Genomic DNA, 144,179 nt, shown 5'->3' with positions numbered 1-144,179 from the left:
ACAGGAGAAGGTCAAGGAGTCTAAAATCCATCCTGTGATCCTATTATTAGTAGTGAGAAAGAAAACTTTTTAGGAAGACAAATGATTGTGTCACTCAAAGTTACTTCCCTCCAGCCCCTAGGAAATGCTCCAGATTCTTCGGCAAAAGTGTCTGTAAACTAAGAGGCAGACTAATGTAGAGATCCTGAAACAGAGCTGTGAGCAGAGGTAAAGAGGAAACCCCTCACCCCTCTGTGAAAGCAGAAAGGGCAGCAGCTGCAAAAAGAGCCAAATGACATGGGCAGAGCAGTAGAGAGTGACAGCTGCCTCAGAGCAAATCTTAATAGTCACTGTGAGAGGGGGATGCCAGGGGATGTGGGAGGGCTCAGAGGCCCATGGCTTTAGTAGGCAGATTTTTAAATTAATCCCTGTAAGCACTTTTTTTTAAAATCCCCCTCCCCTTGTCCTACAGGGTTATCGTTCCAAGGAAAGTGATGCACAATTAGATCAACTAAGTTGCATAGTCTCTTTGAATTGAAGTTTCAGCCACAAAATGGGTCATAGAAGGTCTATATGTCCTTAAAGAATTCTATTTTTCAGAATTTCACACTGGTTGAATTTTTCATCAAACTGTGGGTTAAACCTCTACATATAAACTTAGATCTGAAAAGTTGAAACTAACTTCTAATGGCTGTTGAACAAAGTGAGACAGTTTCCTTCACATCCCAGACCCTTATTCCTCACCCAGTGCCTCTATTTTTAAACACTTCTGTTGTGACACAGAGATGAAAAGCTGTAGCTTTGTGGAGAGTAAAGGAGAAGGAGATTGTGTGATGATGAGGGGCAGGAGGGTACCTCTCTACTCTCATAGGCTCTTTCAACTGGCCACAGCCCAGATTCACAAACAGCACACAAAAAAATTAGGGAACCTGAACTTGATAGCATTCCGAAAATTCATACAGCATACCCTTCTCTCTTTTGCTTCAAACTTTCTGGAAGATTGGTATAACTTCTTCACTAGCACTTGGCAGCATATCTTCTAATTGTTTACAAATGCTTTTATAGGATACTTTCCCCCCCTGCCGCAGTCTTGGCTGGGCACAGAATCACGAGCCAATCAAGCAGGAACAAAACTTTATTTTGAAAAAGCCGCTAACACTCTCAGCGCCAGCAAGTCAAAAACCGGTCCTCCCACGAGGGTGTCCGACCGGAACCGCGCGCCGACCGGAACCCCGGGGTCCCCCGGACCTCCCCCGGAATTTCCTCCTACTATCCTTCCCCAACCAATGGGAACTCTCCAAGAGTCTGGTAACATGAGTCCGTAACATGAGTCCGGTAGCAGGCCAAGGTGAACAGCGGGAGTCCAGTTTGCATATGAATGTAAATTTTAACATAATCATCTCAGTGGCTAGCTGGCGTCACTTTACAACCAAAGGTGCCATACATCGTATATATGCTTGTGGCTCCTAGCATCTGCCCCCTTCTGTTTAATTAAGCAACAAGCAATGTGGCTAGGGACCGTGCCTGGTAGGTTGTCCAATTTAACATATGGTTCTTACCCGTCATGGGAGAACTGACCTTTAGGCGTCAGCTTCCTGTCTTAGGTTGAATCCACTGTAATCAGAGCAACCCGTCGCTGACTACCGGTCCAGCATTCAGCCATGCTTGTGGATAGGCCTATGCACCAGTGGGGGGGTGAGGTTCTTGCCTCACCTCTGTTGGCCCCCAAATTTAGCCTTGGTGCCAGTGGGGGGGTGAGGTTCTTTGCCTCACCTCTGTTGGCCCCCAAATTTAGACCATCACTAGTAGAAGGGAGGAGGATACAGAAATGCCACGACACCAAGCCAATTGACGGCTCCTTTGGAAAAATTGCGTCACTGGTGACACCATCAGCAAAGATATGCCAGTATTACCACAATAAACATGGGGTGAGCTGGCAAGGAAATTGCATCACTGGTGACACCATCAGCAAAAATATGCCAGCAGTACCACAATTCGGTGCACCAGATGATATTTCACAATGTATGCAACTGATATATAGTCCAGGCAAGTTCTGCAAGCAGTTCAAATTGGAGGAGTCTATCAATATGTCCATATCCTCCCAAAGTAAATCAAGTCCTTGATAGCATTACTTGTTGAGTTATATTCATTGATGCATCAGTTTATACAGTTTACTGTGATAGCTATCATAGAAGCTGTAGTTTGGTTTTATCTCAGTCTTCACTGGAATTGGGATGGAGATGGAAATTCTGGCAATGATGGTAAAGAGACATTATCCTGAACAGAATTATTAAATATAATAAAAAGAAAAGGTGAAAGTAAACAAACAGATCTGTTAAACTCCTTTAAAAACAATCCTTAACAGCCGTTTACCAAATTTAAATTAGTAAACAAACAGATCTGTTAACCATCTTTAACAACAATCATAAACAGCTGTTCACCTAATTTAAATTAAACCATATAAATCACGTGAATAAAGAAAAAATTCGGATCCATTTTTTCATGAGCGCTCCTCATATAAGAAATATGGACATACACACATACAGACATACAACACAAAACAGAAGTGTGCACACAACATACAACACATAAGACAATAGTAAATAAAGGCCTTGTAACTATACTTAGGTGAAATCTCCATTGCAATGTTTAAAAACTCCACAGTCAAAAAAAAAAAAATAAATAAATAAATAAATAAATAAATAAATAAAAAATAAAACACAGTCAAAAAATAAAACTGATCAGAAAAACATTAACCTAGGTTTGTATGAGCTCAAAAATAAAATAGAACTTTATGATGTGGAAAAATGCAATAATAAAATAGATACTGAAAAAAAAAAACCTTGGTTAATCACTGTCGCAGATGTAAGAATAGCCAAGCTGGAGCTCTGGATGTCAGCTGTTATGGATTTGAGTCAAATCATCTTCTTTTTCTGTAGAAATTGTTTTAGTTAATCTCTCTGGAATCCAAATCGGTTGCTGTTCATCCTGTGGGAAAACACAGACAGCGCCCCGATTCCAGACTATCACTGGATCCGGGCCTTTCCATTGTCCTGTTAGAATATCTTTCCAAAGTACCTTAGGCTTATGTACATTTTTGGGGTACAAATGTCTTTCCGCAGCACTAAGTCCCGATGAATCTAAATTTAAAAAGTTTAGAGTAAAAAGGGTTATTTTAAGTTTATCTTTGGGGGATATATACCCCTTTCCAATTCCCTCCTTTTGTTTTAATAAGTACATTTTAATAGTTTGATGAGCTCTTTCAACTATGCCTTGTCCTTGTGGATTGTATGGAATTCCTGTTATGTGAGTAATACCAAATGATGAGCAAAATTGTTTAAAAGAGGAGGAAGTATAACCAGGACCGTTGTCCGTTTTTAACTGTTTTGGAACGCCCACAGTGGCAAAATTTTGTAAGCAATGAGCTATAACATCTTTAGTTTTTTCTCCGGCATGAAGGGAGCCCATCAAAAATCCGGAAGAGGTATCAACTGTAACATGTAAATATTTTAATTTTCCAAATTCTGGCAAGTGTGTGACGTCCATCTGCCAAATATGGTTAGGTATTAGTCCTCTAGGATTGACTCCAAGATTAACTTGTGGTAAAAATGTCACACAATTTTGACATTGTTTTATTATATGTCTGGCCTGTTCTTTAGTTATTTTAAAACGCTTTTGTAAAGTATTAGCATTGACATGGAACCTTTTATGAAAATTTATAGCTTCTTCTATTGTGGAGAAAATATGTATGTCATGTGTAGATTTATCTGCTAGTTCATTGCCCATACTAAGGGCTCCAGGCAATCCTGTATGTGCCCTGATATGACCTATGAAGAATGGATCTTTTCGGTCCCAGATTAGACTTTGTATAGCGGAAAACAAAGAGAAAACAGTAGAGGAAGGGGAAATCCTACCAGCATCTTCAAGGGAATTAATAGCATTAACTACATACTGACTATCAGAAAATAAATTAAATACAGAATCTTTAAACATCATAAAAGCTTGTAATACTGCATTAAGCTCTACCTTTTGAGCTGATTGTTTGGGTACTAAAAATGTAAAAGTTTGATCAGGAGTAACTACTGCTGCTGTACCATTGTTTGACCCATCAGTGAATATATTTGGAGCATTTATGATAGGGGTTTTTCTTGTCATTTTTGGAAAAACTACAGGATGCTTAGACCAAAAAGACAACAAAGGATTAGATGGTAAGTGATTATCAAATGAAACACTAGTTTTACACAGGATTATTGCCCAAGTATTTAACTCATTAGCTAACTCATCAATTTGATCCATAGTATATGGAGTAATAATTTTATTGGGAGAAATCCCAAACACTCCCTTAGCTGCTTTTATTCCTTTGAGTATTAATTGTCCTACAGCCTCAGGATATCTAGTAAGAATAGTGTTAGGGGAATAAGATAAATGTATCCACAATAATGGACCTTCTTGCCAAAATACTCCTGTAGGAATATTTTTTGTTGGTAGTACAATAAATAATAAAGGCAAACTTATATCAATTCTATCCAAATGCATATTTTCCATATATGTTTCAATGATTTTTAATACTTTTCTTGCTTCAGGCGTTAACATGCGGGGTGAATTTGGATCTGATGGACCTTTTAGAATATCAAATAAAGGTCCTAACTCTCCTGTTGGTATGCCTAGATAAGGCCTTATCCAATTTATGTCTCCCAATAACTTTTGAAAGTCATTAAGTGATTTGAGTTGATCTACTCGTATTTGAATTTTTGGTGGACGGACCATGGTTGAGGATAATAGAACTCCTAAATAATTAATTGGAAGATTTAATTGTACTTTATCTATTGCTATCTCTAGATTATAATTTTTCAATAAATTTGTAAGTGTGGCATAACATTCTAGTAATGTGTTTTTATCTTTATGTGCCAGTAACACATCATCCATATAGTGAAATATTTGTAGTTCAGGATTTTGGTTTCTAAGTGGCTGGATTGCTTTATTAACATAAATTTGACACATAGTTGGGCTGTTAGCCATCCCTTGAGGGAGTACTTTCCATTCATATCTCTGATCAGGACCTTCATGATTCAGTGCAGGGATAGTAAATGCAAAATGTGGACTATCCTCGGGATGAATTGGAATTGAAAAGAAACAATCTTTAATATCTATAACTAAAACATGCCAGGTTTTTGGTAAAGCAGACAATTGAGGAATCCCTGATTGAGCAGGTCCCATAATAACCATCTCATTATTAATGGCTCTTAAATCTTGTAATAATCTCCATTTACCAGATTTCTTTTTAATGACAAAAATGGGAGTATTATAGGGGGATACGGAAGGTTGTATATGTCCTTCCGCTAACTGTTGTCTGACCAAGTCATGGGCTACTTGTATCTTTTCTTTAGTCAAGGGCCACTGAGGAACCCACACTGGTCTTTCTGATTTCCAAGTAATTTTGATTGTCTCAGTGGCCCTTTCTGAAAACCCAATTCATGTCTATTTATTTCTTGATCTATTTGAATAGGTGCTGTCATACCTTGTTCTTGTTCTCTTAATCTTTTTTCTTTCCTAAAGCCTTGTTTAGCCCTAGTAGTGGGCGCGTTAGGATTGATGTTATTTGTTAATGTCAATCCTAATTGATCTAGGACATCTCGTCCCCATAAATTTACAGGAAGATGATCCAATACATAGGGCTGTATAGTTCCTTCACATCCTTCAGGATCCCTCCAATCTAATACCATAGCACTTCTATGGGGATTTGTTGCCACTCCTAGGCCTCGAAGCGTTTGAGTGGCTTGTTGTAATGGCCAATGTTTTGGCCATTCTTGACGAGATATGATGCTGAGGTCAGCTCCTGTGTCCAGCAGCCCATTAAAGTCATGTCCTTGAATTTTTAATTTTAGCATTGGGCGAGAATCTAAATTTAAAGACAGCATAGCCCAATCTACACCTGTGGAGCCTAATCCCTTGGAACCTCTTTCTACATTACAACTGGAAAATTTATCATGCAGGCTGGGTATTATTAATAACTGTGCTATTCTATCTCCTGGTGAAATTACTGATATACCTCTTGGAGAACTAGCTATAATTTTTATTTCACCTTCATAATCGGGATCAATTACCCCAGGACTTATCATAAGTCCTTTTAGTGTAGAAGAACTGCGTCCCAATAATAAGCCTACTGTTCCTTTGGGAAGAGGTCCTTTTACTCCTGTGGGAATGATTTGAATTCCCATCTCTGGGGTTAGTACTGCTCTGGCAGAGGCGCAGATGTCCAGCCCTGCGCTCCCTCTAGTTTGTCTGATGAGGGATTTAATGGATAATGCGTCCTGGGCACTACCTTGATGGGGCTGTTGGGTTCCTCCATTGCCCCATATATTTGTGGTTTGGGGCCCCGGGGCATTGGGCCCTCTAGTCCGTTTTTTGGCAATGGAGCTTGATACCTTTCTCCACGATATCGTGGGTAAACACTTGGTCCTTGTCCGTTTTTTGATAACGGAATACCCTCTATGGTGGTTTGAGAACGGCATTCATTAGCCCAATGTCTCCCTCTACGGCATCGTGGGCAAATACCTGGTATTCTATTCCTTTGATATCCAGCTTTGTTAAACCCTCCTCTTATGGGGCAACTCCTTTTAAAATGTCCTGTTTGATTACAATTATAGCATGTTCTTGGCCTGGCATCTAAAGCCTGTTGTACTGCTGCTAAGACTTGCCCCTGTTCATTAATGTCTCTACATAATTTAATATATGTGTTTAAATCCTCATGTCTCCATGGTCTAATGACCTCTCTGCAGCAACGATTTGCTTGGTCATAAGCCAGTTGTTTTATAAATGGCATTACCTGTTCTGTATTTCCAAATATCCTAGAGGCTGACTGAATAAGTCTATCTACAAATTCAGCATAAGGTTCATTAGTTCCTTGTATTACCTTAGATAATTGACCTTGTAAGTCTCCATGCCCCTGTAAAGTTTTCCATGCCCTAACTGCATCTACAGCAATTTGTGCGTACACACCAGGGTCATATTCAATTTGTTGTCTTTGACCCTCATAAGGTCCCTTCCCCAAAAGCATGTCCATATTTCTTTGAGGGTACCCAGCTTCTGCATTTCGCCTAGCTGTCTCCATGCAAAATTCCTCATTGGCAACCTTCCATAACAAATATTGTCCTCCGTTTAGCACAGATCGACACATGTTAGCCCAATCTGCTGGTGTCATGTCCAAGTTGGTAACAGATTCAACCATGCTTATTGTGAAGGGAGCTTGCGGCCCATAGGTCGTTACAGCCTCCTTTAATTGCTTTATTGTTTTGAAATCTAAAGCACGGTGAATTCGTTGCCCTCCTGCCTGCTCAAGTACAGGGCATGCTAATCTTTGGGGTCCTGCCTCAGAATTCCGTCCATCAACTACGGTAGTTGAGGGCCGCTCAGCGGTAGATGGAGCTGTTGGCTGAGTTACGCCCTCTGGTGATAGAACGGAGTTGGTAGCAACCTCCTGTTGTAATTCTCCACCTGATGGCTGCTTGTCCTCTAAGCTTGCTTTCTTTAAATTCTCCTCTGTCTGACTAGCTTGAGAGACCTTCTCTTTTGCTTGACCTAGCGTTTTTTCTACCATAGTCTGGACCTCTAACAATTTACTTAACAGTTTTTCGGTTTGTTTTTTATTGGATTCTAATCTACTATAACCTAACCCAATAAGGTAGGATAAAACAAAGCCGAAGCAGAATGAAACAAAGACGGAGCAGACAATGGTTGTATCAATTTTCTCTTTCTCAGGGCTGAATAACTTCAAACCTTGAGCCAACCATTTTTTCCAGTTCGCCTGAGAAAATTCTAGGGCTAGGGAGCTCGAAATGAAAACAAAATAAATCAAAACAAGAACACATTGTTTTCTGAGAAGGTCATCCATCCTGTCGCCTTCCCTCAGGGGCGAGCAATTTACTCACCTCTAAGCTTCAGGCGTTCCCCGCACGGGCCGCCAAATGCCGCAGTCTTGGCTGGGCACAGAATCACGAGCCAATCAAGCAGGAACAAAACTTTATTTTGAAAAAGCCGCTAACACTCTCAGCGCCAGCAAGTCAAAAACCGGTCCTCCCACGAGGGTGTCCGACCGGAACCGCGCGCCGACCGGAACCCCGGGGTCCCCCGGACCTCCCCCGGAATTTCCTCCTACTATCCTTCCCCAACCAATGGGAACTCTCCAAGAGTCTGGTAACATGAGTCCGTAACATGAGTCCGGTAGCAGGCCAAGGTGAACAGCGGGAGTCCAGTTTGCATATGAATGTAAATTTTAACATAATCATCTCAGTGGCTAGCTGGCGTCACTTTACAACCAAAGGTGCCATACATCGTATATATGCTTGTGGCTCCTAGCACCCCCCCCAATATTATCCTTCAGTTTTGAGGAAAGCAGCTCAGATCTCAGAGGAAACACTAGCTGGGTCCATTGTGCCCTGCCAGGAAAGGAAATCAGACACAAGACAAATGTAAAGTAGGTAGGCATCTTTCTTACATGTTACAGGATTTAAAAAAAGCAATTGAAATTTAGTTTTATTCAATAACTGAATCACAGATTACAATTCCTCCAGAGTCTTGGACTCTGAAAAAAATCTTTGTAAATTCCTAAAGGTTGAAAGGGAAGTTAAGAGAGAAGAGGTCAGAGATGAAAGATGTTATCAAGGACTGGGTGGAATGGCAACAGAAATAAGAGGAAAATGTTGCAAACTGAGAATGTAAAAGAGTTTTCAAAAAGTGCATCTGTTGACCACTTGTTGGAATTTGCTTTCACTTCCCATATATGTGATCTTATAAATGATGGTGGGGGTCTCACTATTTGTTGCCGTCCTCAGAAGCCTTTCTTGCTCTTTTTGTTTAAAGAATTCTGCTTTTGTGGCAAGCATTGAAGAATTGAATGATAGTCTAAGACACAGGATGGAAAACTTTTTCTGTCCAGAGCCAGGTAGTAAATATGTTAGGCTTTGCAGGGCATATGGTTTCTGTCACAACTAATCAACTTTGTTGCTGTAGCACAAATACAGCCATGGATGATATAAACATAAATGGGCATGGTCATGTTCCAATAAAACTTTATTTACAAAAGCAGGCCCCAGGCTGGGTCTTTTTCACAGACCACAGTCTGTCAACTCCTGGTCTAAGGCAGTCATAGAAACATAGAAACTCCATTCCCTTTTGCTAGTGATTGATCTAAGCAGAGGTAAGTGACCTAGTTCTGCCCAGTAAGAAGTAGGGGAAGTCTGTTAGAGGTTTCTGATAAAGATTTGCTTTTATGATAAAAGAAAAAGAATATAAGAAGGTCCTTTGATCCCCTCCCTCCTTTCTGCTTTGGACACTTGTGTAAGGACCCAATGCTTGAAGCCATGGTAGCTATCTTGTCCTTGTGAGATTTTTAAGTTGGAAAACAAAAGCCAACAACATGAGAGAGGTGGGATGGCAAAATTTTAAAAGCCAGGGTCTTCACTGAGTCACTGTTCTGCCACCTACCACCAGACTTCTCATTGAGGAAACAATAAATATTTTTATGACAGTCATTGTGCTCTGGTTTCCGATTATTTGCATCTGGAAGCATTTCTAATTGAACATCCACAGAAGCCCAAAATGTGAGTGAAGTAATTTTAACATTACTGTCAAAGTCTTCTGAAAAGTGTGGTTTATTTTCTGCCATAAGATGAGAACATGAGCTCTCTCTCTCTCTCTTTCTTTCTTTCTTTCTTTTTAGTATAGGATTTCTGAAGTAAAGCTATAGAAGTCATGCAGATTGCAACAATGCTTCCTATTGCTACCATGGAGGACATGGAGGAGTCACCACGCTTATAAAAGAGATCATTTTTAGTATATGAGATCACTTTAGGTATACATGTTTCGATCACAGACAGTGTTGATGGTCCAGATTAGAGTTGGCAAACTTATAGAATACTTTTATTTATAAATAAAAGTCTATTAGAACACAGACAGACCCATTTATTTATATATAGGAGTTGTCCCTTATCTACAGTTTTACTTTTCACAGATTTAGTTACCCACACTTAATTATGGTCTGAAAATATTACATGGAAAATTCCAGAGATAATCCATAAATTTTTTAAATTGTCTGCCATTCTGAGTAGCATAAAGAAGTCGTGTACTGCTCCATCCTACCCAGGACATAATCATCCCTTTGTGCCGTCTAAGCTACCTGCCTGTTAGTCACTTAGTAGCAGCCTCTGTTATCAGAACAGCCATGGTATTGCAGTATTTGTATTCAAGTATTCCTTACCTCATTATTAGATGTTGTTGTTAATCTGCAACTATGCCAAATTTATAAATTAAACTTTATTATTGGTATGTTTATCTAAGAAAAATAGTCATAAGGTTCGGTACTCTTCTTGGTTTCAGGCAAGTAGTTCCCTCTTATCTGAGATTATGTTCTATTATGTCTTAGAACATAATCTCAGATAAGAGGGAACTACTGTATTTTCTGTGACTGTTTAGACCTACACAGGCAAAGTTGAAAAGTTGCAACAAAGAGCACATGGCCTGTGAAACCTAAATTAGTTACTATCTGATCTTTTACAGAAAAAGTTTGGTGATCCCTAGTTTTAACCAGTTACCATCATCCCCTACTCTACCCCCCAGATATAGAAATGATTTGATTAATCCCTTCATGTTACAGATAAAGAAATTAAAACCCTGAAATTTTAAGTGACTTGCCCAAGGTCATATAAATAATAATGTAGGACGAGATTCGTGACATATCTATCATAAAGAATAATCATTAGATATCTTAAGTCAAATATCCTTGATTAAAGTCAATACTGTTTGTTTGATAAAAAATATTTTAATTCCCAGGCTTTTGAAATATTCTATAGCTTACATTTCTGCACTGATATGATCAGTAATCTGCACATAACATTTTAGTTTAATAAGCAACTGGTTTATTTTTGAAAGAGAATAAAATAACTTCTGCTATATGGTCTGATATGCTATTCAGGCTGATAGTCTATCTTTTTTTAAAATTTTTCCTTATGTGCATTCCTTTCTTTAATAAAATAGCCCCCAGGATAAATAAACCTAATTTTATTCAACTTGTGTCTAAAACAGACTCAGGATCCTAGAAGTAATGGGAAAAATGATTTCTAAGTGTCTCAAAATTCATGCATTTGAGTTCAAGTACTTTAATCAGAAGAGAATAACTAAAACCCTCAATAAGAGCCCACTTACTATTATTTTAGACAGAATTATTTGGTTACTAATCCAACAGAAGAAGAAACACAGGAAATTAGAAGGGAAGGAAGGAAAGGCTATAGAAAAGCACACAGATAAAAGGAAAAACATGATTCAGTGGATATAGGATAGCAAAATGGGCAGAAACCTGGAGCTAAGATGTAACTGTGTGGCTAACAGCTTTTAGATCTTGAGCAAATCAGGAAATTTCTTTAGCATGACAATTGCGAAACGAATCAGTTACACTTGATCAATATTTACTACATTGTGTTCTAATAGAAATGGTGGTTTATGAAATGATTAACGGTGTTGTTCACAAACAAGATTTCATAGTTCATGAAATTCAAAAATACTATATAACTTTGTGTAATACCCCCCAAATTAATAATGTACATTATTATAAGAAAAGTTCAAATAACTCTTCAAGTTAAATGTCGTTTTAAGAAAATGTGTTTTCCAACGTTATTAAATAAGTAGGCCCACACTTTTATATTTTTAGAAACCACTATTAGCTTAAGGAAAAAATTAGCTTCATAAAATGAAATTTGAAACCCACTAACTTAGAAGATTCCTAAGGTCCTCTTGTGTTTTTAAGACAACAAACATTTAAAAAATATATTTGTTGAGCACTTATTATGTATGAACCATTGTTCTAGACACTGTACACAAAGAAACTAACAAGATAGAAAGGTGACTGTGCTCGTGGACATAATATTCAGGATCAGTAAGACATTCGACAATGTAAAAGTTCAAAGAGTGCTAAGAAACTGTAAACACACGAGGAGCATAATATGAAGATAGAATTTGAAAAGTGTATAGGAGTTCTCTATCAGAATGCCCAGAGAAGGCCCCTTTGGGCAGGAACCATCTTAACTGAGATGCAATTGAATTGAGTATGCCACGGGAGTGTCTGAGGAAGAGCTTTACAAGGAGAGGATATTATAAGTGCTATTACATTAAATGACAGCAAGGGAAAATGGTAGGAGAGAAGATCAAGTTGATAGGAGAGAATCAGCAAATTTGGACTGTTCTGATTAAGGTAGCATTCCACTTGGATGGAGAGTTTGGAGTCAAGGACTGTGACAAAACATGATTTTCATTAGAAAACATCATCCTAAACCTTCAGTTCTGACTATGATGGAAACAATGGATATCAGCCTTAAATTTCAACCGTAAGCAACTGTAAAACTGGATAAAATATATGAAGCAAAGATTTTCCAGAGGTGATCCTGGAGTTTAGGAAATCACAAAGGGATTTATAGACTCCATTCACCCTACCTCTCTGCCTGGGGACACTTTCTCCACTAGGTAAAAGTAGAGTCCAAACACTGAGCAACAAACTTTTGCTAGGTGTATGTATTCCATCAAACTTTTAAGGAGGAAATAGCACTGATGTTACAGAAACTCAGAAAATAAAGGAGAAAAGAACACTTCCCATCCCATTTTATGAAGTCAGAATAACCCTGATATCAATCTGACAAAGGTTGTACAAGAAAATAAAAGTACAGGAAATATCCTTTATGAATGAAAATTTTAAAATTATATATTTTTAAAAATGGGACTGTGAATATAAATCCGGGGTTGAGTGATTCCCTAGCGTGCCCGAGGTCCTGAATTTAATCTCCAGCACTAGGAAAAAAAATCTACAAAAATTTAACAAATCAAATCTAGCAATAGGTAACTATGTACAAATTAAGTAATATGTGCTATCATCAAAGTTATTGATAAAAAGCTGAAGGTCTTCCCCCAGGATTGGGAATAAGGCAAGAACAATCATTCTTGCACTCTATTCAGCAAATATGGAAGATGTTTCCAAGTGTGATAAGTCAAGAAGAAAATAATAATAAAAGCATATATTTTGGAAAAAAAGAAGTGAAATTGCTTTTATTTGCAACAACATGATTGTGCCTATAAATAATTTTAAGGAATCTGTAAAAATAACAAAACAAAACTACTAACTGTATAAAATTGATTAAACAAAATTACATGTGTCAATATTCAAAAAATTGCAATTCTGTACTAGCAACAAATATTGGAATTTAAATATATCATTTACAATAGTAACAAAAACATGTAAAATAGATAAATTTAATGACAAATGTCCAAAATCTCCACACAGACAACTGAAAAACATTGTTGAGAGAAACATAAAAATGACTCAATAAGCAGAGAAACAAGCTATGTTCACAAGCTGGAAAATGAGATATTATTAAGATGGTCATTTCCCCAATTGATCTATAGACTCAGTGTAATCAGAATCAAAATTCCAGGAAATATTTCTATTGACAAGCTAATTTAAAAATGTATATGAAAATGCAAAAAACTAGAATAGATAAATCTTTAAAAAGAATAACAAAATTGGAGGAAGTATATTAGCTGATTTCAAGACGCTACAGCAGAGTATTAATATAGGGACAGGTAAGTAGATCAATTACAGAGATAGAGTCAAATAGCCACTATCATATAGTCAATTAATTTTTGACCAAGGAATCAAAAACAACTCAGTGATAACAAGTCTTTTCAGCAAATTGTTCTTGAACAACTGTATATCTCTATGAAGATAAAAAGAACCTATATCACACTGTATGGAAAAATTAATTCAAGATGGATCACATCCCTGCATATAAACTAATGTTGTATAGTTTCTAGAAGAAAACATAGCAGAATGTCTTTGGGACAAAGAGTGAGGCAGAGATATTTTAGCAGAACACAGAAAATATAACCATAAAATGAATATTTGGTAAATGGAACTTGAACGACATTATAAACTTGTGTTTGTCCAAGGACATCCACTAAAAATGAGCAAGATGAGACTTTCAGGAAAGAAATATTTGCAAAACATATATGAAAAAGTACTTGTATTTGAAATACGCAAGTAATTTCTACAACTCAATAATAAAAAAAATAAGCAACCCCTACCTTTCTAAAATGAACAAAAGATTTGAACATAGACTTCATGAAAGGCAAATATGAATGGCTAATAAGTATATGAAAAAGTGTTCAGTGTCATTAATCAGGAAATTGACCAAAATTAGATTGCACTACATATCTGTTAGAATGGATAGTTTGCTTCTGAGTACTAATTCATTTTATGAACATATTACAATTTTTCTCATCCATTTTTTTAAAAAGAATGCCTATGCTATCTCTAGTTTTTAGTTTTTATAAGTGTATTTGTGGGCATATACTTTCATTGCTTTTGAGTTAATGTATAGGAGTAGAATGCTAACTCATTGGATAAGTATGTGTTTATAAGAAACTTATCAAATCACTTTCTAAAGTAGTTGTACCATTTTATTCTTTCATCAATGACATATAGGAGCATGAACGACTTCAAATTTTTCTCAATATTTTATATTGTCAGTCATTTATTTTAATAGTAACCATTTTAATTGATATATAGAAAAATCTAATTAATTTCCTGATTAATGATGGTGGATACTTTTTCATGTACTTATTGGCATTTCATATTTTCCCTTAATGATGTCTCTGTACAAAACTTTATCCATCTTAGAAAATGGACAAAAATATCATCAGGGATAAATACAGTCATTTCATAATGATAAATGATATCAATTCATCAAGAAGATATAACTAATCCAAAACCTTTGATTTCCCAATAGCAGAGGCTTGAAATGCATTTAACAAAGAAAATTGATAGATCTGTAAAATCACTATTACAGTGGAAGATTTCAACATTTTAGTAATTAGTAAAATAAATGAATAAAATCAGTGTGGATAAAGAAGACTTGAACAACCCTACCAACCAACTTGACCTAAGTGACATTTACAGAACACTTCACCCAACAAAAATAATTTTAAAACATTATTTTTAAAAGAATAAATAAATGCATAGCAGAGAGTGCTAAGAACAGGCACAACAGTTCCACACAATCCACCCTGAGGACAGCCCCAGAAACAATTTTTTTCAGTTAATAATCCATCAGGCTGTAAGGAGCAGATTGTGGGAACGATAGTTTAAATAAATAGGGTGTCATTTTTCTTATGTAGCAGCAATGAATCAATGTTTTCAAAGACAACAATTTCTGTGATTCTCTTGGCTTTTTTACCATGAATATTGAGCCATTATAATGATTTTTAAATTGTTTTTTTTTAATTACTGCATTAGATATAGCTATCATGTTCACAGTTCAATAAAGAAAGAAGCTACAGTTTCAGTCTCTTACTAGGAGTTTAAAAAAGAAAAATTGTCCCCCAAAAACCCCAGCAGAATTTTGCTCAGATCTTATTGGCCAGAATTAAGTCACGTGGCAGTCCTTACCTCTTTTAAGAGAAGTAGGAAAGAGAAAAAAGAAAAGCAAAATTGCTTTGAATAGTTCAGATCACTGCTTTTTGGTAGATATTTTATGCAAGCTGCATATGTGATTTTCAAGTAGGCATTTAAAAAAAAGAAATGAGTGAATTAACTATATTAGTATATTCTAACCCAATATATCCAAAATATTTCAATGTGCAATCAATATAAAGTTATTAAAAAGGTATTTTACTATTGTGTACTCAATTTTTGAAATACAGAATATGTTTTATATTTACAGCATATCAATTAGGACTAATTTTATTTCACATGCTCAGTAGCCACATGTGACTAGTGAATACCATATTGGATATAACTACTTGAGAGCATTCACAATCTATTGCTTGAGACAAAGCACATTGCAAAAAAATAAGGTTTTGTTAAGAAGGGAGAGAGGAGATATGCAGTGTATATGAATACAGGCAAATAAAATAGCATTTGCATTGATGCCAATTACTAAAATTATTATCCATTAGCTTGACTGGTCAAATAAACATGAAATTAAGTGGTTTTTGTTTAAGTGTTTAGGGAAGTCCACAAACTATTTTTAAAAGTTTGTTGTACAATTTAAGCAGGGTTTTATGTTCTTCAGAAAACTCAGCACTACAGATAGACTCGTGTTCCCAGACTTTATTCACTCAATAAATGTTTACTGAAGGCTTTATGCTAGACAGCTTTCCATCACACTGGCAAAATACTTAAGATAACCAACTTACAAGGAGGAAAGATTTATTTTGTCTCACAGTAACAGTGGTTTCAGTCTACAGTTAGCTGAATCCATTGCTTTTCTGTGGCAAGGCAGAACATCATAGCAGGGAGAATGTGGTGGAGCAAAGCTGCTTACCTCAAGGTGATCAGGATTCAGAGAGGAAAGGTGGGGGGTCCCAACATCCCCTTCAAGGGTATGCCCCGCAGTGACCTCACTTCCTTCCACAAAGCCCAACCTCTCCACTACCTCCCAACAGTGCCATTAGGACCAAATCTTTAACATATGAACCTTTGGAAGACACTTAAAATCCAAACCACAAGAACAGTATTTTTTTTCAACTGTTCACTGGCTTCAATCTATATTATTATTTCTAGATCTTTGCAAGTTTTTGTTTTTCCTCTGAAAGGAATATGTTCCCCCCTAGTCCCATTTTCCCATTCCTAAACTTGTATGACTCTAACTCACCTCTCAATACTCAGAGAGAATGTTATAGCCTCAGGAAAACCTTTTACTAACTCCATATAATTATATTACATACTTCCATGGCCTGCTGTCACCCACCTATCATTATGCTCATTGCACTTTACTGTAATTATTTCTTTTATTATCCACCTCCCTCACTATATTATATGCTCCATGAGGTCTGAGATCTTGTCCGTTTTGTGTTGTGGGATGAAGCAGACTACCTGCCCCATGTTTAATATATACTTGTTGAATGAATGAATGAATGAATGAATTGTCATGTGAAAAAAAAGTTAGACAAACCTCTATATAAATACATAATATAACAATGTGGCTAAGGCTCCAGAAACATGAATAAAATGCCCTGGAATACAGAAGGGATAAATGTGTTGACCTGGAATCAAGGTGGTTAAAAGCAACCCAGGAAGAAGGGACAATGGTCTGGCAAAGACATACAATCCTGAATCTAGACAATCAGAGTAGGGGAGTGTGACTGGAAATTCAAGATATATTTCAAAATCAAAATCAACAAGATTTGATAAGATATTGGTGGGAAGTGTGGAAGAAGCAGAAGGTGTCCAAAACGACTTCCACATTTTCACCTTAGACAACTAGACTGGTGGTAAAATTAGCTAAGCTGAGAACAAATAAGATTTCAGGGTTTGTGGAAACTTTGGGGCATAAACATTAAAAAATTAATCAGAAATTTGAAATGGAAAACACATGTGAATATTGAATGGAGTATAGAAGATAATTGAAAACATGGGTACAAATGAGATCAAGCTCACCTGAATGTACATCTACAAAACAAGGCATGATTATAAAGTCATGCAACTGTTACTTCAAAAACACATAGAATTATTTAAACGTCTGAGTGAATGATGCTTCTTCCAGATGAGTCACCTCAGGAGGCCCTGCACTATGCTGACGATGCTGCTATTACTGCTAAAAATAATTTTAACACTCCTTTTGGGTTCATCCTTTAAACAGAACAAAATCTTCTTTGAAATATCTTAAATAATGGCAAATCTTCATTGTTTCAGTATGAATTTGGGGAAACAGAAAATTCAGGGGTAAAACTGTTAGGGAAGGAGAATTAATTATATAGATCATTTTGGTTCAGACAAGAGAAGCAGCAAGTAGCAAGAAAGATTTTCCTATATGCCCAATAAATTGAATCTTAAAGCAGTATCAATTCAACAAATACATATTTACATGGTGTCTGTGGGCCTGGTCTATGCTCTTGAGTGCACAATGGCAGAAGGGAAATTCTTGATATGTTTTAAGCTATAGCAGTAAATATTCTTTTTCCCAAGTTGACCCTTTTAAAAGACCTACTGTTTAAAGAAGTATTAGATCTCTCTGGTTTCCTCATAGTTGTGCTAAATATGGTGTCCCTACAGTTCTAGGTGCATATCTCTTCAACAACATATTTATATGATGCTGTTATTATCTTCACGTTTTCCTTGCAGACCATTACCATGATCTCAGTCAGCACTTAGTGCAGTGCCTGGAAGACAGTAGTGGTTAATAGAGGTTTGTTTGATGAATAGGTAAATGGATTATGAGGAATGACTAGGTAAATACATGATTTTAATATTTTCTTCAGATTTCTGCTCAAATGAACTATCCTCAGAAAGGTCTTTCCTAATCAGTCTATCTAAATATCCCACATACCTACTCCTGTCAAATTTTTATCTCTTTATATTGCTTTTTTCTCCATAATATTTATGAATATTTGAAATCAATGTATGTGTTTATTTCTGTTCTCTCTCAATAGAAAATAAATATGATGGTTGATTTTATGTGTCTACTTGATGGAGCTAAAGAGATGACCACATTGCTGATGAAATGTTATTTCTATGTGTGTCCATGAGGGTGTTCTGAAAGAGATTAGTATTTGAATTGGTGAACTGAGTAAAGCAGTTAGCTTTCCCCAATGTGAGTGGGCGACATACAATCTCTTAGATGTCAGACCTGTACAAAAAAATCAGGGGAAGGGTAAATTTGCTTTCTCTGCTTGAGCTGGGACATCCATTTTCTCCTGTCCTCAAACAGCAGAACTTCTGGTTCTGGACTTTCAGACTTGGACTGGAACTTGTACCATTAGCCACCTATCTTCCCTCAGTTCTGAGGCCCTCAGTCTCAGATAGAATTTTATGATAAGCTTTCTTGGTTTTGCAGCTTGCAGATAGCAAATTACAGGACTTTTCAACCTCTCTATTTGCATGAGCCAATTCCTATAATAAATATCTTGATACATTTATATGTACTTATTTTATTGCTTCTGATTCTCTGGAGAATCCTAACTGATACAATAATCTTCATGACAACAGTGACCTTGCTTAGATTGTTTACAGATGTATCTGCCAGTACCTAGAACAGTTGCTGGCATAGTAGTTTCTTAAATAAATGCATATTTCAGTAGTCCATTGCTGTGTAATACATTACCCCAAAACTTAATGACTTAAAACACCAACCCTGTTATCATGCCTCCCAGCTTAGTGTGTCAGCAGTTAGGGCAGGGTTCAGCTGGAAGATTCTTCTGCCAAATGAGGACTTTCAGTGCTGTCTAGCTGATAGAGTGGTTTATTTGAAGCACTTAAGACAGCTGTACTTAAATTTCTGACACTGTGGCAAGGATGACTGGAAGAATGGACTTATCTAGGTCTGATGACCAGAATGCCTACCCATGACCTCTCAAAAATGGAGGTCTCAATGCAGTCAGATTTATTACACTGGTTCTGGACTTTCAGACTTGGACTGGAACTTGGTTAAGAGCTCCCAGAGTGAGCATTCAAAGGGCAGAAGACGCGAGATTTCCTATTATTTATCCTCTAAACTCTAACACTGACATATTCTACTCATCAAGGAAATCACTAAGTCCAGTCTATTTTCAAGGGAAGGAGAATGCTCTCAAAGGGAGAATTAGCAAAGAAATTTATGGGCATTTTAAAATATTCTGTATGCATAGAAGGAAAAAAACTGAATATGTAGAATTGGGCAGGAATCTAAAACAGAACACTGATTGCCAAATGATCCAGTTATTATAAGTAGCCATGAAGAAAAGAATTTATAATCTGTCCACCTACTCTCTGCCCACAAAAGACCAACTTTTATAGAGAGATCAAACTCTGGTAAATGTCAAGAACACATATTTTATATGTGTTCGCACAAATCAGACTATTGAGTGGATACTATTATAATCACATTCATTTTACTAATTATGAAACTGAGAAAAGAGATATAAAGTATGCTTACAAATACACAGTTAGGGAGTGATAGGACCAAGCTCCAAACCCAGGAATTTCAACCCCAAGCCCACATTCATATCTGCCAAACCAGAGGACTCTCTAAGTATTATAATATATTTCAAGACTGATTTTTCTCCCTAAGAATGAGCAAAAGAGATCTATTTGAGGATGTAAAAAGGGCATGAATTTTGGAATCAACCCTGTGTCATAACCCTGGTTCTTCCTCGTCACGCAATTGTGGACAGGTAATCTAACCTGAATATATAAGGTTATCTGTAAATATATCTAGTTTGTAAGATACAGTGGAGATAATCTGAAGTGCCAAGAATAGAGCCATCACTTCAAAAGACTTAAAAAGTGTTCTTTCCTTTCTTAGATATGTAACTTAATGCCCTACTTACAGGAAGAATCAATCCCATCGTGTGTCACAATTTTTCAGAGGAATTTCTCATGACATAATTAAATATTTATACTGAGAGAAAAAAAAGTGCTCCAGAAATTTAGATTTATCTATCTCCTTAGCCAGTTCAGTTTCTGCCCTACCTAGTGTGAACAATAGAATCAATTCTTTAAACAAAAGCAAAGTTACAACAGACAAATCAATAGTAGGGAGCTGTCAACAAAATGTATCATTAGTAATAGAAATACCTTTATAAAATTCTTACTTTTTACTTAAAATCAAAATTAGAATGACACATAAAATAATATTTATCCAAAAGAAAATGCTTCAGTATTTAGTTCCACATTCAAATAAGTATCATAGGGGGAGAAATGGTGACATTAGGATATTAGCATTCTAACTCTCACAATATTACCAACATCATTAACAAGAAAATTTTATTATTGATAGTGTATAGTCATAGTTTTATTAAAAAAAATGATTTCCTTTTCTACTGCTAAAAGAACAAGAATGGTACTTAGCCACTAATAACCATCATGTAAACAATTTATACTTCTATTTGAAATCTTAAATTAGCTTACTGCCTACCAAGTAATAAGGAACATCAATTGCATTTACCATTGTTAAATTATCTTCTTTCTGAATAAGGAGGAGAAGAAATAAACTTGACAGCAGTCACTCGAAGAATACAAAACTAAAGTGCATCATTAAACAAGGAAAGAAGTGGCACAGCTTGTAGTGACCTAAGGAAAACGCCTAAAGCTCTTAGAAGAAAAGAAAAAAATAAGGAAAAGTAGCTGGAGGTCCAGTGCAGAATAGTTAAAAATAAAGGCATACACACACACACACACACACACACACACACACACACACACAACAAACACGAAACACGAAAGATGAAAACATTCTTGAGCTCTAATAGTGCTGTATTTACAAGTACCACATTAAAAGATCAGAATAGTTTCCTAGAATACTTTTATAATGGCTTAAGTTACCAAATTAGTTTTGAATCTTAGAGTGGAAGGACTTCTCTAACGCAACTGCATAAGAGAATCACAGAAGTTAAGGGAGAAATGGATGGGCAAAGAAAGTCCAGTGATTCCAATCTTCTTAAAAATTATGTAGCTGTATTTTTTACAAACAAAAACAGAAGAAAAATGTGGATCTTGAAGGGACAGATTTCAGAGATCTTAAAGAGAAGCATGGAGGATGGAGACCCCTGGACTTGAGACTGCTTGGACTTTGAGAAAGCAGCTTCCAAGGGAGGGACTATGCTGTTGACCCAGAGCAAAAGAAGAGGTGACTGCGATTATTAAACAAAGCCTTTCATAGCCAGTGACTTAAAAGAAGTCACAAATCTCTGTTAATTTATGTAACAAATGCATTTCTAAAAGCCTCCAGTGAATTAGCCAGTGGAGACCAATTAAAGGGATAATAGTTTACCCTTTGCTCAATAAGTTACTATCAGCAAGTTTGGCAGACAAACAAGGAAACAAAAAACAAAAGCAAATGGACTTTTGTCCATGGAGGATATTAAAACTATGCCTCTTTACAGTCATGGAAAATTTTACACTTTATTACACTTAGGATTGTTGTAATTAGCACACACTAAAAGAGATACAGTGGAAAAGTGGCATGGGGAAAGTCTAAAAGTCACATGTCTTTCAATGCCCTGAGTAGTCATCCTGGCATTATGTGATCAGGTCAACACATTTTTTTTTTTTTTTTAATGAGGACCAAACAGAGACAGAAATGCTTACCCACTGGACAATAATGGAATGGCAATTCAGGTGTAATCTTATACTGAATCATTTTGGAAGGGAAGTGTTAAACATATCAATGTAGACAGCTATTTGTATGTTCTATGATTTGAGACCTACCCAAAGGAATGTCTTCCACTGAGTAAAGTGCCTAAAACTCATACCATCACCTTTGCTTTATGTTTACAGCATGTGAAAGAAGGCGCTAGGTCTGCTGAGAAATGAAGCCAGAGTAGAGCATCAGGAAGAAGAAGCCTGGTCAGCAAGAGGGTATGTGGAATTGAAAAGACCACAGAAAGGGCAGCACAAACAAATGGAAAGGCTCCCAAAATAACTCTTCCTAATATTGCCCAAGAACTGAGTCCATGGGAAATAAGAGTTTGATGTTTTCTATCCTTTTATCTTACTGAATTGGTCTTCTTTGGCCTCAATTATTTTTGCTTCTTACTGATTTGTGTTTTGTTTACATATTATGAAGGATTTGTTTCTTTTTGGAAAGTGTTTTTGCCACTTGGCTTCTTTCCAGATCCATTCCTTTCCAATCACCATTAACGGCAATTGATTATGTCAATTTTTAGCTTTAGATGGACTACACGCCTTTACAGAGAAATTTATATCAAACCAAAATATAATTTTACCCAAATCTTTAGTTTGGTTGAAAGAGAATGATTATAGAAATCATATTCATGTACTATATAAAATGTTGTATATGTGTTATATATTGGGCAAAAATTCAACCTACAGGGAAGGAGATTTTCTATCCTATTATCCTTATATCAACAATTTTGGCCTGAATTGTTTTGTTGCATGTATACACACACATATATATGTATTATTTATATAACATTCAAATATGTTATCTCTGTCTCATTATCTCTGTTTCTATCTCAAAATTATACTTGATTTGTGTAGATGATTACTCATGTCTAGATGAGTCAACTAATATCAGAATCCTATATAGTTCAATTCTTTAATATTCCCCCTCATCTCCATTTCTACCATCAATTCCCTTACAGCAAGGCCATAGGGATAGAGTTACCCAAGTCCTTGGAGAAAATATCATGATACCAGAGGCCCCAGATTCTGGATATGAAGCTCCAGAATTTGTTTTCCCCGTTGGATTTTGGCCTTGCCTTGGACTCATCCCTTCTGTGCCATTATATATTGAATATATATAACTTGCTTATGATCTTTACTCTCACAGCTAAGAGTTTGCTTTGAGTCTCAGATGAGATTTTGGAGTTGAACTTTATGACAATTATATTAAAACTATGGGGACTCTTGAAAATAGATTAAATACTAAATTGTTTTGTATTGTGAGATAGACATGAGTTTGGGGGGCCAGGGGTTGAATGTTATGGTTTAGATATGAGACATCCCCCAAAAGCTCAGGTGACACAATGCAAGAATTTTCAGAGGTAAAATGATTAGATTATGAGAGATATAACACAATCAGTGGATTAATCCACTGATGTAAATTAATTAAGTGGTAAGGATATAGGCAGGCAGGGTGCAGCTGGAGGAACAGGTCACTGAGGATGTATCTTTGGGGTTTATATTTTGTCCCTGGTGAGAGAGATTTTTCTCTGTTTCCTGGCTGTCATGTCCTGAGCTGCTCTTCTCTTCCACACCTTTCTGCGTTGATGTTCTGCCTCACCTTGGGCACACAGTTATGGAGTCAGCCAAACATGGACTGAACTTTTGAAACTATAAGCTAAAATAAATTTTCGTCCTCCATGTTGTCCTTGTCTGGACTTTGGACACAGCAGTGTAAAGACAACTAAAACACCTGGTTTATATTCTCATCACTGCTACTTGCCCTACTGAAACAGCCCAGCCTTCTTGGAGAGTTGTCCTTACCCACTACCACAATTAATTCATAATCCTCTCTGAACAAATCTGATCCTGTCACCTCCTGCTTAAACCTCTGTGATGGCTTCGCATTGACTTCAAGATAAATTTTAGGCTCCTTGCCATCATATACAAGACACTGATCCCAGTCAGTCTCTTTAACTTTATTCCCTTTTGGTGACATTCTATGCTCTAAAATTATTAATAAATCTGTAATTTGTAAAGAGCTAATACTTCCCCTTGCCCCTCTTCCTTTTAATACATGTTGTTCCTTCTTCATGAAAAGCCCTCACCTCTTTACCTTTTATGGCCAAGTTGATTTTTCAAAATTCAGCTTGGATATCATCTTGTCTATGAAGTTCCCACACGGATACTTGGCATGAATCACACTGAATTAGAATTGCTTTCTTTCTTTCTTTTTTCCTTTTATTTTTCCTACTAGGCTATGAGCCTTGTATCTCTTAAATCTACCATCTTATTTTGGTGCCTGAATGTAGCTAGGTTCTCAGTGTTGGGCGAATATGATTGCTTCTATTAAACAAAAGTTACCTATACATAGGTTTATAATCTTTTCCAGGTTATAACCCTAATATTTGAAGAGAGATAGTATGTCTAAATTTATTTTATTATGAAAAACATTTCTACTAATTCAATATCCTGATCATCTTTGCCTTGGTGACCCCAGACTCCTTCTAATCTCATCCTACTTTCTGACCGCCCTCCACTTCCAAAAATTCTTACTATTTAAATTGTATTCAATGCATTTCCTAAGAGTAACACTAGACTTCTTCTGAATAATTCATTTCCTCTATCATCTTTTACTTCAGAATTTATCCCCATCCAAGAAAAAGATGATGTTACCTTGTTTGATCAAGCCATCTAACCTTTGCTTCAGGGATTCCTTCCAAGCTATACCCTGAATGTGGCAAGGCAATCACCAATAAACCAGTGGTAGCAATGTTTGTGATCCCAGGGAAAGGGCTTATTGTGGCATCTTATTAAGGGAGTACCTAACTTGGATGAGCTACAGAGGATAATTTTAAATTTCTATGTCTTGATTCAAAGTGTAAAGCTTGCTGGAAAAATCTACCAAGATGGTAGAAACTGTCTTTGTTTTCATGCAGTTAGCTTTAGAAGATTGATCTTTGAGAAGGTCATTCCTTCCTAGTTAGAATTGTTTAAGGTGTTCAGAGGATCTAGATAGAAGATCCACCCTTTGACTAAGTATGGTGTTCTTATATTGGGGAAGGACTTGAACATCCATCTAGAAACCAATCTGAAAGGATTCATGTGGGATGATCGGAGCAGATATGTGTATCTACTCAAAAATTTAAAAAGTCAACTGAGTTAACCTCATTAAAAGACTAACACCGGTTCAAAAGTAGGCACAGTATCATTATATTTCCTACAGTTATATGTAGATTTAATTTTTCATAATTAAATACGAAAACTAAAAATAAGTTTTAAAAGATATGCTGGAAGTTTCCCTTATATTACTCCAAAGCTTTAATTTCTTTTGTATCTATTAAGCTTATAAATAGGAGCACATTATAGGTGAGGTTTATTTGTTTGTCTATATGAAGTGTCTATCTGAGCTCCTATTGGTTTTTCAGAATGATATTTGCCTGTTAGTTTATAAGTATCAAAAATATTAAACTATTCAAAACTGCTATCTCATTTCATTAGCACACTGAAAGGAAGATTAGCTCAGTGCTGCTCTCCTCATTTTAGAAATGGGAACAGGATTGTGAAGAATTCGTTAAATAATTACAGCCATCAGCATTTACCAATAAAGTAAAATTTCTTATTGTTCATGTTTCTAAGTATAAATTTTGAAACTTATTTATTAAGTTTAATTAAGAGGAAAAGTATACTTCACAGTAACTTAAAACATTCTTGCATTACACATTCCAATTATCACTGATTCATTTCTAATTAAATAAAGAATAGCTATATATTTCTGATATATATAGATATATAGGGGGGGAGAGAGAGAGAGAGAGAGAGAGAGAGAGAGAGAGAGAGAGAGAGAGAGAGAGACTGACTCCAGCATATCTGTGATCATCAATGTGGCTTTTAAAATTTTAGAAATAGCCATATAGAGAAAAAATTTACTTTTGAAAGTGCTCTCTAGTTATCTTAAGTACTATTTTTAGATCATAGTCTCTGAGGGCAATAGCTTTATTATTTGCTTAGAAATTCATTGCTTCGTTTTTGCATCTATTTGAAGGATCTCATAGGCTCCATCTATAACAAGAAGCTTACCCAGTATGTTAATTTTTTGAATGCTGCTTTAAAAAAAAAGCTGTCTTCTTCTGATAAACCCTAGACTTTAATAACATGTCCTCTGAATTAATTCTCTAAATGCAGTACTGAAGTTCAGCACAGCGATCTTGGCTGTTTAATTAGCTCACAGCTGCCTTGCTGGGATAACATTTCTTGTTGAGAAGGTAGGTTGGTACTCATTATTTGAGTTCTGGATCAGAGTTCAGTGGTCATCTGAAACTTTCATAAAAGAAGGGTTTATCTTTGTTTCCAGGGAAAGCTGTGTGTTGCTCTTCTTAATAATTGTTCAGAAACATTTGCTAATATTCTTGCCATGTCTGTATGTCCACTGTGTTGGTCTCAACTAAATCATAGCAATCTTCTAGATATAAAAGGATCCTGTATGATTTAAAAAAAAAGAGTTATTAGTTTAACTAATATGTATCACAAATATCAAAGCTAAATTTCAACTTACTATTTAAAAATTCTTTAAACTTTTAGAATCTTCTTTTTAATGATATGGGTTATAAAATTTAAAAATTGCTTTTGAATCTGTATAAACTGTTAGTACATTTTCTAGTATCTAGTAATACTAGATCTACTATCTAGTAAATCATATTACCTTTTTATATACTAGAAAATATGAAGACTTAATCCAAAATGTGGCAGATTATGTGTGAAATGATTAATTTAAACATCTAGTCATTGAATATCTACTAAAAAAAACTACATTATCTAATGGCAGCCTCAAAAGAAACTTAGAAGGTTATTTCCATTTTAGATAGGGGGAAACTAAAGAATTAGAGCATATTAGCAACTTGACCAAGATCACACATCTGATAAATTTTTGAACTGGAGTTCAAATACAGGCCTAACATCTAAGCTCAGGCTCTTTCTAAATGCCATATTACCTCTTCTTCAAAGCCAAGTTTAAGATTCTTTCCCATAGCAATTTTGTGTGTGTGTGGTGCTGGGGATTGAACCCAGGGCCTTGTGCATGCAAGGCAAGCAGTCTACCAACTAGGCTATATCCCCAGCCCTCCTATAGCAATGTTTTCAGTTAATTTTAATGCCCTCAGCATGAATTTATCCAATAAGTATTATGCTGTTACATATTTATATATTTCCTTGGAATTCTTTTTTCTTGTTGCTCAGACTTGTCAATACTACTAGATATGTGCATTCCCTAAGTCCAGACACTATGTCCTCAGCAAGAACTACAACACACAAATTACAACTTCTTACCCTTCATGTGATTATAGATTTTTGCACTATACATATATTATATATATATATATATATAAACAAATTAAAGTTAGAAAAAATACAGATATATATACACATATAATTATTCATACTTAGTATAAAAATCTAATTATAAATATTCAATGTGGAAGATATTAGGAAAAGAATTAAAAAAGAATGTGTGTGTGTGCACATTTAAATAATGTGCCTGGTTTTACCATTTAAATTCTTGCAGATAGAAAAAGGAGTTAAATGGAAAATTAATCTTAATTATTTTTCTATTTATAATAGCAATGGATAAGGTTCCTAAAATCTGGATAAAGATGTCAAAATCACAGAAGTAGAAAGAATATGAGGTTATTAAGTGAACAACACTTAATTTTTAAAGACATCAAGAGGAATTATAAGGGATAGTGAGAATGGATATCATAGTAAGAAAGGAATGGTAAAATATATACAAAACAAGAATTATAATGGTAACAGGAAAAAACATTAAAAAAAGAAAAAAACACCTTTAGTTAGACTAGGACTATCTTAAAAAAAACATTTATACAAATACAGTAGGTCATGTATGTATAAACTTGTATCAAAGAATAATGGTAGCCCAAAGAGAATTTTACATAACTAAGTCAAAGTGATCAAATCTTCTTTCTTTTCAACAGGTTATATATGTAGAAATGTTTCTGTAGTCTCATAAACAAGAGAAAAACAATTTTGTTTGGTAAACTTTGTGGAGTTGATGGTGGAGTAACTTGATGGTGGAGTAATTTCATAGTTTACATTAAAGCAAGGCATTTGAGAAAAATAATTTTTAAAAACTAGTAAAAAAATAAGAAGATGAAACAGATCATGGACAAACATGCGTAATCCTTGGTGCTGGGATTACGATTTCTGATAGCAAGGCATTTTTAAAAGGGGCCAGCATTTGGAAATGGGAAAGCCAGAACACAGAAGAGTCTTGACAAGGAAAGGGGTTCAGCCATTGGGACATGTTTTCAGAAACAGTCATAATTAAAGTTCAAGATGAGCCAGTGAGATCAGAAACTGAGCAACAAACAAGCAGAAGTAAATATAAATAGATGTGAGAAGTAAGTCTAATTATTGGGTCAGAAACTGGGTAGGCAAGAAGATTACAACATCATGGTTACTGGAGTTCAGGGCAAACAGTGAGAAACTGAAGGATTCAGATTCCAAAATAGAAAAATAAGACACATAGAACTTGGCAGATGGTCTGGAACCAGAAAACTTAACAATAGTCAGGTGGTAGAGTAGGTAGGACAACTTGATCCTGTGACAAGCTGTCCATAGAAGTTTCTCCATCAGTACCATAAAGAAATTATCATCAAGAATTCAGCATTTCTAGGTCTTGAGAGTAGAAATAGGAAGACACATCTGACCAGATACAGATTATTCCCAGTTTTAAAAAATCATTAGTGCACTTTAGCTAGGCATTCAATGGGCTTCATTTTGACATAATCATATATGCATGAAATATAATTTGTTCCATTTCAGTCCCCAGTACTTCCTCATTACCTCACCTTCTCCCCACCCCTATTCTCCTTCCTCCTTCCTCTAATTTACTGGTCTCCCTTCTATTTTTTTAAGCTGGTGCTTTATAGATATACATAAAGATAGAATTCACAGGGGTATATTCATATATGTACATAGTATAATTTGGTCAATTTCATTCCATAGTTCCTTCCTATTCCTGTCTCTACTCCTTCCTCCTCAATCTCCTTCCTCTACTCCATTGATCTCCTTTGTATTTTCATGGGGCCTCCCTCTCCTCACACCCCTACTTATTTTGCTCTAGCTTCTGCATATGGGAAAAAGCATTCAAGCCTTGACTTTCTGAATCTGGCTTATTTCACTTAGCATAATGTTCTCCATTTCCATCCATTTACCAGCTATTCTATAATTTCATTCTTTATGGCTACATAAAACTCTATTGTGTATATATGCTACATGTTATCATTCATCCATTGACATCACCTGGACTGGTTCCATAACTTGGATATTGTGAATTGTGCTGCTACAAATATGAATATGCCTTTATCACTGTAGTATTCTGATTTTATTTATTTTGGCTAAATAGCAAGAAATGGAATAGCTGGGTCTTATGTTGGTTCCATTCCTAGTCTTTTGAGAAATCTCCATCGTTAACAGGTTTTCATCGTCATAACATTCAGTAGTTTTATCTACAACATTTCAAAGTCAGTGCTCTCTTCCTGACTCCGCCATTAGTTAACTCCTTACTTGTCATCTCAACCTTCTCCCTAGAAAACTACTTAAGATATTTTTCACATAACTATGATTTGTGACTGCATGATCTTTTCCCAATACATTCAAGGAAATTTCTAAAGACATTTGCCTACTTCTTAGGTTATGGTCTTTTAGCTCAACTGAATGAAAAATTTTCTTGAACAACTGATTTCAACTGGTGACCCATCACCCAATGAATCCCCCACACCTGTTCCTTAACAATATCTGAAGCAGATTCCTTAACTTTTTGGGATCTTACAACTCTGTAAATTTAAGACCACATCTGTTAAACCTTGACTCTCCACCTGAACCAAAGATGTTCTTTCTCCAGTCACTGTGTATTGAAGGGAAGAGGGTACTTAATATTTGCATTTTCACTTGACTCACCTTTTCCTTCTCAAAGCTGTAGCTCTTCCAGTATTGAGCATAGGAAGTATGAAGGAGGAGAAAAAGGCAAAGCCTCTTTTCTTGACTAGACTACATTTGTAATTCCCTTCTGGCTGTCAATGCCTTTGGTGTGACAGGCATCCAAACTTGGAGAGTTAGGGGTATGTATGGGAGTTTTTAGATAGCTCAGCAAGGCCTTCTACTATTGTTTCCTATTATGATAGGCTTCCTACCAACCTGTTGCTCCTCTAACCTAACTCCCTCCTCTGGAATTATGCCTTGTTATCTCCTGATAGGTGTTCCACCTGGTTGGTAACTACCTTTCAAGTCTTCCCAAATGGAAACCTAGACATCTAGGCTGAGCCTGTTATATAGATAACTATAGACACATAGATAACTCTTCTGTCAGTCCTGCACACACCCTGGCATCCCTTCACTTCTCTTTACTCTTTCAAGTTAAAAGCAGGCATTGATAACACATCTGCTGCCTCTGCAGACATTGAACCAATATGTGCAGAAAACCCAGCATTTAAGAGTATGAATGACTTTCTGAACCTGTTCCCTTGGTTTGTAAGAAATAATATTTTTTTCTGAAAATGATTACTATCCATTCTTATATGACATTTTAGCTAAATATGGAATTCTAGCAGAAACTATTTCCCCCAAGAACTTTGAAGAAGATACTCCTCTATTTCTTCATCTCTCGTTCTTGCTGTATGAAGTTAGTTATCATGCTAATTGCTTGTTTCTGTTTTATGCTCTCTGGTGGCTGCGAAGACTCCTTTGTTTTTGGTGTCATGCAGTTTCTCAGTGAAGTATCTAAGGTGAATTTCTGTTATGTCTTTTGTCCTTGGTACCTCTTCCTCAAAGTCCAGGGCAAAAGATAAGCCTCTGATGCTTTTTTGATACTTAGTGAGCTAGATGAAATGTTAGGAATTCGTACCAGCATACCGTGTGCTAAAAAGAAGAAATCTAGTTTCAGATGGTGTCTTAGTCCATGCAGATTGCTAACCAAAAAACTTTGACTTGGTAGATTATAAACATTTCTGGAAACTAAGAAGTTTGTTTCTTAGTTCTGGAAGCTGGCAAGTCTAAGATCAAGGTAAAGGAATTTTGGGTGTTTATTGAGACCCTGTTTCCTAGCTCATAAATGGTACTTTAAAACAGTGTCCTGAGTTAGTGTAGAAGGTAGAAGAATTCCTTTGGGCACATTTCAGAAGAGTGCTAATCTCATTCATGAAAGCTCTGCAAAGCTTTACTGACCTAAATGACCAATCATATTCTAAAAGTTTTCACCTCCTAATACTGTCACCTTGCATGTTAGTCTTTCAACATGTAAATTTGGTGGGACATAATATCAGACTATCACATAAGGGTTCAAGTTCAGCTCCCTGTTTTGCTCAGATCCTGCTATATCTTCTATCTTTAGAACTCCATGCTTACACATTTCTGACTTATTTCCAGGTTCAATAATCTCCTGTGTCAAGATCTATTTACTATGCTTGCTGTTCTACCTTTCAGTACTTTTTTCCTAGCACTACAGATCTCTTCTATTTGTACTCAGTTGCATATTAACATTGTTTCCTGCATTTCCCCTAGCATGTATACACACCACACACAGACATTTGAGAAGCAGAGTTATATAATGCAGGAAACCTAATCCAGTAGGATCTGAAGGACACTGATATATGAATTTAAAAAAATTCACCAAATGAATCTGTTATGAACTGATTTGTATTCCCTCAAAATTAATATATTGAAACCCTGACCCATGGTGTGACTGTATTGGAGAAAGGGCCTTTAAGGAGGTAATTAAAGTTAAATGAGGTCATAAGGTTGGGTACCTAATCCATGGGACCAGTGTCCTTATAACAAGAGGAAGGGAGAATCTTTTCCAAGAATGCACATCAATGAAAGGCCATGTGAGGACACAGTAAGAAAGTGGTCATCAGGGAGTCCTCTCCAGAAACCAACCCTGCCTGCACCAGGATTTTGGACTTCCAACCTCCAGAACTATGAGAAAATAAATATGTATTGCTGTAGCTACCCAGTCTGTGGTATTTTGTTATTGCAGTCAGAACAAGCCAATACAGTCTGACTATCAGGACCATGTCCATGCTAAGAAACTCTGCAGCAGATTGTCTTGAACTCTTATCAGATATAACCATAACAGGAAACCCCAACTTTGAACCATGAGAGAATGTCATACCAACTTGTGCTAAATTTATCTTGGATAGCATTTTCTTTATCCTTTGCTCATCCTTTAGTTTTTTCAATCAGCCCATTCCAGTCCTTAGCTGTCCTCAACTTTGGCTAATGACTGTAAGTGCCTAAAATAAAAGGAATATTAAGATGGACATCTGCATGTCTATGTCAACCTCCCTCTAAACTTCAATTTTTGCTCTTTCTTCAGTTTTTTCCCCTGCCTTTCCTCAGAAAGAGATACTCTTTTTTTCCTTGTTCAGTAAATCCCCTCTATTTGTTCTAGGTTCCACCTCCCTCTTACCTCTCCTTCCACTTTCCAGCATTTTTTAGCATTCCTTTCTTGACCCCTTTCCACTGTCATCAAAAATACATGTGTCAACAAAATGGCTTTCAGTGACTTGTTTTTGATGACTGGTGAATTGGCTTCTTTCCATCATTTCTAACTGGAAGAAGAAAATATTGACCCTAAAAGAAGTTCCCTGAGGTCACTGGAATAAAAGAATAAGGCTGTGGATATAAATTCAGAATGCATCATCAGAGAAGTGATAATTCATTTATTTTTTTCATCCATTTGAGTCAAATTTTTATTTTAAGCACCTATTATGTGTCAAATTCTGTAAGGCCAAGCATGGGAGCTCTATAAAAGGTTCTTTGTATAAATGAATGGATGAACTATCACCTTGATGCTAATGCCTTCTAAATAGCATCTTATTTTCCTGCCTTCACAACCTCAGAGGATATTTGTCAGGATCAACAGTGAATAAGAAACATTATTCTTGTCCTCAAGGGCTGAAGTCATAAAAATGGGTTAACTTTATAGAAGTCAGGACAGAGAAATGTTCAAGTATAAAACTCACTATGGAAGATAGCCAGGGAATGAAAATAAGAGCTAGTAAAGAACACATTGAAGAATGTTATGACAGAGGGGGGAGACAGAGTGGTGCATCAGCATCACTTCAAGGACTGCCCAAAACTCAAGACTCAATCAGAAGCTCTGGTACTGTGGCCCAGGAATCTGCAGTGCTAAGCTCTCAATGGTGATTCTTCTGTATGGCCTCAAAGGAGAAGTTTGCTTTTAGTCAGCTTTTTGTTGCTGTGACCCAAAGATGCAACAAGAAAATCTTAGAGGAGGAAAAGTTTCCTTTGGCTCATGGTTTCAGAGGTTTAGTCCATGGTCAGCCAATTCCATAGCTCTGGGCCAGAAGTTAGATAGAACATCATGGCAGAGGGTGTGGTAAAATAAAGTAGCTCAGGACAGGGCAACCAGGAAAGAGGGAGGGAGGAGGGAGGGAGAGAGGGAGGAAGGAAGGGAGCCAGTGAGTGCCCACTCATGGGCCCCCTGCATGAGTACATGCTGTACTCACCCAGACAAAATATAAACCCCAAAGTCATGCACCCAGTGACCTACTTCCTCTAGCCACATCCTACCTGCCTACATTTACCAATCAACTCAGTTAATCCATACCAGTTAATAAATCCACTATTATTATTAGGTTATAGCACTCATAATCTAGTCATTATACCTCTGAATATTTTTGCATTGTCTCACACATGAACTTTTGGGAGACACCACATGTCTACACCATAACAGTTTCAAAGAAAAAGTGGGCAACAATGAACAATAATATAAAAATTTAAGCATTAAAATATGACAAATCTAGGATTTGTCATCAATATGAAGAAATAAAAACTGATTTTTTTTTATTGGTAACATATACCAGAGATAGTGGAGTAGAAAGCTGTTAAGCCTGGATCGTTGATGGTTGTGTTTAGCCGCTGACTCAACCATACCATCACTCAGTCTGAACTTCTGATAAGATACTATTTAACTGCTATTACTCTAGTTTTTGTTTACTTTTGGCCAAATGCATGTCTGATTCAATAAATTTAAGATTTTACTTTCTTGAGGAGGCTTAGACTATGTCAAATTACATGAGGATCAGTGATTAAATGATGTATGCTTTAAAAGGATCACAAACAGTGTATGTCTCACAGAAAACAAACAATTCTGTTGTAAGACAATAACCTATTTAACCAAACAATTATACATGTCTATTCTTTTTTTTTTGCAGCATATTAACTTGGTAATAAAGAGTAAAGAATGAATTCCTCTGAATAACAATGACATCATTTATTCGAATTTACTATACATCAAATATCGTGTTAAGAACTTTAAGCATCTATCCCAAACCTCATAAAAACCCTGATATATCAAAATTCATCGTTAATTCAAAAATTAATGATTTCCACCTATGGAGGTGAGAGATATCAAAGGTAAGTATATGCTTCTTGGATAATGACAGAATAAGAAAACAAAAGCAGCAAACTCATTATTAAGTCCCAGGTAACTTTCCTATTATGCACCTCCCTTTGCAACCTGGATTCTACATATCCTTTGTAGTACAAGTCAGATTCAAATTTTCCTTAAGCAATCTACCTTAACAACACTTAAGTGTGAACTTTCTCTTTTTTGATCTCCTGGAATTTAGATTTAGAACCATTCAATATGACTTAGATTATACAACATTTGGGGTAGAAAAAAAGGCCTTATATCTGATAGGGTTGAAGATATTTAGGTGCTAAATAATTCTAGGCAAATGTTGACATCTAACCATTTCACATTTTTCATGTATAAAAATTTTCCATAATATGACTTGAAAATTCTTATTTTAGGCTTACTTGTAATTATGCTTCATTTAATTCAGCAATGTAATTAATTTGTTTCTAATAGATAATGATTCTCTGTGGTTTTCAGCTAAGTAATGTTTCTCTTGACATCTCTCTCTCTAGTGATCCAGGTTAATGGAAATTTGAGAATACATAAAACTATTCTGATGAAGCTTTTAATATCCCTCCCTTTTCCTTCCCTACACCTATCAGTTCTCTTTAGTGCTCTGGAATGATTAGGACTGACATATCCATATATGCATAATGTGTATTTGAGGAAAGGATGTGGTATTAAAAATATTCAGCTGTTGGTATGTCTTTATTTTTGTATTGTTGTTAGACGCATGTGATAGAATTCTTGAGAGAATAAAGATTCTAATCTTTCTTTTATACTTAATTACCCTGATAATTTTAGAAAACTATCTGTGTGAGTTATACATCTTAAATTGATTGATTTACCAGCAAAGATATAATTTAGATTTATTCTATTGAAAGGAACATACTTTTAAAAACTGCCAAATATATTATTTTGAATGTGAATCCTCTCCTTAGTGGTAACATTCCAAATAGTACCTTGTCATAGGGTTTATGTATCTTCACAAATTTTGTGTTAAAACTAAAAATTAGAGTAGAAGAACTTTGAAAGATTAAGTATTTCAACAGTAAAGTATATTACATTTTCCCTTATTTTGCACTGATAAATCTCTAGGTAAGTTAAATACAAGGGATAAATTAGTTCTAAGATCAGGAAGATATCGTTATGTGATACACAATGGCTTCATTGATTGCAGGTAGTTCTTTTTTTTTTTTTAAGAAACACTAATTAAGCAATCCAATATTTTCTTGATTTTTACATTGAGAAATATGCCATTACAGAGGTTTCAATACTAAGCTTATGGGAGAAAAATTAAATATCTTAGTGTAATGTGCAGTTATTTCTATACTGTTTTCAGCTCTTATGTTCTACTTGAATAAAAATCTAAACACCAACAAATACAGTATAATTATCTTGATTATGAGAGTAAAAGTTTATCATGACTCACGTTTCTTTAAAATGCATACAAATATGTTCTAGAATATGTATATATATACACACACACAAACATACACAATTATTTTATGGGTATATTCATATATCCGTATTTCTAAATATATATTTTCAAACACACATATTCTTTTATGGGGGTATCTGTATACCCATAAGTAAAACTTCATTGAAATTACATTGTGTAATGAAGATGCTCAGTAATTTCTGAAACAACACTTTTAGAGCACACATTTTATAATTAGAACTGTCACAAATCCACAAAGTGAACAGATATTAGTTTAATCTATTATTCATTTGCTAGTGTACTATAGTAATGATTCATATATTACTTTAATGTCAAATTCTTGATTAAAGTAGAATGCATAATTCAATTTTCTATTGTAACTTCCTTGGAGGAAAACTTGGAAAAAAGCCAAGGATTCTTGAATGTGTCTGAGCCATTTGGAAGATATTTCAGGGAGAGAGAATACTGGAAATTACCTAAGTGAAATTTAGTTAATTTGTTTTTCTATTAAGCAGATTTGAAATAGTATCCGGAAGGGCTATTTATTGTAAAGTACTCACCAATTCTGTAACAGTGATTAAAGAAAAGAAAAAAAATGCTTTCATTCTGCCCAGTGCTAATTTTGTATGTTAAGGGCACAGCTCTTAGAGGGTTGGTAACATTTAATCTAGTGAGATATGTGAAATTTAAAAAAAAAATTATTTTCAACAGGATCAATTGGGAATTTTTTTTAGCTTTTGAACTTCTTTTAAGTGGTTTGGTTTTAATCCTTTAAAAATATTTTTAATAAATGCTATCAGAGAGTGAACATACATATAATAGAGTACTTCTTGTTGCCGGTATGCTTTTGAGAACACTACACAAATAATCTTCCACTATGAAGTTGGGAGAGGAGCAGACTGCAGAACTTTTTGTTCTGGTTAAGTGATACTGAAAATAACACTGACAAGGTCTCTGAGCAAGTGGGGATTTTTAGTTCAAACAGAGGCGATTAGACAAAGATGGAGCACGGTATCCTAGGCAAGATACAAATCTTTAAAGATCCGTGTATAGGAAGGAAAACCCGTTTGATTTGTAAAGCAGATATCAAGATGGGTGCTTTTCTTTTTTAACTTGCAAACATCTCTTGAAAAGTCGGAGCAAAACTGTTACTTTCTCACATATAAATACTGCACGATACCCAGTATTTTCTTCATTCAGCCTCCCACCCCAGGAATGAAGGGTACAGGGTTAAGATGCTACAAGTGAATTAAACGAACCATCAGCTTGGTAGAAAGCATAAGTTAAAAAAAAAAAAAAAAGCAAACCCAAAACAAAAACACGAGGATTTAAGCACAGATCTTTCGAGGCCTGCGTGCATCGACCAAACGCCTGAGTAAACCCTTGGGCGCTGCAGCGTGGATCCCCGGTATCTGTGGACCCGGAAAGCAGGAACAGATAGGGTGCCTCGCGCCCTTAGGGGGAGTGGGCTCTTTTCTCAAGGAGCGAGCCAACGGGGAAGCACTTGGTCGTCAGGCGCGTGCGTTACAGCCCAGGACAGGCAACAAGTCCAATGTACAGTGGGCGCATAGACGCGGCGAGGAGCCGCTGACTGGGGTTCGACTCAACCTGTCCTCTCCAGGAGCGCTCGCCCGCTCCGGACCGCCGGCCCAGGTTCCGGGCCCTAGAGGGGCGCAGGCCCGGGGGTGCTTGGGCTGGGCCCCAGGTGAAGGGCGTCCGCACTGCTCCTGCAGCAGTCGTCGCTCTCTTGTCTCCACAAGTCGCGGGAGCAGCCCGGCCCCGCGCCGAAGCTGCAGCTGTGACTGACGGAGTCACTGCCCCGCGCTCCCGAGCCGCCCCCTCCTCCCCCGCCACCCCCTCCCTCCCCGCACTGACACGTCATGGAAATACGGACGTCAGAACCTTCCAGCCAATCGCAGGCACCGACAGGAGGGAAGGGGCGAGCTGGAGGGGCGGGGGCAGCAACGAGCTGAAGCGCTCGGGGAAGGAAGAGAGGGAGGGGCGCGCGGAGGCGCGAGTCCCCGGGCTCCTCACTCTGGCCACCCTTTCCCCACCGCGCGGCAAGTTCTAAACGCCGGGCGCGCGCTCGCCTGCCGGGGACGCGCTCGCCGGGTCCTCCCCTTAAACGCCCTCTCGTTGCCGCTGGGCTCCCAGTCCCCGTCCGAGCGGCGCTTCCTCCGCGCGCGCGCGCCCGCCCGCCCTCAGGTTCCCCGCGGGCCGCGTCACGTGATCGCGCCCAGCCAAGGCGGCAGCGGCGCGAGCTTCGGCAGCGGTGGCAGTGGCAGTGGGAGCAGCTGCGCCGCCAGCGTGGAGCGGGAGGCGTGTGGGTGTGGAGAGAAGGGAGCGCCAGACCGGAACGGGTGAGCGTCCTCCTCCCTCTGCCTACTCCCGGCAATCTTGCGGGCCACCCGATGCAAGCGGCCCCTGCCCGGAGCTGCGCACAGCCTCCTCGTGCTTGGCCATCCTCTCTCTGGTGCCCGCGGGCCCCGCCCCGAACGGGTTGGGCTGCGGTGCTCACTGAGGGGGCTGCACCCCGCCCGCCGCTGCCGTTGCGGACGGCAGCGTGAGGCCGGCAAAGCAGCCCGTGCCGAGCGCGGCGCGCCCAGTGTGCGGCTCTGCGGAGCTGAGGAGGCGGGTCCTGCGGGGACGCGGGCGGCCACTCGGCGGCTGCCGGGCTCTGGGCGGGGGCCGGCCGGGCGCCGCCTCCTCCTCCTTCACCGCCGCCGCCTCCTCCTCGCAGTGCAGCGTGAGTAGGGAGCCCCGGCTGGTGGACGCCAAGCCTTTCAGCTCCACGGCCGCCTCATCCGAGAGGTGCAGCTGCACCTCCGCGTGGCGCCCTAAGTCCTACGAGCCGTCTGCGGACGCGCGGAGGACCGAGCCCCTGTTCTCTGCGCTTCCCGCTGCCCCTTGCTACCCCCCCTCGACCCTTCTGCAGCCTCCCTTTCCTTTCCCCCTCGGAAAATGGTTCCCGCTGCCGCGCGAGGTGAGTGGCGGCCGCCGCCCGCCCGCGGTGGGGGTGGTCACCTGCGGGGGAGGCCGGGCGGAATCGAGAGGTGGTGGCTTCGCGGCTGGAGTCCTGACAGCTGGCTGCCGGGTAGACTGCGGGGCGTTCGAGAGAAGTTGGCGGGGGCAGGCGGGGGGCCTCACAGGTTGTCTCCTGCTGGGGAATCTTAAAGGTGAGCGTGTTCTCGCCGCGCGCCTCAGCGCTAGGTCCAGCCTGAAGTCGCCGCCCCGGACCCGAGGGACGGTGCTCCGTGTGCCTCCTTGTCTACGCCCGCGGCTCTTTGACTTCACCGAACCGCCTTGGCCGCGCCACAGCCCATCCCAACACAGGTCGCCCCCGCCCCGGCGCGTGGTGACCTTGAGGGCAGCGGTGCCGGGCGCTCCCTATCCCTGCGCCCGGGGAGGGTCACCCCTTTAATCCCCTGCTTCAGCCCCCTAGACGCACTGCGGACGGGGAGCCGAGGGGCCCTCAACGGCCTCCGGCGGGGCTGGTTGATGGATGCATGTCAGACAGGACAGTGACTCCCGAGGAGTTGGAGGGCCGCCTCGCCTTTCTTCTCGTGTCTTTTCGTCTGGCCCCCCAGGATATTCACGGTTGCTTCCGATTCGTGTTTGTGGACTCAGTTTAAAAGAAAAAAAAATCTCCTCCTCCCCTCTTTGGAAAGGATCAGTAAGGAAGAGGACGACATTTCAGTTGCGGGGGTGGTGGTGGGGTGTGCTCCCTTTATTCCATCCTGCAGGAGAATCACATAGCTAAGCTAGTTAGCGACCCCTGGGTCTGCGCCTCGGTCACTGGCCAGTCGGTCTCTGTGCGCATTTCATTCACCAGTTTTCTGCGGGACTCGCAGCGTTGGGAGTGCACTCATCCAGTGCGTGTAGCATTGCTTGGCGCCCTGGCGAAGAGGGCAGGTCTTGGTCACAGCTGAGGGAGTCTGCAAAAACCTAGAGGGCTGGACCCTCCTCGGTACGCTGATTTTTGCCTGTCCCCTAGGTTAGAGCGCTGCAGACAGCCACCTTTGGCTGCTTATGCACGCTACTTTTCTGGATGTATTAATAATCTAATGGTTTCTGTTGGTGTTGATTGCTGTTCTGATAAATTAGTTACATGAATTTCTTCATACGTGTCTAGTTATGTGCATATGTCTTTGGCTGTCTGCCTTTCAACATGGAAGCCTTTGTTGTGCTTAACCTCCCCCACCTGAGGACAGTCTTACTTTAAAATAAGGCTCTTGTTCAGCGTGGGTGTATTTTATAATAAGAAGTACTTGTAAGGGCCTGGTTTGTATGAAGCTCTCTTCGGGCATCCCTTTGGATGGTGGCCCACGTGAGTGAATGGAGGGCCTTCCCTTTCCCTGCCACTAGCCTTCCCAGGGGAGACTCCCTGTCCTTGTGTGTGGCCAGAGGCGGATTGGGGGGAATTAAGAGGGATTGGAGGAGAATCAGCTTTTTGTACTTGTGTTCCCTTCCCCCTATCTCCCCCCTTTCTTTTGAGTTCAAATTTGAAGTAAATAGAGACATTTTTTTCTTATCGGGAACCTTTGAAGGCTAATATGAAATGGGCTTTTTAAAGCCATGATTTCAGGGGGACGTTTTAGTTTCTACCTTGCTTTGGTAAGGCAGTTAAATTGCTGTAATTAAGGGTGGATCTCTGTCCTGATTTTGGCTTGGGTGTAACTGCAAAGATCTTTGAAAAGTAACTGTTATTTCCTACCATATAGTCTGCAAAAGTGAGTCACATTCGGGTGAGTTGAGGACAGAGCGCCACCTTTAATTTTAAATTTCTTGATTTACTTTTATTCAAATGGTAAAAATTCAGAGTACGCCTTCTTGATTTTTATCATAGTTGTCATCTCTGACATCTCCTTTTAAACATTATAAGGGGAAATTGTCTTCTGTAATTTCTTAAGTCTTTTGGAAGGAATTTCTTCAATTGTATGGAAATTATAATTTTTTAATTGAAGCTTGTGATCTAATATTAATATAGCATTCTAAGATGAGGTGACAAACTGATTTTGATTTATGATTATGATAAAGTAATAGTCGTATTGGTAGTCTGGATCTGCTTAGGAATTAGAAGAAAAGTAATAGATGCATGTAAATAGATGTTTAAAGGTAGCTATACCACTACCAGCATTATAGTGGTTTTACAATATTTTGAGCTGCTGAATATTAACAGTTTCTAAAACAAACATGCAAAATCAGTGAAATTATTAACCTTGCTTGCATAAGGTGTAGTAATTTTTTGTTATCTTCCATCTACTTGCCTTTTATGGGTTTGCTCAGTTTTACAATTACTTGTTTTAAAGTAATACAAATGAGCACTTCTAAGAGGAGTACTTAATATTCAGTTTAATAAAGACCATGTTGGAAAAAGTGGTTTCTATATATGGCTTCTCTCAAGTTCAGAGCATATAAAAATAAATGGAATTTTTCATGTTTAGAAAACAGATGCTGTAGTGACAGCTGAATTGTTGTGATTTCCCTGCCTACTTGCTCCTTCCCTTTCTTACTCCTTCCCAGATCAAAAATGTACAGGTACACTATCGCTTTCGGCACAACATACTTTTCAAGTATTGTACTACAGCTGTAACATGAGGAAAAAAAAGGTTTAGCTCTCAAATAATGAATGGACATGTGTATAATATCTAATATAATCTTAATTACAAACCACAAGATATTATTACCATTCTGTCTTCCTTCAAATTTTAATTCAACACTTGTGATTTCTTCATAGACTACTGCAAAGCATCAGCTGTTGATTATAGGTAGATCTTTATTAAACAAAAACTAAGCCAAAAGTCTGTTTGAGATGAAAGATGGTTTATGCTCTTAGTATTACATGGTCTCTTTCAAGTGGAGGATTATGGCCCCAGGTAAAAGGACATTATTTAAGCTCTTGGGTTAATACAGAGAAATTATACATTGTTACATATACTTTGATAGAATCCTTTATTTGGGGGGATTAAGTTTACTAATTTCCTTTGACAAACGTGTTAACTTCATTTTGGATCAAACTGTTATGTTAAAATGAGTTTTAAAAGGAATGGCCACCCAAAACTTTTGTGATATTGAACAACAACAAAAAGAGCATTTGCTATTTTTTGGTTTTATTTTGTATGTGTATACACAGTTAAAACTTATATTTTCACTTTTGAGTTTTGAAATTTTGTAATTAATGAAAAAAGCAATAAAAGGAATAAAGATTGACAAACTCAAGATTTAAATTTTGCATACTGGGTAAGAATGTTTATTGGATTCATTGAGAAAAAAATATTTTCTAGTAGGTGTCTATATAGAAAGGAACTAGTAGCTTATTGGAGAATTTTTTTATAGAGTCTGAGATATCATTACAAGAAAAATTATATACAATAGTTTATAGGAATAATTTCAAAGAGAATTTTTTTTAGCTTTTAGAAGGCTAAGACACAGTTATTAACAATTTTTATTATAGAAATGTCAAATGTGAGAAAGTAGACTGGCAAACTAACCATTTTTGACACCCTCATGGCTTGTCTAATTCTACTTTTATATTCGAATAAGAAATGGATTTGTTATAAATGGGCATATAGGATAGAAAATGGACTTGAATTTTAATGTTTTATTATTTACCATTTACAGAATATCATGAATAGTGTTCAATATTTAATTGGATGTGAAAGATTCAGTTTTATGTTCTGTATTGTTTAATTTTTTTGCTGATAGTCTGTTTTAAATCAGGTGCCTACAGATAGCATGTCTCAAATTTTGTGTCTGAATACTTTATGGTAAATGATTTATGGAGTGCTTTACAGTTTTTGAGAATGTATTTGCATACTATCTCATTTGATTCTCACAATAAATAATCCTGTGAGATAAGTAAGATAGATAGTTGTACACTCCCACCCCAGTTAAAAGGATTTATGCAGGCTCTTAAGATCATTTACCTAGCAGCTAGATTAGCAAGAAATGAACTCTAGGTGGCTTCTAGTTTTACTCATTACTCTTCCCACTATACATGTTTATATAAGTTTATGAAAGTTATGTAACTTTATGAAAAATCAGTTTCTTATTATAATAAACTCAATAGTGGAATATAAATAGATTGGGTTTATTTTTATAATCTAATCATCACTTATATTTGGCGTGATGCAAACATTTCATACCCTGATTTACTAATAACTGAGTAAATTAATTTGAACATATTTGAAATACTGTATTTTTAATTTTTTTAAGTTAAGAATTTCATTTTCAAACACCTGTTGGTCTTTGAAATAAGTAGTAGAGATGCCTTAAATCTTAAGTTAAAAATAAAATGTTCTATACTAAAAATTTCTTCTTTTAATTCCAACTGTAATTTTTTATGCACTTGTTTTTCTGCCACGTTTATTACCTAAATCTTTTTGAAATATTAATCTGTTATGTAATGAAATTTAAAAGTTTTAAAAGATCCCCAAAGAGATTTTAGTTCCTGTAATTCAAAACTTTTATTATAAATGTGACAGGGAAGGTAATGGTTCTTTAGCCTTAGTGTGGACAGGAAAACATTGCCCCTGCAATTCTGATTCAGCAGGTCTGGAAAGGGGCCCAGAAGTCTGCATTTTGAGAAATACACTAAATTTATAAGTAAGTTAGAATTATATAGTGGAGATGCCATTATTAAATCAGGAGGACATTATGGGTTTATTTTAGCATAATTAGAGCTTCCAAGCAGTTGTGCCTGTTTTAGCAAAGTTTGATTTATTTATTTGAATGGTTTTTGTGACAATCATAAAAGTGATAAATTGAAAATATTTCTGTTATCTGTGTGTGCAGTCTTTCAGAAGATCTGTGTAGTTATTTATTAAGCACTGTAAGCTTTTATAGAGGTTTTTTTTTTATGTCTTAATATTTACTGTCTCCAAAAGACCAATGCACAGTGTATCATCACAAAACTATATTTAGGCTTTAGTCTAGTTTTATTTATTTATTTTTTTGTTAGAGGGAAAGTCCTTCAAACCAAATGGACATAAGTCAGTGGATAGATAGTCATCCTTTTTTAATATCAGTGAAAAAGCAGCTACTCCTTCAAAAACAACAGGTTGATGCTGAATGACCTTTCAAGAGCATTAATGTTAATAGACTAATTGATAGTTTACTATTCTGTGTATCAAAACAAAATTTAGTGCTGTTTCACTTAAAAATCTTAATAGTTTTTGTAGTTCATTAATCTCTTGTAAGGTTTATTTGATCTTTGTAGTTCATTTGATACTAATACTGTATCTCACTTATAGATTAACTGACATTAGTAATAATCCTATATAAGACCATTTTTAAGATGCAGTTGTTTTTACTTCATATATTACAATATAGTAAATAGCCTATACCTGTATTTAAAATATATTTTAAAATTAATTTCAAAGTAGGTCCATCTCAAGAAACTGAACCTGTTTTTTGTCTATCTGAAAAATTTAAGCTTGGCTACACCTTACAGATTGTTAGGAATTATGGGTTATAATTTGCTAATGATTGTGGAAATATAAATAAAGGTTTTTGCCAGAGACATTATGGGGAAACCCCTCCCCCCTTTTAATGGTGCTTGGGGTTGAACCCAGGGCCTTCCTTGTGCATTGAGGCAATCATTCTACCAACTGAGCAATATTCCCTGTGCCCCTATATTCTCTTATAGCAATTTTCTTTTAATTTTTCCTAGGACAGTGTCAACTCTGCTAAATAGCATGTGGTGTTTTTAGTTACCTGTTTGGTAAGAGTTTATGTGGTATTTATAAGTACAGTAAATTTCAGTAACATGGGTTCTTAAAATCTGGGATACCTGCTTTTTAAATTACTGTCACCTGGGCCTTTAGAGAAAGAATATAGTTTTTGAATGGACCAATGCTTGCTTACACTATGAAATATGAGATTACACTGTCTAACTGTAAACTGGTAAGACTACTGTATAAACTCAATATATTCAAGAGTAAAGTTTGTGTTTGTTTTTTTCTGAAAAGTAGATTTTAAAAAGGGTTTGATTGCTTAACCTTAAAGATGACTTTTTAAATAATTTTATTATTAGCAATATGATCTATTCATTTTATTAATCCAGGGAGTTCTCTCCCAGGAGGATTTAAAAAAAATAATCTTGTTCTTTCAAGAATTCTCAGATCTGCTACACTAATCTACCTTTCATATTTGTGCCAGAATTGTTATTTTTAAAATAGCCTACCTGCTGTCATTGCTTTACTAAAACTTCTATTGGTTCTTCATTTTCCTTTTTTCAAAACAACTTGACTCAGAAGACCTTGTATAAAGGAGCATAGTATTTTCTAAAGAATCTTTAAAACACTATTTGTAAGAAATATTAATAGGAATTTTGTAGGGTAAAAGTAGCAAAAAATTAAAGTCTAGTATTTACTGATTTATGCAGTTTTCCCATTTGGGATTTCTTCAATGCTTTCATATGCTAATATGGACTGAATCTGTCCAAATGTTCAGTGTTTTCTCCCATTTCACAGACTACCTTTTAATGGAACATCTCACCTGTCAATTTGAATATACTGCCTAACCAGGATCACTACTTTGCACACCTCTAGGGGGTGCTATTCACATAGAATACAAGATTAGGTGTGTGTTCTGGAGATCGAGCTGTGTTGCATACTGCATTGCAGGTGGCTGCCCACTTGTCTGCTCTGGCAGTTTTCTTTTCCCCTTTGCTGTGACTTCATTTATTTTTTTTTTCCTCTCACCTCAGTCTTCTGGTCTGTCTGAATCTGACCATCCTTTAAAACTTAGAATTAGTCCACCTTTTTCAGTTATCTCTCATTAATTTTATTGGGATTTCTCGTATTTAGGCTGTATGCTTCCTGCATATTATTTCTCCTTTTGTCTTAGTTTCATTTATAGATGGTGTAGTTAAGATAAAACATAGGTTCTTGAGGATGTATAGATAGAATTTTATCCAACATACCTTCAGTTAGTATTTCTGCATGCTGATTGAGGAATTGGTCACTTTTTTTTTTTACCTTTATTGTATTTATTTATTTACTTATTTTTATGTGGTGCTGAGGCCCGAACCCAGCACCTTGAATGTGCTAGGTGAGCGCTCTACCGCTGAGCCACAACCCCAGCCCCAATGGACACTACTTTTGTTAAGGTGAAGCACAGAAGGTTGAGGTAATTTCTCTGGGAGACTTTCTAAATCCTTTTCAACTTCCAACATTTTTTAACAGTGCTAATATGGGTTAATAAGACAGTCTTATTTCTGGAGGGTAGCTGCATTTCATAGAAGGTTACTATGACAGTACTTAGCTCTGTATAGGAAATATTTTACCATTTCTGAATTTCAGTGTGGTAATTAATTAGAGCACATTAGAATTTATTCTGATTGTAGTAAGTCAGTTGTAATAGCAGTTAAGATTTATATTTTAAAATGACTAATTTTCCTTTTTTTTCTTTTGGCTTATGCCATCTTTTTTGTTCATCAGGATTGATGTTATTGAGAGGTGCTTTTTGATTCTGTGATCCATTAGTACATTGTATGATGTAAAATGCCATAATTTGAAGCATATATTATGGTTTAAAATTTAAAATATGACATTTTTGTAGTTGCTATTTGTTAAGAGTATTGTTGGAGCTGTTTTAAAATGTTTCTTACAGGTACTTTATTTTTCTAAGAGGGTTCTCCTCTGTGAACTGAGAGTCAACTGTTAGCACATAACCTGATACAAAATCACTGGAGGCATCAGAAAGAAGGATAAGTGTGTGATCTGCTAAAACTTGAAGTCTGGTAATATGGATATTCTTCCACCTTTCTTTCATGGTTTAAAAAATAAAGCCTATACTTTATCACTTATACTGAGTGTTTATGTAGTAAGCAGAGTAGTAGTTTTACATCAATTAATTTATATAAATTTAGTATATATATCATCACATTAAAAATGCTTGAAAAAAATAAAAACGACTCTAAAGAAATTTTCCATTTTTCCAGTGATTAGCACAGATGAAACTGTACAGGCACATTGTTATTGAGTGTTCGTCCAATCCATTTAGATTTTGTAGAGTTAATTGTTGATAAGGTATTATAGAAGACATTTTAAGACTTGATCCTGCTTTAACGTTGCAGTGACAATCATAATAAAATTGTTGGTCAGAGAGAAGCACAGAATTGGTTTTGTTAATGAAAAAAAGAAAAAGAAGTCTGAAGGCAACAATTAACAGAACCAGCAGAAGTAAAATGGATTAGAGCAGTAGGTCTTGATCTTTTACTGTAATACGGGCATATACTTAATTCATGCTCCTTGCTGATACCTAAAATCATGTGAGATTTTCTGTTCCTTTTTGTAATTCTTTATTTGTACTCAATCGACAAAATGATGCTATAACTACTATTTTTGTTTGTTTGTTCTTTTAAAAAGTGACTCTTGAACTTCAGGTACTTTACTTTGGAAACTAATACCATGATGAAAAACTGCTGAGTGAAAGGGCCCCAGTGCAGATAGAGAACTGAAAACAGGAAAGGTCAGTCAGTGGAATGGGAAAGAAATGATGGCAAAGTTGAGGAAAAGGAGCTCCTCCAGCATAAAACTCAGTGTCGGGTATCAGAAAAATAAAGATGAATCAGCCTCTGTCTGCATACACAGTGGTTTGAGGTGAAAAAAATATTTGCCTTTCAGATTAAACCCACTGTTTTTATATATGTAGAATACCGGAATGTGTTGGATTTTTCTTTCACCCTTGGTTCTCTTTCTGAAGTCTTGCATAAACTAGGAATGCCTGCCTTCCTTAGAGCCTGTGTACCTTTATGATATTCCTATTATGTGATTGGATCTAAAGCTTTTGCTTTTGTTTTTTTCCTCTGTGGTATCTTATGGTCTCTTCAGATATAAGTTTTGTCTTTGCCACTGAAAACCCTAGTGGCCTTGAGTAAATAAATCACTTTGATTTCTTACCTCCTGGAAAAAGTACAGAGTTGTTTTTTTCTTTTTTAATTAATTTTCTTTAAGTTTGGCTTTCAAAAATCTTTTTAGATTCACAGCATATTCCCACCTCCATTTGTCAACCATTTAGTTTTAAATTATTAGCTTTGTCTTTTAATTTTGTCTTTTAACCACCTTATCTCCATTTGAGTTTCCATCTGTAATATGCTGTTTCATTCATGAAGATAAATATATCTATTCAATAAATATATTTATTGAAAAGCCAAATTATCTCAAACTTTTCAGTTGAACAAGTAGTATATAACTGGCAATTTAAATTGGTTTTCTGCCAAACTTACTAAAATGAGAGTAAGGGAATCCTTTAAAAAGTTATAAATCCATAAGGAAGAAGAGAAACATACTCCAGAATTTTGAGAGAAGCTGATTTAGTAGACTCAAAAGCTGAATTTTAAGCCAGTAATGAAAAAGTCTAGTAGCTGTTCAAGTTTACAGAATTCCCAGAAGACTCAGAGTTGGGAAAAATGAGGTGCTTCATGAAGAGGTGACAGTGGGGCTACATCTAGAGAAATGACTGAAAATTGAATAATCTATTACCCAGATCCCTTTCCCCTCTATGTATAAACCCATGTTCCCTCTGCTCCCATCTTTGCAGAAGGCTGGAGGAGGAGGAACACTATTTAAAACCAAGGTACCACACTGAAGGCTTGAATGAGAGTTTACAAATCCCCAGGCTTCTCACCTCACTCAGTTGTTAGAATGCTGGACAGAATAGAATTCTCTTTCGGAATATTTTCCAGCTCAAGGGAAAAGACAAAAATTCTGACATGTGTTTGTCTCCAAAGAAAGTATTTTAATCAGTTTACCCTATGGTGAAAGCCATAGTTAGAAAGACACACATTTAGGTCCAGAACTTCCATTTAGCTTATTTGTGTCCTGTTCTTTTCTCTTACATAAAAAAAAAAAAAGTTAAAGCTTCATTAAGGTATAACTAATATATAATAAATGTCCATGTATTTAAATTAAAAAGCTTGAGATTTGATGTATGTTTATTCCAGTGAAATCACCATCACAGTCCATTAAGTTTTCTCTTAAAAATTTCTTTGTGCCTCTTTATCTTCTCCTCAAAGTTTCCTGTTTCCTCCTCCCCTCCTCAAGTAACCATTATTCTGCTGTCCATAATAGATTAATTTGAATTTTCTTGAATTTTTTTTTTATATGTGGAATCACAATATGTGCTCTTTTGTAGTCTGGCTTTTACTTGGCCTAATTACTTTGAGATTCATCCATATTGCTTCTATTAGTAGTTCATTCCTTCTTAACTGCTGATAAGGATGTTGTGGTAAAGATATATCACAGTTTGTTAATCTATTTACCTGTTGATGGACGTTTTGGTTCTAGTGTAGTCTTTCCTTATTGAATTATAATTTCTTTATATATTCTAGATAAAAGAACATTGGGAGGTATTTGTATTTGTTCCAGTGGAAGAAGGAAAAATAGTAGTGAAAGATGTATACGAGTCCTCAAACTGGAAAGTTAAGCAGGAGCACTGCTAGGATTATTTGTAGAGATGGAGTTAGGTACTTTGTTAACTTTACATTGCTGTAATAGAATACCTGAAGACAATTAACTTTGAGGAAAACTTTAATTTGGTTCAGTTTCAACGGTTTCAGTCCATGTTTTGTTGGGCCTGTTGCTTTGGGTCTGTGGTGAGGCAGAATGTCTTGATGGAAATGTGGTTCACTTCATAGCAGCTGAGAAGCAAAACGAAAGGAGAAGGATCCAGGGTCCTAATGTACCCCTCAAGGGTATACCCCTAATGACCTAACTTCCTCCTCCTAGGCTCCACCTCCTAAAGGTGTAGTAGCACTTTTAGGTAGCTCTACCTCCCAGTAGCACCACAGACTGGATGGAAACTAAGCCTTTAGCACATGTCCCTTGGGGGAGCATTTAAGATCCAGAACATAACAGGTGCTAAAATGAAAAGTAAAGGACTTGAAAGTACTGTTTCTGGTTGGCTGTGAGTGAAAAATGAGTTAGTGATGTTAAGAGGACTGCCAGTATTCAAACTAACAATAAAAAAGCTTTGTAGATCCTTTTCTCTAAACAAACTTTGTGGGTACATAAGTAAAACGAAAAAACAACAGTAGCAATGAAAAACATGAAACTAAAACTGAACATGTGTATGGAATAAGTTGAAATGTGTGATAGCCCAAATGTCACCTGTTATATGTTTCTGCATTCTTGTGCAGCGTTGATGTACAATTCTATTATTTTGTGTAAAATAATTAAAACGAAAGCATAATTAAATGATACGGACTTCACTGAACTTTTTTTTAGCAGAGACTCTACAGACAACTTAAGGTCTTTCTTTCTTTGATTTCTCCTTTAAGACCTTCCCTACTTTGCAAGTTCAAATTCCTTTGTTATGAATTTGGTTGTCATTTTGATTTCTTAAATATGTTTTAAAGCTGGTCTATTTTTCTATTAGATGCCATGAAAAATAGGCCCACTCTAGTTACTTTGACTAGATAAAAGGAACTTGAAATTACTGAATAATGAACCTATGTAGCTGCTTTCTATTTGCTAGGTATTTTTCTAAGTAATTTACAAATATTCACCCATTTAAACGGGTTCTGTGGGCGAGATTCTCTACAGAAAAAGATGAAAAGGTTTATAAATGGTTTTAAAAGGCTATTCTAAAATATATTGACTTTTTACCAACTAAAAGTGTAGCAACACTGATTGTATACTGTTTGAAAAATACAAAACAATATAAAAGTGAAACGATTCTCTCAATCATACATTCAAGAAATAGCTAGGCTTAACATTTTAATTAAATGTTAAATTTTTTAAAAATGTGTTCTATAAAAAATTGTACATATTGACATTCTTAAGATCATATGGGTATAATTGTGTGCCTTAGGAAAACTTTGTATCATTTTTTTCAGACATTTAAAATTTTTAATTAACATTATCTTAATGAGCATATTCTATTTCATGGTCATTCTCTTTCTATTGTATGTTTTGATTTTAATTTTTCTGTTACTCCTCCAGTATGCATCTTTATTGTTTAATATGTTTTCTTTGTAATTACTGGGTTTAAAGGATTTGGGTGATATGACCTTTTGATTAGAATTTTCCTTCAGCCTCCCTCTGGCCAAGTTTTTGATCTTTGTCTTTTCTTGCTATGTATATATAACAGTGTTTCCTATCCACCCTTGAGTCTGTGTTCTACTTTCTTAAATTCTCATTGCACTTTTAAAAATTGTTGTTTGCGTTTTTGACACTTCCATGAGATGTTCAACTTGAGAGCAGGGACTGTTAAGCTTTCTATCACTCATCCTTGGCACAGTGCCCTATTTATACCTGTGATATTCTTAATGACTCTTGAATTAACATCTCGTGCCTTCAGCTTGATCCATTGACACTGGACTCCAGTAAAATGCTTCTTTTGTCTCTTCTTAGAAAATGTAATATGCTTGGGGTGAGAATTTTTCTGCAGGTACTGTTTCTTTTAACTTTGAGTTGAATGATGTGTCAGCTGAATGATGCAACTGAAAATGAGAAATATTTTGTTATAACTATGATATGTAAATTTCTTTACTGAAACAAAGAATTTCATCACCCCTGTTTGTAAAGGGAAGGAACATACTAATAAATAGAGAAGAATGCTTAGAGGAAGCTAAGTTACTGTTAGTTCAAAATGCCAATGAATAATTAAGCAATTTTTGTAAAATGCTTTCTAACAGGATAATGTACTTGTCTTCTTCTTCTTGTTCTCCCTCCTCCCCCATAAAAGAGAACTCTACAGAATGTTAACATCTAAACTTTTAAGTGCAATTCTACATTAGGATTAATCCAAAAAAATTATGGGGGAAAAATTAAGTTTTATTAATTCATGAGACTTGAGGGAAGTTTCAAGGTGTCCTGTTAGGATCTTCCTATGACATTATATCTGATTTTTGTTAGCCTTCAGATTTTGAGTGAAAAATTGAAGATTTCAAATCAATATGTTCTTTTAAAAGATACTCACATGATCTTTTTGCTAGACAGAAATGACTGCAGCCTGCTGAGATGAGATCCTGCTATTCAGAACCTTAAGTCAGCTTCACTTGGTGTGTCCAATGTTCCCTCTCAGTTTCCTTTTTTTATGAGGTGATTCATCAGGTGCTGCGTGCTTCCAGGAACCAGTGTAAATGTGTGTACATGTGCCCTTCCTGGTCCTTGATCCCTGCCTATAATGAAAGGGAGATGTATTGTTTCCAGCTGTTTTTACACAAATTAAGAGGTATTCTGGAATCTGCTACCATTATTTTTTATGGTAATCTCTGTCTTGTCTGTATTACATGTAAAGTTTTTTGCAAATGGCACTGAATTTTGCTTATATTTCTGCACATAGTCTAGATGCCCAGTTAGGCAGTTAGTTCTGGGCGTGTGAGTCTTGGGCTCTATGATGATTTTTGTCCTAAAAGGAGGGAAGACTCCTCCTTTGAGAAGATTCTTTGCCATTTTCCTCCAATACATTCTATATTAGGTAGCCTCATAAAACATCCCCAGGAAGTCAAATAAAGAAATATTGAGTGATTGGGGGTGGGTGGATATAGAAAGATTACAGTTTAACACAGAATTGTGATTGTACACAAGTTTGGGATCATCATTGAAGGTCACAGAGGTTATAGTGGACTTAGTACTTTAAAGTAAGATGACAGCTGCAGAAGAATTGGATGTGATGGGGGAGAGAAAAGAACAGATTATTTAGTTGATTGGAATGTTTTTACATTTAATTGGTAGATAGATGTTTATATATACATATTTGAATATTAAGACAGGTTTTTCTTCTCTCCTTAAGTGATTTTTCGTAGTTACTTCGAAAAGTTACAGGTGTAAAGGATGAAATGTACCAAATTAACCATACCATGACATTCTCCTCATTGAGGTCAGTGAAAACCAATCGTCTGTTTTGAGGGATGCACTTAGTGGAGTAATTGACATTCAGAATGAGAAGAAAGGAAAGAAGCAAAAATAGAAGAAGAGTGGGAAGAGGTGACAGATAATTTCTCCACTAGCCTGAGGCTGTTATTTATCCAGTTTCCTGAACCGTGTAAAACAAGTAGAGAACCAGGAAATTGGCAGAAAAGCATTCTAAGAAGCCAGAAGTCCCTTTATCAAAACTCTTAATGTCTGATTCCACTTCAGGTGTTATGTTGTATATTTACTCATAGTTCAGATACATTTCTTTTAACATTTTGGTAGTTGGTTTCCTAATACTTTGCAAATGAGAGAGCAAATTTGAGAAACCTCTGGTTATTTAGGCAAGCTGAAGTACCACAAGAAAGATTTGAAAATTGATATCTTGGTGGTATAAAAGATTTTTTAAATAAAAATAAGAATTTATAAAATTTAATAGTCAAGGACAATTTGTCTGAAAAAAAAAAAAGACTCTTTCTGCCCTTCATATTTTGGAATGCCTTCATCTGTACTAGTCATCTTTTATAACTCACCATGAAACTTCTTCATGAAGCCCTCCTGACCTCTCCAGAAAATTAGAAACTTCTCACTTAGTACCTATTGAATCAGTGTGTGTCCAGTTAGATTCAGCCTCTAGTACTGTCCTTTTCCTGTTGTCACAAGGATTGCCTCATCATGCCAGGAGTTCTTGGTGTCTTACAGACATGTGCAGCCTGTTAATTGCCCTGTGCCTCTTGCATGTCATACTCCTGCTGTCTAAATTCTTCTTACTACAAAACTCTGTTCATCATTCAAAACCTATTTTAAAGGTCATTTCTTCGATAAGCTGTTACCCCTTGCTTCCTTAGGCAGGGTCCTTTTATCTCTGTATTGCCATTGCTTTTGTATTAAATCAGTATTTCCTTGATTCTGAAACATCAGGTAGAAGATGATTGGTTTGTTTAATAATAGTTGTGTGTGTGGTGAGATTTAAATATGCATGCAGAAATATGTTTAGTAATGGACACAAGCATATTCTACTCTTTTTTCTTTTTTTCCAGAGGTTTTCTGGCGTCAACTTTATTTATTTTTTAACCAATAAATAAAAACATAAAAGTTGTATATATCAACAGGGTACCATCTGCTTTCTTCAATTAAAAAAAATCTATCTAAGTCTTTCTGATTTTAAGTAAACTAAATCATTTTAACCATGGATTAAGAATAACATCATGGTAGTATGCTTTTTATAATCTGTTTTGTGATCTTACCCACCTTAATACTTTTACAGTGGACCCATAACTCTGAAATTTAAGAAAGTATCTAGATTTTGTTTGAATTCCCTCTTGGCTAATCTCAGTTTCTTTTCTTTTTTTTTTTTTAATTGTGGATTTTAAAATTTTTTATTTTTGTCTCGAGTGTAATAGTGACCAAGAATGCTAATGTATATAAAGGAAATGCTGTCTTTCCTTAATGTGAAAAATCTGTCATTTTTCTTAGAGTTGGCAGATTCTGCTCCTTTTAATTGCCTTGTCTAACTTAAGACAGTCAATCTACATGTTAACTAGCTTTTGGTTTCTGTATTTTCCTTAATTGTAGACATCTAAAAGAAAGATTTTAAATAAAAATTTAGGGATTCAAATTCCTATGGACTCAACATAGAAATAGGGGTGGAATTTCCTATTTTAGGGGCCAAGAATGTTAGGAAGTGGAAAGATTTTTTTGAGCCACGGAAATACAGTATTTCTAAAATACCTTTTATTATATTAAATTTATCCATCTGCAAGTCTTTCCCCAGAGATGGACTGAGTTCTTCAAAGTCTGGTTGGTGTTTGTTGTATACTCGGGACCTAGAAGAATTCTTCATGTATTATAGGTCTTATCTTAAACTCTGTGATATTAATTATGTTTGATTTTTAAAAATTGTCCAAGGTAATTTTGTGATATGTTGGCATGGATTTTTATGTAAAATATCTAAGATAAAGTTTCTGCCTTGATAAGGATATTTCCAAATATCGGTAATCCAATACTGCTGAACAAATAAGTGCTTTTGACATGAAGAAGAGTTTGAGTATTATACTAATAATAGCGACAGACTTCAGACCTTTGCTTTAGTTTAAGAAAATGGATTTGGCTTACCGGCTTTAGTATTTCAGGTCATGAGGATAAAGAGTGTGATTTTCTTTTACGGTTAAAAGACTATCAGAAGCATGTTACATGTAACAGTTGGTGTCATTTAATCTGTGCAGCAGCCTTCCCGATAATGTGATGCTTCCTTGCTCTGTAGACAGAAAAATAAGTCACTTTTCTTCTCCAAGTGCCCAGTGGCAGAAAAGCCTTTAGGTCAGTTCTCTAGTCCACTGCTTTTTCTGTCATAGCTATGTAGTAGTGTCCCTGGCATGGTAGCAGAAGTTTAAAGTAATGTTAAGAACTAGATTTTTCCCCCTTTTTCTTTTTTTGGGATTCAGTTTTTTCTTGGATGATTCTTACAGTGTTTGCCTTCACCAAATAAGTATCAATGAAAAATGCTAGGGATTTGATTTATTCTTAATGATTCTAAATATTGACTGTATAAGGAGAGATTTAAGTCTAGTTCTTCTTTGGTTGTAGGAAGATTGTGTCACGCATTTAAAGTGAAATACAAGCAATGGATACTTGATATTATCTTGATATATTTTTTTTTGAGAGAGAGAGAATTTTAATATTTATTTTTTAGTGGACACAACATCTTTGTTTGTATGTGGTGCTGAGGATCGAACCCGGGCTGCACGCATGCCAGGCGAGCGCGCTACCGCTTGAGCCACATCCCCAGCCCTGTTATCCTGATCTTAAAGGGAGAACTTACACTATCAGAGATATTAGCAGAAAATGGTAATTGTTGATTAAATGTGGTATTTTTACAATACTGGGGGGAAAAGTGAAGGTCTCAAGTAGAAAAACATAACACTCGAGATCCTAGAAAGCATGCAGTGTCAAAACTAATAAATAGTAAATTTAAATGGCAAAACACACGTTTATTAGTTTAAAAACAAGTAGGTTTCTATTGAATTCATCTCATGAGAATTAATAACTCATTTAGTTTTAAAGTGTTAACATTCTGGGGCTTGGATTGTGGCTCAGTGGTAGAGTGCTCACCTAGCTCATGTGAGGCGCTGGGTTTAATCCATAGCACTGCATAAAAATAAGTAAATAAAATAAAGATATTGTGTCCAACTACAGCCAAAAAAAAATTTGTTTAAATGTTAACACTCTGAGTTTTAAAAAATGTTGCCTTTCAGTTACTCTGGAAATTTCTGTGGTCATTTTTGAGTGAACATTTCTATAACATACAGCATATGAGCCATCCACATTATTAATGAGACTTATTTACAAAATCACTCTTGGTGATAACAGCTTCAAAAAGATGAAGACTTGCTATCATTGAAGGTATTTTCTTTAAAAAGTACCCCTGGTTTTCAGGAAAATTTCAAAATAAGAGTAAAGATGTTTTAAGTCATGGCAGCCTTCTTAGGATGATTTAAGGTAATTAATTTTTGTTGGAAAATAAACATTTATTAGGCTGTATGTATTTTGATGTATACTTAGAATATCAGTGATTACTTTGTGTTACGTAGTAATAAACACCATCAAGAAGAGAATCTATAGTTTATCAGATGCCTCGTAAATTCTTAGTAAAAAGAATCCAAGCATCCAGAAAGCTCATCACGGGGGTTTTCACACATTTTATGCTTGAACTAGAGAATAGTAAAGTAAGTTCATATGAATTCAAAAAGTGAAGCTGGGCGCACGCAGTGGCACATACATGTAATCCCAGTCGCTCAGGAGGCTCAGGCAGGAGGATGGCGAATTCAAAGCCAGCCTTAGCAACTTAGTGAGGCCCTAAGCAACTCAGTGAGACCCTGTCTCTAAATGAAATACAAAAAAGGGCTCGGGATGTGGCTCAGTGAATGTGTGCTCCTGGGTTCAATCCCTGTACCAAAAAAAAAAAAAAAAAAAAAAAAGTGAATTCCAGGTTTGTCATATATGATCCATATGAATTTAGTACAAACCCTCATAATTTCTATATTTAGTGTTTTATAATGACATTTAATATTTAGAAAATTTTTGCTAAACTTCTGTGTTCATAACACTTGTGTGTACTGTATTTGGAAAGCGATGAAGCTGAAGATACAAAAGGAAAAAAAAAAATTGTCTCCCAAACTGGTTTACAATGTTGGGTAAAATAATACTAAAAGTAGTGCTATAACAAAGAAGATGTAAGGATTATGAAATGATACTACATGTGGACTGAACGTGTGTAAATCACCTTAGTACTGCAAATTGGGAATTTGATATTTTTAGTTTTCCTCTTAGAGGTATAATGGTTATTAGTCTGGGCTGGGAAGACAGGCCAGATGGAAAGGCTTCCAATATTTTATGTGTGTGGTAAGTTGGGAGACCAGAGCAAGCTGAAGCCCAGCTATTGGGAAACCAGTTGCCTTCTGAATCAAACAAAGATTAAGTTATCGTTAGTGTTCAATCTACTTTTAAAAATTGATTCTTTTAAAACTAGTAATTTATAATGATAGGAAATCAGAATCAGGTTGCCAATGAATAAATTTCTTTTAGTATAAGTGTCCCAAATATTACATGGGACATACATGGAACTCAAATTATTTTTGATTATCTGAAATCTTAAATTTAACTAGGTATCCTGTATTTTTTTATTTAATAGCCCTTTTAGTGCCGGACAAGATGGGCAGTGACAGGGCAATGAAGCTTTTGTCTGTATTGGAAAACAGCAAACCTGAAATGTAGACCAAGTTTTTAAAAAGTTACCAGTGTTGAAAACAAAAATTTGAAGAACATGTATTCATTGCCAATCAGAATGGACATGAGGTTTTTAGAGTCAGGATGGCAACAACTGAAATCAATACAATGAACAATCTGAATCATTAAAATAAATGTGATAATGAATCTAAATTGTCACTCTGATTGAGGTTTCTTTATGTGTATTTTCTGTTAGTGGAATCTAAGCAAAAAATACAAATTGCTCTAAGCTCATGCAATGAGAACACTAATGATTTTGTACTTGGCCTGTGAGATGTAATGAGTTTACAACATTTTGAGGTAGACAAAGAATTTTAGAACTAGAAAAGATCTTAGAGAACCTGGTGCAATCATTTGTTTTATAGATGAGAAAACTAAGACCTAGGTACACTGTAACGTATCCTTGGTTCACTGCTGTTCTGTATGCAACTCTTCTATGTTTGGACATTTATAAAGGTAGTTCCCAGCATTTTGAAATCATAATTAATGCTCTAATGAATACCTTTCTATTTATGTATTTTTGTATTTCTAAGGTATATCTTCACAGTAAATTCTTGGAATTGGAATTTCTGGGGTGCAGAGTAAATTAACAATATATTTTTTTTAACTATTGTCAAGTTCCATTCCAGAGTGGTATGCCATCTTTCGGTTTTCTATTGCTGCATAACAGATTACCCCAAACTTAATTGTGTAAAACAATTGTTTTACTATGCTTCTAGATTCTTGGTCAGAAATGTGGATAAGAGATAGGTCCATGGTGTCTAGAGTTTTTCTTGAGAAGTCTCAACAATTAGGGGAGACTAGAATTGTATATCAACTTCTTTACTCACATCTGGTACCCAGGCTGGGATGACTGACACTGGGCTAAGACTATCAACCAGAACATGTACATGTGGACTCTCGGTGTAACCTGGACTTCACAGATTTGCTACTTGAGTTCTGAGAGGACTTATCAGGAGAGTGAACGCTCCAGACAGAAGCTGGAGTACCTTTTATAATCTAGCTTCATGTCCCATAATGTTCCTCCTATGGAACTCTATCGAGTGAAGCAGTCACAAGTCTGCCCAAATTAAAGGGCAGGGGTACAGACTACATCTCTCCTTGTGAATATGTCAGAAAATTTGCAAGCAAATTTTAAAACTGTTGTATGATAGGTTGCTGGTGAATTGACTTTCTTCAAAGCCTTGAAAAATGGTACACACTTTAGCTTTTGGATTTTTATTAATGTAATTGATAACAAATATTTCAGCATAGTTTTAATTTGCATTTCTCTTATGAGTGAAATTGGACATTTTTCCCTACTGTTTTTACATTTTGATGAGTTTTTGTGACTTTTAATCCATCTTCTTTATTTAGGATATTTGATCTTTTGTACCTCAAAATTTTTTTAATGTGTTAGGGAAATTTTCCATGTTCCTGTGATACTAGTAATACTTTCACTAAATTTGTTACCTATTTCTTGACATTGCTTATGTTGTGTTACAAAGAATGAATAGATCGGATTTTATATTTATCTAAATGATTGTTCAGTAGTTGCACAGTCTGTAGAAAAGTTCATTTTTAATATTATTTTAGTTGTAGATGGATACAATATCTTTATTTATTTATTTTTATATGGTGCTTAGAATTGAACCCAGGGTCTCACGTGTGGGAGACATGCGCTTTACCACTGAGCTTCAACCCCAGCCCTGGACTTCATGTTTTGATCCAATAGTTTTTTTTCATGTGTCGCTACCACACTATTTTATTCCTAGGGGCTTTACAGTATATTTTAGTGTCTGGTAGAGCTAAATTTCCCATCATAATTCTTTCTTTGCTGTGGTTTTCTAGTATTGTGTTTCTTTTTCTGTACATACTTCAGCATCAGCTTGCCTAGTTGTCAAAAAAGCTTGTTTTTAGTAGGCTTGCATTAAATTGGCAGATTGACTCAGAAAAAACTGACATGTTGATGTTGAGAAGTCCTAATTATTAACAAAGAATGTATCTATTTGTTCAAGTTCTTATTGTCTTGCAGGAGTGTATTTATAGTTTTCTTTATATAGATTTTTAACTTTGCTTGTAAAGTTTATTCCTAGATGATTTTAATTTTATTTATGTAGTTGCCATTGGTGATGGAGTTTTCCATGTCTTCTAACTGGTTATCACGCATTTAAAAACTCTAGAATTATGCATGTCAATCATAATCCTCATACCTTGCTCAATTGTTTTATTCTCTCAGTTCTGGAGCTTGGGATTTTCCAGGTACATTTTCATGTGATTTATAGAGATTGTTTTATTTTTCTTTCCCAAATCTTATGCTCTGAAATTGATTTACTGATAATCTTCTGAAGGATATAAATAGTAGTAGAGCTGGTGGATATCCATTGATTGTTGTTGACCTTTTATTGAATTCCTGTTTCTCAATTAAGATACTGACTTTATATTGAGGTTTATATAATTTATAATATAAGCATCCATTCATTGTTATTTACTTGTAGATTTTCTAATATTGGACAATTCTTATATTCCTGATATAAATTCTACTCTGTATATTTTTTTCATTAAAGTGGTGTTAAGAGTCTGTTTATAGAAATCCTAACTAAAGTATTAGCATCAATTCTTGTGATACTGATCTATGATTTTCTTTTATTCTACATTTATTAGGTTTAAATATTAGTGTTATATTTATTTCATAAGAAATATGAAGCTTTCATTTTCTATTTTCTGAAACAATTTATGTGGTATTAGGATTTTGATTTCCAGAAATTTAGTAGAATTCCTCCATAATGTTTTGTTTCTTCTCTTGGCTATAGCAGTTTTAGTAAGATGTGTTTTCTCAGTTTTATTACTTATTTTCATAGAGGTCTTCAATCTCTTATTTTCTGGAATTTCCTCTGTGTAATAGTAAATGGTTATTTCCTCTTGTGTCATTGCATTCAATATATTTGTGCATTTTTCTAATTTATCGTTTTGATACAGCTTCCCCAGTCACATCTTGGTTGTATAAAGTTCACTATTTTGTAAATTCCTCAAGAAGGGCACATATATGCAGTATTTCTGAGCTTTTGTACTTTCAAAGCTGTTTTTCTAAGTCTGGGGTTGTGGCTCAGTGGTAGAATGCTTGCCTAGCACATGTGAGACACTGGGTTTGATCCTTAGTGCCACATACTGATAAATAAACAAATAAATAAATTTTTAAAATAAAGTTATAAAAGAAAACCAAAGCAAAACAAATAAGCAGATTTTCTTTCTGTTGACTTAATACTTGAGAGATGAGAGATAGCTTGGCTCACACATTCTGAAGGGTTTTCTTTGTTTGTTTGTTTGTTTGTTTGTTTTGCAAATGCTGCTGTGCTGTACTGTTGCTTTTCTTTTTTGCATTTAAAATTTAGTTTTCTTACTTTTTAAAGCAGTTTTAATTAACCCCCCCCCCCAGGATTTTTTCTTTCTCTGTAAACTAGTATGTCTTTTTCAGAAGATTGTTCTAGGTCGAATTTCCCAGGTATACAGTGGACCTTTTTGATATGCTAGTTTAGATTTTCTCTTATTTCTTGAATTGCAGTTTAAAATATTAGTTCTGTTCCATTACTTTCTTTTCTTAAAGGGCTCTAGTTATACAGTGTTAGATCACATGCATGTCCTCTATTTCAGGCACTTCCTTGTGCCCTTTTTACTCCTTTATCTCATTTTCCTTCATTTCTTCGGTGTTTCTCATTAGATTTCATTCAAATTTCTTCTCCCTGGGGCATTTTGTAATTTGCTTTTAATTTTTGAAGTAGTTTTGTCATCCAGTTCCTTCCCTGAGATTGGTTACCTCTCATTGCATTTATTCCTGGGTTTTGTTTTTGAGGTTGGGGTTCTAGGTGATTTTTGTTTTTAATATTTCCCAAAACTTGCTTGTGGGCATTTTATTCATTTTGTAGTATTGCTTTATAGTTTTCTTCTGCTTTCTAGTATGAAATGTGTATGTGTGTTTGTGGGGGGGGGGCGGTTGTTGTTTTGTGGTGTGGATGAATGTACAGTTCAAATGTGATTTTCTGTTTTCTTCCTCCAGTACTCTTCTTATGGAGTAGGTTGGATTTTCTTTTTCCCTCCCTATCTCTAGGCAGTTTGTAGATTAGGATATTAGTTCCAGAATGCTCTGTCAGAATAGTGATTTGGCATTTTTTTTAATGGATAATAGTGGTAGTGAAGAGAAGTAGGCAGGAATTTTTCTTTTTCTCTGATTTCTACAGCTTCTTTTTTCCTCCCTATTCTTTTCCTTCATTGCCCTATTTCTAAGGGGCACCTCTCTCTTTGGCTTATCTGCTTTCCCTCTAGAAGAATGCTAGTTCCATTGCTATTCCCTTGCAGTCTCCTGTGTAGCTTGATCTTGTGAATCACCAATCCAGTGTTAGTTCAGCATTTTGACTCAGTGTTGGGTTTTCTCTTCTGTGAGTGATTTTGTCTGCTTCATCTGTGTCCTTTGATCTCTTCTCCTTTTTGGTGTGTTAAGCCTCCACTCTTCTGTGCTCTGCACCCACAGACTTGTAGGGGCAGTGGGAGCTCTGTTGGATTTTGATGTGATATCTATTACTCTATTTACAGGTAATCTGAAATTTGTGGTGTTCTGTCTACTAATATTGGAGGTCATGTGTTGCTATATTTGTACTTGTGCTTTTATGCTTTTTTGGGAGAGAGACTGGGATTCAGGCTGCTACCATTATACTCCTGACTCAGAAATTCCAGAGGAACTTTTTAGAATTAAGATTCTTATATCCTAGTCTGGGATACTGATTCTCTTGGTATGGAGTGACACTTAGGATTCTTATGTTTTATTTAAAGGTCTTTGAGTGACTTGTATACACAGCAGGTTTTGGGAACTGCTTGCTCTACACTGGGGGTAAGCAGACTCTTTTTATAAAGTGCCATATATTAAATATTTTAAGCCGTGGGGGACAGGTACAGTCTTTGTCACAGGTTCTTATTTTCTATTTTTCTCCTTTAAAAATTCAAAGTAAAAAAGAAAACAAAACAAAAAATATTTCCCAATGCAAAAATAGATTGTGGGTGATTTTAGCTAACCTGCCTTAGACCACCTTCAAACATGTTTTGTTTTTGTTTATATTGAAACTTTTTGTAATATTACTGTTTTCTGAGAACCTGAAATAAGGAATGTTTTTAATATTTTAAGCAGCTTTAAACCTACTTTGGGATGTACAAACCAAAAAGCATAAAAGTAACAAGATGAAATTTGGCAAATCTGAATGTGGGTATGTTACTTGTTAGTTGCTGTAACAACCAAAGAACCTTATATGATTCCTGTAAAACACCTAATTTTACAAGCACTGAACTTCAGTGGGTGCCCAGCTTAATGACCACCTTAGTGCTTGGCATCTGTATGCACTTGAGTGAGAAGTCATTGGAGAATAAGTTGCAAATATCCTTCCAGGGTTATCTATTTACATTTTAAGAATTTATACCAAAATGATATTGGCTTTGCATAGCTGAAGTTGAGCTTTTCTGGCAGTATATAGTTTCTCTTACTTCTTAAGGCAATTCTTGACTTGTGAGAGCAAGACAGACGCAAAATAGCCTCCTGTTTCCCATGGCTAAAGGACATGTTTTTAGTCTTAAAGCTGAATCAGATTGTCTGAATGTATTGGAGAAGGTGCATGGGATCTTACTATGTAGATAACCATTAATTCCACTTGTGTTTTTCCCTCAACTGCAGTAGTAAACAGGAAGCTTTACACACATAAGACTTAAGGAGGAAGAGATTATTTTGGAAATGTACATAACATGAATAATAGTATAAAGATGAGAGCAAATAAAGCTTAGCTAACAGGCTCATTAGTCATTAAATGTCCTTCACTGACAGGTTCTTTGTCCACCCACTAGAAGAAAACATGAAGTGGAGGTCAAATGGCTACTTTTAAAATATGATTTAATCCCTTTGTGTTCTATGAGTGGATTGATTTCCACCATAGAAATACTAAGGCTTAAAGTATGGGTTTAAAAAAAAATAATAATAAGGCACTATTAGTCACCTTTATTTTTGGTCACCACTCATCCTGTTTTTCATTTTCACTGATGTAGTCAGTGTTTTAAGTCTTTTGCAATCTTAATTTGTATGGGGAATGGAAGGGCAGAGTCAGATTAGTAATTTGGTCTGATGTAGTATCCTTGAACCCTCCTCTATAGACATGTTAGGACCTCATTTCCTTTCCAAACAAGAAAATAGACAAAAGTATTTGCAGCTCCTCTGAATTTTCTTCCTCCTTCCCCCACCATGATCCACATTTTTTCCCATAGAAGCCAAAGTAATTATAACACACAAATGAAAACTTTTATCATGTTGTAATGAAAATAATATTCAAATTCCTTTCTGTGGATTACAAGCCCCTCAATATCTGGTCTTTTCTAACTTACCCAACTCATTGCCTGCTGTTCTTCACCTTGTACACTAGTGATGTTGGCCTTTCTATCCCTTTGGGGCATTTCCTACTTTCTACCATGGGATCTTCCTGTCTCTTCCAGGGAGGCCCTTCTCCCATGTTTTCTTGAGGCTGCTTCCTTGTTATAGTTTAAGAGACTTTAGTACTTCTTTTCATTCTCACTTAGAACCCCTTGCACAGTACCCTTCTTTTAAGTGTTTACATTCTTACAAAATAGGTGGACCAGATAGATAAATTAGTAGAAGTCAAGGTTTATTAGAATAGGGACATGACCATGTTCACCACTGAGTTCTGTGTTCCTAACATTGCCTAACACATAGTAGACACTTACTTTGAGTAATGAAGTTTTTGCAAGTCTATATGATTTTTAAAATTTTAATTATAATCTTTCAATATTGATAAAATATAAACAGTGGTATATTTTTTCTACTGCCATGCCACTTCTCATAGTTGAAGTTAAAGGCTAGTTTGGCTGAGCTTGGAATGTACCTGGTGACACCTTTGACTTGCTTTGACCATCCCTAATCCATAGGTTGGGGGAATGAAGATTTTTAAGGAAAAAGATTTCTCAATTAAGGGTGAGCAGGTAATAGTGTAACTATGTCTGGGAAAGTTCTGTAATCAGCTACCTTTAAAAAGCAATCTCAATGTTCAGTTATGTGAGTTAAAGAATTGCATAGAATTGTACTTCTGTTTAAGTGCCGGGAAAACAGAAGATGTTTTTTGGTTTTGAAAAGGAGATTGGTTTTCATGTTTTCCCATTTGAGCACGTGAATTTTGAGTTCTGTAGATGTGACTTCCCCTAAGTTGGCCTTAAACATCAACCTACACAGAAAAGGAGATCTTTTTTGTACTTGCAAGTCTTTCACCCACCTCCCTCAAAGCTGGCCAGGTTTTTTCAGTATCAAAGACCTCTTCGAGTAAATAATACTTTTCCTTAGTTTCTTCAAAAGACTTGGAGCCACACTGCTGCCTTCCCTACTTAATGTAGTGTCCCACAGGTAGGCTTAGGTTTGTGTTTGTAGTTGAGCTAAAAACCCTAGAGTGTTTTGAAGATTTTTCTATTCTGTACTTACATATGTCCTGCTCTTTTTAAAAGTCTAAAAGCAGTGGTTAATATTTTCAGCATTTCACCTTGGTCTTTTTTCTGTCCCATTCTTTGAACATGTCATGTGCCATTAGACATATAATATCTCACTTGGTTTTGGTATTTGAAATTTGTCTTTTATATTTACATTTTAAGTTTCTGATTAAAAACAAAGAAAAGGCTGAATATGCAATTTAGTTAATATTCTGCTATTGGTAACCTTCTGATAGCCCCACCTGGTTTTCTTACAGAAGAAATAAACATTGGTTTGAGGTTTGGTACCTGGAGAAAACAGGTGATAAAAGAGTTGGAGAAACAAGTTCATGCATTTTTAGGGAAGTAAGTAGTATTACCAGTATTCCCAGTGCAGTTTTCCTCTGAAGATAGCAGAGGAGGATGCAGAGAGCACACATTTGTTCTATTTCTTCTGTGGCATTTTCAGTCTCAGAATGAGTGGAACATAAGTTTCATTGTAAGCTTGGTGTTGTCTTCTTCCATTTAAAGTGTAGTGAGTCAGATATTGCCATTAGTGAGTTAAGAGGAGAATATTTGAAGGACAAATTAATCTCAGTTGGAGATTATTTCTTAAAATGTTCATTAATGGGCTAGAAAGATTTTGGGGAAGGTATAATCTCTGCCTCCCACTTCCCAGCACACAATTGAAATTAAACCCCTGTGGATAAATCACTTAAAACAGCTGGGCTCTACATAGGAGTACCTCAAAAGCTGGGCCCTAGATCCATGTAAAATACGAGGTGTTTAATATCCTACAGGGTCTGTATTCAGTATCATTTGGCATTGATAAAGGAAGCTTCTATCAGCTGATCTTCATATTCTCTTCTGTCACTACTGGATATGTCAAGTAGTTGTTAATCCTTATAATTGTGAAATGCTTTTCAGAGTGGCACTGTAGTTTCTTTTATTGATTGATTAATTGATTGATTTTTGGTTATTGTTTTTGTTTTAGTGAGGGAGTGACTTCTGCATTTTTAAAAACTATGTAATATAGTGACTCTTATAGAAATTTATTCTAAGGAGAGAATGTGATTTGCCACTAATAAAAGACTCACTTTTCTTTTGTGTTTTGTAACAATATCATTTTTAAAAAATCTGTGTAAGTTTGGGAATTAGGAGTTATGATTGTTTTAGAAATGGAAACTTAAAGGATAATTAAATTAATTAAATAAAAATTATCTTGTAAGAATATAGGAGCCAGAAAGTTTCGTTTTATGCATATGTATGTAGCAAGAACTATAAACTGAATGAGCTTTATATCTGTTTGCGATTTTAATACTCTTAGTTCCAATAAAGGTCTTCAACTGGGGAAGACTGTATTCCCCCAACTTTTTATGTCACCCTTTCCTGTTAATACAAATAGTATCTACATAAACATCAACAATAGAAACTCTTCTCGGGCTGGGGATGTGGCTTAAGCGGTAGCGTGCTTGCTTGGCATGCGTGCGGCCCGGGTTCGATCCTCAGCACCACATACAAACAAACAAAGATGTTGTGTCCACCAAAAACTGAATGAAAAATAAATATTAAAAAATTCTCTCTCTCTCTCTCTCTCTCTCTCTCTCTCTCTCTCTCTCTCTCTCCCTCCCCCCCCCCACTCTCTCTTTAAAAAAAAAAGAAAAAGAAACTCTTCTCATTTAAAAATCGTAAATTTTTTTTTAGGAAAGAACATCATAATTTTTAAATGAGTATTCCAAGTCAGATGCTGCCAAAATATAGCAAAATTTATCACTAGTAACTCTAACAGTCGTCAGTTGTATAACTCTTGTTTGTATTTTCTTTTGTAATGCCTGATATAATTCTGCACATCCAGGGTGAATTCAGGAAACATTTATTGTTGAGCATAAATTGAACACCCTTGGTTTTAACCCTTTAATCTGTATGTCCTAGAAACTTAGGAATTCTTACCATGAGAGATTGGGAGGTTCTCCATCTCTGTACTTCTTTCCCTAATTTCCATCCCACTCTCACCTACCCCCAGCTTGGATTTTTGTGTTATACAATTCTACATAACTAACTCCTTCCCAATAAAGAAATCTTTGGTGATATTAATTTCTAATGTGTAAACAAAAATTCTGCTGGACTAAATAGGTTAAGTATTCTTTAAGTAACATTATTTTCCAAGATCCTTTTATCATTTGATTTTGAAATAATGACACTTACAATTCTGGCTTGTCAGAGCTTTAAGGTATTAAAAATGGCATTTTTCCCCAGGAAGTTAACAGCATACCTATCACTGTAGAGGTGGCTGCAGTAACTTGGAAAGGACTCTTTTCTTACCTGTTTTGACATAGTAGTAACTATATTTGAAACATGAAACATCTTGATAGTTTTGATCTTGAATTGTGGTGGCCACTTTTCCAGAATGAGGTAAAAGCACTTCATTTACTTCACTTATAAGCTATACATTGGAGAGGGTGCAAATATAAAATGCTTATTTTTCCCCCTTAACACTGTAGTAAAACAGTATGTTCTATTCATTTAGCAAACGTTTGGCTGCCTACCTTGTGCCAGAGCACATAGTCTAGGGGTGAAAGATGGCCTTTTTAGACTCATTACTAATAACAATAACACAAATATTCTCAAACTTTGGAATAATGATTTTTTTTTAAATGAGTAACTAGTATAGCTGCCTTCAGAATATATAAGCGGTCATCCTTCAGAATAGAAGAATTGACCTCACTTGAATATTTTGACTGTGAAAGAGATAAATTGACATTTATATGATTTGCTGCATTTACATATATATGTATGTAAATATGTATATATATATACACATATATATATCTTACTTATGAAAAGGATGAGCATAAGCTTATTAGCAGAACAAATTTAAGTGTCCTAGTCCATTTTAATAAAGAATTCTCTTATTGAATTATAAATTGGACAGAACCTTTTTTCTTTTCTATCCTCATATTCCCATAATGTTATACAATAGTTTTTACATAATGAGTTTATTAAATATTGATTATAATGATAATCCCCCAAACATAGGATGTTTTAGGATTAAAATTCCCAAGAATTTTATTGATAGCCTTCTAATGAATGACACTCCTCACCCAGTGTCATTTTAAAAAATGGTATTGTTACAAAACACAACTTGTAAGTGGTTTTCAGATTTGGGCTTATTATGGTATGTTACCATTTTAAGTGCTCAAGTATTCTGCTCAAGTAAATGGATTTTCTTTCATGGCCAGTGTTTCCTGTAATGAAGGACAATATTTCGCATATACTTAGTGAGGCAGTCAGGGCAGAGTGATAAGGAACATCTCAGCTCTACCCCTAAACAGTAGTGTGACCTTGAACAAAGGTCTTAATGTGTTTTACTTCAGTTTCTTCTACCATGAAATGGAAAATAGTACCTGTTAATTATCTGAAATGCTTGGGGCTAAGTAGTGTTTCAGATTTTGGAGTGTTTTGATTTTTGGAATATTTGTGTAGACTTTACCTATTGAGCATTCCTAATCTGTAATCCTAAATGCTCCAGATCCAACATGGCACTCAAAAAGCTACAGATTTCAGAGCATTTCAGATTTTTGGATCAGGGATGTTCAACCTGCAGTACCAACCTTAAAGGGCCATAGTAAACTACAATACTATGTGAATATTAACTATTATCATTACCATCATCATAATCATTCATTTTTTGTAAAACTGACAGTATATTGCTGTCTCTGTATTAAACATTCAAAATTGAGTGGTTTTTCAATTATATTTGGTAACAAGCCAAAGAGGTGCTACTCTGAGGTATGTTTGCTGTCATAGGCACAGTTTCAAGGAATTTGCTTCTAATACTTCATTGCTGCCAAAGGTTACCCATCCCTGTCTTCCTCCAAATTCCTTGCATTTTCTTGTTAATTTCAAAAGTCTTTAATCAGATAATATTTTGAACCCTGCATTATTAGCTGCATGCTCACATTTTCCGTTTTACAGAACTGTAAGTAACCAAGATTAAAAAGAAACAACTAGTGTTACCATTTACCACAGTTGCAATTAAATATTATTTCATAGATGTAGATAGCTTTTTCTATACGTCTTTTCCAAAAAAATAAAAATTCCTTAGTCTCTTTTGTGTCCCCTACACCTAGAACTCATATGCCTCAAATGAGGAAGTAACATTTAATACTTGCTCTTTTCATGCTAATAGAAGTAATGGATTAAAAAGACTCTACATGAATGACAGTCTTCATCCCTTCAGAAATTTCTAGGCTACTTGAAGTATGCAATATACAGTTATAGAGTTGGAAAAAATCAACTTTAAATGCTTGAATAAATGAGAAATCAGCTATAAGTTATTTCCTATCCTGTACCTCTTGATTTTATTTAAGGGGGAAAAATACCTTCCAAATACCACTGTCATTTCTCATGTCATATTTGTCTACATTTCCAGTTTATTTAATGGCCTCCAGACATAGCTAATTATATAATATGCTGCCCTAACCAAGAAGGTGGAAGTCTTCTTGATTTGGAACTTTGAATTAAAATTTGGCACAATAAAGAACAATTTCCAGTTAACTGTCTAGGAGAAATGTTGAGGGCATATGAAACAGTAAGACAGATGACCCACATTTATTCTCAGGCATTGATAGCAATATATCTACTATTTATTTTATAGACCGTATCAGTAACTCTTACATATGACAATATCTAAAATTCAGTAGTTTAAAAGGGAACAGATGGGATGAACATGATAAAGTTGAGAAGAAAAAGCAACTTAGCTACTGATTAGATATTAAGGCTAGTGCAAGAAATCTGAGGTGCTTTTACATGTAAGTGGTGGGTATTTTGAAATAGGAAAGATTAGAGCAACATAAAAAAAAAATCTGAAACAGTGGTCCCAAGGGATATTAATAGTGCTTAATGGAAGAAAAAATAGTTTAAAATAAGTTCAGGAAATGCTACATGTACTATTTCCTTCTTATGTGTGCACAAATTTGCAAAGCTAAGAAAATTTTCTGGCAGAAGAAACCTGTTTAACAGTGCTGGACAGGAAAAAACCTTTTCATAGCATAACTATTAATGCAATATGAATTAGTCTTCCATAGGACCCCAGTGTGGCAAAGTCTAGACTAGAGGAATTGAGGATTAGTAATAGGAATAGAGTTTTGGGCTTTGAATTTGAGGTTAAGACAAAAAAAATTACTTTCAATGATTTGGAGATTTTAGAGATGAGAAAGAAATGAGACTTGAAAGTACAGTTGTGTAGTCAACTAGTGGAAGCAAGAGGCAGAACTTGTAAGAGAAATCCGAATATGCAGTTATAATGTTGCACCAATTATTGAATTGCATATACTAGACTCTGAGCCACAATGTCATGAATGAAGGGTATAAGTATAATATAAATACAAATCTAGAGTCCTAGGGGTGCTGATGAGATTTTTTTAAAAAGTAGAGAAACTTACACTGCTGGAGTAGGTTTGGAAGTAGTGACTGGGTGGGGGAGAGACAAAGTGAAGAAGAAAACCAGCTGGAGACACAGAAAGAATGTTCAAGTAGATATAAAACTAGAAATTGCATGTGGAAGGTAAGATAGGAGTGTTTCATGAGATAGGTAGCTACTGGTATCAGATAAGAAAGGAATGTAAGCTCATTGGACCCAACTGTTTGCTCTTAGAATTAAGGATCAATACAGCAGAGTCAGAATTTTGTCCATTTGCTGTTGCTGTTTTTAAAGATTTCAAAAAGGAAGTGATTTGCTAATGATGATGTCAAAGTGTTTGGGGAGAAAGGGACTGGTTGTTCCTGAAGGAATTTCATGGGACAGGGATTATATTCCTTAGTAGATTCATTGTGGCAAAAAGTAAGATATGGAGACTGAAACCTGACCATGGACTGAGATCTCTGAAACTGTGAGCCAAAATAAACTTCACCTCCTCAAAAGTTGTTCTTTCAGATATTTTGGTCTCAGCAGTGAAAAACTGACTAATACAGTGAGATTGATGTAAACATCAGAATGTCAGTTTATTAATTTATAGATTAAAGAAGTTTTTAGGGAAGACTCTAAAGTCTCGATTAGCACATTATCTTCCCTATTGATTTGCTACTTGGGCCAACACATTATAATGAGAAGGTTGCTTAGTGAGTATGTAAGCAGAAACGGCTAGTGGTATGTTTAGAATGTGTAATGGAGTCAGGTTTTTCTTAATCTCTCTCAGAGACCAGGTCCCTCATCTGGCCATTGTGGGTAATACCACTAGGACCTTGTTTGTAGGGTGTTGGAAGGATTAGATAACATGATCCCTGTAGTGTGTATAGTATATTCCTTAGCATATTTATTACCCACAGAGGTGTTCCCCTCTTAGGTCTGATAACTGCCATTAGTGTTTTAATTCTTCACAGTTCAACCTAACATTGAATTTATAACACTCTTCTAAGCACTAACCTGATTTTCTTTTCTTATTCAGATGATCATCCTTTGCTTGTATTTTCAGTGTTGATCAGCCCATTTCTGACTGTTGAATCCTCCCCCACCCCCCATTGAGTTAAACTTAGTTATTCAGTCTTCCTGGTAGATCTTGAGTCATGGGCTTCATTGTTCTTAGGATGCTTGTTTTGAACATCAGCTCAGTTCTTTATAGTAAGTTGATCCATATAAAGTTGCCATTATTCTACTGATTTCATCTACAAAAATGGCAGTGTCATTTGGCTTAGTTTAATACAGTGATTTTACATTTTATCCCTCCTAGATGACCCCAACATTTCCTTTTAACAGAGACTAAGTCAGTTGATTAGGTGTAAAATGTCTTGGTAAGAATATTGTGGGGACTGTTGTACTGGCATTGTCAGAATTCTTCCATTGCTCTAGAATTTCAATGAAATGCTGATAGGCTCAAGCCAATTTTTTAAAAAAGCTTGCACAAATAACATCCAGAGCATTTAGGAAATTAATCTGTATTTGTTTGTTCTTTATTTTTAAAATGCATTTATCATTTTTTAGTATTTAGAAAATAATCTGTAGATGGTTGTTGACAGCTCATTGTTTTCTGGTTCTTATCCTTTCATAGTATGTGAATTCTACATGATTGTAATCACTGGATAGATACATTTCTGTTTTCCCTTTGAATATTGTGCCATAGAGTTTTCCAGGTTGGTATTTAGTTTTCCTAATTATTATTCTTAAGTCTTAAAGACTCTTAAACATATAATCATCCAAACATCTAATTTTAATTGTGGGAAGAAAACCTTTTAATCTCTCTGGGGTGTTGCTCTACTATTCTTTTAAAAGTAGACCAATCTAATTTGGAGATCAATTGTTATAAAATTCTAGATGTGTGATACAGCCCTCTTGGCGGTTTAATTCTTAAATGCTTCTTGAAGTCATTATATATAGAAACATCACATTGAAATGCTGAATTAAATATTTTTCAAATATATATGATGTGCCTTCTATTTTATCAGGTTAATTTAAGCACCATATAATATGCCAAATGTGTCAGTTTATTGGAAACTTAAAATATGTGATTGCTAATTACAACTGTTAAAATAGTTATAGTTAATTGAGTCTTTCTTATTAAGCTCAGGTGTTGCCTCAAAGACATTAAGATGAGTCTAAGATATTTCAAGTGTTAATTTCTTTAATCCTATATAAATTATGAGTAGATGGTTTTATCTCCATTTTACAAATGAGGAAGCTGAAACGTTGGGTAAATTGCCCAAATTCACTTAGCTAGTATAGGAAAGTGTTGGAGTTCCAAGAAGCTGTGGACTTAGTATCCTGATTATGATTCACGGGTGGAGCAGGTATCCTCTGAAAGAGTCTTTGCTTCTCTGGGATTGCCAGTCTCTCTTGTTAGCCTCTGAGATGAGCCTTACTTTGACTATCATTTGTCTTTAATGGTCTCAGCACATGTTTTCCAGTTCAGTTTAGTTCCCTAGTGTTGAGAGTTTCTAAGTACTGTTACCAGAGTTGTCACTAGTAGACCAAGAGATGAGCTTGACTATCTGCCCTCAGACTTTACACTTCAATAAGGAAGAAAGCTGTGTACACAAGAAATTGATGTGTGTACTGATTTTCATATAGAGGCTCCACACTACCCATGTGGAGAAATAGATTAATTCCATTTCTCCTTGTAAAGGGGACATTTTATTTGTTCCTTGAAGGAGAAGTTAATAGAAAGGAAAAGGAAATAGGCCAGCTTTCATAGGGGAAATTCCACTAGTATGACAGTATGAAACTGTTAGTTGAAACTTATCCCCCCCAAAAAAGGAGATGGGGAGTCTGGGGCTTCTCAGAGCTGCACTGGATCAAGTGGATGAGAGGAAGGGTCTTATTTGATATGTGACACCTGTGCTGAGTCCCTCAGTATCTATACTTCTTCTGTTGAACTATTTTGTATGTGATCTGTTGAAGACCTCTGAAGGAGGGAATGCTCACAGACTAGGTACTTCCCAGTTTCTATCATCATTCTGAAAATAATCCTCATTATTTTTCTAGTTCATTGCTTATTGCAGTTGTTAAGAATTGTGATCATTTCAAAAGATGATGCAAAGCTCACTTTAGTCTTATAAACCAATTTCAATTGTTTTTATTAAAAAGTTAAAAGTTACCAGAAAGAATTAGGCATTTAGTTTTTGAAAATTTCATTTTTCTTCCTCTCATTTCTATATTAATCAAAGGTTTTAGTCATTTTTTTAATGTGTGTGCTGTTACTTTAATCTTCTGTTAGGAGAGCTTGAGGGCTTCAAAATAACATTAATTTTTGCAATTTAAACTTTATTCTTACCCATATATAGTCTAATAATCAGTTAAGCAATCTGTTAACCTCTTTGGGGCTATAAAAGGAACTCAAATTGTGGCTACTGCCCTGCACTCAGAAAGCTTAGGTTGTATTTTAAGAGATGATTAACTTTGAAGAAGCCCTTCAGAGATAAGTATGTGTATCAGGCTCCCCCTGCATTGTTCTCCTGGGATTGGCCATATCAAACCATGAGCCCTTCCCACCCCTGCATCATAGTTGAAGCCACATACAATTTTACACTTTGTCATTTGCATGTTTACCGTTCCTGTTGTGATTTTCTCCACAATGCTTTTTCTCTCATTTAGACTGTAAAGTCTTTGAAGAGAGAGCCTTGGACTTAATCACATGTCTTTGTGAATGGTAGAAACTTTGGAGAAGGAAAAACAGATTTAGGAGAGAGAGAGCGAAAAGTTAAATGTTGGTGATGGCATTTGAAGTAGTGCAGATTTTTCCAGTGGAGATGTCCACTGACAGTTGTAACGCGGTTTGGAGCTGTATCAAGGTGGTAGATGTAGGTCATGATGTGATGTGAGTTGCCAAGAAAATATTATAGGGAAGAGAGGCCTGTAAATAGATCCCTGAGTGATACCCTCATTTAGGATGTGGTAAAGATTTAAAAAGCCACCAAATATGGGCAGAGGAGGAGGATTGGTGAGTGAAAACTAAGTAAGAAATAAAGGGGATAGAAGGGGAGACTGCCAATACCACAGAAGTATGGAGGATGAGACTTGGTCTTCTGTGGAGTTGAATGCCTCTGAATATTGGCTAGGTTAAGTGAGGGAGCCAAGAGAAAGAGGATTCAGGTGGTGGCGGCTTACATTGACAATCAAGGAAATAAGATTTTGGAGCAGACATGAGTACTAGGTAGAGACAAAAGCTTGAGTAATTTAAGACAGACTTGGAATTGAAAGAGGAACATTCTGGGAAATTAAGAGATGTGTCAGTAGATCATATATGACTGAGAAAAATGTTTATAATGAAACTAAGAACTCGGTTTTTAAAAATTTTACCAGCATTACTCAGCCAGATGGTTTGTCTACTCAAGGGTAGCTAATTAACCAGATGGGTGTAGTAGGAGGATAAAGAACAAGTCAGACATAAAGACCATTGGGAAGTTAGCTCTTAAGAGAGGCAAGTATTGATTAGAAGCGACCTTGCATGCCTTTGAGGCCGAAGGTCAGAATGTGTTCATAGAACTCAGTATAAGTTAAGGGTGGTAAGTTATAATGGAGAGGAAGTCTTGAAGATAGAACAGTTTCAAGTGATGATGACTTTAATATGTGGCTGTGACTTGAACAGCAGTTATAAAGTATACATCAAAGTCTTAAGATGAAGGTTATGGATATATGAAACCAGAATTCAAAAGTTCACCAACATGATGTTATAGAGTGGGTTACAGTTCAACAAATATCTAATTTCCATATTCTTTGTACTTTATTGAACTCACCATAAATCAAATTTGTGCCTGACATCTTTTTAAAATACAGCTTACCTTATTTTTCATCCAGATTACTTGAATGTATCACAAAAATGAGAATTAATTTACTGAGCTAATCTTTCATAACTACAGCTGGAAATTGCAAAAAAAAATCAGTTATCAAATAACAGATAAAATGGGGATTAAAAAAATGGGAAATCATTTTATGCTTAGTTCTGTAATCAGTTGTTCTAATACTAGAATAAATTTTTGCAATCTAGAGTTTTTAATTAATAAAACAGAAAGCTCTTGTTAACTTACAGATAAGATTTATGCCTCCCTCAACATTGCCAACTTTATTTTTGTGAGCTTGTTTAGTGACATAATGAGCATCCTGTTTCCTTAAGTATTTAAGTGTAGGTTCTTGTGAATTGACAGGATAGAAGCTCTTAAGAACTGAGTAGGCCGACCAAGCAGCTGGTGTGACATTCAAGTGTTCATGTTGCCTTCTAGCTCCTGAACAGAAGGAAAAAAAAAAACAACTCACTGTTTTAATTTAGAAATCTCTTCTTTGACTATAGCTGAAAATTTCAACATCAGTGAGACTAGAAAATGATAGAACATTTGGTTCTCATATTTAACTGGAGCTATAGTATGTTCTTATATTTGGTAAATTGCACAGGGTTATATAAAATTAACTTTCCTTATTTTTGTGCTTTTCAAAAGCTTACTTTTAACTATGAAGCTTACTGTAAGAATGAAAGGTGTCTAAAATACTTAAGTAAAACAATAGAATAAGAGAAAAAAATGCAGTTTTATTTTGCGGGTAGGAAAGTAGGAGGAGGCAGGTATCTAAATTATATAGTTCTCTTTTAAATTTGTTGTAATTAATACTTTCAGGTGTTTAAGTTAATTTAATGTGTGTCCTAAATGTATCAATGTGAGTTTTCACCTTTTTACTTTGAATGAAGGAAATTATTTATAGTATTTGTGGAATTATAAGGTTTCAGTAGAAAAAGGTCAATATACTTGGTATTAAAAACCAAAGCAGTTCAAAGAACCAGCTTACAGAATATTTTTAGAAAATGGTCTGTTTTCAATTATCCATGCAAATTAAGAAAAGCATAATAAAAGAACCACGAGTAATTTGCTTGTATTTTCATCAGGAAATTTTAGATCAGGCATGACAGTTCAACAATTTGTTCCTTAGTCAAAGCCCAGGGCACATTTACCTACAATAGTGATTCTCCAGACCAGTAGCATCAGCATCCCTATCATCTGAAAAGTTGTTAGAAATGTAAAGTCCCACACTGTGCCCAGATCAACAGAAGAGATTTCTGAGGTGTAGCCCAGCAGTCTGTGTTTTAAGGAGCCCTTCAGATGATGTTGTTGCACACTAAAGTTTGAAAACCACTAATCTGTAGTTATGTAGAATTAACTTTTAAATTTATCTTGGTTTGGGTAAATTAAGAAGGATTATGGTTTTTTGACTCTAAGTAAGTACAACATTGCAAAATTGGACCAGTATCCTAAGGAGATACAAGAAGCATTATAAGATGGTACCAACTAACCTGTCCATAAGGCAAACATGTCTAAAGTTAGCTTCAAGATATCTGTGTTTGGGATCATTCACATTAAAAATTTATCATGTATTCTGCCTAATTAGTATTTTGTTGGCATAAACAAATAATCTGTGCTGGAAATGACAGTTATCAAAAGCCCCAGGGAGGATGAATCACCAATTTATAAAACCTGTTGTTCTTCGGTATGGCATATTCCTTTATAGACTAAAGGTTATGGGAATGGGAGCTGCATTTGGGCTTGGAATAAGGGGACTGAGTCATTTTTTTCACACTTTCACTGAGCCAGACTGCTATAGTGTGGTTCCATCATTTTAATTGAATTGTGAAATTCTGAAATATGAGAAAAACAAACAAAAAAACCATAAATAAGCCTTGTAAATGCACATGCAAATAATTTGTTATTATCTGTAAACCAGTCTCATTTTCTCTGATTAAAACCAGATGAAAACAATTATGATAAAGATTACGGTGCCACCCAGCTCCTCCCCACTGAGTCCCTTGACAGTTCTTCCAGAAGTGGAACAACAATAGAAAGTGAGAACAAGCAGCCAGAGATGGCAATGTGGTGAGAACAAGAGTGGAGCCATGGAGGACCATTCTCACAGCCGAACATTGCAAGAGTCGGGGAGTAATCAGGAGTAGTAGAAGTTGCCAGTGGGCCAGATAAGGACTAAATGGCATTGGTTAGACTTAAGAACAATAGGGGTCCTTGGTTACCTAGGAATGGTTGCAGTAAATAGCCAAGGAGAAGCTCAGTTGAAATGGGTTGAGCTGTAAGTAGCAGAAGAAGAAACAAAATTTCAGAGAAGACGATAGGTAGGTGTGAGGTTGAACATTTTCTTACCAAATGCCTTTATGGGTAAGATTTTTGTTTCTTTGTCATTTATTGATTTGGCATATTTTTATTTTGCATGGGTAATCCTAACAAGTTACTTCCCAAATAAACATGTCATTTCTTCCAGGCTTTATGAAATATTGAAATTCAGTATTATTTTGCATACCCTTGAGGATCTAGAATGACTCTGGTTAAAAACCATGGCCACGCAAGAGTGTGTGATTCATTTGAAAATCTGAAATAGCTTTTAACTTCTGTTGTCTAAAAGGATTTAGAGGAAGGTTAAGTTGATCTTGTATACCAGGGTAATTTGAAAACTCTTTAAAAGCTGATGTTCTCTGAACTCATCTAACACAGTTAGCATATTACTTTAAGCATGTTATAAGGTTGTGTTTTGCTCTGCTATTTGAATTGCCATTGCTTCTGTTGCAAAGCCTCTTTTTAAAATTGATTATAGCTTAAGATTCAAATGAGCATTTTTGTTCAGTAAATACTGAGCCTCTACTATGTACCAGACAGTGCTGGGGGTTAAAAATGAATGGCACAAATCCCTACCTTGTGTTCAGAGTTCTTTGGGAAGACAGAAAGGGAGGTAAACAAATCCTTGCAGCTATGTGATAAAAACTGTAACAGAAGAGCAAATTAATACCTCCCCTATTTCCTACTCTGAGAGATTTGTTAAAGTCATCATGTCAAATTTGTAACTGACAGGAGCTATAACTTGCCCTTTAAAGTAGTGTACTTAGTCTGTGCCTTTTGAAGAATCTACTAGATGATCAGTAAATTACGAGGGGAGTGGGACTAATTTTAGTCAACACAGACACAGGATGGTATTTATGAAACCTTTGAGATTAACTAACCAGGCATTGTAATCAATGCTTATTGTCTGCTGTAACACATCTGTGAAGTTGAAATTCTGTTTGGTAAGCTTATTCGTTTATATGTATATTATTCATTGTTCATTTGATGTGAGTTACTTTAACGAAGTTATATAGCATTTATATGCCCCTTGAAAAGTGAAAAATGTGAATTAAATTTGAGCCATCCCTTGGTTTCTTCTAAGTGTTTTAATGAAATAATCTGAATATACCAAAACTTCATACAATAAACTCCCCACCATTTATGATCTTCAAGTGTCTACTCTTTGATATGTATAGTATCTATCATTTTACACTTTCCACTATTGCACTCTAATAGTTCACAGTAACTTACCATTTCTTACTAAAAATTATTTTAATTGTTGGAAGACTTCAGGTTTTCAGTGTGTGAATCAGGTCAAAGTTTATTTTTTTGCCCCTGATGAAAATGACTCTGTAAGATGACTGAAAGATATAGCTCTTCTTGCTAAAATAGGAGATTGCTCAGGCATGGTTTTGCCCTGAAGTAGTTTTTCAGTCTAATAGGCATTAAATTTAGGTTCAGTTATGTAGCAGTTGTATTATCTGTGCTAGTTGGCTTTTTGTTGCTGTGACAAATACCTGAGGAAAACAATTTAGAGGAGGAAAGATTTATTTTGGCTCATAGTCAAATGGCTTCCACAGCGTTCTGGCTATATTGCTCTGGAACTGAGGTGAGGCAAAACATAGTGGAAGGGCATGGTAGAGGAAAACTCTCAGCTCACGGCACCAGAGAAGGAGAGAGAGGAAGGGTCAGGGTTAGGAATAGGAAATACATTTCCAGAACATTCCCCAGTGATTTACTCCCTCCAAGTAGGACACATTTCCCAAAGCCTCCACCACCTCCCAGTAGTACATTCAGTGATCAGTGAATTAATCAATCTACTGGTGAGGTCAGAATCCTCATGATCCAGTCACTTCCCCAAATTCCCATTTCTGAACATTGCTACTACATTGGGGACCAGGTCTTTGGGGGACATTGTATCCAAACCATAACACTATTCATTTAAATAAGTGGTAAGTTTTGGGTTGTTTACCTGACTTGTCAGCACTACTGGTATCTAGGAGGGTTGGATGGAGCAGGGCTGGATGAAGTACTTTATGAAGTAGTTCTCACTTAATCAAATGCCAATGGCAGCCACATGAAGAACAGCTATAAAGGTTAGTTATCCTTCTTCCTATAACTGCCTGGCTAGTTGCAGAGGAAGTGGAATTTATTTTATGTTAAAGGAACATACACACACGTTCACACACAAGAAAATGGAGGTCTTTCAAGTGTTCTTTTAAAAACTATGTTTAGTTCTTTGTCGGTCTTTTGGTGCATCTAATTATTAAGATGTCAGTGCCCATTTTGAAGTACAATACATTTCCCTGATAGTAGGAGCCTCCATAAGACCTGCACAGGGTTATGAATTATCTCATAATTTAACCATTGTTGGTCATTTACTCTTGTTTTTTAATGATTCTGTGAGTGTTTAATACTTGTTTTCTTTTATTGTAATCATCTTTGTCCTTTTTAGAAATAGATTATTATAAGTGTTTGTTTTCAGTGACTATAAAATGAGCAATTGGACTTGATCTCCATTATCTCTTTTAGTTGTTAAATACTAGGATTCGTTTCTTTTTATTACTTAGAACAATGAAGGCTTTTAAAATTTTATTTATACTTTGTATTTTATTTTGATTTTAATTGAGTAACTTTTATAAAATTCAGTACTTTGCATAATCACTCCAAAAACTTTGTGATTACTCTGATTATGTTGCTACTTTAATATAAGCACGATGCTGCTAATTAATACCAATAGAATACATATTTAGCTTGGAGTGAATTGAACCTTGGTTTTTGCATACAAGCTGTTGCACCTCTTGTATATCATATTTATACAATCAGGAATTGAGTGCTAAACAATGCATTTAAAAACAAAAACATTTCCTTCCAGGTTTTTCCTCTTGTTACTAATGTTTTTAGTTGTGTTAGCATATATTTTCTCGATTTCCTGCCAGAATCTTGTTTATCATTTCATATTTCACCCAGCTCCATATTTTACCCCATAATTAATTAATTACCCTATACTTCTTTTAGGTTTTTTTTGGTTATCACGTTGAGTCTAGATAACATTCATGCAACTTTTCCGTGATAAGTCAAGTGGTTTTGTGAAAGAAGAAATTGAAATTGTATTATTAACACAGCTCTTATGAGTGCCACTCATTACTAGGCTCTCACAATCATCCTTTTATCTTCTTTTAAGACCCTGCCCATTCTTAAGAAAGCTTATGTATCAATAGGGATTTACCTTATTCCCTGTCTTAAAGATCATAGCCATTTTTGCCCACCTCTGGTTTTCAACTTCCTCTTTTCTTTGCATATGTTCTCAAAGACTAACAACTAATTTGATCAGTGATGTTATTTATCCTGGGATATATTTTATAGACTAAGAGTACATAGAGTAGCTGTGTGCTTTCTTTAAATTCCCCCTCTTCTGTGCTTCCACTTAATGTGTTTTTCCCCCCTTAAGATTTTCAAATGGAAGAGTTAAAGAAAATTAAATAACAAAGACAATTAAAATAAATACTCTACTTATTATTTTATCTCATTGCAAATAGTGGAATTTCTCTTGCTTGTCATTTTGTAGCAAACAAGTAAAAAGCACAACTTTTTTCTTGTCCTCCACATGTTTGTCAGTGGGACATATGAATGAAATAGTAGTTGAAGAAGCAAATGGTAGAAGAGAGATGTGATAGACAATGAAGAAACTGATACAACCTGATATATAATTTGTTGGTAATTGGTAATTCAAATAGTATACTTTTTGAAAAATGGCTTATTCTCAAACTGGTTGCTTTTCCCTGGACATCCTTTTCTTACACTGGGGAAATTGAACATGATTGGTAATCATGTGCTTATCAAAGCTGAGGGTTGCAGAGTGTTGGAAAACTAAATCTTTAGAAGGAATTAATTGATAAATTACTGAAAAGATCAAGGATAGGACAAAAGATCAAGGATATGACCAATCTTAGTCATTGAATGACCCAGAGACTCAAATGATATCACAGGCACATGCCTCGCTTGTTTGGTGTGTGTGTGTGTGTGTGTGTGTATGTGTGTCCGTCCGTCCGTCTGTCCCTTTCCTACATGCTCTGTTCTCTACTGGATCCATTTCCAGAGACTTTCCCCTGTGGAACAAAATGGCTACAATTATACCTCATGTTTTTCTCAGATTTACCTTCAGTAAGAAGAAATGTGTCTCTGCCTTGAAGTCACAGCGAAAGAAAGTCAAGCTGCTACTCACTGACCCTTTTTGGGTCACATTCAAATTCCTGAACCAATGAAATATGGCTGGGGGCAATATCTGATATGGATTCTCACTCAGATTTACTGAACATTGGGCAAGGGCAAATCTCTAAATACGAAGTAAGGCTGTTACTGAAAAATGGGGAAAAGGATGTTGAAGTGGCAAATATTCATAACCATACCCCTTTAGAACCTGTTTGATTAAGTAGGTACATTTGGGATTATTTGACTGTTTTTTTTTAACCTACAGAAACTTCCATTATGACACTTCCATTATAAGTGTGAAGACTTAATGTGGAGGCATTATTCATAGCAGAAACATGGCTATTTTGTTAAAAATATAGTTTCAACTCCTAGTTCTATTATATATTCTTCTTGTTGAGGACTGTAAGGATATCCAAGAATTCTCTTCTCCTATTTGAATTATATCAGAAGAAAAAAGATTGGTACATAGGAATAGGAAAAAAAATCAGTTTTATTGCTGAGCAAAGGTGAAATGGAGGACTTGGTTTTTGTGTAACAACTGTGAGGTTCTAATATTGAAACAGACATAACTAGACATTTATTTCCTCCCACTCCAGGCACTTTGAACAATAGTAGTAGTTTTAACATGGGGATCTTCCCCTTTAATATTAGAATGCATTGTTGAGTCCTGCAGGTATATGGCCCCAAAAGAAAGCAGAGAGGTGAAAAGCTACTACACAACATTTGGTTTTCTGGGAAAATCTTCTGTCAGGCAGGACATTTCACCTCAGGAGTAACTTGGTGGGGTAGCAGGCCAGGAGTTATTGAGAAAATTTTTTTAATGAAAACCAGAAGACAGATGGACATCCTTCCCTTCAACACAAGACTTAAGAATCTTAATTATTTCATCTGTTACTCAAATAAAAATCTATTTGGGGGTTGGTATTATGTTCAGGCCAATAAATTTTGGGTATGGAGACTTAAGGATGTCTATCAAATAACCACCCTCTCTAGTTTTTGAAATTAGGTTATTATAATAATTGATGTGTGTGCAGGAGGGAACACTTTTTGCCTAGGAGATGAGTAAAATTGGTAATAATTGGGCAAGAATAAGGGTTTGTGAAGTGGGAGGAAGCACACAACAAAAGAAAATGTCTTAGAGAATCCATTACTATCAAATTCTTGCAAATTTAACCCAAGGCATCCAAACTTTCCTCAACCAGTCATCTTTAGGTCATTGGTATGAACCCAAGTTTTATTAATTCTTCAATCCAGTAGTTCTCACAGTGTGCTCCCTAGATGGATAGCATTAATATTGCCTGGAAACTTGATTGAAATGCAAATTATGGAGCTCCTACTTAATCCTACTGAATTTAAAACTCTGGAGGTGGGGCCCAGCAATTTGTGTTTTAACCGGTCCTCCAGGTGACTTTGGTACATGCTGAAGTATGTGGACCACATATCATGATTTTAAAGCATCCTCATAATAGTTGAATAGCTAAAGATTAATTTCACTTGGAAGTATGTTTTTGAGTTCCTTATCATCATCTTATTAAATATTTTGGGAAGGAACAGGTGGATTGCTTGAAGATGGAGAAAATTTGAATCGGTAAACCATAGCTTGGCCTTAAATGCCAAACACCCAGGAGTGATTGAACTGCATTTTCCTCTTGTAGGTTCAGATAGTATCACAGAACCTATTTAAAAAGCTAAATGTAGTAGCAAAATGCACAAGGGATTTGATGTAGGAGACTTCAGAATAAGAACGAACCTGGGGAGAAGTGGTTATAATTTGTACAGAGGGACTTGAAGATCAGGAAGACAAAGGACTGTACAGAAGAAGTATTTTCAAAGGTAGAATTAACCAGACTTAGTAACTGAACCTGGAGAGGATGGAATTAAGTATAAGATTTCAAGCCTAGGTGATTAGGGTGATGGTGATTGTGGAAAGGAGCTTATTAGGGAATATAATGAATCCAATCTTTGACTTGTTCACTTTGAGGTGATTGTTTAAAGGATATATATGGAAAAAGAAGGATCTTTAGATAGATCTTTAGGTAAGTTAGAATCTAAGAGGAGATAGAATTGTGAAGAAATTGAAGCACTGCATTCTTTTGTTTCTCTGACTTTCATTTTCTACCATGGTCTGGCACAGTTCTGGGTTCTGAGAATATAGTTGTGAACAAACCCTACCCTCAACTAATATTGTAGGTGGAGGTAGACAAAATAATAACATATAAGCAAATGAACAGGATTATTTCAGATAAAACAGAAAAGACTAAGTAGAGAATTCTTTAACTAGGAAGTCAAAAGAAGACTTGAACGGTATGGTGGTACATGACTATAATCCTAGCAGCTCAGGAGGCTGAGGCAGGAGGATCATGGGTTCAAAGCCAGCCTCAGCAATTTTGTAAGACTGTAAGCAACCTAGTGAGACCCTTGAGAGAGAGAGAGAGAGAGACACCTGAGGTGGTGACCTGTGCCATTAAATCATGTGGAAGATAGGTTTATTTTGGAAAGTCAGAAGATGGTAGAGTAGCAGAGTGGCCAAGGAGAACTGCAAAACTGTATTAAAGGGTTCATTGTGTTTTTTTTTTTTGACCTTTTAGAGGCTGTTCCATGTGAAAGATTTAGAGAGATGGCTCCATGTATGAAAAGGAAAGTAGAATTAAAAATAGTTGGCACTCAGATATTTCAGCCATTTGTTGTGCAGAAAACTCAATTTCATAGGGCCTTAACCCTTCTTAGGAGAGTACAGAGTAGTAACACCTCCCAGGTTTAAATTGTGATGATCAAATGAGAGAATGAATCTTATTTTATCAACCATAGTGCTTGGAACTAAGTATTTCAGTAATAGCTGTTAGTAACAGTAACACTGAAAAAGGAAATTTGGTTATGGGAAAAGCAGTTTAAGTTAATAATGATGAGATCGGATGTCTTTTGATATATGATTTTATTTAGAAGTCATACTTAGATCTTTTATCATGCATGAAAATTTTAAAGGTATGAAACCAAAGTTCACAAATATTTTATAAGCAAACAATGTACCATGATTAGCTACCTGATGGCATTTAGAAAGTGTGCTTATGTGCATTACACTGTAGGATGGATCTTACTAAATTTTACATATTTTATTGTAGATGTGTGCATCTCATGATTGATGTGAAGAAATGAGTCATGGACCAAAGGTCAAGATACTTCTCTGGGAAATGTTGCTGCTGATGCTGCTTTACAGAGTCACACAATGAAGTGTTTGGTTTAAGAAGGATTTTCATATTTAAAAGATTTTCATCTTGGAAATATATCAAGTGAAAATTAGATTTTTTTGGGAAACATTTTCCTCCTAATAAATTATACTTGTAATGGGCGACATGGCAAACAACTCAGTTGCATATAGTGGTGTGAAAAACTCTTTGAAAGAAGCTAATCATGATGGAGACTTTGGAATTACGCTCGCAGAGCTGCGGGCTCTCATGGAGCTCAGGTCCACAGACGCATTACGAAAAATACAGGAAAGTTATGGAGATGTCTATGGAATTTGCGCCAAGTTGAAAACATCTCCTAATGAAGGTGAGTTTTATTTTGTTTTTAGTCCTTTGTGCAGAGAGTGCTATATATTTGACTCATAAAAACATATTTATATTAGTTTATATTTTCTTGGCTATTATGTGACCATGCCATAATTGTAGTGATGTTAAAAATAGGTTACTTACCTGATTGGTACAGTTAAAGTTAAATTTAGACCAAGAAATAATGTTATAGAATAATTACACGTTTCAGACTAGGGGGATGAAATAGTTTGTCCCGCTGTATGTATTATTGCTGCCTGTTTACAATAACAAGATTGTCTTTCCATTCGAGCTGTAGAAGATGGAAGCAAGCTTGGTATCCCCCAGGGGATTCAGTGGAAATAAACCCTGCTCACTATTCTTCATTTTGCCAGGTGGTTTAAAATAGTTGTCTTTGCCAGTAGCTGACCAAGTCCTTTTCAACTTACAGGGCATAATCTAGACTTTAATTATTAGTTCAGGAGGTCCTAGAGCAAAGCTTGTAGTTTAGATGGCACATAGTTTTTCACTTAGCAGACATTTCTTTGATTAAAAATAGTTTTCAAACTTTGGACTGAGTTTAATTTTCCCTCATTCAAAGAAGCTTTTGGTTTCATAATTCTTGATTTGTCAGAAGTTTCCTTTTGAAATCAAGAAGGGAAAATTTATTGTAACTTCATTGCATTATGGTCTTTGAAATGATTTGAAAAGATGATCTTTGACACATTGATCGTGTTGAACATAAAATTTACGTTAGGAAATTTCAAGAAGACATTTAAACATTGCAAAGGTGAGAGTAGAGGGAACATATGAGGATGAATGTTTGGTAATTATAATTTATTTTAGTAAAGATGGGGAATTATTACTGTAATATATTAAGTTAGTATATATTCCAAAGTCACTTCTAGAGAAATATGCAAAAGTGCTTTTCTTAACATATTTTCTGAAACATGCCACATTGCTGCTCATGATAATATTTAACTTAATAACAAAAAGTAATTTTCCAAGATTAGAATTTTAAATCACACCAAATATCCTTTGAACATTCATGTAATTTTCTACTGTATCGATAAATAGTTCCTTTGATTTCTCTGAAGTAGTATAACTTAGAAAAACTTAGTGTCAGTATTCACTCATGTCCTAAAAAGCCTTCTTCAGATACTTGGTGTATCCTCTTTTTCTATAAGACCTGTTAAATTTAAGCTAAGCCTGAATTGATGAATGCTTCATGATCACCAGATTAATAGGTGATGTTAACATTAAAGAGTCCTCAGTATGACAACAGTTTGTTCATAAAAGCCTTGTTGAGCTCAAGTTTCAGTTCTATACTTAACTGTCTTCCCCTCTCTGCTCTTAATCAAATTTCTTGTTTTCTAATACTGAATACCTTCCTTTATGCCCTCTCATTTTTATAAACGTGATTTCTTCTTGGTTTGCAGTACAGTTTCTTCTGTGCTCTTATTTTGGGTAGAATTCCTTACACTGATTATGGTTTAACTAGTGAAGTTAATTGAAACTTTGCTTCTAGTATAGTGGTTTATATTTTAGGAAGCAGTGATTACATACCATTGGTAGAAGCAATGGATAAGCTCTAGAACTTTTGACATTAAGAATTTTTTGTGAATTGTTGGTAGTCTGTGCATTAAATAAAATATGCATTATTTTTTCCTCTTCTTTGTTTAGAAATCTTTTGCTCTTGTACTTCCTGGTATTATGAATTTAATATTTGCTAAAATTTGTACAACCTATTGTTTTTAATATTTATATATAAACGCTTAATCATTTTGCAATGTTCTTTTAAAGACTGAAAGCAAAACATAAGCATCAGATTAGTATTTGCAGTTACTGAAAGTATAAATAAAAATGGCAACAGCTTTCATAGGAATATTATTTCCAAAGGAATTTTCATGATTTTAGTCTAGTAGGAATATGTCACTCAGAAGGCTATTGAATATTTTGTCACCGAAACATGATCAGAAATGAGCACCTACCAGAAGTTTGTCTGCACAAAGAAATGATCTAGACAGCAAGCATTCTTTTGTTAGAATAATCTGTTTATATTCTAGGAAATATGGATTTTGATTAGTAAGGCTGAAGTCGTTTGCCTGTGCCTTTAGTTCTTTCATTTATTAATTCATTCATTGGTCCTTTCATCAGACCTAGGATGTTGATTATCATATATTTTATATACCCTCTTTTAAAAAGTAAAAGTATTGGCTGTTACTGTGAGACAATTATAAGTATATAATTAAATCACATTCCAATTTCAGATATTTTAATAAAATGTAAGAATATGTAACTCTTAGAATTGCCGAAATGTGGGTTGAGAGTATAGCTCAGAGGTACAGTACTTGCCTAGCATGTGTCATGCCCTAAGTTTAATCCCCAGTACCACCCCCCATCAAAAAAAATTACTGAAATATAGTATTATCAGGTACCTGGTAAGTGTGTAAAGCCTGGAAGAACAACCCAGGAAATTTCTTAAGAACAATAACAACTATAATTATGGATAGCACTGATGATAGGTAATACTTTTTGTATCAGGTTGGTTATTAACATTTACAAGTATTAATTCGTTTTATCCATCTAATACCTTTACCATATTTTCAAACCAAAGAGCACAAAAAGGTTAAATACCTTACAAGTCTCACTCTGGTTATAGTCATATTTTTTAATACAATGGCCATGCTTTTAACCACTGTATTTGGTTTTAAAAGTTTAGCTCACATAGCTTGTGAACAAATTTAGATACTATAAAAGAGGCACATGTGTTCTCATCTAATAAGTTTTTATGGAAAAACAGAAATTTTTTGGAATTACATGGTTAAAAAATGGATTATGGTTCTGTGTGTTAGTCAGCTTTCTATTCCCTGTGACAAAATACTGAAATAATCAACTTTAAAAGGAGGGAAGGTTTATTTTGACAATTTTGGAAGCTTTGGTCTATGGTTGGTTGGCCTATTGCTTCCAGCCTATGGTGAGGCAGTACATCTTTGGCAGGAATACAGGGCAAAGGAAACTGTCTCATGGTGGATGGAAAGCAGAGAGAGAGAGAGAGAGAGGAGAAGCCAGAGTCCCATTATTCCTTTCAAGGGCATGCACTTTAGGACCTAACTTCCTTCCATAAGGTCCCACAGCCTAAAGATTCCACCATTCTTAAATAGAGCCACATGATGGGAGCACACCTTCAACACATGGGTCTTAGGAGACATTCAAGATCCAAACAACAGCGTTCTCTGTGGCAATCTAGTCTTTAAAAGCATGCCCCTACCTTATCAGTCAATTACATATTTGTGCTTCCTTTTTGTCACACCATTACTTGTTCTCTAATAGAGTAGTTCTTGAACTTGTTCTAAGAAGACTGCATGGTTACTGACCAAAAGGAATTATTTGGAACCAGGTGTGAGTTTTTTACATTTAAAACTTCTTAGCAGTTCTGATAACCATCATTAAAGGAACTGGAACTGTAAAATTAGCTGGAATTGAGATTTGTAACTTTGTATTTTTAGCTCTTTCTTTTTGAGCGAGCATCTGTTTCATAGTCTTCCGAATCTAAGAATATACTTTCATATCAAAATAACCTGCTTGGAACATCCTAACTGCATAAAGTTACCTTAACAATTTTTGGTTTTGTATCTTGGTTATTTTGCTACAATTGGCTTTTTTATTCATATTCTAAATCATACTTCTTGATTCTTTTTTACAAAAGCTTTTGGTATCTTTTTTATTTTAATATATTCCTATGTTGTCTATGTTATATTTTATATTGAATAGTAGGTAGTCTTTTCTCTGGTAATAGAATTTCAGGAATGCAGGCCTCTATACCTAGTACCTTATTTTTCAGTAGTATTACATTGAGCAAAACATAAAAATAAATACATAAAAATTAAAGGTGGTACCAGTTGGTATTCTGTAAGAGGCGTGGCTTTATGGACTTATAAAGGGCAAGAAGTTAAGTGAGATCTTAAGATTTTTGGTGGTTGCTACAATTAGGTAGAAGAGGAAAAAAGCAAAGCAAATAAGAAAGGAGACAGATAAACTAAAGAGGTGTGGTAGGAAGCAAAGTGGGGTCAACAACATTTCTCCCTGATTGCCCAAAGTTTCCGTGATGTTTCAGATGACGGTTTATATTTGCACTTGCCAAAGTAAAGCTGTTTTAATGGTGTCCTTTGACCATGTCTTCATGGTATAATAGAATAAAACTAACAAACATGGAAGTATATTTTAGCTCTTTAAGAAAATCAGCCCTTTACCCATGGTAAATCATTATTAGCTTATAAGCTACTATAAGAATTCTCTTATGCCCCCATGTATGTGCTTGGTTAGCACAGGCATTGAGCAAGTATTTTCATGACCATGTGTGTGTCAGCCATCTATGTTTTTATATTTGTATAGAGTCATCCTTGAAATTTTTATATTGATGATCATGCATGACCTTGTCCTAGAAATTTAGTGCTACTATATAATGGATAATTATATGTTTATTGTAATACTTGCTCAGGTCGCCTCTAGTTTTCATTGCTATGGATGTTATGAAGATATTTTGTAAGCCTGCTTCTAACTCTATAGCATATAAATTGTTTTTAAAAGTCATAGTTGAAAATATTGAAGTAGCACGGCCTTTTGTATGTTGTTATTGTTGTTGTTGTTTAAGCTTATTTTTACTTTTCAGGTCACAGTAGACATACTTCCTATTAAATAATTCTTTTGTCTTCCCAGTGTCGTACATTCAGTTTTCTTTCTTCCTGTCTGGCCAATCTCATCTAGCCAATCTCCTTTGCTTTACTTTAAACATTGATTATCCTGAGGTTTTCATCAGTCTGTACATCCTCCTCTTCATCTGTGCACTCTTGTGGTGATGACATCCATGCCTGTCACTACACAAGCCATCTGGGTGCTGGTGATTCCCACTTGAGCAGCTCATCCAGGATCGCCCTCAAGCTTTGGTCCTGAAAACCTGATTCCTAACTCCTAGCTTTCTCTTAACCCAAGGGTGTCTACTTGTGCATGTCCATGCTACTCCATTTGAGGTCACCATTCTCTCTTGTGCTAATTCAGGTAACATCATGATTGGTGCTTCTTCCCATCTTCTTTTACACTATCACTTTCCTGCTTAAAGCCAGCAGTAGTTTTGCTTTTCCTTCTGATTGAAGTTTAGACTTAGTTAGGCTTACAAATCTTGGGTTCTAATCCCTAGTTACTTTTCTAATCATCTCCTTTTCCTAACTCCGCACCTCAGTGTTTAGGACATAGCAAAATTTTCAGTTATCTTAAATACTGTTATGTCATGTGTGCTTTTGCTTCTGGACTGATGATTTCTCCACCTAAAATACTTTACCTCCACCTAAAACACTACCGTCTATGAAGAATAAAATACTTTATTCTTTAATAAAGATATAGTCCTTAATGTGACTATTTCCTAAGCATTCTTAAGAGCTCAAGTTTGATATCTTGGCATTCTGTTATCTACTCCAGCCCCATAAATTTGTATCCCAGCCCTCTGTATGTATGCCTTCTATATCTTCACCATTCCCATCATAATACTTAATACATGGGGTTGTGTTTAACTGGGTGCTTATCAGTCTTCCCTACCAAACTCTAAGTTCCTGGAGGGGAAAGTACCAGGGAAGGCATCCTTCAGTCTCACTTCTCTTTGGATGTTAGTGCCTTTCACAGTTCCAGGCACATAGTAGGCTGTTGGAATTGGATGTGTAAATTTGACTTTAGAGAAGGGATCACATTCTCTTTTGACATTGAAGATGTACATAAACACACATTTTCACGTCCTTTCTTAATCTGTATGTTTTGATCTGGCCCTCACAGAAGTCCGGTTGGCTGCTGTCTCCACCCAAGATCACATACATACATACATACCTGTACACACATACATATACACATAAGGCACAACTTCAAGTACAGAATTTGATAGAACTGTGGTTTGTGCTGTGTGTTAGCCATGGTTTTTATTTAAACCCATCTTGACAACATTCCAGTAAATTGCCCTATTTCCGTTTCCTAAATTAGTCTAAGCAATTAAAGAAGCCACATTTACTTGTAAAACATCATGGTTTTGATATAATTTGCATTTTATTCCATAAAAATGTCATTTTCTGTTCAACTATAAAGAAAGTACTGTTGAGCCACTGTGTACTCATAGAATGAATGTAAGCTATTTTTCTCTACAGTCAACCTAAAAAAGCATGTAATTCTGATGCTGCTTTTGATGAGTTGTGGTTATATATTCTCTTTGTAAAGTTAACTGGACCATTAGGAGATCAATCCCATGCATGACCTTGGCCTCATTGCCACTCCACTGAAGGCAACTGAGCCCATAGAAAAGGCAGAAGATATTTCATTATTTTTACTCATCAATTACTCCTAAATGTATTAGACTGTATTTGCTTTTGCTTTTGTGCTGCTGTGAATGCTTTGCTTTGGAGTCTTCCCATGATTGACTCCTTGACTCAAGTGAAATGCTGGCTCCTCAGAAAGGCTAGTGCAGTCCACTAAAAGAGGTCTAGTGGCCCTTTTATTGTCTCCATTTTACCTGTTTGCATCTCTAAGTATTTTAATTGTATATCTTTTTTTTCTCCTTTCCGTGTAATATGTATTTACTGAATGTGGAATTTGTCTTGTTCACCCTGTTTCCTCAGTAATAGAACAGTCTCTAAAAGTAGTAAATCTTCAGTAGATATCTGTTGGGTGGCAGACTATTGTTATAAAATGCTCAACTTTATTATTTAGATTAGTAAACTTATTATTAGAAAGTAATTTCCCTCAAAACAGAGTTGACATCCATTCCATTCAATAAATTTATAACATGTCTTCCCCCTTAATAACAGTTACCATCTAATTTATGACATATCTTTGGTACTTCAAAACAGTTGCAAGTTACACCAACAAATATTAATACTCTCCTCACAACAAGGGGGTCAAGTAGCTTAAACAAGATTTCCATAAGTAAACTGTCCTTGGGTCTTCTAAACCAGATAGTTTTATTGGTGTAGAGTCCAACGTATGTGCTGCTGCTAGTTTAGAAGATTCACAATAATTCTTAAAACAAGCTGCTTGGGCTGGGGATATAGCTCAGTTGGTAGAGTGCTTGCCTCACATGCACAAAGGCCCTGGGTTCAATCCCCAGCACCAAAAAAAAAAAAAAAAAACTAAACTAAAACAAGTTGCTTAAAAAAAAAAAAAAATCCCCAAGTCCCGAAAGCTATCTTTAGCTCTATAACTATTCTTTTCAACATTAACCTAAAATCTTGGCTTCTGGATGGAAAAATATACCCTGTTCATGGATAGGCAGAACTAACATCATCAAAATGGTGATATTACCAAAAGTTCTCTATAAGTTCAATGCTATCCCAATCAGAATCCCAACAGCATTTCTTGTAGAAATAGATAAAACAATCAGGAAATTCATATGGAATAATAAAAGACCCAGAATAGCAAAAACAATGCTAAGCAGGAAGTGTGAATCAGGCGGTATAGCGATACCAGACTTCAAACTATACTACAGAGCAATAGTCACAAAAACAGCATGGTACTGGTACCAAAACAGGCGAGTGGACCAATGGTACAGAATAGAAGACACAGTAACCAATCCACAAAACTACAACTATCTTATATTTGATAAAGGGGCTAAAAGCATGCAATGGAGGAAGGATAGCATCTTCAACAAATGGTGCTGGGAAAACTGGAAATCCATTTGCATCAAAATGAAACTGAATCCCTTTCTCTCACCATGCACAAAAGTTAACTCAAAATGGATTAAGGAGCTCGATATTAAATCAGAGACACAGCGTCTGATAGAAGAGAAAGTCGGCTATGATCTACATACTGTGGGGTCAGGCTCCAAATTCCTCAATAGGACACCCATAGCGCAAGAGTTAACAACCAGAATCAACAAATGGGACTTACTGAAACTAAAAAGTTTTCTCTCAACAAAAGAAACAATAAGAGAGATAAACAGGGAGCCTACATCCTGGGAACAAATCTTTACCCCACACACTTCAGATAGAGCCCTAATATCCAGAGTATACAAAGAACTCAAAAAATTAGATAATAAGATAACAAATAACCCAATCAACAAATGGGCCAAGGACCTGAACAGACACTTCTCAGAGGAGGACATACAATCAATCAACAAGTACATGAAAAAATGCTCAACATCGCTAGCAGTCAGAGAAATGCAAATCAAAACCACCCTAAGATACCATCTCACTCCAGAAAGATTGGCAGCCATTAAGAAGTCCAACAACAACAAGTGCTGGCGAGGATGCGGGGAAATGGGTACACTTGTTCATTGTTGGTGGGACTGCAAAAGGGTGCAGCCAATTTGGAAAGCAGTGTGGAGATTTCTTGGAAAGCTGGGAATGGAACCACCATTTGACCCAGCTATTCCCCTTCTCGGTCTATTCCCTAAAGACCTAACAAGAGCATGCTACAGGGACACTGCTACATCGATGTTCATAGCAGCACAATTCACGATAGCAAGATTGTGGAACCAACCTAGAAGCCCTTCAATAGATGAATGGATTAAAAAAATGTGGCATCTATACACAATGGAGTATTACTCTGCATTAAGAAATGACAAAATCATAGAATTTGGAGGGAAATGGATGGCATTAGAGCAGATTATGCTAAGTGAAGCTAGTCAATCCTTAAAAAACAAATGCCAAATGTCTTCTTTGATATAAGGGGAGTAACCAAGGCCAGGGTAGAGATGAAGAACTGGAGAAGAAGATTAACATTAAACAGGGATGATAGGTGGGAGGGAAAGGGAGAGTTAAGGGAAATTGCATGGAATTGGAAGGTGAGCCTCAGGGTTATACACAATTACATATAAGAGGACAGGAGGAGTAGGATAAAAATTATATAAGTGGAAGAAACGATTTATAGTAGAGGGGGTGGAGAGAGAGAAGGGGAGGGGAGGGGAGGGGAGGGGAGGGGGGGATAGTGGAGAATGGGATAGACAGCAGAATACATCAGTCACTAGAAAGGCAACTTATAAATCAATGGAAATGTAACTGATGTGACACAGCAATCTGTATACGGGGTAAAAATGGGAGTTCATAACCCACTTAAATCAATCTGTGAAATATGGTATATTAAGTTCTATGTAATGTTTTGAACAACCAACAATAAAATATTATTAAAAAAAAAAATCTTGGCTTCTGTTATAAACAGTAAAAGTTAAGATTTGACTATTTTTTTTGTTATATTGGTGATATTTAAAATAACGTTATATATTCAGTTAATGGTAAAGTCTATTATAGTGTGAGTTAAAGTAATATGATGAATACCTTCAAACACATTTCTTGGGGGTAGGAGAGTGGAGAGCAATCCAGGAGGGTTAGTAGCCCTTTTTGTTTCATTTTCTTAGGGCACTAAAACATGAGACAAGGCAAAACTACCCATTATTCCCACTATGTGATACTATCCTTATTACTATAGTCCTTCACTGCCTTTCCTTTCATTGACTCCATCTCTGTTCTCAGGTCTGTGGAAGGTTTTGGTTAATGATTTCTGTCATCAGAAATGTAAAATGCTTTTCAAACTGCTCAGTATAGACCACATTGCAGTTGCCAGTGAGAACATTCTCTGGAATCTTTTTTTGGTACCTTCAAGAAAGTAAATGATTACATTTACTTTCCCAAAGTACATATTACAAAAGTAAGCAATTTGGAAAGTGAAAATTGTTGAATCCATTTGTCATTTATTCCAACAGTCTCTTCAACTCTGCCTGCCTCAGCATTGAGATTAGTAGTTAAAAGAGTTAAAAACAACAAGAGTCTTTCAGTAATCTACTGTTCTCCTGTCTTCCTTCTTTGATGTTTTTCCTAGAATAGACTCTTATAAAAAAACAAGTTGAAGTTAGGACTAATATGGTAAATTAAAAGTAGTGTTATTCTTGTATCTCTGACCCTTTCCTTGACATTCTTAAATAGCCTAAGGGAAAATTTGATTGGTCCCTGCTGTCTGTGTTGTTACGCTCCAGAACATGTATGTGTGTGCACTTTGCATTAGATAATTGGATATATCTGGGTTTGGCAGCATCAACAGGGTTAAATTAGAGGGGTGTGCTTGATGGGATGAAGGAAAGACAAAAGTGTTGTCCAGTCAGCTCTCAGTCTCCTCCATTGCTAATTCTGCATTCCAAGAAATAAAAACCATGTCCCACCGTGTGCCTTTTCTCTTAGAGTGACAATAGATACAGTCAGTCAATAGCACTACCTGTTTCTTAAAAGAAAGGTCATTCTAAGTTTCCCAGTATTGTGACTTGGAAATTGTTTATCAGTCAGTATGACAGACATTTTAGTAGAAAAGCTTTTAGAGGTTGTGATAAGTTAACTTTCCATCAGTTGTCAGTAAGTGAGGAGGGAATACTACAGACTCCTCACTGATTAGGTATCCAAGTTTCAATAACTAAATCAAATTGGCAGGTATCTCTCTGCATGTAAACTTCCCTCATTTCCAGAGAGAAAGCATCTTAAGTAAACGTCAGGGAAAAGTTTATCCCAACATAAAAACCATCAAACTATAATCAGGTCTGGTCTGTATCAGTCTACAAGATGGCTTAAGATAGTATAATAAAAAGTAAGCAATTTGGAAAGTGAAAATTGTTGAATCCACTCGTTGTCGTCCTAAAATGTTTCTTTAAAGCAGTACACGTGTTTTTCAGTAATTTAAGTTTTGTATACTTTGGTCTAAAGCACAATAAACATTTTTATAGCATCTTATGAATTATAATTTAAACTGTAATGAATTAATGTTTAGAATAAAATAGGTATTTTCACATGTAAGTAGTAAAAGTGTTCATTGAAATTTGTTTCCTTTTATTAGGCTTAAGTGGAAACCCTGCAGATTTAGAAAGAAGAGAAGCAGTGTTTGGAAAGAACTTTATACCTCCTAAAAAGCCAAAAACCTTTCTTCAATTAGTATGGGAAGCATTACAAGATGTCACTTTAATTATATTAGAAATCGCAGCCATAGTATCTTTGGGCCTTTCTTTTTATCAACCTCCAGAAGGAGATAATGCACGTAAGTAAATGTGGGTAGGGGATATGTGTGATTTCAGTTTACTTCCATTCATTTACTTAATATATAACTGTAGCCAGCCAACATTTATTAACTGTGTTATGTGCTAAGCCCTCTTCTGAATACTTTAAAAGTGGGTTATATTATTTCAGATAATTTTCACAATAACCCCAAGAGTTAGCGTCACCTGCATTTTACAGCAAGGCACAGAGGTTATTATATGTGAACATTTCACATGTATGACATTGTACTATCAGGGTTTTTAAGATCTTTAGGACATTATTCTATTATAAAATAATTCCAGTTTTTTTATTTTTGAATATTTTGAAACTATTGTTATGAAAGCAAAATTCTATTCCCAAATCCCATTACTTTTCAAGTTCTTAAAAATATTTTGTTATATCCATGTTAACGTATGTTGTTACATACATACCTTGTTTGCCATTATATAAATGTTTATTTTACAGATTGAACTTTCCTTATCTGAAATGCTTGGAACTGGAAATTTTGAATTTCAGACTTTTTTTGGATTTTAGAATATTCATAGATACATATTAGATACCTTGGGTAGGGGACCCAGGACTAAACAAATTTATTTGCATTTCATACGTACCTTTTATTCATAGCCCAATAGTGATTTTATATAATACTTAATAATTTTCTGCATGAAACAAAGTTTCATGATGTAGAATTTTCTACCTGTGGCACCATGTAATTGCTCAAAAGGTTTCAGATTTTAGATTTTGGAATTAGCAATGTTAGAGTTATAAAATGTATCCTGACCAATGGAGGAAATACACTGAAGAATGGGTGGATCTTCTTTAACTTGTCATTACAAATTATCTTGTTTGCTCCTGTCTTTTTATTACCTTTCATTTATCTTTTAAATTTCTTCTTTATATATCACAAGATGGATTTCACCAAATATTTTTGTTTGGGGAGTTTCATTCTTAGTACTTTCAAGCTATAGAGAGTTTAATAAATATTTGGTAATTCTAAAAGTTGGCTTATGTAATCACGTGTCATTCCTTTGAAGGTGTGCCTAGTGCTGATGCAAAAATTTATTTTTCTAAAAAAAAAAAAAAAAATCATCCAAGCACATAGTAAGCCCTTAACAAAGGTCATCCATCAGTATTAGTTACGACTGGAGTGCAGGAGCTAGCTAAAATGTTGCTGATAGACTCAAGCAAGGAAGATCTAATCTTCATGTTATTTATCCAGGAAGAAACTGAGGCTCAAAAATCTTAACTAGAATATATATGATCCATTCTTTTTTTGCTACCTTGATTCCCACCTGTCTTAAATCATCCATAAATGCTTATAAGTTTAAATTCATGAAAGGGAAATAAATGTGAATTGTGCCTGATTGTTAAAACCCTGGAATGCTTAGCCACTGAGCCACATTTCCAGCTCTTTTTTAGTTTATATATATATTTTTTATTTTGAGACAGAATCTCATTAAGTTGCTTAGGGCCTCACTAAATTGCTTAGGCTGACTTTGAGCCTAGAATCTTCCTACGTCTGCCTCCTAGGCCACCGGGATTACAGGCATGTGCCACTGTACCTGGCTAAAACATATTTTTTTCTTTTTGGAGAAAGTTGGTTACAGAATAAGCTCGTCTATCAGAGATCCATGTAGAGCAGCACTGTTGACATTTTGTGCCAGAAAATTTTTTGTTGCCATGTTCATTGTACCACCTTCCAGCTGAGGAAACCAAAAATGTGTCCACATTTTATTAGGTGTTCTGTAGGGGGCAAAATTGCCTCTGGTTGAAAACCACTGATGTAGATGAGATTTAGGCATTATTGAGCCAAATTATTTTTCTAACTTCATTTATTCTTATTAAATAAAGTTTACATATTTTTCTATTTAAAAAGTTAGGAGAAGAGATGGTTCAAATGAAAAAATGGAAAGAATTTTTCATGGAAGAAAATCCCACTTTCCAGAGATTTATGGTATACCATTTTTTAAGAATATTTCCTTCCAGATTTTAAAAGATGGGTTTTATGTCTGTGTGTGCTCATACATGTTGACTATGCATGCATAGATAGATGTGGGAGATGTGTAGATATGTCTGTTGATCTGAAAAGTGAGGTCATACCAGGTTTAGCAATGTAGAGTTGAATTTTTCAGTTTTCCATGTACCAACTGTCACTGTAGAATATTAGCAATTTGTATTTTAGAGTTGAGTGAGTTGGCAAATTTTCAAGAATATCTTTACTTTCAAATTTTGTTCAAAAGACTAAAAGAAAACTATAGAAAATGATTTTCAGTGGAGTAGAATTCATTACACAACAAGGTCTAGGGCAAATCTTTCTGGAATTCAAACTATTTCATTTATAGGATGTACTTGATGGGTCCTTCCCATATCTGTTACCAATGCTGGTATCAGAATCCATCTTAGAAGATAATCTAGAATTGTCAGTGTCATAAAGCCATTTTAAAAGCTCAGAATACACTGGAAGTTTTTACTAAAACATAAAGATATTTTTGCTCCATTCCATGTTGAAAAGTTAGTGTTTGCACTTTATGTTTTTAATATTTGTAAGAACACTGCATATATCTGCTTTCCAATTATGTTTTAACACTAAGCAGCAATAACTTGCTTAAAGAAAGGGCATATGTGTAAATCCCCAGTCATAGAACTTTAAATTATCAAAATTTCTTGCTAATGGTTGGCATGAAAATGTGCCCACACCATGTACAAACCTGTGATTGCTCATGTTTGCATACCAGTGGTTCTCGACATTTTGGTTTCAGGGCACGTTTGGATTCATGGTATTGAGGACTATAAAGAGCTTTTTATTATGTGATTTATTTATAGGTATATAGTGCTAAATAGAGAAATTTTAAAATGCTAATGTGTTCTCACAGGGTGGGGGCTTGGTAGCCATATAAGGTGATAGACATGTCAATTCACTCATTATGGTAACCATTTCAAAATGTAGATATGTATCAAAAGTATGCCTTAAATATATGAATTTTTGTCACTCATACCTCAGTAAAGCTGAAAAAATATTTATCAGTGCATTTTAAAATAAGCCTATTATAGTTAGTATAGATGAGTAGCATTTTGATAGAAACTAACTATCCTCATCACCTCCCCAAGTAATGAAATTTTTAAGGAAATAATGAAAAAGGTGATGGTGTTTTCCACTTCTGTGTCTGTATTTAATGTCTGGCTTAATTGAGAGCTGGGTTTTTCTATCTCCTTCTGAATTTAATGTGTCACATTATCTCATATAATGTTATCTTTGGAAAATTCTATTACACGTCAGTGAAAGATAAGGCAAATAATGTTTTAGTGTTACAAAGAGTGAAGATGAAAATTAGGTTATGCATATCAATATATACACAGGGAAACGCTTTGGTAAAATAGATTTTTGTTATTGTATTTGTACTTGAACTGAAAACATTAAAATACTTTTTTATGTGGCTGTAAACTAGTACTTTTGTAACTTTGAACATGGTGTTATTTTCTTTTTTTCTACAGCTCCTCTAAAAATTTGTAATAGTCAACAACAGGAAAAGGATTCAATTTCTAGAAATATTTTGCTACTATTTCAATATCATTCTGATCTTATCTGTATAATATAGAGGAGTGCCATATATGAAATGAAGTGTGTCATTAATTTGTTTCAAATTCTCTTTTGAACTATTCATTCATTTAGTGATAAATATGCATGTGAGTTTTAAAACTGAAAATTATGTAATTGTCATACATTTTCTTCTTCTTAGCCTCTGTTACATTGATCTTTAAAACGTTTTTGGTTAATTACTCTTATTAGTAAAAAGTTTGAGCACATGCCTCTATATTACTTATAAGTTTATGTACAACTATCTTTGTAATGTATTTTAAGCATATTCAAAAGTAGAAAATGAATAAAAAGGTTTAATTTTTTTAATAGCTGTAAAAAATTGTTAAGCCTAATTTGATCTAAGTTTGATTTACTTCTTAACTTGGTTTTATCTTTCATAGCTTAAAAGAAACATATATTTATTTACCCAAGTTGAAAAGTGTACTCACTTAATCATGATGCTCATTCTCAGTTCATCTATCAATTACATGAAATTTTTTGTTGAAGCATGACAGATTGCATCTTCTGATGTCAGTTGGTTCTTGCACATTATTATAAAATATTGTTTTTTGTGTTTTTAATAAACTATATAAAACCCACTTATTGCTTCACTTGGATAATATTTTAGCTGTGTTTTCAGGTTGATGAAAGTGTTCAGTGTGATGAAAGTGGCATTTCAGTGTTCGTCTGTTCTCAAATCCAGATTTGCTCTAATTCAGAGTGTTACTGTTAATCTCCTATCCTTTTGGTATGGAAAGGATGAAGAAGAGTTGTCCTTAAGCTTCCTATGTTTAAAAGAAATGTAAACAATAATTCTCTTAATTTGTTATTGTATACAATGACATGATCCTTCCTTAAGCTTGAAAATAATTAAAACATAAGTTGCAGTATTTGAGTTGACCATCGACTCTGTAGAAAAGTTGCTTTATACCATTAATGACTGAATCCTACTGATAGTTCTCAGGATACTTTTTGTGGATATTCATCTCTCTCTTCCATTTCATCCCCTGTTGATCTTATAATTATGTTGCCTTCTTCTTAAAACTGTCCCACTTGCGTTTCCCAAGATTAATCTTTAGTTAGCGTCCTCATACCCAGGATCTCTTCTTCAGTCTCTGCACACAGTTCTGGAGCTTATTCATTGCTAGTGTCACTTATTTACTTATTCTTCTGTATCATTTTTCCTCTGCTTTGTTTGTCCAACCAGTGACTTTCAGGCATTTCAGTTCAGTGGAAAATAACATTTACATAGCAACCCAGAAGAATATATCCCGTCAGGTGATATATATAAACAGCCAGAGTAAAGCTTCAAGAAATAATACTTAAAACTCTTCCTACATCGTCCTTATTTTTTTGTTTCATTTTTCAAAGTATTGCTTGTGGGCCACTGAATTGATTTTAGACTCACAAGTACATTATAGCAGAAAGCCCAAAAACCATCATTCCATTTTTCTTCACTGTATTGACCCCCACGGTTTTGGGGTTTTTTAGGTTTCCATCCCCATTCTTTTCTGAACTCTTTTTCTGACTTACAGCAATTGTACTGACTTTAATCTGTCATTGAAATCCTCTTCCCTTGAGTCTATATGGCTGGTTCCCTGTTAACATTTGACTCCTAGCCCAAATGTCACAGACACCTCAGTGGGGCTTCCTTAGTTCATACTGCCTCTATTAACCCTCCTCATTTCATAGCACATCAGCATGTTTTATTTTCTTTGTGGCACTACAGATCTCTGAAGTTAATTGTTTGTTTCTTCATTATTTGAATTTGTTATATACCATTCCTACCTACTGGTCTGCATGTGAAATCCATGAGCTCATATGTTTTACTTACTTCTCTATCTCGATCTTCTAAGATAGTGTCTGGCACCTAGTAGGTTCTTGTACAGTTGAATAAGAAGTAGCACTTTGCACTTTTTTTTTTTTTTAAACAAATTGAAGGTTTGCGGCAACCCTATGTCCACCAAGTTACTTGGGTATTGGCATGTACTCACTAATGTCTCTGGTCACGTTCTTCTGGGTCCCATTTGGTAATTCTCACAGTATTTTTAACTTTTTCATCATCTTATATCTATTGTGGTGATATGTTATCAGCGATCTTTGATGTTACTAATTGTGCTTGTTTGGGGGCACAACAAACCACAGCCATGTAGGACAAGTGAACTTAGTTGAAAAATGTTGGGTTCTGATTACACCAGTGGACCATGCCCCCATTTTTCTTTCCTTCAGGCCTTCTTATTCTCTGAGGCAATAATACTGAAATAAAACCAACTAATTCTTCTACAATGTCATATAAATATCAGGTGAAAGAGTAGCATGTCTCCAATTTCCAGTCAAAATCTAGAATTGACTAAGTTTACTGAGGAAGGCATTTGAAAACAAAGATAGACTGAAAACTAGTTCTTTTTTGCCAAACGGCCAAGTTGTAAATGCAAAGGAAAAGCTCTTAGGACAACTTAAAAGTGCTACTTCAATGAACATACATCGATAAGAAAGTGAAATAGTCTATTGCTAATAGGGAGAAAATATATACGTGGTCTAGATAGAGGATCACAACATTTCTGTAAGCCAGCGTCTAATCTAGAGTAGGGTGCTAATTGATTTCAATTCCATGAAGGCTTAAAGAAGTGAGGAAACTGCAGAAGATAAATTTGAAGACAGCAGCAGTGGGTTCATGAGGTTTAAGTAAAGAACTCTTTTGGGAACATGTAAATGCAAGGTGAAGCAGTAATTGCTGATATAAGCTGCAATAATTTGTGTAGAAGATGTAGCTATAATGATTGATGAAGGTGGTTACACTAGACTACAGATTTTCATTGTATGTGAAACAGCCTTATCTTAGAAAAAGATGCCATCTAGGACTTCCATAACTAGAGAAAAGTCAATACCTGGCTTCAAAGTACAGGCTCACTTTCTGTTATCAGCTGATGCAGCTTGTGACTTGAAGTTGAAGCTAATGCTTATTTGCCCATTTCAAAAATCCTTAAGAATTATACTAAATCTTTGCCTAAATGGCAGAACATCTATTTATAAAATGATTCTTGAATATCTTAAGACCACGGTGGAGACTCACTGCTGGGGGGGGGGGCGGGGATTCTTCAAAATATCATTACTAACTAACCATGAATCTGGGCACCTAAGAGCTCTGATCAAGATGTACAACAAAATTAATGTTGTTTTAACATCTGCTAACATAACAGATGTAATTGTTGATTATTCTACAACCCATGAATAATTTTTACCTTCAAATCTCATTTACGAAATACATTTAATAAGGCTATCGCCACCATAGATAATGATCCCTTTGGAACTGGATCGAGTAAATAGGTGACTTATTTCCTAAAGATTTTCAGTTTATGTCGAGACCATTGAAGACATTGATGATTCATTGGAAGAACTCAAAATATCAGAATTAATAATGGGTTGGAAGTGAATTCTATCATGAATGATGTTGAGGGGTTCACAGCTTCAGTGGAGAAAATAACTGCAGATGTGGTGGAAACAGAAGGAGACCTAGAATTTGATATGGGCCCTGAAGATGTGACTGAATTGTTGCACTTTTGTGACAAAACTTGAATGGACCAGGAGTTTCTTGTAGATGAGCAAAGAAAGTGATTTCTTGAGATGAAATATACTTCTGATGAAGATGCTGTAAACACTGTTGAAATGATAAGGGATTTAGGATATTATGTAGACTTAATTGATAAAGCAGGAGTAGGATTTGAAAGGATTGACTCCAATTTTGAAAGATCTGTAGGCAAGATACACTTTAACATCATCAAGTGCTGAAGAGAAGTCTTTCATGAATTGATGTGGCAAATCTCATCATTGCCTTATTTTTAAGAAAGCTCAACTACTGCTTCATCCTCCATCAACCACCACCTGATCATTCAGTAACCATAAACATCAAGGCAAGACCCTCTACCAACACAATGTTATGACTTGCTGAGGGCTCAGATGATTGTTAGCATTTTTTGACAGTATTTTTAATTAAGTATTTGTTTTTTAGACACACAACTGTTGCATACTTACTAGTCTTCAGTTCAGTATAGACATATATGCACTGGGAAACCAAAAAAAAAAAAATTGTGTGACTCACATTTTTGCAATGTTCATTTTATTGCAGTGGTCTAGAATTGAAACTGTGACATGATCTTCAGCGTGTTTTCTTCTAGTACCCTGGACCATCTCCCCATCCTTCTGTTGAAAATCTCAGGGACAGGGAACTTGAAATTGACACAGTAAACATTCTTGAATTTGTAGATACTTGGAGTTCACAGGGTGTCTAAAACTATAAGTAGAATTGATTAAATAAAAAATTAATACATGAAAACATTGTTTAGACATATATATAGTCATCCATTCAAAATTTTTTTTTTTTTTGATAAGCATTTTCTTTCTTCCCATTAGTTTGTGGAGAAGTTTCTGTTGGGGAGGAAGAAGGTGAAGGTGAAACTGGTTGGATTGAAGGAGCTGCAATCCTCTTGTCAGTGGTGTGTGTGGTATTAGTTACAGCTTTCAATGACTGGAGTAAGGAGAAACAGTTCAGAGGTTTGCAGAGTCGAATTGAACAAGAACAGAAGTTCACCGTCATCAGGGGTGGGCAGGTCATTCAGATACCTGTGGCTGACATTACTGTTGGAGATATTGCTCAAGTGAAATATGGTAAGTATGAAGGAGTAACACATATGACTCTAAATGTAAAATTTATTATAATCTTGTTTCTGGTTCAACATGTCACTACTTTTTGTTTTAGGCGATCTTCTTCCAGCTGATGGCATACTTATTCAAGGCAATGATCTTAAAATTGATGAAAGCTCCTTGACTGGTGAATCTGATCATGTTAAGAAGTCTTTAGATAAGGATCCCTTACTTCTATCAGGTATGAAATTTTTAAATAAATTTTGATCTTTTCCCTCCCCCACAGTTATGTACCATTGTTAGCAGTTTCTTTCACTTAAGAGTCCATGATGTGAAGAGGAATCGGTATTTTATACTAGCTTACCCTTAAAATTCTTAGAGACTATTTTTTTTTTTTTTTTTTTTTTTGTAAAATGACAGAGACATTACAGGTCTGTATCCAGAGCTATATTTTACAAATGAGGTATCTGAGTCCATAAAAACAAGAAATTTGAAAGCTAGTTAATGTTAATGTCTAATGATAAAACTAAAATATAATGATATTTATTGAATTGGTTTTGTTCTGTTATCACCTTTATTCTTAAGGCTTGTTGAAGTATAAAATTAAAGAAGGTTTAAAGCAAATTAATGAGAACTCTGTGATGGTGTACTAAGGACAGGTGTTTTGTTTACCTAATCTAACTCATTCTTTTAACTGGTGAAGAATGAGTCTGAAATGTAAACCATTTATCCAAGATTTGTATGACTAGCTAACAGTAAATACAGGAGTAGCATTCATATATTCCAGTCAGGAATTTGTACATGTTTAAGACTTGGAGAAAAGAAGGATTTGTATAGGTAAGGGTACCATTTGAGAGGGAGAGGTGGAGGCCATAGCCTAAGTGTGATAACTTGAACTGAGGTTAGTTGGAAATGAAATGGCAAGGATGATGCAAAAAAAAAAAAAAAAAATCACAAGCTGGGGCTGGGGATGTAGCACGCTCACCTGGCATGTGTGCGGCCCGGGTTCGATCCTCAGCACCACATACAAACAAGGATGTTGTATCTGCCGAAAACTAAAATAAATATTAAAAAATTCTCATTCTCTCTCTCTCTCCCTCTCTCTCTCTCTCTCTCTCAAAAAAAAAAAAAAAATCACAAGCTGCCTTCTGATATGCAGAATGAGAAGCTGAAGTATCAGAAATGGATGCTAATTTGTTAAGTCGGATTGCTAAGATACTTATTCTTAATTGTCCAGTATTCTCTAAAGAATTTAAGAAACTGTCACAAATATATTTATTAGGTTGAATTTGTATAGAGTTTGGGAGAAGCCAATTGTTGCCTGTTTGTCTTCTACTATTACTATCAAATTTTAGTGGAATGCTAACATTTTATGCATTGTCAGAAGATTTATGCTGATTTAAATATCTAATAACTTGGGAACTGTAAATTTTAATCCTTTTCTGTGAGTTTTATATTTTAATTAGTTGAACATGATTTCACTAAAACTGAAGTCAAACCTATGATATCTGCAAGGGTAAGTTAAGTTAGAACCAGAACTTCAGAGCAGAACCTAAGTTTAACTACTGCCTTTTTAAGATTTGTGAATGTGTGATGAAAAAAAACTTATTATAAGGCTCTGGGCTGTAGCTCAGTGGCAGAGTGCTTGCCTAGCATGTGTGAGGCACTGGGTTTGATCCTTAGCACCACATAAAAATAAACAAATAAAATAAAGGCATGCTGTCCATCCACAACTACAAAAAAAAAATTTTAAACACTTATAAAAAGAATTATGGTAATTACATGTATATATGCTGAAGAACCTTGCTATAAAAAAAATCAGAGTAATTGCATAAATATACACCATTTACAAAAAAAACCCTGAGACCTATATACCTTTAGCATTCCACTTAGGATATGCCACTTAGGATACTCATCCTGTTTGATTTTTTTATTTGTAGTGGTGTACTTGTAATTCATACCAAATAGAAAATTTTTGATATGTAATCTATTTAAGTAATACATATTCATTTTACTGATTCTTTGCATACTTCTGAAAAACTATAGTTAATATTAATCACACAAAATCTATAACCTTGCCAAAGGGAAAGGAAGGTGTCTAATCATACCTTACCACCACAGGCTGACTGGGCCATGTTATTTGGCAAACTGAGCTAGTCTCCTGTTGCCTTGTACTATATATACTTCATGGACTTTTATGTACATCTAGCTTATTTACATAGTACTTAGCTGTTCAGGTTGATTTCCTTTAACTGAACTTTGCTCCTTTTCTATTTTAACAAGAGATGACTGGTGAGCTTAATGTAGACTCAGGTTCCTAACACAAGTATATCAGAAAAACTATAAATTTTCCATGTTTAAGAAAAGACTGAAATAACTTTGTAGAGTCCTTTATCACAGTATGGGTGGGAAAGTTTTTCTGCATTTATTTCCGTATTCTAAAAATGTACTAAAAAACATGACATGCATTTATTTTTAAATTTACTCTCATGATGCCATCTCTCATTGCTGTTCTTGGCTTCTTAAATTTAGATTTTTAAAAGCAGTATTCAGTCAGTGGTGGGATATGACCTGAACAAAAATTGTTTACTTTGTCTGAGCACATTAAATGCCAACATCTAATCAGACTGTAAGGAGGAACAGAGCATAAAAACTGAAATCTTCAAAGCCAGAATTGTTAAAAGAAACCAATTGTCCTTTATACATGACATTATTATCTTGAATTTCATTTCTTGTTCTTTTGCATTTTCACTGGCAAAGTAAAATATAGATTTTTAGTAGAATGTAGATTTTTGAAAGCAAGAAAACTTTAGTTTTTATATTTTCAACATTCATATTAGACAAGTTACTCAGTAATTAATAGCTAAATATACATCTTTATGTGCTAGAATTAAATACATACGCTTTATGAGTAAATACCTGCGAACACTGGTTTGGTATATAAGATGATGGTAGATGCTGCAGACCCTGCCCTCCAGAAGGATTTGAACTGATAAAATGCAAATAAGCAATACGTGTAAATAAGATTTATTGAATGTGAATTTTTGAAGCCTGTTTGAAATTGGTAAAAAGATTAAAATAGCCAGACATGTGGCATATACCTATAATCCCAGTGACTCGTGAGCCTGAGTCAGGAAGATCACAAATTCAAGGCCAACCTCAACAACTTAAAGAGACTGTGTCTCAAAATCAAATTAAAAGGACTGGGGGCGTGGATCAGTGGCAGAGGGCCTCTAGGTTCAATCCCTAGTACAGATTTAAAAAAAAAAAAAAAAAAGGATTGGAATAGTAAAATGGGAAGTCTTTTAATGAGTAAGGAACGACGCAGAAATAGGCATGTACAAGTTGGAAAACTATAAATATGCATCATTGTTATAAAAGGAAGATAACCTTTGTCCTTTGACAGAGCTGGATTGGATCTTTGCCTTACCACCTGATAATTATATAACCTTGGGCAAGTTTCTAGAAAATAAGAAAAATAATGCTTTTCTGACTATAAGAGTGGTGTGAGGGGAATAATCTGAATTCAGTTTTCCTATCTCTGCTCCCTTGCTTTCTGTAATGGAATTTTATGTTAGAATGGTGGGTGAGAAAGTTTGAAGGTTGGATATTCTCAAGTTATTGAACTTAATTCAGTAAGAAATGTAGTGTCATAAAGTTTTGAGGCATGAGCATATGATGAAATCAGATTATAAGAATATAAAAACACATTTCAGGATGAGCTGGAAAGTCAGAGATTAGCTAGGGGGCTATTTTTGCAATCTAGGCAGTCTGAACTGAGTCTCTAGGGGTAGATAAAGGTTATAGGGTTGGGTGTGAGAAATTCGACATTCATTGCAGTGGAATTCTTTTTGGATATAAGCACATTTCTTTATAAACAATGTATTTCTCAAAGTATTCCTCACACTTTATGTTATTATTAATAATAATAAGCATTCATTGAACCCTTGACATATATAGGCTTGTTTGAGAAATATAGATCTTATTATATGTCTGTGAAGTGTTAAGTATTTTTATTTGCATTTTATGGATGAGGAAGTGAGATACTGTAATTTGCCCTGTATCACGTGTTGATAGAGTGAGCTTTGAACACAAATGATTCTTTAGGTTAAAATCTTATGCACAAGAATTTAGATTTATTTAATGTCTTAATCGGTTTGTTTTATTAATATTGATACTCAGGATATTAAGGATAAGTATTACTAAAGCTTCAATTTGATGGTAGGAGAGAAATGTATTATAATTTTTATAAAGTTTTTTGTTGTTGTAGGTACTCATGTGATGGAAGGCTCTGGAAGAATGGTAGTTACTGCTGTAGGTGTCAATTCTCAAACTGGAATTATCTTTACCTTACTTGGAGCTGGAGGTGAAGAGGAAGAGAAGAAAGATGAGAAGAAAAAGGAAAAGAAAAGTAAGAATAGCAATTTGTTCTTAAATTACTATTTAGAAATACAGCAGCAGGATCATAAGAACTTCCATAGAAATAGACTTCTTTCTTGAGATTCTGATATGGAAAATTCTACAGAAATTCAGTTACCTAATATTATACTTCCAAGTACTAGTATTAAAGGAGAGAATTTTTCTTTTAAACTTAATAGTCCATTCAGAGACCTTTCATGGCTAAAGATAAAACTCAAAGGAAAAAATAGTCCATCCAAATATTAAACATTGCCTGCTAAGCAGGCACTCTTCTACTGAGCTATGCCTCCAGCTCCTTGCAGCAGTGTTGAATATCTGGGTGGATTTTTTTTCCTTTGAGTTTTATCTTTAGCCATGAAATCCTTATTTCAAACAAAAATGTATTTGGAAACTTTTGCAAGTGAGGGAGGCAAGCCTCTAGATTTCTCTTACTCTGTTCCTCAAGACCTCAGTGAACCTCCATACGTTTCTGAAGACTGAGCATAGTATAGTTTGAAAATCAGTGGTGATGATGATTAAGTGCTTTGCATGCTCCCTCTCTTAGATTCTCACAGCCATGTGAGGTAAAGACGGTTGTTATTCTTACTAATGAGACTTATAGAGATTGTGTAAACTTGTTCCAGGTCAGAGCATTAGTAAGAGACAGATCCAGCCTTCTCCATTCTGCTCCATATTAATATACAAGACTTAGAAGTCACTGGATCCTATTTAAAAAAAAAAATGTTTACATTATTACTTTATTCTTATTGATTCCACAGTATCTTTTCTAATGAGTACCCTTTTTTCCCTAAGATTCCTAGGAATTACTGTCTGCCTCTTTGGTTTTTTTCTTTCCCCCTTCATAAAACAGGACATTTTTCCTTCTGTGGACTTATAACTCTTCTCCCATTCTCTTGACTACTTTGGCGACTAACTCAAAAGCAGTCCAGTGTGAACTGTCTCAGTTTCCTCAGCAGCCAGGATGTGGCTGGCTGGTCTCTCCAGACTTAAACTCATTGAAAGTAGCTAGGTATTCTCTTACTATCTCCTCATCTGTCCTGAGCTTCTGTTCCTTCCTGACCATATTTGTTCCATGTTTTCCAGTTTGAAGATAGTTCTGTTTGATAGAGAAGGTGGAAGAAAATAGGTTGAATGCTTCTCCCTTATCATTTTAAGATATTGCCTGCTTCAAACCAAAAACTCATCCCCTACATGATTACTTTTACTTCAGATAGCTCATTTTTCTGTGTTCCCTAAATCCAAGGTAGTTTGGGGAATCACCTTCACTGTAAGTCTGACTTATTCTGTACATTCATATTCTGGTTTTGCTATATTTCCTCTCCTGTCTTGTATCCATGCCTTTTTTGTTTTCATTCCTACCAAAGCTCTCCTATGTGCCTGTTGTCTTTTTATAACATTCTTCCCTCCCTCTTTATCCCAGCCCTTTTCTGCTTTCTTAAGGTTATTCCTGTATTTAGTTTGAAAATCTCTTGTACCATATTTGGGTTTATTACAGCTGATAAAAGACTGAAGCCTTATGAAAAAAATCAAACAATTATAGATGCCCTAAATTATTTTGGACTATTCCCCTATGGTAAAACCTAGGGAGTAATTGATACAGCAGGTAATTGTAAACTAAATGTTTTCTAATCTGTGACACACACACATACCCCATTGTGTAACAGTTCTGTTATAGAAATGTGAACTACCTTTGCATAATTTAGCAGGGCTGTATTCATTTCTTTTGGAAAGCTTTAATTCCCATTTTGTTCCTACAGATAAGAAACAAGATGGAGCTATTGAGAATCGCAACAAAGGTAAATTGAAGAAGATAAAAGTACAGTTAGCTTGTTTTCATTATATCCAGAAATAGCTCTACTGTATATTATATCCATCCAAAATTAGGATACATGTGGCAGGGAACATCAACAATGTTTATTAACTTGGATTAACCTCTCTTCCTGCTAGTGCCTTAGTCATGTTGTCTCTATGATGCTAAGAAGATTTTAATTATGATTTGTGGTAGTAAGCTTATGTAGGTAACTTTCTACATAAGCATTTCAAATATTTTAACATACCTGAAATCTTGTTTCTTTTATAGCTGGTGGCATATGTGCATAAGAAACAATGTATAATGTGAATATTAATATATGCATATTTTTCTATATGTGTGGTCATAATGTTCTGTTAATCTGAGAGGCATTTATAGACTTTGGAGTTACCTAAAAATAATTATAATAATAAATTATTTAGTATTCCTTTAGTTCTTAGCCTAAGGACCCTGTGATCATTTTTATCCCCATCACATAGTATGACATTCTCAAATCTGATATAGTTTTATACCCTAATGTCACTGTTGTGTTATTCTTTGTATGTGAGCACATAAACACAGACATAGCTGAATGTTTTTACCTCTTCTGTTTTCTAAGAATCTGATTTTTTAAATAAATTGCTTCAAAATATTAATAGTAATAGGTGCCTTTAAGATGCAGTGAAATTATGTTGCTTGCAAATGTAGCTAAAGCCCAGGATGGTGCAGCCATGGAGATGCAGCCTTTAAAGAGTGAAGAAGGTGGAGATGGTGATGAAAAAGACAAAAAGAAAGCAAATTTGCCAAAAAAGGAAAAATCTGTTTTACAAGGGAAACTTACAAAACTGGCTGTCCAGATTGGGAAAGCAGGTAAGATGTATAGAAGAAAATGGTGTTTGTTTTAAAATGCGCACTTTCTGCTCAGAAAGTATCAGTTGATGCAGATAAGGCTGAAAATTGTTGCTTTGTGAGTGTAAGGGAAATTAAAAATAGTTTTTTATTTTTAGCCACAATGTACCAGGCCCTTTGAGTTACTATAGATACTCAGAATAGCATTGCAGCTTACATAAAGGGAATCGTCCTTCATCATTTAGCTAGTAAGTGATCAGGTTAAAATCTGTGTCTAAATTTGCCCAGTTTATAAGCCATACACTCATCTCTAAATTTCTCCAAATTTTGGGGGGTAGTGTGGTAGTAGAGAGAAAGCTTGCTATGAAGTTGTTCAACAGATTATCTAACTATAAAAAAAAATTTATCACACACTTTGTTCATACTTTTATGGGCTACCTATGAAAAATTTGTGTTTCTTTAAACATTATAATTTAGCCAAGCCCAATAGAATTTTTGTAGTGAGGCAGAAGATACTGACTTTCTTCACTAGAAAACATCATTAATAGAACCCTTCTTTAAGAAAAAAAGCAGAGCTTTTAAAAGATAGAGCATGCCCCAGCATTATCACCTTTTTAAAGAATACTTTTTGGATTAATCCTCATACTCATTATTAAAATCACTTAAATTGCATCACTCTATTGCTTCCAGGAGAATGTTGGGTAAAGTTTTTTCTTCTTTTTTTTTTTTAATTTATTTTTTAGGTGTAGATGGACACAACACAATGCCTTTATTTTATTTTTTTTATGTGGTGCTGAGGATCGAACCCGGATCCCACCCGTGCTAGGCGAGCACTACTGCTGAGCCACAATCCCAGCCCAAGTTTTTTCTTCTATCCCCAATAAGTTTATTATCTAGTAAAAAATATTTGTTTTTATAATATGTAGCTAAATCATAATACTGACTCCTTTAGTGTTTTTCCAAGTCAGTGAAGCAGCAAGAATAACCAAAAATAAATTGAGAAATAATAATTCAGATTGTGTGTGTGTGTGTGTGTGTGTGTGTGTGTGTGTGTGTGTGTGTACACATATACATGCATGTTTGTTTCAACCATAGTGTTTATTTCCAAGTTTCCCAGTTGATCAGATTCTTACTGGCTTCTATTTCAGTGTTAGACAAATTGCCTCTTGAATTTGTAAAGCTCCAGCTTATACTAAGGATCTAATATTTTCTTGTCATTAACTATTAATTTGTCTCTAGTATTTTCTTGTCATTAACTATTATTTTGTCTCAGCCTTAGTAGAAGGCAAAGGATACAGTTAAGTCTAAGAATTGTAAATACATTTTTCCCAGTCCTCCTAGAGTCAGGGCTATACCTGGAAGCAGAAATTAAATCTGACAATGTTAAGTGATGAGTTAGGTGCAAAAAGGAGGTAACAGTTTTTCAGAAATGAAAATAAATATTATTGAGTCAGTTATTTCTTTACAGTAGCTAATATATAACTGGCAGTGGTAGTGTCTGGAATATTTAAATAATTGCATATTTCTCTTTTTTTTGTATCCTGAAAGGTTTGTTGATGTCTGCCATCACAGTTATCATTCTAGTATTATATTTTGTAATTGATACCTTCTGGGTTCAGAAGAGACCTTGGCTTGCTGAATGCACACCGATTTACATACAATATTTTGTGAAGTTCTTCATTATTGGGGTTACAGTTTTAGTGGTTGCAGTGCCAGAAGGTCTTCCACTTGCAGTCACTATCTCACTGGCTTATTCAGTCAAGGTTAGTACAAAATAGTTAGTTGATGTATTATGTTTAAAACTTCAGCTGGTTTGGAAAATGTACATCCAGTTTCTCTTTTCTGGTTCTGAAAATGGAGGATCTCTGTAAGTGTACATTGTTTTCTTTAGAAATGCAGTCACTGATTGTACCCGCCCTTAGCTGAGTATTTCTTTTCATAGAGACCTTATACATGTGGAAGGCATCGTTGATACAGTATTAAGCACAACTCTGCTAGGCCAAGTTCTAACCTAAATTTCATTATGTTAGAGTTATGGTCATGTCACATCACCTCCTCTTTCCTACCTGTAAAATTAAGGTAAGGATGTTTATTGTTCTCCTGTGGCACAAAAGCAAAGAGGGTTCAGTAAGGTTCAACTTTTTGAGGCCTTCTTTCTTCCACTCATCCATTCCCATAATTGCCCCACAATCTGGTCTTCAGATTTGTAGGCAGATTGATGTTTCCAAAAAATAATTCAGATTTTATCATTTCCTTATGTAAAACCATAGGACTCTTTACTGTGGTCAATATGGCCCTTGCTGACTTAGGGCTCATATGTTCAACTCTCCCTCCGGCCCAGCCTTTCTGCTGGCTTTGAAACATTCCAACTGTGATCTGGTTTTACAGGTTTAAAAAAGAAAAAAGAATGCTGCTCTCATAAATTTTGAAATGTTAATTAGCAGTTCTCCTTAAATAACACTGCTAACAGTGAGAAATATAAAGTAATTAGTCATAGTTTCTGCTCCAGCACTCTTGTCTTCAACTATTCCAAAGGGTTTTACAGTAGATAGGCCTGACAAGATAAGAATGTTTTTTGCTTATTGTTTTGAGTTTATTTTCAAAGTGATGGTAAAATACAACATAATCATTTATTTGTCCTTTTAAAAATATTTTTAAATAATTAGAAATAATTGAAGTAAATACAAGTTTTAGGCACATTGATTAGTCATTGTCAATACTATAATTAGTTCATTTTGAGTAGTCATTAATGATATTAATTTTTCAATTCATGAGAAAGATATAAGCAGATTGATTTATATTTGTTGAATAGAAAATGAATGAGAGCATTTTAAACATTTTAAATGATGTTTTTAAGCCTTTGTTAAATGTTTAGCCCTGATGTTACCAATTACTGTTCTTTTTACTACATTATAATCTTCATGGATCTTCTTTTAGTGTTTTGCAAAATTAAACACTTTAATCTTTAAATGTGCAGTTCTCAAGTAATTGGGAAGAACACATTTCTCTTCCCCATATTTATTTCTTCACCGAACTGATTTTCTGTAGCATCTTGCATGTTGATAGTCACAAGGGGGAAAAAACAACTTTGTAAAAGAACTCTGTTCTTTTTAACCCATTCTACATGTGTTGAAAGCTAATCATAAAGTATATTTAAATGCCCTTTGAAACAGTCATGAAAACTTTTGGCTTCTTGGTTTCTTTTCTAGTTGTAAATGAGAGAAAGTGATGAAACACATTTTGATCCTTAGTATAAAACTATCAAGTCTTCCAGCATATGGAATAGATAAAAATGATCCAATTGTGGTTTTGATATATTAACTTAGTCTATCAAGTTAGAGAAAAAAAGAAAGAAGCAACTGCATACTCACAAGCTCTTTGTTTATCTTAATGAATCAACATTTTCCTTGGTGATTGATTAAAACAGCAGTCTTTTATTTTAAACTTAATAAGGAGACTTCATCCATATTATCTTAGAGTACTCTGAAAACCACTGTACCTGTACATATTGTCATTGCTTTTATAATGTGAAGACATTTTCCTGAGCTTGTTGGAGGTGTGTAGTCACTGTGAGTTGCATATAGGTATGGGTATCCATATTCATTTATTAGATTATATTATGCACAGAAAAGTGAAACCATGAGAATCTAGTAGTTTATTTGAATAGTCAAATGTACTATTATTCTTCCAGTATTAAATTGGTACTCTTTACAATGTGTTTATGTAAGGTAGAGAGTTTTAATGCTGATTTTTGTCAATTTACTATAATGATATGATAGGTTTTATATGTAGTTTAACTCTTTTTTTTTGTTACTGTAGAAAATGATGAAAGATAATAACTTAGTAAGGCATCTGGATGCGTGTGAAACCATGGGAAATGCTACAGCCATTTGTTCAGATAAAACAGGAACATTGACAATGAACAGAATGACAGTTGTTCAAGCTTATATAAATGAAAAACATTATAAAAAGGTTCCTGAACCAGAAGCTATTCCACCAAATATTTTGTCCTATCTTGTAACAGGAATTTCAGTCAATTGTGCTTATACATCAAAAATATTGGTAAGGTTTCTTTAATAATTATTATATATGTGAACATTAATACTTAAATCTGTAATGATTAGACTGCATGTAATCTTTCAGATCTATAATTTGAACTGCATAGTGTTAGGTTTTTAAAAGACATCCATATAATAATATATGTTTCTTTTGATATAGTTTGTATTATAAGTAAGATTTGTTAATCAACATACACATTCTATTTACTTATGTGTTTTTTCTTTTTCTTTCATTCTTTCTTTTCTTTCTTGGCACTAGGGAGTATTTAGAAATCTCAAGTCTTAGAATCAGAATACCAGAACATGTTCTTAATTTTAAATTCTTATTAAGCTCATTTGGGGAAAGACCAGATTGTAGAAAGTCAGCTGTCAGTTTTCAGAGATAATTTTGAAGACAAATTTCAATTGAAAATGACATGTTTTTTATAAATGCCTGCAGTATGCCCTGTTTCTCAGTAGTCCCTATCTTTAAAGTTGTCTGTAGACTTACAGCCAATAAAGTTATAGGCTTGTGCCACCTTGGAATAAAATATTTTCAACTTTGCAGATTCCAAACATTTATTATAGAAAGCATAAAGTTTATGTTCAACTTTATATATACTAATGATTTGTGCATATAAACCGTAAACAAAATAATATTGCAAATGGTTTATATTGTGAAAAGTGACTTGAATTGGATGAGTGGACTGCAAAGTTATGGGATCTTGGTTCTGAATCCCTTTTTGTCTTTTACTAGCTGAAAGTCTGAGCTTTTGCTTTAATTATTAAAAAAAGATAATCACATCTGCCTTTAATATTGTTGTGGTGATTATATAAGAAAATGTTTGAGACGGTATTATGGGGGAAAAAAGAAACTTCTTAACGCACTTAAGGCAATAGTACCTTATTTTAAGATGTAAAAATCGGTAATGTCGATTTTACTTTGAATTATTAAGTAAAAGTCAATTAAAACAGGAAGAGAAAAAGGAGTTATAATTAATTCCCATTGTGCATCAAGAAACAACTATAAACTTTACATATTTATTTTGTTTAATTCTTGGGTCATGAGTGCTCCTGTTTTACAGATGCTGAAGCCAAGGACCAGAAATTGCATAACTTGCCAGAAGTTTACATAGCTAGTGCCTAGCAATTGGAACTCATGTCATTCTGTCTTACTTCAAGCTCCTTTCTACCTTGCCATTCTATGTTGTTTTAAATATTGATACTAACAGACATTTTCAATATAATTTTACTTTAGAATGTCACATTCTATTTTACACTATAAATTTAAGTTTTCATAGGGAAATACAGTGATACTAGCTTCTAATCCTTTTTCTCTTAAAGCCACCAGAGAAAGAGGGTGGATTACCTCGTCATGTTGGTAATAAAACTGAATGTGCCTTATTGGGACTTCTCTTGGATTTAAAACGGGATTATCAGGATGTTAGAAATGAAATACCAGAAGAAGCACTGTACAAAGTCTATACCTTCAATTCTGTCAGGAAGTCCATGAGTACTGTCCTGAAAAATTCAGATGGAAGTTTTCGAATATTCAGCAAGGGTGCATCTGAGATAATTCTGAAAAAGTAAGTAAAATGCTTAGATGAATAAGCTTCTGCCTATCCTTGCTTTATAGAAAACCTTCTCTGTTGTTTTTCTTATGGTTTTCTTTTTGTAAGTATCAGGCACTTGATGGAATCTTAGAGCCCTTTAGCTTACTTTATGTTATCCAGATACTTAACACTGTGGTGTTCTGCCATTTTCACACTCTAGTTTCTCTTATTTCTTACTATTTTGCTGTAGGGAAATTAAGCCTATTGTGTTCAGTCTGGTAAATTTAATAAAGGAAACTTTAATGTTTGGTCTTAGATATGTTGATTCTATTGTTTTATAAGATCATGAAAATTTCCCTTTTATATCACAGTGACCTTTATCTTTTACTGTTGCAATGTCATATTTAAATATCTCATTCATTTTGTGTAGTAATCTTGTTTCTTACTGTTCTTTTATAGACCAGAAGCTTTCATTTTGACATTTCATATTTTCTTATAATTTCCCTAATGTTTATCTATTACTACAGGTGTTGAAATTAATTTTGGCTTCTTATATTCCAATAGAGACTGTTTAAAAAAAAATTTTTTTTTGAAAATTGTAATTCATTTGAAATCACAGCATTTAAAATATTGCTATTTCTAATTTGCTTGTATTTGGGTTATAATCCACTTTTATCTTAGCAAACACTTGGCAGATTGTAGTCTAAAGGGTCTGAAAAAAGTATATAAATAAATAACTGAAAGAACGGTATATGATAAATGAATGAAAATTTCAAGATGAGAGATGTGGCATTTAAGATAGGTTTTGGTGTGAAGTAACAACATCTATGTAAAGGAAGCCACAGCAGAGGAAAGACAATGAGAATATGCCAAGGATATTAAGGGAATACCTAGCTGTGTAGCTCAGCAGAAGAGTGGGATGATCTTTTGGCACACTGACCACACGAAGCTTTGTTCCCTCCATGGTATGCTTAGTTATTCGATTTCAGTGTGAAGGGTTAGAAATCTCATTCCTAGCTTGCTTAGTAGTAGATAAATGGTAAAGGAGAGATTTTTAAATCAGAACTAACCAGATTTTGATCCTTCCTTTACAACTAATTAGCTTTGGAATCTAGGTCAGATTTTCCTCTTACCTTCCACTTTCCTACATTGGAAAAAGGGATGATGACCACCAACTCTGTGACAGTAAAGTAAAAAAATACAAATAAAATGTCTGTTGGGGAGCATAATGTATAGTGAGTGTACACTATAAAAGTTCCCACAGCAATGTTTACATTTTGTTAGAGACTTATATGTTAGGCTGAGCAGTTAAAACTTAATTAGGCCAGATAATGCAACTGAAGTTTTTTCTCATTAAATAGTAGAATCATCAAACCTGTGATTGAAAATAATTCTTCCATCAAAGGATAAGGTGGGCTGGGGGGAAAGAATGGACTGGAGACAGATACCAGTGAAGGGCTATTGGTATTGTAATAGCTCTAGCTAGAAGAGGCACAAGAGCATGGTAGCAAGTGGAATAGAAAGGAGCAGACATTTAGACTATTCAGAAGAAAGATATGTAGGACTTAGAAGCTGATATTACCTAGAGGATGAGGAAGTAAGTGAAATTTAGACTTATCTCAGAGTAGTTTGGGTAATGTTGATCCTATTACATAGGCAGTGAGGTGGTGACTTCCAGCCCTCCATGCATTAAGCTTAAAGTATTGACATAACATCTGGATGTGATAGAAAGTTTCAGAAAATATGGATTTGGGAAACACCTCCATAGAAGCAGGATGAAGTGGCACCACTAAGGGAGACAGGTATAAAGAGGTGTTCTGATCTTACTACCCAATTAAAAAAAAAAAAAAAAAAAAAGATTGTACTTAGTTTCACTGAAAATGAAACTATTTTGGCATTCTCATTCATATTCTCTCCCTCTCCCTCTCCCTCCCTCCCTCTCTCTCTCTCTCTCTCTCTCTCTCTCTCTCTCTCTCTTTCTATTCCCCTCCCCCCTCCTCAGTGGAATGCTTATTTGCTTATTTTAACAGTAGGACTTTGTTTTCTTTTATGGTTAAAACAATATAGGTGAAGAAACAGCCTCTCAGGTAAGGGATTGAATGAACTTGGCCTTTTACCTTAAAAGAAGAAATTATTTTATTTTTGTGTTAAATAAAAGTAATGTTTAATTTTGTACCAAAATGGCCAAGTGTATAGTTTATTCTATTTTGCAAGTCAGAATTTGTGAAAACTTAACAGAATAGTTTCTAAAAGAGCTTTAAAGAATGTAGTAACTGATAAAGTAGAGAACCATGCAGGTTTAGAACTGTTTTAAAAGGGGAAAAGTAAATATGACTTGAGTCTATAAAATGCAACATTTGTAATTCCCTAAATTCCAGATATCAGATCCCATGATTTCTCGCCCTTCCAGTTCACTTAAATGGCATTAACCATTATTTTTGTTAATTATTGATGTTTGGATTCAACATTTCCTTTTAGGTGTTTCAAAATCTTGAGTGCTAATGGTGAGGCAAAAGTATTCAGACCAAGGGATCGTGATGATATTGTAAAAACTGTGATTGAACCGATGGCATCAGAAGGCTTGAGAACCATATGTCTTGCATTCAGAGATTTTCCAGCAGGAGAACCAGAACCAGAGTGGGATAATGAAAATGATATTGTCACCGGCCTTACATGCATTGCTGTTGTGGGCATTGAAGATCCTGTGAGACCTGAGGTGGTGAAACATTCTGTGCTCTGCATGTGCAGAATCTTTTTAACTATAGAGACTCAAGGCACTAAGTGTAACCAGCTTTCTAGTAAAATTTGATGTTTATGATTTTATTTTTTCTATGTGAACCCAAGATGAGTGAAATAATAGTGCTTATGATGATATGATATCCTTTTTATGGTGTATAATTAGACAGCTTCTTTCTGGGATCCTGTGTATTTATAGCACCATAACCTAGCACAGTGCTTTGAACTGAGTAGGTTTTTCAATTGGCACTTGTCTTAAATTAATGATTGATGCCCTTAAGTGATTTGTTTTCACAATCTCTGGACCATCATTGTCCAGTAGAATTTTCTATGATGATAGAAATATTTTATCTGTATGTTGTTCAATGTAGTAGCTACTGGCTACCTGTGATGATTGAGTTCTTGAAGTATGGCCAGCACAACTGAAAAACTGAATTTTTTTATTGAAATTTAAACATCTGGATAGTGGCTTCTGTATTAGATGGCATGCATCTCTAGATTTTGCTTTTTTCCTGTAAGTCACTTAAAAGTTTATAGAACATAAACTAGGTTTATAAACCTAGGCATTAGCAACATTAGAAGTTTAGAAATGTGATCCCTAGCCTCAAAGAAGTCACTGTCTTGAGTGAGAGCGGACAAACATGTTCTGACTGAGGCTGTTTGTACATGGCTGGGTACATACAGAGCCTGTTGTATGAGCAGAGAATGTGACCTCTCAACCTAGTCTATTGAGGTCTCCCTGTGTGCCTAGTACTATGGCAAGTGTTTTACATGTATTATTTCATTTAGTGTTCACCTCTATGTGGTATATTATTACTCTCATTGACAGATAAAACAGTTGGGATTTATAGAGCTCTAAATCATTGACATAGTATTTTCAAATCCCAACTTTGTCTAAAATATGTGCTTAAAAGAACACTAAACTCTGTTACCCACTGGAGGGGTTAGGTAAGACTTCCTAGAGGTTAATTACCTGATTTGAGTCTTAAAGGATCAGGAGACATTAGCTAAACCAAGAGAGAGCAGTAAGTACATTCAGATAAACAAGCAACACAAGTAAAAGCACTAGTGCAAAAACTGCTTTTGTTCAGTAACTGCCAACTAATTGATTCAAAACTTAATGTATAGTGGCAGGCACTGTTTTAGGAACTGTAAGTACTTCAGTGAACAAAGTAGTCATGAAATTTATATTTTGGAGAAAGAAGACAACCAAATAGGTAGAATGATTATATATGGACTGTATGCCAAGGGAGAGATTTAGGATGAAAAAAAAAAAAAAAAGACAAAACAAAACTGAGAAATACCACTAAATACCTGCTTTTGTAGGCCTTACATTCTGGGTGGCATGCTGTGGGGAGGGCTGAGGGTAAGGGTGGAAATGTGATGTAAAATAAGATGATCACAAGTGTATTAAGGGCTATAAAGGATGCACACTGGGTGATGAAATAAGGTAACTGAGAGAGACTGCATTGAGAATTTGAGTTGAGATCTGATGGCTCACAATTAGCCAAGCAAATAAATAACTACAAGAGGAACATTCCAGACAAACAGCAGAAAATGCAGGGACCTGAAGGTGAGAAAAAATATTGAGGGATTTTTAAAAAATAGAAAGGAGTGTGGCTGGCAGAGTAAAAAATGGGGAGATGAGATATCTTCAGCATTACTAGGATGTAAGTTCTGCGAATTTCATTCTAAAATTCAAGTTCAAGTTGGGAAGTAACATGACATATATTGTTAAAATACGGTATAAGAAAGAGATTATTGTACCTCTTTGAATTGTATTGTTGAATACTGTATAAGAAAGAAATTAAAGAGAAGTAGAAGCAGAGGAAAGCCATTAAGATTATTGCAGTGATCCCAGACAATAAATGTTCATGACTTAGACTACAGTTGTGAAAAGATGATAATAGAGGGATGATTTCAAAGTAAATGGAGGTGGTCCAGTAGGAATGAATATACTGCATTTGTGTATGATGTTTTCAGTATCATTGAAGTATATGAAATATCCAAATGTGTGTCAGGCAGGCATTTGGATGTCGGAGTCACAAAGAGGTCTAGTGTGGAATAATTATTTATAAGCTAAAAGGAATCTCCTGGGGAAAATGTGTAGCAGAAGAGAGGCCTTAATGCCTCACAACTAGAAGTCTTGATAGGGAAGAGGAGATAGGCTCTCTCTTGCAGTATTTGGTGGGTGGTAGAGGGTGTTACCAGTGTTATAAGAGAATCAGAAGACACAGCCTTTTGAGAGATCAAAATAAATTCAGTTTTATGTTTTAGAGTTTCATTCAGCTGTATAATGTTTGGCAACTTTTGATCTCAGGAAAAACATATATAGTTTTATACATTGGCTTGTATTTAAATCTTAACCTAATATATATATATTAAACAGGACGTCTATAACTTTGGGAAAGCCTGTTATGCTCTTAGCATTTGGATTGATGGAAAATTTATTTATTTACTTATTTATTTATTTTATTATTTATTTTTTTTTTTTAGTTTTGTTGGGCACGATACCTTTATTTTTTTTTTATTTTTATGTGGTGCTGAGGATCGAACCCAGGGCCTCACACTTGCTAGGTGAGCACTTGCTGAGCCACAACCCCAGCCCTATTGTTTTATTTTTTGAACATGTAAGAAACACTTTTTTTTCTTTTCAGTATCACAAAATAAGATGAGTACTTTTATATTAAAATATGACTAATATGAAGGGCTTTATTTGAGTGGTTATTCTAGGCTGTGCAGTTTTGGTGTAGAGGATCTTTAATTAGGTATCTAGAACAAATCCATGTTCTTGCATATGCATAAGTACTTGAATAAGATACTTAGCCTTCTTTCAGTTCCTTATCTGTAAAAGTGGAGGTAGTGTCTGAATTTTTAAATTGGAAGTATTTGGTGATTAGTAGTCAGTAAATACTAGTTTGCTTTTATTTCTTTAAACAGCTTTATTGAGATAAAATTCATATATTATACACTTTACCCATTTAAATTGTATGTCCTAATGGTTCTTAGTATGCTCAGAGTTCTGCAGCCATCACTACAATCAGTTGTAGACATTTTCATTATCCAAAAATTACACTCCCTAATTGTCAGTAGCCATTCCCCATTTCTCCCCAACCTCAGGTAAACACTTTTGTATTTTCTGGCTATGTAATTACCAATCTGGATACTTTAAACATGTTCATCTTATCTCACTATAATTATATTTTTAACCAAGATCTCCCTTTTGCCTCTCTGCCATAACTTCCCTAGCCCCTGGCAACCACTATTGTACTCTCTACCCTTCTTAAATACTATTTGCCACAAAGCGTTAACCCAAGACTAGTGTGTCCCTCTTAATCATCGTTCCCTAGATACTTCCTAATCAGTGACTACTTAGATATGCAAATTTAAGATATATCTTACCTCCAATGAGATGTCAGGAGATCTTTTATATGCATTTATACAGCTAATGTGTTTTTTGGTTTGTTTTTTACAGTACTGGGGATTGAACTAGAGGTGCTCTTCTACTGAACCATAGTCCCAGTCCTTATAGTTTTTATTTTGAGACAGGGTCTTGCTAAGTTTCCCACAAACTCTTTCCTTAGCCTCTCACATAGCTAGGATTAAAGGTTGCACCATTGCATCTGGCTTGGTAACCTAATGTTTTTAAAATCCAATACTGATTTTAAAAGAATTTGAGCAGCCTCTTTCCTTTAATTCATTACTCCATCACTAGGACCTAGCACAGTGCCTGTCATACAGTAATATTAGTTTGTATGAATATATGTGATTTCCCTTCAGTGATTTGAATGATTGAGAATTGAGACAGAGTGGAAGGAATTTGGGGGGGGGGGACGGGGGGAGAGGTACCGGAGATTGAGTTCAGGAACTCTTGACCATTGAATCACATCCCCAGCCCTATTTTGTATTTTATTTAGAGACAGGGTGTCACTGAGTTGCATAGCGCCTCACCATTGCTGAAGCTGGCTTTGAGCTCGTGATCCTAATATGTCAGCCTGAGGAACTGCTAGGATTATAATCTTTAAGCTTATACATATTTAAGTTGCTAGTAATTAAATTGCATATGTTTTTTAAGACATTGTTCCTGTGGAACCCTGTCTAGAATTGTGCCCCCTTACCTTCCACCCCCACCTTGAAGAATGCCCCAGTGATGACTGTTTCTCCAATAATATGTAATTTAGTAGCTGCATGAATATTAAGCTTTGGTTATATGCCAGACACTTCTTTGTTAAATAAATGAACTAAACTGTGATGCAAAGATGTGGTAAGGGTCCTCCTTCAAGAAGCTCATTGACTTGCAGAGGACTCGACAAATGAGTATCTATAATATGATGCAATGACTTATAACAAGTCTGTAATAAGAAGACACACTTTTGTCTACTTATGTAGACCAAGGAAGCTCTCAGAGAGGTTACATTTAAACTGGATTTAGAATAGAAATCACAAATAGGGAGTTTGCAGACCTAATTTAGTATTCTGTCAAGTTATCTTTGGATATCTGTATGTGTATAAAAATCATTAAGTATTGAGAGATTCTATACAAAATTAGAATGTGTCTCCTTTCTCTTGAAATCTTAAGTTCTGTTAATGTTGAGCTCTCATTTCACCATGATAAAAATAGACTAGAATTGAGTAGCTCTTTCATTAACATTTTTCTTGGGTTTTTCATTTTCAACATGTTTTCCTTGTTGATATTACCAGCATGGCCCTGTAGCCATTTGAATTTTTGCAATCTCAAGCCCTGGTAGGATCGGTATGGATTTTCCAGTTAGAGCCAGAAAGGATGTGGTTTTTGTTTGTTTGTTTGTTTGTTTTTAGTTTGTTGGATTTTGGGGGGTTTTTTGTTTGTTTTCTGTACCAGGGATTCGAGGCACTTAACCACTGAGCCACATCCTCAGTCCTTTTTATTTTTTATTTTGATACCAGTCTCACTGAGTTGCTTAGGGCCTCGCTAAATTCTGAAGCTGGCCTTGATCCTCCTGCCTCAGCTGGGATTACAGGTGTGTTCCACCATGCCCAGCCAGAAAGGATTTTCTAGGCAAAAGGAGTGTAGTTGCACAGGCACAGAAATAATTATATAAACTGTTCATCTAACAACTTGTGTATAATAGAGAAAATTTTAGATGGATCTAGAAAAATATTCTGAGGCTCAACTGTGATACTCAGTTGTACTAAGAATTTTGTGGTATATGTGTAACAGCTGAGGAATCATGTATTTTTAAGGAAGCATATTGGTGTGTTAAAAAAAGAATAAAGTATATATGGAACAGCATAAAGGCAGTGATACCAATTTAAAAGCCATTGCAGTAACTCAGGCAGTAAGCACTGGGAACATGATACAAGGGAGGTTTGGGAACAATCCATAGGAGTTATATTGATCCTTAAGGGATGCATGGAAGAAGGAAAATGGAAGAGGAGGTACAGATGACTTAGGCTTCTGTAGGTAAGTTTAGAAAAGATGGTGTCTTTTTACACACTCAAATTCTGATACCCACTTTTCAGGTGGCACCGTGATTCCCTCTCAAAGTGAGATGACGGAAGGATGTAGATTTGAAATTCTTTAGCACACAAATTATATGGGAGTAGGTGACATATTTCCTTAACAAATATGAATTGTGTGAATTGGGAAGGGAAAAACAAGACACTGTAAAGAACACCAATTCAGGTGTGATGTAGGCAGTGAAAAGCCAACCAGAAAGGAATAGCTTTTTGGTTGTCAGGGGGAAAAGGTGCTTTTAAAAGCTTTTGGTCGATAAGTAGTGCAAACAAATTAGGAATGATGGCAATTGAAAGTGAAGCCCGAACTAAGATTGCAGTTGTAGAATAGGAAAGAAGAGATTATTGGGAATAATTTAAGAAATACTGAATATCTCGAGATGAAATTAAAATTGTCATTAGTTGTGGGATTGTACACTACCTACTATATATTTGTTTAGTGTTCCCCCCACTTTGGAAATACTAATTTTCTATTGTAATGTGATTTTTTTCCCTATATAAACTAGGTACCAGATGCAATTAAAAAATGTCAGAGGGCTGGAATTACTGTACGGATGGTCACTGGTGATAATATTAATACTGCTCGGGCTATTGCTACCAAATGTGGTATTTTACATCCTGGGGAAGATTTCCTATGCCTGGAAGGTAAAGATTTTAACCGAAGAATACGAAATGAAAAGGGAGAGGTAAGGATTATTTTTTTTAAGTTTTTTAGTTGATTAACTTGTATATTAAGAATTTCATTCAACAAATACATATTGACTATGAAGTATATATTAGGCACTGTACATGAATAAATGCTGTCCACATCTTAAGAAGCAAAAAACTAGCATTCTAGATGAAAGGGGTGATAAAGAAATTGGTCCTAGTGGGAATGAGCATATGTTGCTATTATGCTTTATCAAAGTAGTTGCTTTGAGTCAAGACCAGTTTCCGAAGTACAATGTATGCAAGGGAGTAAAGGGAGATGGGTTTGGAAAGGCTGATGTGGACATATTTTAGGGGACTCCAAACTCAGAACTTTTCACATTAAGGAAGTTCCAGTTTTATAGACAGTGGGCAAAATTTAAAAATTTTGATCTTATATATAGTAAGAATTCTCAAACTTGAGTTTGTATCGATTGAAGTCACTACCGAGTATTTGATGAGATAAACCTGGGCCATGCCCAAGAATTTGCATTTCTAAGAAGTTCCCAGGAGTTTCTGATGCAATTGCTCTGTACTTTTGAGAACACTGATGAATAATGGTAGATAGCTAATTTAGAATTATGGAACTAGGTTTGGACACATTTTAATTTTGATAAAATTTTATAGATTGAGCAAGAGCGAATAGACAAGATTTGGCCAAAGCTTCGAGTACTTGCAAGATCATCTCCTACTGACAAACATACTCTTGTTAAAGGTAAGTAGATTTTACAATTATTTCACAATTTCTTAATATAGAAATATGTTTTGCTTCCAAAAATAGTAATAGATAGGGAGAGTCTCGTATTTTCCAATAAAATATAAATACATTTTCTTTTGATATCTTATGTGAATTGTGTTTATCTTCTGATTAAAACAGGATATTGCTCCTAATGTAACCTTAGTTTCTTGAGTTGATCCTTGTTCAATATCCAAGCAGTTTCCATTTCTGTGTTTGTTTAATTATGTATTTTTAACCTTGAGACTATAAAACTGACCAGTCAGGATAGTCAGGATATTCTGCCAAATCACCTTATTAATTAAAGAAAATGTTTTTACAGCACAAATATTTACTTTTATTTAAGGTATAATCGACAGCACTGTCTCAGAACAACGCCAAGTTGTAGCTGTAACTGGTGATGGTACAAATGATGGCCCAGCATTAAAGAAAGCAGATGTTGGATTTGCAATGGTAGGAATTAACTTATTCAAGTATTCAGATGTAATTTGCTAGCTGTGTTGTTTGCTTGTTTGTTGACTGTATTACTATTGATTCTAAATGCTGTCCCTCAAGATTAGTTTGAGGGATAATCGGTAAACCTAAATTGATTTGTAAGTCTAATTAGTTTATACACTAGCTTTATTTGATGCCATGAAATCTGGTTAGATGATGATTTCTTTGGACAACTGAAATAATGTCATAAATTTACCTTGTACTCTGTAAGTTGTCTTCTCTCATGTCATCTGAACCTTATATAGCAACCTTCTCAATCAGAACACAAGCTTGAAACAGATGTGCATTTACATTAAAAATATACTTAAGGGTCTTTTAAAGAATAATAGAATGTTGTCTTTTTTACATATACATAAAATCTTTTTTGATTAAAAAAATTCTTGTTTCCCCCCATATCCTCAATTTAAGTATTTTCTCTTTAGTTTTGGAAAATACTGATTGATAATCACAATTCTCAAATCCAAAACTATAAGAAAACTGAATTTTTTTGCCCTAATTGGCTGCCTGGTCATTTTTCACATTTCATTTAAAAATTTTGTGTTTGACTTATAAAGTCTATTCTGAATTGATGTAGGGCTATTATTTGTCCCATTAGTATGAATATATATAGCCATTGTAGAAATTTTAATGTGTTAATGTTGCTTAACTCTTTGGGAAATTTTGTGATATGAGATATGTGCCTTATTATCTAGCATATGGGACACTTTGAATTCTGAAACAAAATCTGGCCCTAAAGTTTTAGATGAGAGAATGTTTGTGTGCACCAGTATGTTTGCATGATTTGTCCCTCTGATTTTTTTTTTTTTTTTTTTTTTGCTAAAATAGAGATTTAGAAGGAGACTTACCACCCTGGCAGCCTTTCAACAGGTGTGAGAGAGGTGGTAAAAGGAAATTATGTTGGTAAATTTTCTTCAACCAAAAAAGATTGCATCCAGAGATCCTTACCCTGCAATGTCCCAAATTCATAGGCAGCTGCTTTGGAATGATCTTTTGAAGACTTGTGAAGAGTCACTGAAGAAGAAATAGTTAGGTGCTTTGCCTTGTACTCCAGGCAAACAGGATCACTAACTACAGCAGTTGGGCATTGAGCCATTGAGTAGTATTCTTATTGCTGCTTTTATCTGACAGTGACCAGAAAACTACATTATGTAGGATGCATTTTAATGAAAAAAGAAAGAAAAAAGCTTTCTTTCCAAAACTTGAGTATGTGACAGATAGCCTGGGCTTTAATAAATGTGGATAAATACAGTAATGCAAACAAAAGTATAGCACAGTGACTGGTCTGTTTGTGTTTTTAAGCTCTGAAGGTTTTAGATTCAAATTTACCACTTTTTTAATGATAATTCATCAAAAGTCTAAATTTATCTCCAAAATAAAGAGGAAAGAGTAAGTGCTTAGCAGCTCAGACTTGAAACCACTCTTTCCTACTTAGAGAAATCCCTATTTTACCTCTTGACGTGTTTAATTTATCTACGTATTTAGCTGTAGTTCATTTTTATTAATATGCAGTATATTAACATATCCCTTTCTGCTGTTGACAACGTTGTTACTATTAGAAGTTGAGTGCTTCTTCAGTAGATATTTAAAGAGATTCTCTATTTTCATTCCTGCCTTTACCCCTACAAGTGCAACCTGGTACTTCCTGAGCCTGATAGAAAGATTTCATACTATCAGAAACAGGACTGCTTTTCTGCTGTCCCTACCATTGGCTTCAGATTCAGCTTTCTTGAGTCTGCTGAGTTATTTACCATTTGTTTATCCATTTTCAGTCTGTAAGGTGTTTTTTTTTAATATTTTATTCGTTGCTGATGAACCTTTATTTTCTTTATTTATATTTGGTGCTGAGAATCAAACCCAGTGCCTCACACATGCTAGACAGGCACTGTACCACTGAGCCACAACTCCAGTCCTCCAGTCTGTAAGGGTTTTTTTGGCAAAATCTTGTATCCCTCTAATTTTGTCTTCATTGGTTATTATTATTTTTTTAATATACTTTTTCATTCAGTCTTTGGAAGGAACTTGGGTACTGCCTTTGTTCATTCTTCTGTTTTTAACCTTACTTTGAATTTTATTTTCCATACTTCCCTGTTTGTTTGATTTCTGCTAAGCCAGACATAACACCTTCCTCTAGCCTGACTCTTAAGTCACTGTTAAGTATAATGGCAAATTTTTATTTATTTTATACTACTCATTTGAGTATATAAGAATTATATTCTAAATAATTAATCTAATTAACACATTTTTTTTTCTTAAACAGGGTATTGCTGGAACTGACGTAGCTAAAGAAGCATCTGATATTATTCTCACAGATGACAACTTTACAAGCATTGTTAAGGCAGTTATGTGGGGACGAAATGTCTATGACAGCATCTCAAAATTCCTTCAGTTCCAACTTACTGTTAATGTAGTAGCAGTCATTGTTGCTTTCACGGGAGCTTGTATTACTCAAGTAGGTGATGATTTATTTATTAAAACTTGCTTATTTTAAAGCAAAAAACTTTTTTAAAGTACTTAAGTATTTAAATAAGCTGAAACTTAATATTTAGGTTAATTATCATAAAAAATGTGATCCTATTCTGTTCCATAAGTTTTTAAATCCTAAAGGCTTCCTGAGAATTTCTGAGTCCCTAAACAGTTGTGAATGTCTATTAGGAAACATATCTTTTCTAGGATTCACCGCTTAAGGCTGTGCAGATGCTGTGGGTAAACCTCATAATGGATACACTTGCTTCCTTGGCTCTGGCAACGGAACCACCCACTGAATCCCTCTTGCTTCGGAAACCTTATGGTAGAAATAAGCCTCTCATCTCACGCACAATGATGAAGAATATTTTGGGTCATGCATTCTATCAACTTGTAGTAGTTTTTACACTCTTATTTGCTGGTAAGGATTCAGTGTCTTAATTAAGCTTCAGTTAATTTTTTCGAATCCATGTTAATAACATTCAACATGTTTTAGTGTTAAAAATTTTTTTGAGTTTGAGTTCTGTTCCTGACTCCCTGTTTATCTTTAATTTCTCAGCAGGGAGTGCTTGGTAAATTTTGGGAGGTAGTGTGATGCCGGGTAGGGAGGGACAAAGAATCTTCATCATTATTATCCTGGCTTTGCCACTTATGTGTCTGAACTTGGCATGTCAGCATAGTTTGGGGGCTTCAGTGTCCTCATCTATAAAACAGAATAGTTGTCATTCCAGGTCAAATAAAGAGTCTGGCTAATTTGTATTATTGCATAATTCCTTGACATGTTATGATTTTGTATGGTAATTACAAAAAAATTTTTCATTCTTTCAGGAGAAAAGTTTTTTGATATTGATAGTGGAAGAAATGCTCCTTTGCATGCTCCACCTTCGGAACATTATACTATTGTTTTTAATACCTTTGTGCTGATGCAACTTTTCAATGAAATAAATGCCCGGAAAATTCATGGTGAAAGAAATGTGTTTGAAGGAATCTTTAATAATGCCATCTTCTGCACAATTGTTTTAGGCACTTTTGTGGTACAGGTGGGTAATTAGAAAATATGGTTTCAAAACTGATTATTACATGGGAGATAGTCAGCAAACAGTTACCTTGTTGTAGAACATAATTTCAGATGTGTGTGTGGTTCTTCTATATATTGCCTGATGATGCCTGTAGTTTTCGTGTTTATCTAAGATGTACAATAAAATGTGGAAACTTGGTCTCTTGTTCTTAGAAGTCAGAGTCTAGATAAATGATTTTATTTTTTCCAACTCTCAAATGAAAAAGTCCCCAGCATCTTAATATCCTCCTTTTTACATCCCTTATTATATTAAAAAAATTTAAAAATTAAGAATACTGTATAAAAGTAAATGTTGGTCTTTTTCACATTATTGTCTTGGTTTACAAAAGAAAATTATTTCAGTTTTATCTCTGAAAATCTAGACTTTACTGTCAAAATCCTTATAATCTTAGAGTGGACTACTAACAAAACTTGGGACACTATCTGTGTAAGTGTTCAAATAATCTTGACTTTAAAATATGGTGGCATTAACAGAATGGAATTTTACTATTTTCAAGAAATTTTCAATGTTAACTACTGTTATCTACTGAAATTATTCTTTTTAATTTCAATATTTGACATCTGCTTAATTGCCAAGGAAAAGCTTGTCAAACTCACAGAAGAACGAATATTTTGTTACTTGATCTTTAATATTCCCGTATATATTACTTTAGGACATTTAGAATAAGGAGAGAAGAATTATGAATTTTATTTATGTGTATTTACGGACTTTACTTTGAAAGGAGAGTAGATGTCTAAGGGTATACCACTTTGGCTGGCCCATGTTTCATACAACTTTACAAGTTGCTTTTCTTCTCTACAGTCCATTTATATTTATTCTAACATCTAAATGTTAGTTAACCAGAAATGAAACAGCTCTGTAGAAGGAAAAATGGGGTTGCATATTTTGTCAGCTTTTCTGTAGTTCTTTTTCACAAAAATATTTACCATCTTTTGTGGATAAAATACAAGGAAATGTTGTTACTTGTTGTTATATTAGAAACATTATAAAGTTATACTTCTTAACCATAAATTTTTTTTTAATTTTTAGAAGTGTAATTTAAGCGTGAAAAATGCATGCATTTGAAATTTGGGCAGAGGTTTTTATTTCAGTTGTTTTATTTACAGATGTGACTAATATAATAATGGTTGTTCACCTTGTGTTTTAGAGGATATAAAGTTGTTTTTTTTTTAAGAATGTGGATTTTAAAATTTAAAAGATTTAAATAAACTTAACTCTTGATTATTCCTTCAGATAATAATTGTGCAGTTTGGTGGAAAACCTTTCAGTTGTTCAGAACTTTCAGTAGAACAGTGGCTATGGTCAATATTCCTAGGAATGGGGACATTACTCTGGGGCCAGGTAAAAATTTCATTTTTCGTTAAAACTGAATTTTTTTTTAAATTTTTACTGTATATTTTCTTTAATCAGTTTTGCTAATTGTTCTAAATAGTGACCATTTGGATCAAAAAAAAAAAAGGAATTCTGGGGAGAAAAAAAGAAAAGGAACTTAAGGTTTTTTTGTTTTGTTTTGTTTTACATAGTATTTGTTCCAGTACAAATGTTTATTATGCCTATTGTTTATTATGTTTATTTTTAGCTTCTTTAGAACAAGTTTTTCAGTAGTTATTAAAGATAATGTATTTATAACTGGTTAGGATGCTTATATCTGTATCTTTACTCTATCACCTATTTTTACATTTTCAGGTTAAAATTTTTACACAAATGTGAAAATAAAATATACTTACTTCATTATTTTTGCTGTGTAATTTATTCTAGGATGTGACATTGGAAAACTTGGGGTTTAATTTAGAGAACATTTCCATAAAAATTATGGTATCTGGACAGCAAGGCCACAAAATGTCATTTTAGAGTATTTGAATTGAATAATCTTAATAGTATATTTATAAAATACTAATTTCTGAAAAATAAGATAAACCTCATCTTTATTATTTTCAACTTCCTTGCAAATGCATGTCATTATTTTTAAAGATGAGTAGTAATACTCTGTAATTGTCCACTGTAACCCATTATCATTAGTATAAAACTAGCTGATAGAGAGTCTATACTATCATTTTCATAAATTCAGGTTAGTAAATTATGATATATAACTTATATAAAGCTCATTTTATTGTCATTATGTAAGTCAAACCAAACTTTCAGGTTTTCCTTAAACTTTGCTCAGTCTTGTGTCTTTTATCTAATCTTGCTCTTGTGTTTTAGATTTTGAGGTTTTTTATACATTTTGAAGACCTCATTATTAGAGATCTTCTTTTAAATGGGATCCCTGCTTGTTCCACATTTCTTTCTTGATTTACCATTCTAATTATTTCATAGTATTCTCTGCTAGGCAGAATAAAACCCCACAACTTCCAAAGTTCTGGCCAAATTCAGGAAGTGGAAATGCAATACAGCATACATACCCAGCAGGATTAAAATTATCTTGTCTGTTGATTTTAAGTGCGTGATGGTAGAAAGAACACTGGTTTTGGTGGCCAGGAGACCTGGAGTCTTAGCACTCCATGAACAAGTTACTTCAAGTATCTTTGAGCCTGTTTCACCTCAGTAAAATGAGTTGGTTCTGTATGACTCAATGCTTATTTCTCTCTGATAAACTTTCACTAGGAATGGTTCTTTACACTTACAAGCTAATACATACTCGGTGTTTTTATATCCTTTATGTTTTCTTAGGCATCTGTTTCTATTTGGTGTCATTATAGTGTTAACTTCATTATCAGTGTTAATTTATTTTAAATAGTTGCATTTTACATAAAAATAAATACACGTATTAAAACTGTTTTTAGTATAACTGATGACTTTCTAATTTCTAATATGTTTTTCTCATGAATTTTTATAGCGCTTATGAAACATAAAAGCTTGTTTTACATCCAGTAAGACCACCTGCATTTTCCTTTTATTTGGAGTAAATATAGTTAATAGGAATTTAAGTAAACATATGTATATTAGAGCATGATTATATAATATACTGTTGTAAATATTCAAGTCAATGTATAAAAAATGTAATCAGGTGAATTCCTATTCAGGAAAACTTTTGTGCTTCAAACTTAAATCTTTTGTGTAACTAAAAGAAGACTATTCTTTGTTCTGGGAGAGAAAGTCTGGTCAACAGGATCTCATTGCTTCCTTGGTGAAGATAGGTGGATACTCTTGCAATTTTTATAACCTTTTGTATAAAGTTGCTCATTTTAACTGTACTCAATATGATATATTTCTAAGTTCTTTCCCCTGTGTTGTAGCTTATTTCAACAATTCCAACTAGTCGTTTAAAATTCCTAAAAGAAGCTGGTCATGGAACACAAAAGGAAGAAATACCTGAGGAGGAATTAGCAGAGGACGTTGAAGAGATTGATCACGCTGAAAGGGAGTTGCGGCGTGGCCAGATCTTATGGTTTAGAGGTCTGAACAGAATCCAAACACAGGTATGGGCCTGGTAGAGAGGTAGGAGAGATGATGGGAGAAGGGCTTTCTGACCTGGGGAGGAGGTTCACGTGTGTTCCTAAACTTTCTTTCTAGCCTTCCCAACCAACAAAATTTATTCTTTTGAAAAAATACTACTAGTGGCTGGAATGAATGAAACTTTTAACTGATCATGAAAGAATGTGTCTTATATGCCCCTAAGCTCCTTTTTTCCTAGCTTTTTTTTTTTTACCACCCCCTTCATCTCAAAATGCTATTCTTGCCTATTTGCTCTGTAAAAAGTGCCTTTTTCTTTACTTTTTTATATGTTGATAGATGGAATGGTCCTTTCTCTTGTTCTCTCTCTCTCTTGCTGAGCAAGCTGTCACAATCTCTGATTCCTTGCAGATGGATGTAGTGAATGCTTTCCAGAGTGGAAGTTCCATTCAGGGGGCTCTAAGGCGGCAACCCTCCATCGCCAGCCAGCATCATGATGTAACAAATATTTCTACCCCTACACATGTAGTGTTTTCCTCTTCTACTGCTTCTACTACTGTGGGGTGTGAGTGTGTGTTCCTAAGTGCATGAAATTAACATTTCCTATTTCACACACCTAACGTTTCTCATTTTCTCCTTAATGTTTAAATTCATTGTTCAGGCTTTTCATAAAGCTTTCTTTTCGTAAAGTGGATTGAGACCTCAAAGTGTTGTCGTTGTTGTTGTTTTATTTCTTAGAGGGCTAGATAACAGGTGGAACAATTGCAACCAAAGATTAGCTATGAATTCTGTGAGCTTGTCTCTATGCTAACTCTTACAGTTAATATGGGGAATAAAATTATAGCTTAGAATTTGTGAAACTACTATAAATTTTTGAGTATATGCCTTTAAACGTGTTCATATGCATGGTTCCCAGAAGCATGTTATTTGAAACTGAGCTAACAGAACCAGGAAATTGCATTTGTAAAAATAAAATATGAATTTAGTATTTCAGCTTTATCTTGTCCAGTTTGGAAAGTAAATTAGTAGCCTTAGAAAAGTTCTATATAAAAAAGTATATATAGTCAATTGTTTGTCTTCTTAATTTGAACTTTGTCTATCTTACTTTGTTTTTTTTTAAGAGAGAGTACCTATATAAACTTTTATGGTATTTATGGTTAGTTTGGGGGGTTTTCCCATTTGCATAATCAATTTAGTTTGACATCAAAGGTAAGAAATTTCTATTGTTTTCTAAGCAGGAAAAATATATTGATTGATTATTGAACCAATATTTCAATAATATAACAATATATTCATGTTATAATGTCACTAATTGAATAACATATTTTCTATTAGGTTTTTAGTAAATGGCAAACTCCTTTTTAACCTTATATGACCCTATTGTAAATTGGAGTCTTCTGATTTCACAGTTGTTTTCAGTATATTGGAGGCAATAAAAATATATACCAAATTCCACTCCTACAATTGCCAGAATTCTTAGGGTTAGACTTATATTTTGGGCAGAGACCTACCTTTTTCGTTTGGTCTCCAGCCAGAGAAGAACTAGAGGAGTCTTGGGTGAGCTGGACATAGAGTGAATCTAGGGAGAAAGCAGCACAGACTGTTTACCTATTGCCTATTAGCTTAAGTAATTTTTATTTGACATTTTTAACAATGTTATAGAACAGGTAGAACCAGAACTGTCCTCATTTTACAGGTGTGAACACTAACTTAGAGATTAAATGACTTGCTTATAACTATAAAATGGTGTAAAACAAAAAGCAGGCAAGTTCCCTAAAAACAAACTGACCTTGTAACATTAGGATGTAACATTTACATGGACAGATAGGAGTCTTCCTTTTAAAAATTACCTACCTGAATGAAATGGCAAATGTAAATTGCCTGGCATTACACTTGTACATTGTCAGTCAGATGTAGAATTCATACTATCTTTGGCTTCTCATGATGCAGCCCTAAATGGTAAATGCCTCACAAACCTCTGTGGAAGACCTACCATATGTCAGGGCTATTTTAAAACCTCCAGAATGTGCAGTCTAGTGAGAGAACAAGCAAGAAGTTGAAAGTTCCTACATGGCAATGACCTACAGAATATTATAGCAGGATCCTTAATTTACCCTGGGAAATCAGAAAGAATTACCTGAAGGAAATGACTCCCAAGTTGCTCCTTGGTAAATTTTGCTAATTGAGAAAAGCAGGCCTCTGTGGCAATAGTTTAGTAATAAAAAAAATGATAAACTATAGAAAACTGATGAAGCTGAAGTCGAATATGAACATCTGTGTATCACAAGAAGCAGCAAACTAAGGCTGTACTGAAAGACCTCCTTTCCCCAAAATCTTAAATTTGAAAAATTTTAAAGTTGAAAGATTAATACATGAGTACATCTCACCTGAATTTACCACATCTTAATATGACATTTACCTTGTCTATATATTAATAATCTCTTTAGACCACTTGAAAATGGCATATTTGACATTTCATCCCTAAATACTTTAGCATATACCTCTTAAGAAGTCTTGCAAACAATAATACTATATTCAGGAAATGTAACACTGATTCCTATTACCAAATATATAGTCTATATTTAGATTTTTTCAGTTTTTGCCAAAGTGTCCTTTATAGCTGTTTTGATGTATGATCCAAGAAAAGATCATCAACAACAATGTGATTTATTTCCTACTGATTATGATTAGCTGCATGTTAAATTTTTTGACAAGTTTATCTCATGGGTGTTGGGTATTCATTTTTATTTCAGCAATATTTTGCTGAATTATTTTTAATTTATTTTCTAGTTTGGAAGGGTGTCACATGATCATAGGTATACTATAGTGACTATAGTTCTCAGTCTGATTGTGTTCCAGGCTTTATGTTAAATATCAGATCAGTTACAAACTTTGTTTTAAGACACACATGCACACATCTGCCCCAGGCTGTTTTCTGATGCACAGCTGTATTTGAAACATCTGAGTTGTTGGACCCATCTGGTGTTATATTTTAGGGAAGTAGAAATACACTTCAGAAAGTGGCAAAAGGAGGCTTGTGGCTGTTACTTCACAAGTTTTGAGATGTTTACTTCTTTATTCTATATCCTGTGTTCTCAGGACATGAGGAAGTACTCAGTGACTAGATCATATCCTGCCAGTAATTATCATTATACACTATTGCAGTAATTATATTGCTGTTCTTTTAAATTTCTTTGAAGCTTTGCCTGAGAAGCATAGTCTTTGGTGGTATAGGATACCAGCCAATATATAAAATTAATAAAGAGTATTAGTATGTTTAATGAAAGGTTTCATTTTCACTGTGCTTTTGACCTAATATTGAATAATCTTAGAAATATCTACAAACATCAATTTTTTTTTACTCTTATTTGTAGCCCTTTCTTTGCTAAATAGAAGAAATGGTAATCCATTTTAGCTTTGTCAAATATTAGACTTGAAACATCTTCATAGAGATCATCTTTTCTTCCCCCTCATTTATTAGCAAGATCATTATAAAATCTCTAAAGAAAAAGTTATGTAGTTTTTCTTTATTTGTAAATTATAACATTCTAATATCCTTTTTCCCATTACTGAATCCTTCTTGCTAAATCTATAACTTATCTTCCTGGAAGGGAGAAATTAAGGAGAAAAAAAAATTGTACTTCTAAGCAAAGGGTCAGCCAACTGCATCCTGTGGGTTAAATTTGTCCTGTCTCCTGTTTTTTTTTTTTTTTTGGGGGGGGGGTGGATAAATAACTATATATATAGAGAGAGAGAGAGCATAGCCATGCCCTTTCCTTTAAAAGTATACCTTATGGCAGTTTTGCACTGTAAGAGCAAAATTGAGTAATTAACAACAGAGACTTTGTAGCTTAAAAAAAAAGGTTCCACCCCTGTTCTGATAATTAAAACATCAGTTAGTAGAGGTGAGTCTTCCTTTGAGAAAATTCAACATGTAAATTATTCAACTCTGGAAAACAGCCTAAAATTTTCTTTTTTATTGCCCCTCCCCCCAAAAAAACCCTTATTTTATCATTGCAGTTTTTTAGTGCATATAGTAAAAATAATGATGAATACAGATTTCAGAAGTGACCATGCTGTTATAAAAAATAAGACATATTGGTTTATAATGAAATAGTTCTGTATTTTAGAGCTGTCTCCTTATATGCCATGTTTTGGGCAACAGTATTATTAACCTTATCTGCTATCAAAAGTTAGGAGGAGGGGCTGGGGTTGTGGCTCAGTATTAGAGCACTTGCCTTGTACATTCGAGGTACTTAGCACCACATAAAAAGAAATAAATAAAGGTATTATGTCCATCTGCAACTAAAAAAATATACTTAAAAAAAAGAGGAGGATATTTAGGAAAATGGTTTTTTAGAGTACCTGGTTTTGATTTGTTAATTAAATTTTGATTTGTTAATTGTTTATCTTGAAAATCGATTTTAATTTCTTAAAGTGAAATTACTTAATGATTATGATAATCACCTTAGTTTTTTTTTTTAATCATGTACTTTATGCGGTATTTTCTTCAGTTTTTTTTCCTATTAAAATTTTTCTGGACATAGGTGTTATTGAAATTTTTAATTTTGATAATCTTAGGGGGTATAATTATGTTGTGCATAGTAGGTCTCAGTAGATACCAAATGGGAAATGAATTAAAAGATAGTAAATAGTGAGGAATTAGATGTCAAGAATGGGAAATTAACAGTTATGTCTTGGGTTTCCACTTAAACTGGATTCTTTGTGGTATTAAGAAGATAATAAAGTTCAGGGCAATTGTAAGTTTAGCTCAGTATGTTAGTTTGCTATTTATAACAAAATACCTGAGATAATTTATCAAAAAAGAAAAGGTTTATTTTGTTCCATAGCTTTTGAGATATGATCAAGTGGCCATGTTGCTTTGGAGTGTAGCAAGGCAGCATATCATGGCAAGAAGGAAATGGTGGTTCAAAACTGCTTATGGATCATGAGCCAGAGAGCAAGAAAGAAAGGGCCAGAATTCCGTGATCCCTTGAGGGCACACCCCCAGTGACCTAAGGACCTTCTACAGGGCCCCACCCTTCAAAGGTTCCAACACCATCCCATGGCACCATCATAGGGACCAAACCTTTAATACATGAGTCTTTGGGGACATTTAAGATCTGAACCAGAGAGAGTGCTCAGGGTTAAGCCTTAGATCAGGGGTGTTTTATTCATATATTTTATAATCTAGATTTTGTTGTATGTATTTCCTGTGAGACTGTCCTTCGAGATTTGTTCTTTGGTTTTTGGTTTTGGTTTTTTTTTTTTTTTTTTTGGAACACTGGTGAGCTGTTCTTCTACTGGTTACTAACCACAGTTCTGTGGCTTACGTAAAGTAGAAGAAAGAAGGAAGCATTAACTTTAATCTTATGAAATTTTTTTTTCCTAGTTAGTGATAAAGTGAATGTCTTCTGTTTTGTCTTTTATTGACTTCCAAGGATTCTGGAATTGGGAGTTCAGAAGCCTAGGTTCTAAGAATCTCTGGCACTAAGAGTGACTTGACTTGACAAGTTGCTCAGTTTTATTATATTTATAAAGTGGTTAGAATAAAATATCTCTAATATCCTTTCAGTAATTTCTTTCTGAGTAAGAAAAATTTACCAAGCTTGGGTAAAAAGGACTTCGCTGATTTCACCTGCTATAGATACGTGTGTGATTGTGTGTATATATACATCTGCTATCCTCACTCGCAGGCTATACTCTGCCCCTCTTAGAGCTTTGGGAACTCACAGACATCTGTCTTACTCCCATACCTTTCTTATGAGCTCTATTTTCCAAATTAAATATATTCAAAAAATCAATCTATTTCCTCTTTGACCCTTCACTGTTTGTTTTTATACCTATTTTGATTTAAAAGTAAACAAAAAAATTCACAGAAAACTTTGACACCATTAACAGCAGTACCAGCAACCTAGTCCAAATTGCAGATATCCTAGTCCCCTTGAACAGTTCTAGCCACCCATCAAATTTGCTGGCTGATCCTCCAGTTTCTATTCTCTCTTGTGCCTGCTGGCTTTGACACCAACCAATTTTTCTTCTGAAGCTGTCTCTTTGCTTTTAAAACTTTATGGTTTAGTACTAGAACAGTCAGGATATTTGTTGAATGTTTGCATGTATTAAAATGTAAATTCCAAGAGTGCACAATTAACATTAAGTAAATGGTTACGACAGTATATTTAGCAAGCATTGTCTTATTCCTTATGTTAAACGTTACATTTTAGTAAAAAGTAAAGGGAACAGAGCAATAAATTGACAATGTATTTGTTATTATTAGTCTGTCAAATTAAGGAACTAATGTATAAATATGAATGGACTAGAATTATAATATGTAATAAAATAACAAGATAATATATACTAAATACTTGCTGCTTCATGTGTAAATCATGGTTCAGCAGCATCAGCATCACCCGGAAGGTTGTTAGAAATGCAGGATCTCAAGCCCCTGCTGTATCCAAATCTGCATTTTAACAAGATCCCCAGCTAGCTCATCCGCACATTAAAGTTTGAGAAGCACTGGGTTGATACTAACATGGGCTAACACTTTTCTAAGTCTATAGTATACTAACTTAATCTCCTGTAACAACCCCATAAGGTATGGGTACCATTGTTATTTCCCATTTTATAGTGGAAAAAACCCATTTGATTAGTGTTCCTCAACTAGTAACTGGCAGAGCTGTAACCTGTTTAGCAAGAAAGATAGATTTGAGGAGAGATAAGTAATAATTGGAAATGGACACATGGCCCTAAACTAGACATATTTTAATATATATTCAGATGTCCATTTGAAGAACTTTATTAATTTATTCATTATCATTGTCTTATGATTTTGATGATCGTATCTTATGGCACCATAAGTGATAGTTACCTCCTTTAGCATTATTAATAGATGATGTCTTCATTATTAAATGCTTCATTAGAATTGAAACCAAAACAATGTATTTAAATTGATATATAATAGATTTTATCTTTTCTCCCTAAATATGCATGACACTGGGTTAATGAGACCTGATGTCCACATTGGGGTAATATTTTTTAGTTTAATTGACCATTAGCCTCTTTTCCTTTATATAACAGACTTCTAATCTAAACAGAAACACATCTGTTTGACTTTATGTTTTAGAGTAAAAGTACTAGAAAACTTTGAAACTTTATGTATTCTCTTTGGGATATTTTTCACAGACTTCCATTGGATTTTTAAATTTTCATTTTGAAAATCTATTCCTTCTGGAGAATATAGTGATTAAGTTGTAATCTATGATAGAGAAAACCCCTTAACACTTTGTAAAAAAAAAAAATGGCATATACTCAAATATTTATAGCTGTTTAATGGCATTTTGTAGACATTTACTTGGGTTTTGTCTGTATTTTTATTTTGTGATTCAGGGAGTGGTGGGTAGATGTGAGTTCATGTGGCATTCAGCTTCTATTTGCTTGGCTTTTCATAGTCGGTGACACCCTGATTCCTAGCATGACAAATAGTAACCCTTTGTGCTTGACTTTAACTTATTTGAATTGTTTTCAAATATACATTATTTTTAGTTTTTAAAAAGTCGGCTAAGCTTGTGTATGGTTAAGTTTTGTTTTGTTTGTTTTTGTTTGTTTTCTTTAGGGAAAAAAATCCTATAAAATGGCTATTAAATTTTTAGCCAGTGACAATGAGATTTTCTTAGTATTACTTTGAATCTATACTTCTTAAATTCGTAGAGTATGTGGTTTTGTTGTTCTGTAGTGTCCTACTAAAATATTCATTTTTTTACAGTGTATTGCAAGTTCCACTGCATTACATGCAAATATGATTCACTCATACCTAGCTGTTTGTGGATTCAAACTCATAAAAATGAACCAATTTAAGTTAAGTTGATTATATACTGACATTTTTCTGTGTTTTCTGATATTTACAGATTCGAGTGGTGAATGCATTTCGTAGTTCTTTATATGAAGGGTTAGAAAAACCAGAATCAAGAAGTTCGATTCACAACTTTATGACACATCCTGAGTTTAGGATAGAAGATTCAGAGCCTCATATACCCCTTATTGATGACACTGATGCTGAAGATGATGCTCCTACAAAACGTAACTCCAGCCCTCCACCCTCTCCCAACAAAAATAACAATGCTGTTGACAGCGGAATTCACCTTACAATAGAAATGAACAAGTCTGCTACCTCTTCATCCCCAGGAAGCCCACTACATAGTTTGGAAACATCACTCTGATTGTAAGCTGAATGTTAACACACTAGCTGCATTGTAAAGAAACAAATTGAAACTGGGTCTTTTCACATATTGTGACGGACAAGATAGTATTCTTGTCTTTGGACTTCAACAGAAGACACACTTGTACGAATGTAGATTTATTTTTTTAAAAAAAAAAAAAAAAGCAAAGCTTTCTGCCAGACTGAGGGTGCTTTTTGGGGGGTGGGAGAAATGAACTGACAGATAAACAGTAACTCAGTATAAGTGACCCGTGGATCATCAGTAGTACCCAAGAATGGTCCTGAACAGTGTATTAGCAGAACTTTAGTTTATCTTAGTCCTTGATGGGAGAGAGGGAGGAGTAAAGCTGGGCCAGACGAAGAGCCCTGGATCATTGAATTGATACTTTAATTTCTGCTGTTGGCTGTTAATAATTTGGATTATTTATGTTTATAAATGATACAGATCTGTTTACAAGGTTTGTAGATACTTTTTTTGTTCCTGTTCATAGATGGGAAGCTTCATTATAACTGATGCAGAGAAAAATTAGTCCTTCAAATACTGCTGTATTTTCAGGAAAAAAAAGGGGGGGGGTGTTTCTATTGAAACTGTACTAAATTTTTGCCTACAATTTACCTTGTTAAATATTGTAGATAAATTGCTAATACTAATAGCCAAATAGATAACACTAATGCTTTGTTTAAAAAAAACCAAAACAAAACAAAAAAAACATGAGCAGTGGTGTTCTAATGAAGTTATGGCATCTGTCCTAATTAGTTTCTTAAATACATTTACTACTTAATGGTTTTGAAACAACTGTTTAATTTTTAAAATTTTTGAAAACTTGCTAATAACCTTTTGTTCAGAATTTAGTAGATTGTTTAATGCAGGACATCAGCTACACAATGAAAGAGTGCTTGAAATGCTTTTGTTATTTCAGGCAAATCAGATTAAATCAAACTATCAAACTACAAGAGAACCTTAGTCCTTTTTGTTTTTGTCTAAATATGTTAGTTCAGTGATGTCTTGGTGAACTGTGAGTGAACTGTATTGATTTTTCTAATAAATTCTTAGAGACCTTCATACAGCATGAGGGCTGTTGGCATTTTGAAAAAGGTTAATAAGTAGAAGCATACATGTTTTTCTTTTGTTTTTGAAACTTGTTTGTAAGCATAAATAAATATGCCCTTTTATTAAATAAATACACAACAATGTTTTTGACATTTCAGCTTCCTTCCTCAGTTCTGCATATATGTCTGTCCTGTTAAGCCACAATTGGAATAAATTTGAAGATGGTGGCAATCTAATAGAATCAGATTAAGTGAATGATCACAATCTTGCCATTTAACATATTTTTCATAGAACTTAGTTCGTCTAAAATAGTATCATAGTTTAAAAAAATAAAGATTACCATTGTCTTTGATACAATTATTTTAATTCTTAAGTGGCCAAATAACAAATGGTAAAATGAGATTATAATAATTAACCATATGCAGGAATGCCCATCTCTAAGCCAATTGGATTCCTTAGCTATTTTCT

General features: G+C 35.0%; 1 protein-coding gene across 7 annotated transcripts; it reads left to right on the top strand.

Annotated features, from left to right (window-relative positions):
• The first annotated feature begins 38,247 nt into the window (after positions 1-38,247).
• On the top strand, positions 38,248-143,372 carry ATP2B1 (ATPase plasma membrane Ca2+ transporting 1). 7 transcript variants are annotated; one of them, XM_081309482.1, is made up of 23 exons: positions 38,260-38,375; positions 51,963-52,101; positions 85,046-85,475; positions 96,299-96,496; positions 104,483-104,737; positions 104,829-104,954; positions 108,984-109,124; positions 110,890-110,928; positions 111,630-111,791; positions 113,319-113,533; positions 115,590-115,832; positions 117,152-117,393; positions 119,839-120,076; positions 126,099-126,278; positions 126,907-126,994; positions 127,362-127,468; positions 129,768-129,959; positions 130,181-130,394; positions 130,802-131,013; positions 132,286-132,393; positions 134,289-134,471; positions 134,857-134,970; positions 142,350-143,372. In XM_081309482.1, exons 3-23 carry the CDS (start codon positions 85,268-85,270, stop codon positions 142,659-142,661), a joined length of 3,777 nt encoding a protein of 1,258 aa, XP_081165608.1. In that variant the 5' UTR covers positions 38,260-38,375; positions 51,963-52,101; positions 85,046-85,267; the 3' UTR covers positions 142,662-143,372. The 7 variants fall into 7 exon arrangements, with proteins under 7 accessions (XP_081165606.1, XP_081165608.1, XP_081165607.1 ...); XM_081309481.1 differs by lacking the exon at positions 38,260-38,375 and adding an exon at positions 38,692-38,998; XM_081309480.1 differs by lacking the exon at positions 51,963-52,101 and having other exon boundaries at positions 38,248-38,375.
• Positions 143,373-144,179: the final 807 nt, after the last annotated feature.

Source organism: Spermophilus citellus, assembly GCF_964194105.1.
Source record: "Spermophilus citellus genome assembly, chromosome: 10".
NCBI lineage: Eukaryota > Metazoa > Chordata > Mammalia > Rodentia > Sciuridae > Spermophilus > Spermophilus citellus.
This window is presented reverse-complemented; position numbering and strand designations above follow the sequence as displayed.

Coding starts and splice junctions, on each gene's coding strand:
- ATP2B1 (XM_081309480.1), top strand. CDS start 85,268: ATGGGCGACATGGCAAACAACTCAGTTGCATATAGTGGTGTGAAAAAC. Junction 104,955..108,983: donor GGATCCCTTACTTCTATCAG/GTATGAAATTTT, acceptor TTGTTGTTGTAG/GTACTCATGTGATGGAAGGC. Junction 127,469..129,767: donor CAGATGTTGGATTTGCAATG/GTAGGAATTAAC, acceptor TTTCTTAAACAG/GGTATTGCTGGAACTGACGT.